The sequence below is a fragment of the Artemia sp. Qi Xiang Cuo genome, chromosome 17 (assembly GCF_049724085.1).
Source record: "Artemia sp. Qi Xiang Cuo chromosome 17, ASM4972408v1, whole genome shotgun sequence".
Classification (NCBI taxonomy): Eukaryota; Metazoa; Arthropoda; class Branchiopoda; order Anostraca; family Artemiidae; genus Artemia; species Artemia sp. Qi Xiang Cuo.
Genome location: NC_142810.1, coordinates 47,855,437 through 47,999,615, shown reverse-complemented (window position 1 = coordinate 47,999,615; position 144,179 = coordinate 47,855,437). Strand labels below are relative to the sequence as shown.

Sequence of the window (144,179 nt, the reverse complement as noted above, 5' to 3'; positions counted from 1 at the left end):
AGGAGCGATTTTTTGACAAAAGAAGATTTTCCATCATGGGTGAGGCAGCCACTGCTTGTGGATATAAGTGATATTTGGAGCAAGAGGAACTCTCGCAAATGCAAATTGGAGAGTCCATTAATATTTCATTCAGTATAAAAGGAATGGTGGCGTGGCTTTTTGACGAGACAGACACTAAATACCCACATTCAACTAAGTCTGCAAGATGATTGTTGTTACCTATCCCATTTTTATATTTGGCTGAATGTGGCTTTAGTGATGTCAATGATTTGTTATCGAAGAAGCGAAATTGACTTGTTATCACTAAACTAAAAGAGTTGAGACTTAAGCTGACTAAATTGAGTCTGATATAAAATCTCTGCTGCAGACATGACGCGTCACGATCTCACTAAAAGGCGAGCCCAATTTTATTTTTAATTATTACTTAATAAATAGTGAAAATGATCAAAGTACTTCAGAATAATGTTTCATTCAAATATTTCTGTATTTTAGTTCTCTATTATATATTTGGAAACAATTATTTAGCTATTAGCCGTTTTTTAACTTTCCTCTTTCATGGATGACTTATTCTTTGAAAGCTTGTTTAGATGACAAGTTAATGGCCTTTTAAGTGTTCTTCTGGTGAATACAAGTAAAATTGTGATTAAAAAAAAAAAAATTACCAGGGGTCATCAAGATTTTACAAATGTCTAGGTGGATTAGGATCCGAAATTTGAGGGAACCACTGTCCTAACTATTTAGCTAAAAACCTGAAACACCGGAAAGGTAAGTAAATAAGTAAGTATGACAGGACTAGACCCTTAAGGTACGAATCGGCGGTGCTGATCTCCGTTTCGTGGCCCTTCAGCGAGGAAGTGTAATGGGGACCAGCGATCTTATGCTGTCGCACACCCTTCCTGCTTACCTTCCTCAGATTTCTTCAGGTACCCATTTAGAGCTGGGTCGACTCTGGATGAGCTTACAGAGTCACGCCACCGACCCAAGTCCAAAACCAAATAACTGGCCACACCAGGGATCAAGCCCATGCCCCTTAGAAAAAGAATTCTCAACCCGGTGCACCAACCCCTTCTCTAACCAGAAAGGTACCCAATATATAAACCAACAATCAAGAACAAGCCAAAACTGGTTGAACGTTTTTTTTCTCGAAAAAGTAATTTTTCAAAAAAAAGTAAAGAGAACATTGAAACTTAAGACGACCATAAATTAAGTTCTGCTGTAAATATCTTTCATTTGCCCAAGGAATCATAGCTGCAAGTATCAAATTAATCAGCGAAATAAAATTGTTTAGCATTATTTTGGCTCTCTAATAGCCTTCTCCTTCCAAAATAAGAACGATTCTGTTCAAAACAAAGTTTTCAGAAGTCGTAATTTTCCAGAATTCTAGAGATATAGGGAATACCATGAGGACTCAATTTAAAATTTGAAAACCTTACATAGTCTTAAAAGAGTTATAGAGCTTCTTCTAGGGCACTAATGCAACAATGAAACATATTATTTATTAATCTCAAAGTTGATCATAAGAAGATATTTGAAAATAAAAATTTTAAATTATTTTATAAAAATGCCACCTCCCCCCCCCCAAAAAAAAAGTGCGTGATTTTATAATAATCCTGTACTAAATTTCTAAACATTAGACAACCTTTAAGCCATTATTTAAGAAGCTATTTTTTATTTTTATGGAAGTTTATCCGAGATTTTATCTTCACGCAGAGGCTGTCAAAATAAACTTGCAGTGACAGATAATTACAACAGAATTCAGTCGAGGAATAATTTAAACAACCACTTCCTTTTTTTAGCAACAGAAGAGATTACACACGAGAAAACACCAAAATCTGCTGAATTGATGCTTTTCACCATTATGAAATTGAGTAATACCCACGTAACTTTGTAAAACAGAACCAAGATTTCTTTTACCAAATTCCACCTTCTTAGATTTTGATGGTTAGAAAAAACGATAAAACTAAAAATTTTAAAATTTTTAAAAATTAATTTAAGAAAAACAAGAAATGAAGGTGATTTTCTTCCGGTTGTATAAAGCAAAAAGACAAAGCAGATATTTGGGCAACAACCACAGGGCTTCTCAGTGCTCAACACAGAAAAAAAAAAAAAAAAAACAAGACAAAAACCACCGACCTTTTGAAGTTTATTACAAAAAGACAGAGGAAACACTATGATACTGGGAACAGTACGAGATACTGGGATAATCATATAAGCCTAATTTGAGATCTTATAATACAGACTGAGTAAACTACTATTTCGTCTTGTTTTTTTAAACCATTGGACAGGCTGGGTTAGTTGCTAGGGACAGAATTTTCGTCCAATCTAGCTTTGGATACATCATCGTTTGTTCATCATGCCAAGGGACATCATGCTTGGATAAATCATGCTGTTCAAGCCAAGGGACAGAAACTTCACTATACAAGGGTTTCGGATAAGGCGGTTCTAATGGTGTACTTTTTGTTTTGATCTGACTCCTTTTATAGGAGCTATGGATTTTTATATTTCTTAACATTTGACGTGATCGTCTCTTACTAGGTTGCTAGCTACCACTGCAACCCAGATAACTTTCAAAAGATGTTTGTTGCGTTAAAGATACATGGGCTAGAAATCGTTCTATACTATAAAAAACAGGAAAAAGACTACAGCTTTTTCTTCTTTGAAATAGTAAGAGACAAACCTCAAACAATCAAGTACCTAACTAAGTCTAATGTATGCAATGGTTTTTATTCCAATGATCGTCTTTTAATGTAACTATTTAATTTTCTACTATGGGGCGAGATCGTCTCTTACTAGACCAAGGGACATAAAGTTTCCTATATAGGGGTTTCGGACAAGGTGGTTCTAATGGTGTACTTTTTGTTTTGTTTTACCTTTTTTTAGGCGTTATAGGTTTTTATATTTCTTAACATTGGAAGTGATCGTCTCTTACTAGGTTGCTAGCTACCACTGCAACCCGGATTGTTAGCTACCACCGCAGCCCTGATTCCAGTTACTATGGGCTATAGTAAGTCCTTTAATGTACATTATTGTAAAATTACTAGCCTATACTATAATTAAGTTGCGTATAAAATTTAGTATGGGCAAGAGGTCGTTCTTTATTATAATGGTCTAAGGCACTGGTGTTAGCCACCAGTCTCTTCGGAGGCATGGGTTCAAATCTTACCGCTGGTATACGATTACGTTTGAAAGACTGCAGTGTGAAAAGACATCAAAAATGAAGTTTTTGGTGGAAAAATTTATTCTCTTTTAGAAATAATTTATTTTAGTTACGAAAGGTTTTTAACCCAATTAATTTCCTTTAAAATGAGCTATTAAACAACCCTCTACGATGTTCCAGTGCCATGCTATCTCTGGATACAAGAGAAAAAAAAAATATCCCGTTTAGGCAGAATGTTGTAGTAGCTGCCACTTTTCTTGATTTTCAAGCCAATATATTTCCCTTGCTGTTCAAGCTAAGGGACAGAAAGTTTACTATACAGGGGTCTCGGACAAGGCGGTTCTAATGGTGTACTTTTGAATTTGATCTGACTCCTTTTTTAGGAACTATGGGTTTTTATATTTCTTAACATTGGACGTGATCGTCTCTTACTAGGTTGCTGGCTACCGCTGCAACCCGGATCAAATAGGTCGAAAAAAGCTCCATAGGGTTAAATCTATTTAATCTAATTTTTGTATTTTCATATCAGTCACACACACCTAGTATTCATCCGACCTAGACTTGGTCTGGCAGTATTCCCTACAGCGGGGGGAAGAAGTATCGAAGACTTACTCTCAATCTTGAATTTTTTGCTCAGTGACGTCCTTTGAGTGGCATATTGCCCATAAGAACGAATTGATTTTCTGGGAAATTTGTAGCTGTTCTTCGTCTCTAAGCCTAAATCAAGCGGAGAAAAGGTTCAAGGGGCGAGGCTTCAGGGCCTGCAGAATAATGAACCTCTGGTAAATGCATCTTTTTACATGTAAGGCAAACGAGTCGTCGGTTGGAGGCAGGCTCTTCAGTGGTTTCCCGTGACGGAACAAGTGAATGCGGAATTCATTCAAACGAGTAAATTCCTCTGATTTTCTGTATGAGGCGATCAAAATCTCGCAACACAGCCTCATAATATCTTCCACAAGCTCAACTACATGGTCTATTTGCTCCAAACCATTTTTCTGCATATTAGCGGGTCTAGGTAGTTACAGAACATACGCAATAATGACCGTCTTCTTTCACTGAGTAACCACGAAAATTTCAAAATCGTATCAAGGTATGCAGAGCAATAACGAAATTGTTCACCTGAAATATTAGAAGAGTTTAATTTTAGGTTTATGGACCGGACTTACATTATACCGCCAGTAACCCCCGGTAATAGAGGTGGAATTGCTTTGCTTTTCAATCGTCTTAAAAGACTGAAGCAAGATGACCACAATGTAAGTGTCATTTGCATCCAAGATTACATCCGTGCACCCCATCCGGGCAAAGACCCTTGGAGTAAGCTCGACACTGATATCCGCTAATAAGACCTACCAACAAAGAGAAAAATAACAATGAAAAAAAAAACAACCAAGGGGCATCTGACCCTGTTATAGACAGTGAGCTCGTTTGTTATTTTTTTTTTCATGGTTATTTTTGTCTTTGTTGGTTTTTTTTTTGTCGATGGTTGGAATGGCTTGGTTAGATATTTCAACAGAGTCTACATGGATTCTTCGTTTGGTATTTGCCAATCACTTGCACTATAACGACTATACAACTGTAAGCCGATGAACTACTCCCGTTCTATATGCAAATCCTCCTGATAGTTACACTAGAAAAGCAAGAATTTCGAGGTCAGTACCGGTCAAACATGCATTCTATAAGCTTTGCTTTACTTTGGATATCAAGCAAGATAGAGTCCCAGCTGTCGAGAACCATATTCAGTTGAATTGAAAAGGATTTTTCAAGCCTGTTTCCATGCTGTTCATGAAAACCACTGCTGCCTTTCAAAGAAACAATTTCACAGCCCTCAATGTCTTTAAATGGTTCATCATAACGGTCTGCTACAACATGTGGATTAGTTTTTTATTTAAGGAGCTAACCGAGTAGCGGTATAAATTTCCTTCTTGCATAGCTCTAAAATATGTAATCTTATCGAATAGAGCTTTCTCTCGTCAAGGGTGCTAAGACCAAAATGGAAACTGCAAGCGCAGAATCTAGACTCTCAGTACGTCACTCTTCAAATTTCCGATGGTGCGGGATTTCTTCAGATATTCTTAATAAGCACACCATAAGACTTCGATATTGCCGATGCTAAACCTGAGCTCTACCTCACACGGCGTCTTCTCCTAAGAAATGCAATAATATTCATTCTTCCTACAATGTCAGTTTCTTTCTTTACGGTCCAATACTCGCATTAACTATTAAACTATTATTAGTCTCGAATTATGTGGTTGGTGATATGCTACATGATGGTGATTAGAGTAGCTTAGGCGGGTAATGAGGCTATCAGTATTAAGACTGAAATTTTTCTGTCTTGTTGATAGTGACCCTTAGAATTTTCCCCAGGTCTTCTCATGTTGGGTTTTGTTTATGGATCTTTTTTTCTTTAGTTGATCATTACAATGGAATGATTGATTTAATTAGTGCCTTACCAGGTGTTTCCTAACTGGTCTTTTCCGATCGTTAGATGATTGACAAGTTTTTTTTAGACGACCTCCTGGTCGTTTTAAGCTGACAAACTCACTCTTAATGAACAAAAAAAGGATATTTTATTGTGGTTTTCTTTAATAATAAATAGTTTTTCATAATTTTGGGGGTTTAAGATGCAAAAATTCCCTAAAGATACAGTTTCTGGACTTTTTCACCGTGCTTGACAATATTATATTCTAGATTTTTTAACTAGTTTTTTGCAGTATAAACCGCTTCATGAATGTCGTAAAAATAGAATACCAATACATGTGCATTAGGAATCAAAAATCGACACGATATAAATTTGTATCAAATCATTCACATAAAACGTTTAAAGAACGTGTGTATAACTTATATAATAGTGCCGCCTATGATATTGTTAACATGACATTTTGAAAAACTGCATGTTTATAGTTTTTCTTTTAATTGGAACGCCTCCTAAACACTTCCTTGAAGTTTCACCTTAATGCTCTAAGCGTCATTAGTTACAGTAACTGTAGTTGTAGTACTAAAAGTATAAAAATAGTGCCTTCTGGCTAGTTCAAAATCCCCCACGACTTACTCTTAAAGATCGAACTTAAAAATAGAAATTGTTCTTAAGAGATCGCATTGTCACCTTTTTGAAAGTTCACATGCTCATAGTTTGTTTTAATTTAGTTCAACGTCCGCCTAAATATTTCTTATATTTGATTACTGAAGATACTGTTATATTCTCTTCGGACTATTGGCTACAAAAGTGGCTGTCTCACAATTTTGATCGAATATGTTTGGGGGAAAGGGGATATCAGGGAGAGGGGGCGCTATTGTCTCTCCATCACGTTTGATTCTTAAATGGAACTAGAAGTATGCAATTCCAATTAAATGAACCTCCTTTTAAGTTCACAATACCACCTCCTTACAAAAACCTTACACCCCCAGGGCATAACTTAAAACCCTTATCCCCATACTTTGGGGGATTGTTTCAACCCCAAAGGCCCTGTTATGAGTTCTTTGGACTATTTTTGAACAAAAGGCTATCTTGAAATTCTAACGGATACATTGGGGTGAAATATGATGTGTGTGTGTGGGAGGGGGGGGGGGTTAGCTGCCCTATGATAAGTTTGACTCTTAAAAATGGCTCTTTAACTTCTGATTTCATCCTCCGATCACTCTGAATCTTAAAAAGGGCACTAAAAGTGCCCTTTCTGATTACTAATCCAATGACCTCCGTCTGAAGTTTATACGATCATCCTTTCCTCATGTACCTTATATGCCGCCTGGGCATAACTTACAACCCTTGCCCTTAGGGCTGTGAAGGGGGAATTGTCATCCTCAAAGACATAATTTCCGGCCCTTTCAATTACGTTGAACAAAATGGCTGTTTAAAAATTGTGATTAGATGTGTTTGACGAAACGGTAGGCGTGGGAGGGCGGTTTGTTGCCCTTCAATCACTTTCGACTATTAAAATATCAACAAATAGCGATCTCAAAATTTCTCTCAGATGCATTTCAGGAAAATACGAGCTGCGTGTGTGTTGGGGGGGGGGAGTAATCATCCTCAGATCACTCTGAATCTTAAAAAGGGCACTAGAAGTTCTGATTACTAATCCAATGACATCCGTCTGAAGTTTATACGATCATCCTTTCCTTATGTACCTTATATGCCCCCAGGGCATAACTTACAACCCTTGTCCTGAGGGCTGTGGGGGGGGGGGGTGTCATCCTCAAAGACTTAATTTCTGGACCTTTAAACTACGCTGAACAAAATGGCTATCTCATAATTTTGATTGGATGTGTTTGGGGAAACGGTGGGCGTGGAAGGGGTGTTAGTTGCCCTCCGATCACTTTCGACTATTAAAAAGGGCTCTAGTTCCTATCAATATCCAATCAAATGATCATTTTTCGAAGTTTCTAAACCAATGATTTTTTAAAAACCCTATATGCACCCAGGGCATAAATTACAACCCTTGCCTTGAGGGCAGTGGGGGGTTGTCATTCTCAAAGAAAAAATTAACAGACCTTTCAATTATGTTGAACCAAATAGCTATCTCAAACTTTATATTGGATGTATTTGGGGAAATGGTGGGCGTGGGAGTGGGATTAGTTACCCTCCAATCAATTTCAACTATTAAATAGGGTACTAGCCCTTTCAATCTTCAATCGAATGAGCTTTTTTGCAGTTTCTACAACAACAAATGGCTATCTAAGAATTTCTATCAGATGTATTTCGGGAAAATACGAGGTGCAGTGGGTATCCACCCTCTGACCACTCTGAGTCTTATAAAATGCACTAGAAGTTCTGATTACCAATCTAAAGAGCCCCCTCCGAAATTTATACGATCACCCTTTCTACATGTACCTGATAGTCCCCATGGCGTAACTTACAATCCTTGCCCGGCCGGCTGGGGGGGGGGCGGTTGTCATCCTCAAAGACATAATTTACGGACCTATCAATTATGTTGAACAAAATGGCTATCGAGAAATTTTGACTGGATGTGTTTGAAGAAATTTTTGGCGTGGGAGGGGGCTGGCTGCCTTCCAATCACTTTTGACTATTAAATAGGGCACTAGCCCTTTCAATTTCCAATCGAATGAGCTCTTTTCGAAGTTTCTAAGACAGAACGTGGCCATCTCAAAATTTCTATCAGATGAATTTCGGGAAATCCCGAGGTGTGTTGGAGGGTATCCACTCTCTGATCACTCTGAATCTTATAAAGAGCACTAAAACTTCTGATTACCAATCCAATGAACCCCCTCCAGAGTTTTTACGATCACCCTTTCAATATGTACCTTATATGTCCCCAGGGCATAACTTAAAACCCTTTCCCGGGGGGCTGTAGTGGGAGAGGGGTTTCATGCTCAAAGACATAATTTCTGGACCTTTCAATTACCTTGAACAAAATGGCTAGTTCATAATTTTGATTAGATGGGTTTGGGAAAATGGTGGGCGTGGGAGGGGGTTGATTGCCCCCAAATCACTTTCGACTGTTAAAAAGGGCACTGGCCCTTTTTAACAGTCGCTGTTAAACATTAGCTAATGTTAAAAACATTGTTTTTAACATTATCTGTTTTCGAGGTTTCTGCGACAACAAATGGCCATCTCAACATTTCTGTTAAATGCATTTCGGGAATACATGAGGTGTGGGGGAGGGGTATTCACCCTCCGATCATTCGGAATTTTAAGAAGGGCCCTAGAAGTTCTGATTACCAATCCAATTTGCCCCCTCCAAAGTTTGTACGATCATCCTTTCTATATATATATCTTATATGCCCCCAGGTTGTAACTTACAACCTTTGCCCTGAGGGCTGTGGGGGTAGGGGGGCTGTCATCCTTAAAGACATAACATATGGACCTTTCAATGACGTTAAACAAAATGGTTATCCCGATATTTGGATTGGATGTGTTTGAAGAAATTGTGGGTGTGAGAGGGGGTTAGTTGCCTTCTAATCACTTTCGACTATTAAAAATAGCACTGGGTCTTTAAATTTTCAATCGAATGAGCTGTTTTCGAAGTATCTACGATAACAGATTATCATCTCAAAATTTCTATCAGATGCATTTCGGGAAAATATTAGGTGTGGGGGGTATCCACCCTTCGATCACTCTGAGTCTCGAAAAATGCTGTTGACAACAGAGGCTGTTGTTGTCTGAGTCTTGACAACAGATGATCATCTCAAAATTTCTATCAGATGTATTTCGGGAAAATATTAGGTGTGGAAGGTATCCACCCTCCGATCACTCTGAGTTTTAAAAAATGCTTTAGAATTTTTAATTACCAATCCAATGAGCTCTCTCCGAAATTTATACGATCACCCTTTCTATATTTACCTAATATGCCCCCAGGGCATGACCTACAACCATTTTCCTGAGGGCTCTGGGTGGTTGCCATCCTCAAAGACATAATTTCTAGACCTTTCAGTTACGTTGAACAAAATAGCTATTTCAAAATTTTGATTGGATGTGTGTGGAGAAATGGTGGGCCTAGTAGGGGGTTAGTTGCCCTCCAATCGCTTTTGACTATTAGAAAGGACACTAGCCCTTTTAATTTCCAATCGAATGAGCTCTTTTCTAAATTTCCAAGACAACAATTGGCCATCTCAATATTTCTATCACATACATTACGGGAAAATACGAGGGGTGTGGGGGGGGGGGGCGGTATCCACCCTCCGAGAGCCCTCTGAATCTTAAAAATGGCACTGGAACTACTGATAACCAAACCAATTAGCCCCCTTCAAAATTTGTACGACCACCCTTTCTATATATACCTTATAAGCCCCCAGGGCCCCAGGGCATAACTTACAACCCTTGCTCAGAGAGCTGTGGGAGGGAGGGGGCGGGGGGTTCATCCTTAAAGACATAATTTCTGGACTTTTCAACAACTAAGAACAAATTTGGTAAAGCCCTCTAATTAAGTCAATTTGGAATTTAGTAAAAATATTAAGACACAAATTCAAAGTTTCAAAATACCACTTTTTATTAAGATAAAGATACACATCCTGGAATGTGTAAGCTTGGAGGGAACTTGCTCAATAACCAATTTCCTGGCTAAATGCGTCAATGAACCGGATGGACGTGGTTGGTTTTTCATATATATACTCAGTTTTTTGAGACTGAGAGACACTCTTTGACATGCAGGGCGAACCTCTGCCAGTTTTCAGTACATGTAAATTGAATAAAAGTATTGTATTATAGCCAACCTCTCTACAATCTACCTTTAGTTCCTCGAACATACCCAGCTGGTACGCCTCATTAGTCCGGTCATAGCCTAAGGCATACTACCAAAGTTTAATTACCTTAGGGCCATAGTTTATCTCCCCTATAAAGGGAGAATAAAGGCATCTACAACTACACCACTTAAATACAATAAAATCACCTTACCACAACTGGTGGAAGTTGGAAAAACTGGGTCAAGTTGACTAAATAAAAATTGTAATTTGAAACAGAAATGGCTTTGTCAAAAGGGGGAAGCACATTGACTTCGGTTTTAGCGGCACTAGAATTAGCAAAACTTCGAGCAGCTTTGCTCTAACTTTGGTTATTGAAAATAGATTTGTGTCCCCTCAAAGATTTGGGTACAATAGAAAAAATGGAAAAAAGGCTCAATCAAGAATTGTAAAAAAAAAATACAATATCTAGTTTTCAGCAAGTAGAAGTGAGTTTATAATTAGTAGTTTTCTTAGTCTTAGCAATAACTGTAATGTAGTAGTACCGTATATCACCAAATAATAAAGTATTTGTACCACGAATTAAAAGAATAAAATAAGAAATAATACTTAAAGAAAAATCTAGCTGGACTGATGAAACGTTGGTGAAAACAGAACAATTTTACGAATAATAGTAGCAAACAGGGTCCTAATTCAGCCTTCCTAGAGGTTCAGGCTATATACTTATTGTTCAAGGACAACACTGCTACAATTTAGCAAATGAAACACATAAATTGCGGTCCGAACAATTATAGGTTAGAAGCTGCCATTTCCGAGTGTTTTAGGAGTAGAGACGCTTTAAATATATGGCATTTTACGACGTAATAAGCAATAGAATTACCTTTGTTAAAGCTAATCCGAATACTAGGTTAGTTTTGTAGTTTCACAAGCAAAAGGAAGGAAAAGATATATAAATTTTTAATTAAAGCACTTGAGGAAAAGGATGAAAAAAAGAGAAAAGTAACCTTATAAGTAAGAAAACAAATGTAGAAGCTTAGTAAAAGTCGCCAAAGGAAGCGAAAAAAAAGAACTGTTACCCAGCTGTGATAGGAAGTATGCATAAGCCAAGAAATTCGGTAAGAAAAACCGATAATCACAGAAAATGGAGGCATGGGGATGGGTATTAAAGGAGTCTCCTTTCCCTACACAGAGAACCTTCATCTGAATAATGGTGATAGAAAAGTTTCAAATTCTGAATTAGCTGCGCGAAATGAGTCAGAAGAAAGTTCAAATTTTAATTTAAACCATGGCTGCTTTGGAGCCATGTAGATGTAAAACAAGCCAGTGTTTGAAAACTGTTATGCTTGTTTACATAGAATATAAGCCCACATTAGGACAAACAGAGAAGGCAATGCATCCTTTTGGGATAGTTAATATTGATAATTCTGGTTCACTCTTACGGTTACTCAATGACGAATCATCCTCAAGTTTAGTCTAATTACAAATCAGTACAGTTTAGTTGAACAGACAAAATTGGAAAAATAAGTGGAAAACAAGGCTATGATAAAACTTATGAAAAAGGATTAGTAGTTTTCTTAGTGTTAGTAATAACTGTAGTGTAGAAGTGCCGTATATCACCAAATAATAAAGTATTTGTACCACGAGTTAAAAGAATAAAATAAAACATAATACGTAAAGAAAAATCTAGCTGGACTGATGAAACGTTGGTGAAAACAGAACAATTTTACGCATAATAGTAGCAAAGAGGGTCCTAATTCAGCGTTACTACAGGTACAGGCTATAGACTTATTGTTCATGGACAACACTGCTATAATTTAGCAAATGAAACACATAAATTGTGGTCTGAATAATTATAGGATGGAAGCTGCCATTTCCGAGTGTTTTAGGAGTAGAGAAGCTTTAAATATGTTGCATATTATGACGCAATAAGCAATAGCATTACCTTTGTTAAAAATAACCCAAATACTGGGTTAGTTTTGTAGTTTCAAAAGCAAAGGGAAGGAAAGATATATAAATTTTTAATTAAAGCACCTGAGGAAAATGATGAAAAAAGAGAAAAAAATAACCTTATAAGTAAAACAGCAAATGTAAAAGCCCAGCAAAAGTCGCCAGAGTAAGCGAAAAAAAAAGAATTGCTACCCAGCTGTGATAGAAACTTTGCATAAGGCAAGAAATTCGGTGAGAGAAACCGATAATCTCAGAGAATGGAGGCATGGGCATAGGTCTTAAAAGGGTCTTTTTTCCCTACACAGAGAACCTTCATTTGAATAATGGTGTTAGAAAAATTTCAAATTCTGAATTAGCTGCGCGAAATGAGTCAGAATAAAGTTCAATTTTTAATTTAAACCATGTCTTCTTTTGAGCCATGTAGATTTAAAACAAGCCAGTGTTTGAAAACTGTTATGCTTGTTTACATAGAATATAAGCCCACATTAGGACAAACAGAGAAGGCAATGCATCCTTTTGGGATAGCTAATATTAACTATTCTGGTCCACTCCTACATTTACTCAATGATGAATTCAATCTTTCTCAAGCCTAGTCTAATTACAAATCTGTACAGTTTAGTCGAACAGACAAAATAGGAAAAATAAGTGGAAAAAAAGGCTATGATAAAACTTACGAAAAAGGATGAAAAGTAATTGTATACTTAAAAAAATAAAAATATCCAAAAATAACTTCACTAATCCACATACAGAAGTTGACACAAAACGGAGAATTTCACCAACAGATCAAGACAGATGCGAACAGGGCAGACATTATAGTATACTCTACCCCAAATTTCTGCAGCCGTCCTCACAAGTCTAGAACTTAGTGTGAAAAAAAACTCACGTATTTAAGCACATAATTATAAACTATCACATTGCCACGGAAACGAACAATTCAAAATGAATAAAAGGCTTCTCATTTTGTTTCAATTATTCGTTATCAGAAGAGTATTTCCGCTTTAAAGAGATTAGTTCCTTCATGAAATCTGCCAAATATTTTAAAATTTCATAGACTTAATAATTGAGATCGAAATTAGAGTTATAAATATTATAGCTTGAAAAATATTTACAACCAGATCTTCGCCAGAATTGTATTTCAATAGGACCAATTATTATTTAAAAGAAACATTTTTAAACTGGAGAGATCTAAAATAAAAAAAAAACAAGCTGCTAATTTAATACAGTATTTTACAATAAGGGTGCACATTAATGCCCGTATGTGTGGAAACTGTTCGTGACATGTTTTGTTTTTATATGTCTTTATAAAAAAATGTAGCTTTCATTTGACTATTCCTAAGGCTGAGGAATAGAAGTAAATCCTGTGACGATTAAAGCAATTATGTCGCGCAAAAACCTATTTTACTGAAAAAGCGAAAAAAAAACTTGAAAAAAACCCTTAGGCTTAATTGAAATAAACAATCAAAAAAAGAGAGCGGTTAAACTTGAAAATATAGCCAGACGAAATTAAAAGAAAAAAATATTGAATGGAGTCAGTTAAACTCTGTTATACGCGCATATTGAACTGACCGAACGAAACTAGTACGAAAACTGTTTTAAATAAGTACAAAATAAGTAACATTAATACTACGGAGCCACCGTTACAGTGGTTAACTTGGGCCTAGATTAATAGAAATATCGGAGAAATACTCCAAGTATACAGGAAAAATTATGCTCTCTTTTGTGGGAGTCGTTTTCGAAAAAGACTAGCGTGGCATAAAGACAAGACCACTAAGAGTTGGGAAGTTAAAGTGAAAATAGAAATTGTCGCTTGTATGTCTAAAAATAAATTACTGTGTGCCACGAAGGCAAGGTATATTTTCTGAAGAAGGGCCCATTTTGTTTGAGAACAGAATAGTCCAAGAGGAAACTGTGGCCACAAATCAAAAAAAAAGTGTGGCAATACTATAAATAATTAATTATTGTGTGTGAGGGTTCATAATAGTCCTTTTAACTGTAGCCGATGACAGAGAACCTAGAAACGTTGTAAAAAGCTACCAGAAGGCAGCCCTGGTAAGCACACCTTCAGGGTGCAGGCACGAGTCAATTGATAGTGCCAAAACAGGTAAAAAGACGAATAGCTAAATTTTTAGCTTATCAAATCAAGCTGTAAACGGAGCATTGTCCCAAAAGGACATTAAAGCTGAAACAAAAAGAGATTACAGACTAATACATTTTTTTCACCTGAAAATACGAAAAGAATTAAAAAGCTCAAAAGTTTGAATAAAAAAACAGGCATATAGTAAGCTAAAAACAGTTAATGACACAAGTGGTTCGAAATAGAGCCAAAGTTGTAAAAAAAAAAATAAGAAAATGTATATAGTCGTATATGGAAAAGTTATATAGTGGTAACAAATATTGTTGAGATACTATATACAGTTCTACAGATATTTTGGAAAGGCTTTATAAATATGGAATTGTTATCATTAAAACAAATTGTAAATATCTGAATTTTAATAGCAAAATCATTTCATATCACAGTTCTCAATTATAGTGTATAAATCTATTAGTTAGGGTTGATTTTTTTTTATATATTTTAAATTGCAGTTAAGACTTATCAGATAAAAGTCTTGACGGGCTTATTTAAAAGTTGTAAAAAGAACAAATATTGCAGATATTAAATAAATTATTAGGGAACATAACTATTATTTTTTTTTAACAATTAAGTTATGTATCAACATAACTTCTGTTAATATATATATATATATATATATATATATATATATATATATATATATATATATATATATATATATATATATATATATATATATATATATATATATATATATATATATATATATATATATATATATATATATATATATATATATATTAATAAATCAAGTAATAAATTAATAATAAAGTAATAATTAATAAATTAATAAATCATATATTAATAATCAATATATATATTAATAAATCATATATTAATAATAAATCAATATATATTAATAAATATATATATACTTTAATAAATCAAATAATATTATCATTTTGATTACTAAATATCAGTTTATGTATATTAAACTGACGATGGACATTCATTTTTGCTTTTTTCAGTAAAGTGCAAATTATGTTCTGGCCTTGGGAAGGCTTAGGGGTTTTGAGCCCAACTCGTGTTAATTTCTGCTCAACTCGGTTATTTATTGTAATTTCTGTTCGTTTTGAGTTTCATTTATTTATCAATGCTGATTGGTGGTAGCTTCACGCTTGGTAGATTATTTGATTTTAATTTTGCTCATTTTTGGTTTAATGGAGTTCTTTACTTTTCTTTGAAAAACTTATTTTGTGGAAAAAAGTTTTTTTAATTAACTTCTCTTCGTTTTTTATTGACATAGTCTTTTCAGGGAAAAAGAAAATAATACTTTAAATCTTTTCGTTTTTTTAAGACTTTATAATTTTGCCTGCTATTTGTATGCCGTAGAAAAATTTTCAGGAGTTTACAACAACATACACCCTTTTAAAAATCTGGACACAAATAGTAGTGTTTAATTTAGTTTCATATCTCCTCTAGTTGACCTGAAATGGAAAACTTGATACCATTCGCCAAAAAATCTGTTTACTTTCTTTGATAGCTTAGATACCCTTGAGCTATTTTGATTTGGTTAAATTTTAAGAGCAGAAGTAGCCCCGAAAGTTTGAACATAATACCCTCAGTCGTTCTTGGGATACTGCTGAGATGCCTTCTTGGGAACTAGCATTAACACAGTACATTTTGATTTAATCTTAAGATAACATTTAGTTTTTAAACATAATGGACAAATTGGAGGGTGGGGGTGGGGTGGGATGGGGATGATTTGCCCTCCAATCACTTTCGACTATTAAAAAGGGCATCAGGCCTTTCTATTTTCAATTGAATGAGCCCTTTTCGAAGTTCCTACGACAACTCCTTTGATACGAAGTGCCCTGGTCTAAAAAAAAAAAGAAAAAATAATACATTGTACCCACATCGATCTTTACTATACAAATGTCAAGCCTTCTAATCCCTTTCGACTATTAAAAAGGGCACTAGGCCTTTTGAGTTCCAATCTAATGAGCCCTTTTTGAGTTTCTACGACAACACTTTCTACAAACGCTTTATGTGCCCCCAGGGCATAAATTACAACCCTTGCACTAAGGGCTTCGAGGGGGTTATCATCCTAACAGACCCATTTTCCAGAACTTTAAACTACGTTGAACAAAATGGATATCTCAAAATTTTGATTGGATGTGTCTGGGGAAATGGTGGGCGTGAGAGGGGGTTAGTTGCCCTTCAATCACTTTTGAATAATAAAAAGGGCACTAGCCCCTTCAATTTCCAATGGAGTGAGCCCTTTTTGAAGTTTCTAAAACATCGCTTTCTATAAAACTTTATATGCCCAAGATCATAACTTAAAAGCCTTGCCCTGAGGGGTGTGCGGGGGGAGGGTTGTCAACCTTAAATACCTAATTTCCAAAACATTCAACTACGTTGAATAAAATGGCTATCTAAAAATTTTGATTGGATGTGTTTGAGGGAAAGGTGGGTATGAGAGGGGTATTAGTTGCTCTCAAATCACTTTCGACTATTAAAAAAGGGCACTAACCCTTTGAATTTCCAATCGAATGAGCCCTTTTTCAAGTTTCTACGACAAAGCTTTCAATAAAAACCTTATATGCCCCCAGGGCATAACTTATAACCCTTGCCCTGAAGACTGGGGAGAGTGTCCTGCTCAAATATATAATTTTCAGAACTTTCAACAGCGTAAAACATACAGGCTATCTCAAAATTTTGATTGGATTTGTTTGGGGAAAAGGTGGGCGTGACAGGGGGGCTAGTTGCCCTCCAATCACTTTCGACTATTAAAAAGGGCACTAGCCCTTAGAATTTCCAATCAAATGAGCCCTTTTTGAAGTCTCTACGACAACACGTTCTATAAAAACCTTATATGCTCCCAGGGCATAACTTACAGCCCTTGTCCTGAGGGCTATGGGGGGAATGTCCTCCTCAAAAACATAATTTCTATGTGGAAATTAACTACGCTGAACAAAATGGCTATCTCTAAATTTTGATTGGATGTGTTTGGGGAAATTTGGGCGTGGAAGGGGTGCTAGTTGCCTTTCACCCACTTTCGACTATTAGAAAGGGCACTAGCCCTTTGAATTTCCAATCAATTGGACCTTTTTTGAAGTTTCTACAACAACGCTTTCTATCAAAACCTTATGTCCCCAGGGCATAACTTACAACCCTTACCCTGAGGGCTGTGGGTGAGTATCCTCCTTAAAAACATAATTTCTATCTGGAAATCAACTACACTGAACAAAATGGTTATCTCCAAATTTTGAGTGGATGGGTTTGGGGAATTCGTGGGCGTGGAAGGGGTGTTAGTTGCCTTTCAATCTTTTTCGACTATTAAAAAAGGCACTTGCCATTTCACTTTCAAATTGAATGAGCCCTTTTTGAAGTTTCTATGACAACGCTTTCTATAAAAACCTTTTATGCCCCCAGGGCATAACTCACAACCCTTGCCTTGAGGGTTGTGGGGGTTTGTCATCTTCAAAGACCTAATTTGCAGAACTTTCAACTATGTTAAACAAAATGGCTGTCCCAAAATTTTGATTGGATGCGTTTGGGGAAAAGGTGGGCGTGAGAGGGTGGTTAGTTGCCCTCCAATCACTTTCGACTATTAAAAAAGGCACTAGTCCTTTGATTTTCCGAGGGCTGCTATCTTACGGGGACCTGTTTAATCAGTTTTGATAAATATGATGCCATCTAAAATTTAAGCCTTTCTTTAGCCCAGCTTAGTCCTTACACAGGAAAAAAGGATGTGTTCTTAGTCATTGATTCATTTACTGAAATTCGTGTGCCTTTCAAATGCTTTTGTTTTTCAAAATGGCTGCTCGAAGTTTCAGGTTGGAGAAAGTAACGACGATCAGATGAACGGCAGTGTAAGTTTTCCAATCAATCCTCCAAGGTGAGATAACGTCATCTGCTTTCATTCCCAGGAATTTTGACCTACAAAGCACGAGAAATTTGTTTTCTGTATTTTCCATGCTCGAAACACCAAAATCTGATTATATAGAGATCTCTGTTTCAATCGTGTCGATCTGGCAAATTAGTTTGTCTACTATGTTCAGCATTGTAGTCTTAATTTCTTTACTCACCGAGTTTATGTTAAGCACTAACTGCTCAAGACTTTTGAGCCTGCTTCCCATTCACTAACTTTGTTTTAACAATTTTTTCTAAATCCAGAGACCGGCTATTATAGGACCGTCCTCGCTCTGGCTGGGTTTCTGACATTCTTCTATTCTACCAAAAGAAAGTTTGCAAGAGAACTATATATCCACATGAACCAGATAGTTGAAGAGACGTCCCAGCAAGCTTCTCTGTCTCAACCTTCCTTCTGGAAAAATGTATCAAAAGATTCTCCTAGCGCTCGCCTGTCTGCTCAAGTTATTCCTGATTCCAAATGGCATTCATACTTCTCTGCTGAATTCTCCCTACCAGATGCCGCCCTACAGTCCAAATATGAAGATAAGCTTGATAAATTTCCGTCTAGTTGTCAAACCAACAATTTCGCTGTTTCGGTTGCTTCTGTACTGTGAGCAATCCAACGCCTAAAGCGTAAGAAATCTTCTGGCATCGATAAAATGAGTGCTCTTCACATTCTACATGGAAACGAGCTGCTGGTGAGCCATATTTCTTTTTTGATGCTGATGATTGTTACCCAAGGAGTTGTACCTTCTTCTTTCTCAATCGGATATCTCACTTCAATTCCAAAGAAACTTAAACTTGCTACCCAGTGCTCGTCCTTCCGCCATATAACATTGCCTACTACCTTCTGAAAGTTTTTTGAACTTCGGTTCATTGACCATCTGAACGCGAAATGCTATGTTCCACCTTACCAATTTGGATTCCAGCCACGTCTCGATTGTGCCCACACTTTGTCGTTTGTCACGAACGCATTGATGGGTGCTGATGCATCAGGTGAAACTCTCGTGTTGGCCGGGCATAATGTTCGTAAAGCGTTTGACTCTCTCATTCACGCCGCTATGCTACTACTCAATGCAGCAAAACGTGGAGTGAGCTTTCATATATCCGAGCCCTTCGAGACATGTATTGTCGTCTTAAAGTTCGCCTAATACTTCACCCATTAGCTCAAGTTGACGGCTCTCAAGTCTACGTACAACGTACCAAGTCTACGTCGAACGAGCCTGTTTTGAAGTTTCTACGACAAAGCTTTCTATAAAAACCTTATATGCCCCCAGGGCATAACTTACAACCCTTTTCCTGAGGGCTGTGGGTGAGTCTCCTCCTTAAAAACATAATTTCTATCTGGAAATCAACTACACTGAACAAAATGGTTATCTCAAAATTTTGAGTGGATGGGTTTGGGGAATTCGTGGGCGTGGAAGGGGTGTTAGTTGCCTTTCAATCATTTGCAACTATTAAAAACGGCACTAGCCATTTCAATTTCAAATTGAATGAGCCCTTTTTGAAGTTTCTATGACAACGCTTCCTATAAAAACCATATATACCCCCAAGGGCATAACTTACAACCCTTGCCTTGAGGGTTGTGGGGGTTTGTCATCTTCAAAGACCTAATTTGCAGAACTTCAACTACGTTAAACAAAATGGCTATCCGAAAATTTTGATTGGATGTGTTTGGGGAAAAGGTGGGCGTGAGAGGGGGGTTAGTTGCCCTCCAATCACTTTCGACTATTAAGAAGGGCACTAGCCCTTTGATTTTCCGAGGGCTGCAACCTATGCAAGTTACCTATTATAAACATATAAGGTTTTTGTGGAAAGGGTGGTCGTATCAACTTTGGAATGGGCTCACTCGATTGAAAATTGGAAGTCCTAATTTTTTTTTAAGAGTCAAAAGTAATCAATGGGCAAACAGCTTCCCCCACCCTCTTTCTTCAAACGTATCCGGTCAAAATTTTAGAAAGCCATTTTCTTCCAAATAGTCCAAAAGCCAAATAATTATGCTTACGGGGTTGAGCCCCCAGCCCCCGGGAAAAGGGCTATTAGTTGTGCAAGTTGCTTATTCTTACTTTAATACTTTTGTTTACTGATTTACGGGGCGAGGGCTATAAGTTATGCAACTTGCTTATTGTTACTTTAATACGTAGTTTACTCTGATACTTTGTATGCTTTGATAGTCACTCCAGTTAAAGTTTAGTCACTTGTATCTCTTAAAAAGCCACTAGAACTTTAAATTTTTAATCAAATGAGCCCCTTGTAAAGTTTTTACGACAACTCCCTCCATACTAAATATCTTTCATTTGCCCAAGGAATCATAGCTGCAAGTTTCAAATTAATCAGCGAAATAAAATTGTTTAGCATTATTTTGGCTCTCTAATAGCCTTCTCCTTCCAAAATAAGAAGGATTCTGTTCAAAACAAAGTTTTCAGAAGTGGTAATTTTCCAGAATTCTAGAGATATAGGGAGAACGTGGGGATAATCGTGATGGATAGAAAATGACGAGAGAAATGATCTATTGACCAAAGGCGATATGTGCATGTTCCTTTTACTTAGTAATATTCTTACTACTACTACTTATTGTGACCACTGCTAAAGCTGAAGATTTTAATGTAAAATTCCGGGAAGTGTCGTGGCAGAAGCTTAACTAAATCACACATATTACTTGCAGACAGAGTGTCAAAAGGGTGCCAAAATTCATCTCAGTCCCTACTATCTCATTTAGTCGGTTCTTTAGGAGGATATACTACTATGACTAATACCCTGCAGTTTTTAGTTGTAGAATAAGGAACTATCATTAAATTATTAATACCTTCCCGATCTAAATAAGACTTAGGTGATTTCTTATTTTTAATGAGCCCTTTTCCGTGCTTATTTACCGTATCCTTTCTGCCTGAGTAAGTATGTTCTCCATAAACTAATTTTATATTTTCTATCCCTGGAATGTGAGTGCCCAAAAGCTCAAGAAACTTAGTTTTCAGTAAAGCGCCAGTTTCTTAGGATATTAGAGATATAGGGAATACAATGAGGACTCAATTTAAAATTTGAAAACCTTACTTAGTTTTAAAAGAGTTATAGACCTTCTTTCAGGGCACTAATGCAACAATGAAACATATTATTTATTAATCTCAAAGTTTCTCATCAGAAGCTATTAGCAAATAACAATTTTAAATTCTTTTAAACAAATGCCACCCTCCCCAAAAAAAGTGTGTGATTTGATAATAATCCTGTACTAAAATTCTAAACATTAGACAGCCTTTAAGCCATTATTTAAGAAGCTATTTTTTATTTTTACGGAGGTTTATCCGAGATTTTATCTTCACGCAGAGGCTGTCAAAATGAACTTGCAGTGACAGATAATTAGAACAGAATTCATTCGAGGAATAATTTAAACAACCACTTCCTTTTTTTAGCAACAGAAGAGATTACACACGAGAAAACACCAAAATCTGCTGAATTGATGTTTTTCACCATTATGAATATTGAGAAATACCCACGTAGCTTCGTAAAACAGAACCAAGGTTTCTTTTTCCAAATTCCACCTTCTTGGATTTTGATGCTTAGAAAAAACGATAAAACTAATATGATTAATTTTTTTTTTATTATTTTAAAAAAACAAGTTTTAAAATTTTTAAAAATTAATTTAAGAAAAACAAGAAATAAAGGTGTTTTTCTTCGGTTGTATAAAGCACAAAGACAAAGTGGATATTTCAGCAACAACCACAGCCCGGCTTCTCAGTGCTCAACACAGAAAAAAATAACAAAAAAAAAAACAAGACAAAAACCACCGACCTTTTGAAGTTTATTACAAAAAGACAGAGGAAACAGTATGATACTGGGAACAGTACGAGATACTGGGATAATTATATAAGCCTAATTTGAGATCTTATAACACAGACTGAGTAAACTACTATTTCGTCTTGTTTTTTTTTAATTCGGTTCGAGTAGGACCAACATGTTACAGAGTAAAAATTATGAGAATTGTTGAAATCATATTTATGTTACCGAACCGTCTCATAGGCTTTTTCACAAAGAATTTATTGAATTTCAAATTGAAATCTGACATGCTTCCCTCAAAAGATTTGCACAGTGTAGTTTGTTCAAATTATAGAACATAAGCCGCAAAGATTTCTATCAAATCAAAATGTGTTTCAGACAATCAGAAAGATACCCCTAAATGGTCTCACTTTTGTCACTAGAGTTAATAAAAATAACATTGAATTTTATTGATATTTTTATTCGATATAACAATAAAAAGCAAGCAGTCAAATTAAACAAAAACACATGAGCAACAATAAAAACATCTTTGATAAACTTGTCAAAGGTGATCCATTTTAAATAGTTAAAACAAAAACAATATGAAAATGCATTTTTTTTGTCAAAATTGATTTTATTTAAGAAAAATGTTTTATCTTTATTTACAAAAGGCACTAGATGTAGCAATTTCTTTTAAAACGAGCCATTATACAGCTCTCTATGATTTTCCAGTGCCCAGCTAGATGAGGAGAAAAATCAAACGGAAAGAAAAAAAGATGCCGTACGTGGAGAGTATCGTGGTTACAGCCAATTTTCTTGATTTTCAAGCAAATATATTTCCTTGTTATTCAAGCCAAGAGACGGTAAGTTTTCTCTATAGAGGTTTTGGACAAGGCGGTTATAATAGGGTACTTCCTGTTTTGATCTGAATCTTTTTTCAGGAGTTATGGGTTACTTTAGTTTTTACTATGAAGCGTGATCGTATCTAACTAGGTTACTAGCCTACCGCTGAAACCCGGAAAAAACCTCAAACAATCAAGTAGCTAATTAAGTTAAATGTCATGCAATGGTTTTTTATTCCAAAGATCGTCTTTTTGTAATTTTTAATAAGTCTCGAATGGTACAATGGTAAGCATACTAGTGGTTATGATAGTTGGCATTCATCAAGATTGGCCATAAAAATGCAGTTTCTAGTAAAAAATGGGTTCTATTTTAAAAATAATTTATTTTAATTACAAAAGATTTTTAACCCCATAAATTTCCTTTAAAATGAGCCATTGAACAACTCTCTACGATGTTCCAGTGCCAAGCCATGTTTGGAAAAGAAAAAAGAAAAATAAATACCGTTTAGGTAGAATGCTGTAGTAGCTGACACTTTTCTTGATTTTCAAGCTAATATATTTCACTCACTGTTCAAGCTAAGGGACAGAAAGCAAGTTTCCTTTATAGGGGTTTCGGACAATGCGGTTCTATTGGTGTATTTTTTTTTTGATCTGACCATATTTTTAGGAGTTATGGGTTATTATATTTCTTAACATTGGACGTGATCGTCTCTTACTAGGTTGCTCTACGACCGCTGCAACCCGGATGCTAACTGTTTGATAATCTTACATATAGTTAATTTGCCTATGCAAGTTAGTATAGAAAGAGTTTGTTCATCATTATAATGAAGTCATATACACCACAGACCTCTTTTTCTTTACCCTGTCGCATCAGTTACTATGAGATAGACTTCGGTCCTTACTGTATCAAATAGGTCGAAAAAAGCTCCATAAGGTTAAATCTATACCTTAAACACACCTCTACCTTAATTTTGGTAGGGTAGGGGGGGATGCAGTGTAAATCATAAACATCAATTCTCTATATGAAACCTTTACGGTCAATCATACATACAAAATCTGATAAAATGGCAAATGAGACGTAGTTCATCAGTATTTGTCATTAGGTTATTTTCCCAATATAAAGATCCGCATATCTGTATGATACTATTTAAACATCGGGCCTGCTTTAGTTAAACCCACAAAATGCAGCGCTAAAGTGAACCAAATTCACTTGTTAATGTTAAATATTAAAATTTACACTGCTCAGCTCAATCAGCAGAAGACTTACATGAAGGAAAAATAAAAGCTAAACCCTCAAAGGTAAGAAACCAGTTTGACATAAATCAGATAGTCATTTGGGATAGCATCCATGTTAATCATAGTGAAAAATAATGTAACTAGCAATTTTTATTGTTACTAAGGGCTTTGGTTCGTCCTTTATTAGGTTGCAGCTACCTCTTCAACCATGATGGTTGTAACCTTTGATTATGACGCCGTCCATCATTTGTTTGCAAAATCATGTTGTGTCCCATCCCATTACCTTCTATTACATTTTATTGCATCTAATTATATATTATTGCGTTCTATTACATCCTATTGTATCATATGACACATTATTGAATCTTTTTATACCCCGTTACAACCCATGGCATCCCTTTACATCCCATTATATCCCATTACATCTCGTTATATACCATTACATCCTATTACATCCCAATACATCCCTAACAGCAACTCACTTCACAACCAACACTGCCAAAAATCCCTGTTTCCATCCAACCACAAATTTAAACAACATTTTCCCCTTTTTTCTTTTTTTATTTTTTTTTGGTTGGGAGACTTCAGAGCGAATAAGATTCCATTTTAACTCTTCTTCCAAAATCATACAACCCGAGAAAAATTGTTTTAAGACCTGTAAGGAAATCACACATTTTCGCTGACCTTTTCGAGGATTTGGGGAAATTTTTCCAAACATATTTAAAGTTTAAATGCAAAAATCAATATGATTCACCCAAAACCAAACGGTTGACGTAGGTTGAAACAGGTAAAAAAAAATACATTCATATAAAACTGTTTAAATTCACTATAATAAGAAAGAAAGAAAAAAGGAGAAAAAAGAAAAGAAAGAAAAATAAATAAATAAAGAGCAATAATAATACTAAAGGGACAGCAATTACATACCATAGTCATGTCGTGGGGTCGCACTCATAAACTAACAAGCAATTACAACTTAATTTAAATTAAATCAAATCAAGTCACCTCCAAAACGAACAAAACTAGAATTCATACTTACTTAATAATTTTTCTTTCAATTTTGCTTTAAAACCACTAAACTTTTCTAGTTTCTTCATATCATTACCCAAATTATTCCATAAATTTATACCCTTTATAAAAAAAGAAAACGTGGACCTGGTAGACACTATAGGTGGAGTATAATAATCATTTTTACCCCTAGTATTTTGGTTATGTATATTCCATCAGTTGTAAAACCAACTGTTAAAACAATCCGGCAGCTGCTTCATATTGTATCTATACATAAACACTAATATATAAAAATGATGAAGACCAGCCGCTGGCAATATCCTAAAATCCCTATAGACTTCTCAAACTGATTCTCTTTCTAATTTTCCTGATAATACTCTAATAGACTTGTTTTGGATAATTCGTACATGACTAACAGTGAAAGAAAATTACCAAAGCATACGGAAGAACAATACAAAATATATGATTTAATTAACGAAAAGTAGAAAAGCCTAAATATACTGGTTGGAAACATGTTTTTAAGTTTATAAATTATAAACAAACTACATGATAGAATCCGGGATAAAGTTTCAATATAGGATCGGAAACTGAGAGTCTCATCTATAATAATGCCAAGATACTTTAGTGCCTTTTGACGAGCAATCATACCATCTTCATATGCTATATACTGTATCCATGGATAATAATTCGATGTCCTCGAAAATATAAGAAAATTACTCTTAAAGGGGTTCACCTTTAGCTGAATCACTCTCAGCCATCTTGAAACCTCATTTAGCGATTTTCGTACAATCTCTAGGAGCAATCTCTCTGACTTTGCGATCACTACTAAAGAAGTATCATCAGCAAACATAAGCACTGTATCCGCGCTATCCTTTTTGACGATCTCACTCATTCTTGTTTCCAGTTTACTTACAGACTGTGGAAGATCATTCACAAAAATTAAAAATAACGATAACTCTTATAAATTCGCTCATTTATATCGCAGGGATGACTTACCTTTTTCTCATACAAATTATTCTTCTTATTTATCGATCTCAATATAGTCGGAGTAATTCAAGGCTTCTTTGAAGGTTTTCTTCTATTGTTGTTAATATTCTTAGAGCATTTTTCCAGGGATTGCTTAATTATTTGGTAAAAGACTGTAAACTTACAGTCAATATCCGCAGAGACTGAAAACTCTGTATTCCAATCCTTATTAGCTAGCTCATTTCTAAATTTCAGAAGTGCATCTTTATTGAGTAACATCCTCAGCTTGAGACTGCTCTTCTTTGTGGAGTTTTTATTATCAACACATACCGAGTAACTTGCAAATACACCAAAATGATCAGAAGTATCACTTATAAGAACACTTGGACTACCCAACATATAATTTGAAAATATGTTATCCAAACATTTCGATGATGTCCTTGTAACACGAGTACTAATATTAATAGCAAAGATATAACCAAATGAAATCATCAAGTTTAAAAATAAGTCTGTATTTGATCCATTATCTAATAGATCAATGTTAAAATCTCCCATTATAAAAATAGGACTTCGATGTGGGACCTTTTCCAATTGTTCTTCAAGTAATTCATAAAACTCAATAAGAGATCCTAACGGTGGCCTATATACAATCAAAACATAACATAACATTTGAATTCAATATGACGTATTGAAAATAAAGACCTAGTTTTAACAACACAAGGTGTCCTTACGTAATTAGCATATCTTATAGGATAATTGTGTGCTTCATCACCAGAAAGAAAGAAATTTAGGAAACCCTTAGGAACTAATATGGAATAACGCTTACACATGAATAATTCATGATAAAAATTTTCCTAGATATGACTGAGGGATGATATTTTACTGTACTTATTGAGATCTAAGTAATATTTCTCCACTATCTTCATTCAACACCCGCAGTACCATGTTTTGCATCATACGTAATTACTTCAAGTGAACTGAAAACTTACTGAACCTTATACTTACACAATATACCAAATACGGCTGGACTAAAAAGAAATAAATTAATCTCATCACATAATTCTGGAATATATTGTTTAACCTTTTCATCATTCTAAAACTTCTTGCAATCTTATTGCTATTAAAAAATATGTGATTTTGAAAACTAAGGCATTCATCAACAATAACACCAAGATATATCATAATATTGGTACGCATGACTTCATAATTATCTATATAAGAAAACCTGATTTATTATCATTTAACTACAGTTTATTTACTCTCATTCTCTTATCTATACATAGCATACCCTTTTTCGTTCTTTCCATTAAGTCAACTGAACTCTTCACTGCCAAAGTAAAATGGGTATCATCAGCAAAACTTGAAAGAATAACCTTAGAATTAGTACATAGATCTCGAGTATTATTTATCAAACTCATAACAGAAAACGTTAAGTCATGAATGTATACTAGTAATAAAAGCGGCCATAAAACAGAACCCAGGGGCATACCAAATTCAACTACTCTTTCACTCGACTTAGCACCATATATTTCCACATACTAGGTCTTACCACTCAAAAAGGATTCAAATAGCTTCAATGTCGTGTCTTATTCCATAATTTTCTAGTAATAAAATTACATGGTCTACAGTGTCGAACGCTTTTAAAATATCTAAAAAAGATGCCACTTTAAAACCCTGGTTTAAAGCATCGTCTACAAACGTAGTTTAAATTAAAACCGCCACCCCTGGCAGTAAAGGGGTAGACACCCCTTTACAAAAGCTAAATTGATTAGCATGAAGAAAAGTTCTATTCTCCAAAAACTCAGATACTCTAATGTTTGTTCGTTTCTCTAATAACCTAGATAAAACATGAAGGAAGGATATCGGCCTATAATTCTTTACATAATTCTTTTCTCCTCTTTCTAATAAAGGGATTAGCTTTTAAGACACCCAGGATGGATACCATTTTTAAGACTTTCATTAATCACGTACAAAATATAATTCGATATGACAGAAAAAATGCCTTACATACCTTCACTGACATACAATCAGACCCTGCAGAAAAACTTTGCATACTATATACAGGGCATAGTATATACTATATGCTTGTATCACATCTTTCAATTAATTTTTAGTAGCCAGTCGCAAATAAATTGATACATCACTAATTTTAGACAATAATTGTGTGAAATAACCATCACTAGCACGTTTTACAAGCAACGACGCTAAGTTGACTCCTAGACTAGGAAAATTATCACACATTCGTTTAACTTTAACGGCTTTATTCCGTGCTATTTTTAGTGATTTTTGATTGGGCATGCTTGTGTTGCCCGAACGTTGAACCGCTACACAGTAGAATAAACGCGCTATACATCATTAGCTGGGTCTCATAATGAAGAAAAGCTATTGGCTTTGTCGAGGATAACTTTTTGTCGAGAGAGAAAAGAGGTGAGATAATTGACGTGTTTTTTGAACGGTGGTCCAGAGTCAAAGCAAACGCCAAGGAATTTCTTAATTTGTGTCTGAGGAAGTTGTATATTGTCGACAAACGAATTAAGGTCCTGTTGAATTTTCTTGCGACTATTCGGAAAGAGAATTAACGAAATTTTATGGGCATTCAATACCATGCAATTAACATTGCACCATTTTTGCACATCCTTTAGCAGGTCATTTGTTTTCGTTTCAAATGCTGAAGTGGATTTAGCAGCTATAAAAATGTTAGTTTCATCAGCGAAGATTATAAAGTGTGTGAGAGGGTTGATTTCAGACACCAGAAGTTGGGGGTTTTGGGCATCATTTTCCGTAGACAGTGTGTTAACATTAAAGTCCCTCATTAGGCATATCCGCTTTTGTTTCCCAGGTAGACCAACACTGATGAAAAAATTTTCAATCAGTTAGCAGAATATATTGATAGGAAATCGAAGGAGGTAGGGTTAAAAAAGGGGGCAGAGTCACAAGAAATTTTGAGAATAAGTATATATACAGATCGTAACTGGAGAATTACATCAATTTTTTTCAGATCAAGTCCTCGTTTTATATGTAATTTAATACTGACACATAGTTTGATACCGCCAGGAAATCTGGTTACTCGGAGGAGAACGTGTATTGCGTCGAATTGAGAAAGGTCATATTGAGAACAACCATCAGAACTAAAAAACCATGTTTGAGTAAGGCCGACTAAAACCAATGGTATTTTAGGTTCACCGAGATGTAGGGTGTGTATGGTATGTATGTTCACCGAAATAGTCTACCAAGGGTTCCCGTCGATTATGAGGGCGCTCTATGTTCTGACAGTATATACGGAAAAATTTAGTGGAGTGAAGAGGTTGATTTAACTAGTCGGAATATGAGGCAGGAGGTGGGTAAGAGCACGAGAAGTTGCGAACAGCTTCTAAGAGAGGATCAAAAGAGGTAGTTCCGTATACAGAGTCTGCGAAGATTTGGGTTAGCAGTAGAGATTTACCCTTAAGAAAAGAGAATTCTTGCGACCTATCTGTTATCTGGGGAATCAAAGACAGAGTTTAGACAGTAAAGTGTAGAGTCGAATTACAGTGTCAAAGTGACATGAGTGTAAGTAGTCAACCAACACGCCTGAACACTGGTGGTTGACAAACCAAACCAACAAACCAATAGGACAAATGGACAGGCCAACGAATGTACGGAAACCGACCCGTACTGTGCCCAAGTTGTTAAAGAAGTAAGGTTTAGTGGTTGTGCAAATTGGTCCAAAGAGAAGAAACAGCATATAAAAAGATAATGCCAAAACTGACCTATAAAGTGATGGGCAGAAGAGTAGCCATAAATATACCAATAATAAAACGTTTTGAGAGTAATATAAATCCTAAACACACTGAGAACTACACTAAGCATATTTAACGTTGAGACTGGCAGGAACAGATGCTGCAGCACGGTCAATATCACTTTTAATCGCTATCTTACGGGGACCTGTTTAATCAGTTTTGATAAATATGATGCCATCTAAAATTTAAGCCTTTCTTTAGCCCAGCTTAGTCCTTACACAGGAAAAAAGGATGTGTTCTTAGTCATTGATTCATTTACTGAAATTCGTGTGCCTTTCAAATGCTTTTTGTTTTTCAAAATGGCTGCTCGAAGTTTCGGGTTGGAGAAAGTAACGACGATCAGATGAACGGCAGTGTAAGTTTTCCAATCAATCCTCCAAGGTGACATAACGTCATCAGCTTTCATTCCCAGGAATTTTGACCTACAAAGCACGAGAAATTTGTTTTCTGTATTTTCCATGCTCGAAACACCAAAATCTGATTATATAGAGATCTCTGTTTCAATCGTGTCGATCTGGCAAATTAGTTTGTCCTCTATGTTCAGCATTGTAGTCTTAATTTCTTTACTCACCGAGTTTATGTTAAGCACTAACTTCTCAAGACTTTTGAGCCTGCTTCCCATTCACTAACTTTGTTTTAACAATTTTTTCTAAATCCAGAGACCGGCTATTATAGGACCGTCCTCGCTCTGGCTGGGTTTCTGACATTCTTCTATTCTACCAAAAGAAAGTTTGCAAGAGAACTATATATCCACATGAACCAGATAGTTGAAGAGACGTCCCAGCAAGCTTCTCTGTCTCAACCTTCCTTCTGGAGAAATGTATCAAAAGATTCTCCTAGCACTCGCGTGTCTGCTCAAGTTATTCCTGATTCCAAATGGCATTCATACTTCTCTGCTGAATTCTCCCTACCAGATGCCGCCCTACAGTCCAAATATGAAGATAAGCTTGATAAATTTCTGTCTAGTTGTCAAACCAACAATTTCGCTGTTTCGGTTGCTTCTGTACTGTGAGCAATCCAACGCCTAAAGCGTAAGAAATCTTCTGGCATCGATAAAATGAGTGGTCTTCACATTCTACATGGAAACGAGCTGCTGGTGAGCCATATTTCTTTTTTGATGCTGATGATTGTTACCCAAGGAGTTGTACCTTCTTCTTTCTCAATCGGATATCTCACTTCAATTCCAAAGAAACTTAAACTTGCTACCCAGTGCTCGTCCTTCCGCCATATAACATTGCCTACTACCTTCTGTAAGTTTTTTGAACTTCGGTTCATTGACCATCTGAACGCGAAATGCTATGTTCCACCTTACCAATTTGGATTCCAGCCACGTCTCGATTGTGCCCACGCTTTGTCGTTTGTCGCGAACGCATTGATGGGTGCTGATGCATCAGGTGAAACTCTCGTGTTGGCCGGGCATAATGTTCGTAAAGCGTTTGACTCTCTCATTCACGCCGCTATGCTACTACTCAATGCAGCAAAACGTGGAGTGAGCTTTCATATATCCGAGCCCTTCGAGACATGTATTGTCGTCTTAAAGTTCGCCTAATACTTCACCCATTAGCTCAAGTTGACGGCTCTCAAGTCTACGTACCAACCCTTAATATTTTTGTCAATGTAGAAAAAGGTACCAGTCAAGGTGCTGTTTCTTCCCCTTCACTCTTCAATAATGGATTTCTTGATGAACAGTCAGCTGTTCCCACATCTTTCGTCTTTGCCGGTCTTAATTTATCTCTCGCATAATATGCAGAACATTCTGAATTTGAGCCGCACTATCCAGCGCATCAGCAAAATTTTCACAACGCTACAACCTGAGTATGCAAAACTAGGTCTTCAGTTCAATGCTGAAAAGTCCGAAGTTGTATTCTTCAACTGGAAGCAAGTTTCGTCTAGGGAAATTCCTCTTGGAAATAGTAGGATTAAGCCAGTAGATCATACCCCAGATCTTGGTCTTCCCATTTGTTCGTCTATAATGCACACGCGACAACTATTAATTGATCACATTGAACGTCGAGTTTGGTTATCATCTCCTTCTTTAGCAGCGATTAAGTAACACTTCAACCGCCGTCTTCTTTCGAAACTTTTTAATTCTATCGCTCTTCACATTATCTGTACATACCGACGTTTTGAAAAATGCTCGAAAATTCTGACAAGTCAAAAATTCGTTCAGTTTTCTTCCGGTTCGCAAAATATCTCTTACGTTTTCCCTCTTGGACCCACAATTCTTATCTAATTGGAAAATTCAGCATTGCTGACCCCATTATAGCTGTGGAAAAGCAAATTCGTGCTTATAATTCCCGTTTAACAAAGTTGAACAATCCTTGGTCGTCGGTACTGGCCCAGTAGTTAAGATGTATTTGTTGTGTTTCTCGTTTTTTAAGTGTTTGTTTTCGCGCTTAGTGTAATTGATGCAATTTTCAAACTGATTGATGATTTAGTCTCTTTTCGTACGAGTCCAATTTAAGTGACCCTGGTTATTCTCAATTTCGGTGCCAGTTTTTCTCTGATAATATGTTGCGTATATTACTAATAATTTAATGGTTTATTAATAATCGGTTTTTTTAAGCATATTGTTTTAAATAAAGAAGTAAAAGGATCCGTGATTGAATAATTTCCTTGTTTCTGATATTTATGTATATCGGAGTAAATGAATCATTTGTTGAGAGTGATCTGATTTCAATACCAGCGGGCGAAAGTGTCGTTTAATCGTTTTACTGTTTCTTGTCATATTTAGTCTAGTTGATATGATTATCTACTGTATATTTTTGATTCACTGATGATTATTTGGGGTAATATTTTTACCATTTGTGCCTTGCTGCAATGATGTTCATATTGCTTATGTTTGTACAGTATTTAGGAGCCTAAAAAAAAAAAGAAACATGTCACGTACCTGCAGTGCAGTGTATAATTGAGTTTTTCTTTCATGTTTTTGTAATTTGTTCTAAGAGCTTATTTATATCTTAGCTCCAGCGTTTGTCACTAAAAACCACATGTATAACTGCTAAGTTTATGTGTATTTCTTCCTTTTTTTCGTTTATTGCCTCCGTCTTTTCCTTTTTCGTATGACGGGTTTTCCAATGAATAATAATAATATTAAACAGATCATATATTAAGCAGGCAAGAAAAATCTCTAGTTTAAACAAAACGGAGGAAATTTAACTTTTCTTCTTCTCTGATAAGATCTTTGATTTCTGGCTTCAAAACAGCTTCTTGTTTGATCATAAAAAGCGTATTAGCGCTGCCTAAGTAAAGAGCGATGTGAGCACAATGTATTATTTTTTTTTACCAGGGCACTTCGTAAAGAAGAAATTGTCGTAGAAACACTGAAAGGAACTCGTTCGTTTGGAAATTGTAAGTTTCAGTGCCCTTTTTAATAGTTAAAATTGATTGAAGGGTACCCAGCCCCCCCCCCCCCGCCCGACGCTTTCCATTTACCCAACTACATCCAACCAAATTTTGATATAGCCATTTTGTAAAACGTAGTTGAAAGGTCTAGCAATTATGCCTCTGAAGATGACAACCCTCCTTCCATAGCCCTCAGGGTAAGGGCTATAAGTTACGCCCCAGGGGTATATAAGGTTTTATGGAAAGGGTGTTCGTATAAACCTCAGAGGGGGCTAATTGGATTGGAAATCAGAAGTTCTATTGCTCTTTTTGATAGTCGAAAGTGATTACAAGGCAACAAGCCCCCCTCCCCCATCCTCACCCATCATTTCCCAATTCACAACAATTGAATCTTCAGAGATAGCCATTTTGTTAAGTATATTTGAAAGATCTTGTAATTGTGTCTTTGGGGATTATATCTCCCCTCATAACCCTCAGGGCAAGGGATACCAGCTTTAGTAGTTGCCCATTATTAACATTTAAGGTTTTTCTAGAAAAGGTGGTCGTATATCGTACAAACTTTGGATGCGATACATTCAATTGGAAATCTGGAGTCCTACTGTCCTTTTTAAAAGTCAAAAGTGATAGAGGGGTGACTAAGAGCGAGGCGTTGAGTACCGGACATCCCCTTTCATTTACAGAATAATTTCTATTCGTTTTAAGTTTTAATGTTGCTTCTTACTTTCATTTAAAAAAAACTTGTTTTTTTTATTTAATTTCTGATTGTATTTCAAATATTACAAAAATACATAGTACTGTTTGATAAACTTTTTTTGAAACTTTTTTTGATAAACATTTTAATTACTTTATGGTAAAATTCAATGTCATAGTCATAGCTTTTGACTTCACTTCTGACTAAAATCGGAGAACAACCAAGTTTGAACCGGTGATCTCTCGATCTGCAGTACATTTCAATGACAAATACTATTTGTAAACAATATGGGTAAATTTCAAAACTTACAGCCCTTTCTGGTATATGAATGGGGTAGCCCTCTCCTCAAAACCTTGCTCTTCAGTACATTTCAATGACAAATAATATTTGTAAACAATATGGGCAAATTTCAAAACTTACAGCCCTTTCCGGTATATGAATGGGGTAGCCCTCTCCTCAAAACCTTGCTCTTCACACTAAAACCCCTCTCTCCTCAACACCTCGCTCTTCATACTAAAATTTTTTAGTACTTAAAAAAAATCTTCTAATTGTTCTAATTAAACGACTCTTTTGTTTCAAGAGTCGTTATTAAAGTATCGGAAGAAAATTCAGACATTAGCGTAAAGAGCAAAGTGATGAGGAGGGAGTAGCCCTCTTCGTATGTGCAATAATTTCTGTTCGTTTTAGGGTTTAATGTTTCTCCTTACTTTCAGTTGAAAAACTTTTTTTTTGTAAAATTTAATTTTTGATGTTTTTTTTAACAATACTGAGAAGTATTGCTCCGTCAAAACAGAAAAATGCCTCCCCCCCCCCACACACACACAGAAGGCTCTAGACGATTCAATCCTGGTAAAAATTTATCCAAGATAATTACACTTTACATCTCCACACGTGAAATTGAGTCGGCAGAGAGAAAGTAAGGCAAATAAAAAGAATCTCGTATAGGAATTCTGGCATATTCCCCCAGTGTAAAATTTGCTCTGAAAGTTGAGTTCCCGGAAACCTCCTTCCCCATAGAACCCCCCCCCCCCCAGTAGATATTTCCCCACCCCTCTCTACCCAAAAATGCATGCAAACTTCCAAATAACAAATACTATGCCTAATCAATGGGCGAGCTTTATAACTTAAGGTCCTTTCCCCAAGGGCTATAGGGGTCATGTTATCTCCAAAGGTATAGTTTTAGGACATTTCAATTATGCTGAACAATTTGACTTTCTCAAAATTTTAATTGGACGGTTTTGGGAAAAAAAGGGAATTGGAGGGGGCTAGCTGCTCTCCAGTCTTTTTGGTCACTTAAAAACGGCATCAGAACTTTTAATTTCCGTTCAAATGATCCTTTTTCCGATATTATAGAATCATTAGTTCAATACAATCGCCCCTGAAAAAAAAACTAAAAAAACTAAAATAAAATAAAATAAATTTTATTTTAAATTTAGACTCTTAGTTTCTATTGACTTTCAAGGGGTATTTCCCCCCCCCCCACTTTCCAAATCAGGCAGTTTTTTTTAGACCTGTAGCATTAGATGGGTAACACTAAGCTTAATTAATCTCATATATTTGGAATCAGCATAATAAGCCATTTCTTTTGGTATATCTATTAATATCAAAATACCGTTTATTAGAGTTTCGGCTACTATTGAGCAGTGTAACTCCTTACTTACAGTTCTTTACCACGAACTGTTTGATAAAAAAAAGGTATCAAGTGATTTATTCATTTTCAGACTTGCTAATTATCTTGAAAACTACAAATTTACCGAGATGACAATTTTTGTTCCAAGACATTTTTTTTTTAGAAACATGTTTTTAGACTTTTGGTTACCATGCACTATTTTGGTTACCATGCACTATTTGAATTCTCTTAGTCCCTTTAAGGGCTCAAACTGTAATTTCCTCAAGACGCAATTATTGAAGTAAAAAAGAGCATAAAAAAAGCATCAAGTGATGTTTTCAGTCTCATTCTAGCTAATTTATGTTGAAAACTGCCTACTTACGAGAAGGATCAGCCTTTTGTTGGTATATTAGCCTAGTAAAAAGAACGCCACTTCCCGCAATCTAGATTAATGCGTAATGCTTAAAGTTTACAGTCAACTAACTACTAAGGCTAACCTAGCTAACTCGTAACACTAGCATTTGTAGCCTACTAGAACTTTGATGTTGAGGCTTAATAAACTTTGCCTTTTCTCTTGTTTTTCTTCTTTTTGTTGGCTCTTACTTCGTTCTGTGATTAAACACAAGATCCAATTGAATCAAATTCGTTGCGAACTGATTAATTTCAATTTCAAACGTTCAGCATGTTTTTTTCGTCGAGAGGGTTCTTTATTCGATATCAAATTGCTTTTACCTTATTCTCTATCATTTTCTTATTTATTGCATTTTTCTTATCCTTAGAGCAATCTTATCAGATTGCTTTATTCTTTACCTAATTGCTTGAACTGGCATACCGCCAACAAATCAGAGATGACGCTATAGAAGTTCGTAGCGTGTATTCTAGTCACACTACGAACACAGAAAGGTCGCAGTTGGCAATTTTTTTCTTTCACATATTAAAGTCAATTTTCTAATAGACAAAGAAACCGTAGGACTTTAGTTCGCCTTTCCATGGAAAAGTGTGGTTTTCTGTGTCGTACGCACTACAGTACGACAGTTGGCAACCCTGATCCAAATGAGGAAAATATTTTTTCAGATAAAGCTTTTCACGCTAAAATTACGTCAAATCAATTAAACTATGCCAAGACTTATGCTTTGCGGCATGACTAAAAACTTTCCCGCCAGTCACCATCGATATACACCAGTTTGGCAGGAAACAAGTCATTATAGTAACGGTGGAAAAAATAAAAGTTCTTTCGAGTTGGCCAATTATATATCGTTTCTTCAATAACTTCACAAATGGTAAGACCCTTCAAAAACTTTTGCCTTTCTGTAGTTGGCACTGGGCAGTTTGGATTTGCGACAATTGCGACCAGGTTCCTTCATATAATCCAAAAACGCCAGCTATCTTGTAGAGTTTTTTGTAAAATTGAATAGAATATTTTTATTCTTTTGTTATATGGCATAAACAATAGCAAATTTTCGTAGTTTGAAATTTAATTTGTTCTCTATTCATTGTAAATTTTTAATCTTAAGAATATTTTATCAAAGTAATGAAGAAAGACTAAGTACCGGATTTCCAAAGAAAGAATCAATAAATTAATGCACTAATTGAGGGGGTGACTACTCCTAGTTGAAATTCATAAGTTCTTGCGTTTCAGTGTTTTTGAAAATCGAATGAGGCTCAACAAAATATAATATTTTAAGCTTAAAGCTAGTATATAAAATCGTAAAAAACGAATATGTTAATTTTGGAATTACGAGTGAAGTTGTCCGGTTTAAGTTTCAAAAGCTTAGAAAAATAAAAGTAAAAAATATTGGTATTCCTGTATTAAACGCACTCTTTTATATACCGCTAGTTTGGTTTATACTAATGAAATAAAATAAAATAGGATGAATATATTATATATAATAGTTTAGAAACAAATTTGGGCTATATATTTGCACAATAGGGGCTGTGGGTGGGGGGTAAAGCATAGTATATATTATTACATAACCTAACCTAACGCAGATACCTTCCCCCCCCCCTAAACCCCAAAAAACAACAGTTTAAATATCGTCTACGCAATAAAAACCACGCTATACATTGTATTACCCTATAGCGGTGTCTTAAATTAACCCGTCAAAACCAGTTTTTTGGTGGCTGGTTTCCGCAAAGGAGTGCGTTTAATACAGGAGAATGAAAATAATAAATAAAAGTATTACACTTATAAGAGATTTGCGCACTCTGCTGAATCCAGTAGAAGCCTAAGTAGAACCCAAGTCTCATCTGGCATTCTTTTCCTGTCACCTATTAAAATTACTTCTCATTTCTATGTGATGTCTTTATTGGTTTGGTCTCCTTTTCGGTTCTTATGGTGCTTTCACACTACACCATTTAACATTTCCCACTAGCATTGCTTTAGACTACGCTATGTTGTGTAACTTTTTGGAGCAAGTTTTTGTCCGTAACATGCCAGTATCAAATAGACTAAACCCCTACATCGAATTTTACATTATGGAGGTCTGTAATTGCGTTATGGAACAGTCAACATAGTACTAACAAAATGGAACTTCTGGACGAGGAATTAATAAATTTTGAAGAAAATTAATAAACTTTTTCTAGAAAGCCTTTCATGCCGTCGTTACAGCTCAAGTCATCCTGAAAGGACACCCCTGGTGAAATGGTATACTTACCGTGACCTAACCGCTTAGCATCGAATTTTTTTTATGCAATTCGAAAGTCGCTTTAGACGTTTAGAGCGTACTGACTTACTTTTGAGATTTCCAACATACAAGGCCGTATCCGGGGGGGGGGGGGGTGTTAGGGGGTTTGACCCCCCCCCCCTCCCGAAATGTTTGTCCGACTCATAAAATCGTAACAAAAATGAATACAAACAAATTTTGATGCGTTTTAAAGTCTTTTTTGTACCCCCCCCCCAAAGAAAAATCCTGGATACGGTCCTGCCAAAACATCTAGGTTCTCAATTAGATATAAAACACCTCTAATCTCAAATAAGTATACATTGAGAAACAAAATTTTAACTCAGTCATTTAATCAACATAATGTACACTATTACATAATGTACTACTACTAAAAACTCACTGCAGCACCAAGCCGCCTGAGGCCAACACAGCAACGCACGCTCTTCCTTCATACTAGTCTATTCAAAGCCTCCCTTTCTACACCCACCCACGAAGTTCCTATTTCCTTTAAATCTTTCTTTATGACGTCCTCCCACCCCAGAAGAGGACGACCTACTTTCCGTTTAGCCCTAGACGGTTGGCCGAAAAGAACAATCTTCGGCAATCTGTCATTCTTCATCCGCAAAACGTGCCCTAGCCACCACAATCTTTCTTTCATTATAGCCCTAGAGATTGGTATTGAACCACATTTTTCATATAGCCTATTGTTTGAAATACGGTCAGTCAACCGGGTACCCAGAAGAATCCGTAAGCAATTAATCTGGAAAACATCTAGAAAATCTTCATACGTTTTTCGGAGCGCCCATGCTTCAAAGCCATATTTGACCACTGTAGCTTCTAATATTCTAATTTTGGTTGGCTGGCTTATCTTCCTATTCTTCCAAACTTTTTTAACTGTGAAAAAACACCCTGAGCCTTCGCTATTCTACTTTTGACATCTTCACTGCTCCCACCATCTTTAATAATAATACTAACAAGGTAAGTGAAGCTGCCCACCTGATCAATCATTTCATTTCATCTTCACTTATTCCTAGCCTTAGTGACTTTGTCTTCTTAACATTAATTTTCAAACCTATTCTAGCACCCTGAACTCGCAAAACCTCTAAAACTTCATTCATTTTGCTCGCACTTTCATCTAAGATGCTTAAATCATCAGCATAATCTAAAGCCAGGAGACTTTTTCCTCCCCATTTGCCTTTCCTGTGCTCCTTAAGACAAAGTCCATCAAAATAATCCATATAAAGGGGGATAGAACACAACCCTACTTAAATCCTGATCATAGGCAGCGCGATAGCGCTGCCTAAGTAAAGAACGATGTGGGCACAATGTTTTTTTTTCTCCATACCCGGGCACTTCGTATCGACGGAGTTGTCGTAGAAACTTCGAAAAGGGCTCATTCAATTGGAAATTGGAGTGGCTAGTGCCCTATTTAATAGTCGAAAGTGATTGGAGGGCAACTAGCCCCCCCCCCCCCAAACCCATCATTCCCCCAAACTCATCCAATAAAAATTTTGAGATAGCCATTTTGTTCAGCGTAGTTGATTTCCAGATAGAAAATATGTTTTTGAGGAGGACACTCCCCCACAACCCTCGGGCAAGGGTTTCAAGTTGTGCCCTGAGGGCATATAAGAACGATGTTGGCACAATGTATTATTTATTGTTTTATTCCTTTAGAGCAGGGCACTTCTTATCGAAGAAGTTGTCGTAGAAACTTCGAAAAGGGCTCATTCAATTGGAAATTGGAGTGGCTTGTGCCCTTTTTAATAGTCGAAAGTGATTGGAGGGCAACTAGCACCCCCTCGCCCATCATTCCCCCAAACATATCAAATCAAAATTTTGAGATAGCCATTTTGATCAACGTAGTTGATTTCTAGATAGAAAATACGTTTTTGAAAATGACACTCCCCATAACCCTCAGGGCGAGGGTTATAAGTTATGCCCTGGGGGCACATAAGGTTTTTATAGAAGGCGTTGTCGTACAAACCTCAAAACAGGCTCATTCGATTGGAATTTCAAAGGGCTAGTGCCCTTTTAAATAGTCGAAAGTGATTGGAGGGCAACTAGCCACCCCACCACCCCGACGCCCATCATTCCCCCAAACACATCCAATCAAAATTTTGAGATAGCCATTTAATTCACCGTAGTTTATTTCCAGATAGAAAATTTGTTTTTGAGGAGGACACTCCCCAAAAACCCTCGGGGCAAGGGTTTTAAGTTAAACCCAACGATATTGGCAAAATGTATCATTTATTATTTTTTTCCTATAGAGCACGGCACTTCGTTTCGAAGAAGTTGTTGTAGAAACCTTAAAAAGGGTTTATTGAATTGGAATTTGGAATTATGTATGACCTTTTTAATGGTCGAAAATGATGGGAAGACAACTAGCTCCCCTTCCGCGCCCATCGTTTCCCGAAACACATCCAATCAAAATTTTGAGATAACCATTTTGTTCAGCGTAGTTGATTTCCAGATAGAAATTATGTTTTTGAGGAGGACACTCCCCCACAGCCCTCAGGGCAAGTGTTGTAAGTTGTGCCTGGGGGCATATAAGGTTTAATAGAAGGCGCTGTCGTAGAAACTTCAAAAAAGGCCCATTCGATGGGGAAAGCAAAGGGACAGTACCCAGTTTGATAGTCGAAAGTGATAGGAGGGCATCTATCCCCCCCACGTCCCGCAGTTCCCGACACATATACAATAAAAATTTTAAGAGAGTCATTTTGTTCAGCTGAGTTGATTTCCGGAAAGAAATTATGTTTTTGAGGACACTCCTCCCAACCCTTCAGGGCAAGGGCTTTAAGTTATGCCCTGGGGGTATATAAGGTTTTGATAGAAATTGGTGTCGAAGAAATTTCGACACCGGCTAATTCGATTGGAAATTCAAATGGCTAGTGCCCATTTAATAGTCAAGTATGATTAGAGGGCAACTAAGACCCCTATCAAGCCCACCTTTCCCCCAAAACACATCCAATCAGAATTTTGAGATAGCCATTTTATTCAACGTAGTTTTAAGTTCTGTAAATTAGGTGTTTGAGGATGACAACACAGAGGTCTGGCGAGCGGGATTTGAGACAGCACCGAAGTGCCGACAGATATTCTTTCACAGATAAGTATTCATATCCAAGTTTAACATCATTTTGCATAGCCTTGGCTTTTGATATGGTCACAAAACTCAAGCTTAACCGCGCCAGTGTCACCGAGCCGCATAGCTTCCACCACACCTGGATATCCTTGAAAGAATGAGAGGTCTGAGTCCTTCGATGTTCCTCTGACTATCCCGAAAAACCGCCTAGTGATGACCTTGGATGGAGATTCTGCTAAAATCACTGAAATTGAGTCTTTGATTTCTTCAGCAACAGATTTTTCAACACTAATTAGCCATTTGTCACCTCGCAAACTCAGCTTGGTAACTGCATCATGACGGCTTACTTTATCGAGCACTTCTTTGCGTATTACCGGATCATTTAGTGTTTGCGGCACTTTAGAGACAACAACAGTGGTGTGAGTCAGTTGATGGCGTCGCACGGGCAGGCAGTGGTGGAAAGTGATTATCATACGAATCGAGCTTACTTGAAACAGTCTTTAGGAAGTGTTCCATTCTATTCAATTTTGCGTTCAAACTCGAATAAACCAAAGCAGGGATGACAGGTACATCCCCATCGTCTTCCCCAATGCCTAAAAAAGCAACACATTCAGACGCGGTCGCATCGAATTTCACGGACTTCATTTTTTTCTTTAAACTCTCGGTAAAAGTAGGGGGGGGGGATTTATGCTTCATCCCATACTTGACAGAAATCGTCGCAGCCAACGTTTTTGAGCCCATTCCTCTTTTCATTTTTTACTATTTTCAGAACGCTGAAAAGTCTTTCCGCAACAGATGGTATTCAGCCGGAACATCTGAGGTATGGTACCCCTAAACTATTTAGTTACATAGCTTTATTGTTCCAAGCAATAGTATCGAGACAGTCTATTCCACAAGGTTTGTGTCAGGGGGTCGTTACCTGTATACATAAGAAGGGGAAATACCCTAAAGATTGTTCTTCGCACAGGCCCATCACTATTTGTTCAGTTCTATCAAAGTTACTGGAGAAGATATTGTGCCCTATAGTGGCAGCGCGAGCGAATGTGGGGGAAAATCAGTTCGGTTTCCGGTCCGGTCTCGGTGTTCAGAATGCACATAAGATTTTTATTTCAATCGTTGAAAAGTTTAAGAAACAAAAAACTCCGTTATTCGTCTGCGCAATAGACGTATCTAAGGCATTTGATTCTTTCCTACATTCGCAAGCAGTCCTGTCTTTACTAAGGCCAGGAGTTGATCCCTTTGGCTGTAAATGTCTGTGGCAATGGTATCGAAAATCTCAAGTAAGAATTCAGTCTGCAGGACAGCTTTCTGGACCTATAGAGATACGTAGGGGTGTTAAACAATGGTCAGTAATCGATAGAAGAATTTTTGATAGAAGATGGAATTCATGCTATTCATCTATCTTACGCAGATGGTCTACTTTTGATAAGTCATTATTTATAATCTTTGCAAAAAGCTATTAAGGCCGTGTCGTCTGCACTTGGAGATATTGGACTAACAATAGAGCCGTCTAAGACTGAACTCATCGTTTTGAACGAAGAAACCCTGCCAAATCACGATGTTGATGTTTGTGGGAAGACAGCTGTCCAAAAGGATACGTTTGATTATCTCGGACTCCGCTATGGGAATTCTATCAAAGCTACTAAAATCTAGTTATTGCGGCACTTAAAGAAAAACTGCGGAAAACTTACGGTATGTTAGAACAAATTAAAGGTCAATTTGACAAGATTACGCTCGGTCTTCTCTGTAACGCCATGTTCGCGCCACATGTCTTTTTTTTTTAACACCGTTATGGAATTGCTTTAGTAAAACCGAGCGTAACCTAATTCGTTCAAATTTTTTTCGGTATTACAAATATTTATTGGGAATTCCCATATGGTTCAGAAACACTGTTTCACAGAGATACTACAATTTTGAGATCAGTAAGAAAATGGATGAGTTGTCTAGCGGTTTCAAAAGTTGAAAGAGAACAGTCCTCGACTTTACATTGGCTAGTCTTGTTCAGTAAAATCGTGATTTTGATTTCGTTTGTTTTTCTCTCTTCCAGAGTTATCGCAGTTTAATTTTGTTTTGTAGTGTTGTGTGATTTTTTTCGTTCATTTTTTTCTCTCGTTTTCATTACTCATTCGAGAATTTACAGTGTATTTGCATGAAGGGTTGAAATTAAATTATTATTATTCAAAGATAACTTTATAATTAAAATAAAGCCTGCAAAAGAATCGTGGGAACAGGGTTAATACAAAAGCCTTCATAATCCCAAGATTAAATAATACGGGTAGCTAAAGACCGATCATTAAGAAAAAAGAAAAAAAGAGGAAAAGGACGGGGCAGGGCTAACCGAGAGAGCGCCTACGACAAATCAACACATTTCTTTATGATTCAAGTAAAAAAAAAAAGAAAAAAAGAAAAAAAAAGAAAGGCACTTGTTTCTATAAGGCACTCAGGGATTTAAGACCCAAAGGAGGCTAGGATATTATATAGATCGACTAGATCAATTGTTTGGTAATTGTTTTCGACTTCACACACCTTATAAATATAACTAATGAAAAGCAACATGCGCTTTGTCGGCTCAAACGTCGAACAACAAGAGCCACATGCTGACAACCACAGCCTGAACACAAGTATTGAGTTCAACATATGCAAGAGCATATGGTTTCAGAGCTTACTCTTAACAACATTCATGATGAAAAAGGACTGTTCCACTATTGCATTGCTAATTGGCAAACTCAACAGGGTCAATGACCACCTGGATAACTCACGAAAAGGAGAGGCCCCAACAGCATCAACATAATGCAGGACAGCTGTCCAGGACTGAGAGGACTGTTCGGGGATTGTTCTTCCACACACAAATTACTAATTAACGTCCAACAGTTTCCTCTACTGATTCTCCAGGGCACTGAGATCGGTGGTAGCAACAATTCTCAATGACAAGTCTTCAAATTGGGTTCGAACTGAGATAAGTAAATCCCAGGGGATAAAAATTTAAGTTTGAGGAGCGAATCAAGAGCAGGGGGCATTCGCTTAAGCACCGCTTTAGTCGCAATTTTCAGGAACACCAAACACCGTATTTTGATCTCGCTCTTCTGTGTCTAAAAGTTTAGATTTTGCCAGTTCAATCCGGAACTCATGTCTGTAATCAACTTGATCTGGTGGCAAATTGAAAACGAGATTCATGTTAACCGTCATAGACACTGCAGATGAGCGGAGTATCCTACACAGGAGACTTAATATCCAACCCTGCAGCTCTTCAAAAAGACGAAATTGGTCAGCGCTTGTTCAGAGTTAGGATAGGCAAGGTTTTTTCCTAAGTTTAGGAAATGTATTTCTAAATCTCTGAAACTTCACAAATTTGGTTTGAGCGAAGTTGTAAGGCTGAAAACACAGTTCTTTTACTTTTTTTTTTAGCAGAAGATCTATTCTGCATGGTTTCAGTTTTATAAAACAAAGATCTTTTAAGGGTCGTCAAAGGTCAGTGCTCTCTATAAAGATTCTCTATAAAGAAATCTCTATGCAGAATAGAAAGCGCACCATGCGTTAACGGAGGGCTCTTGTCGCTTAGATGTATAACCATGGCTGAGCCACAGTGCTTTTGAAATTTTCGTACGGTTCCAAGCTTTCAGTTACAATAAGCCCATTTTAAAAAAAAGCCTACGTTCCCGCCCCGCGCCCGTTCCAAAATTCAGCCCATCCCTTACGGCTAAAAAAAGCCCATCTGGCAACACTTCTTGTGAATTGGACTTTCATCTGATCTACTCCTTAAATGGTTCGAAATACTGAAAAGACGGCTAGGGGACGGAATAAGCAGAGATAACAGAGATCATACCTTTTAAGTCTTATATCTTTTGCGCTCAAATAACTTAATTTTAAGTTATTCTGTTTCGCTAATACTTTTTCTATCAACGTTTCACATAAGATTGCAAAGAGGTAATGTAGCAAAAAAGAGTGCGATTCCAGTCCGTGGAGGGAAGAGTAAAAAATAAGGTAAAAAGAGTACATTGTACACGAAAAGTGTGCAGGTTGGCAAGTTTGCAGACGCCAGTGCACAATCTTCATGTGCATAGCCCCAGGGAGAAACCAGTAGCGAATCCAGGGAGGATGGGGAAGGCAACACCTCCCCTGGCATGGGCAAAATTCTATCATTAGATTTCTGTGACTTTATTGCGAAATAAGCGCTTGGATCAATATATATTTGAAAAGAGTTTGACGACATTTGATCTGCCTGCCTTAAGTCCCTTGGGAAGTGTCCAGTGTTTGATTTTTAATTTGAACTGTTTTATTTGATCAAAGCAGCATAATAAAAAAACATATACCCCCAACAGAGAACAAAGCTCGGGAAATTGGGTATTAATAATAATAAAAACCACAAAAAAACACACAAAAAAAAAAAAAAAATTCTCATCATAACGAAGAGAAAAAAAAACCTGGTTAAAGAAAGAAACAAACAAAAAACATAAAGAAAACAAACGCTGGACAAGTGGGCATGGAAGACTATCCCAACATGAATAATAAATATATACAAAAAAGAAAAGTAAGAATAAAAAAAATTTCCATTCCACCATCACAGGTCATATAATTTTAATATTTTCTTCTCTAGAACCGATATTTGATGTTCAATTTGGATTCTATCTTTCAACCTATATTTATTTGAAATAAATGATATTTGGTATCTAATTGAAAATCTAGATCTTTTACAATTAACAAAAGGAATTCGATGTGTTCCAGAACACCTAGAGCTGAAGGAGGGGGCAGAATCAACAGATATTTTTCAAAAAAATAACTACTAGGATCTTATGTTTTAAAATGCCATATTGAAATATTAAGTTCTCTTATATGTTTTAAATCTAATAAATTCAAAAAAAAAAAAAAAAAAAAATTTTTCAGTTTCCGATGCATCTCTAAGTTTTGATAGACGATGTAAAAAGTTTCCATGTATTCTCACTGCTTTATTTTGAAGGATTTGTAGGGTTTTATATGCGTCCAAAAAGTATTTAAATAAATAATTGTGCAATAGTTTAAATAAGGAGCAATCAAAGAATGATAAATTACGATTAAACTTGAATATGGAAAATTCGGTACTAATTAATTAGAAACAAACCATCGATTAAATGAACTAACAATGTTAAACAAATTTTGGATCAATGTAGATGAATCCTTAGCTTTAACAGAAACAGCTGTGTCATCTGCAAATAAAATTGCAAGACCATTGTTTCCTTGCAAACATCGTGGAAGATCATTGATATACATCAAAAATAAAAGCCGACCTAATACCGAGCCTTGTGGGATACCAATATCTTCAAGATCATTTAAACTAGACAAATGTCCATCAACATCTACCACGATTTTACGTCCATAAAGGTATGATCTTATTATTTCTAGTCCTTTCCCTCTTATACCAGAATTTTCCATTTTATCAAAAAGAATTTCATGGTTTAAAGTGTCAAATGCTTTTTTAACATCTCAAAAAATAGCAGATACATGATAATTACTTTCTAAGCAGTCATTTATTTCTAGTACAAGAGCTGCAACTGCTTGTTCCGTTGAATGGCCTGCCCTGAATCCAAACTGATATTTGGCAAATTAAATTATTTTATCAAGACAATTAGTAATCCTTCTTTTCAAATTTTTTTTCCAATACTTTAGACAATGGTGATAAAATTGCAATAGGACGTATCTATTTATATCAGATTTATCTCTTAATGTCACCCGAGCTTACAAGGCATTTTGTAGCTTGTCATCTCGTAAATCGTCGAAGCTTTCCCCTCGTGACTTTTGCTAATCTAACTGGAAAAGTCGGAGACTTGGCGTCTCATGAAAATAATCAATATCACCATGATTTAGTTGACACCACCAAGCATTTCCTTCTATAATATAACAACCCTGACACCAGCATTTTAAGCCTTGTAAAGGAACAAAGCAGCCAACAAGTGCAGGGAAATAGAGCGAAATTGAAGCTAATTGTAGATTCAATTATTTTCGTGGGTCGTTAGAACATTGCTCTTCATTGCCATAGAGGCGTTGGAGAATTATTGGCAGAGAAAGAACCATCGATAAACATATGGAACTTTCGAGAACTTTTAAGGTGCCGCATAAACAGTGGCGACATCACTTTGAAACAACATTTGAAAAGCTCAGGTACAAATTTTACCTACATAAGCAACACAACACAGAATGAATTAATTGAATGTTGTGGTAAAGAGATTCTTAAAGAAATTCCTGCACGAGTCCATTCTGCCAGGTTCTAGAGTGTGGTTGTTGATGAAACAATGAATGTTTCACACACATCCGTTGAAACCAGATCTGATTAAAAATCTTTGTAAAGTATCTCATATCAAATTAAATCTAATACTTTTTAATGGATTTTTCGGAGATGGGCTACAACAAGATTAAACCTTTGCATTTGTTTTGCTAAAAATTGTCCTTGGAAAAGCACAAAATTTAGAAAAATACATTAATATTTTTCTGGCTGATCAGTATATTTGTTTTAAAATTCTTGTCAGGTTTAAAATATTTTAGGGAGAGGCTACGCCACTCATTGGTTTGGTGTTGTCACTAATTGTTTTGTGTTTTTTTTTGTAATTGCTTTAATTTTTCCATTTTGTATAGTTTTACTTTATTTGGCATACTTTTTTCATTACCTTTAAAGAAATCTTTGTCTCTAACCTTTGCTATTCATAAGAAACCAGACAGAGATCACTGAAATATCGTCCGTTTTTTTGCGTTAGCAAAAAATATCATGTTCATAAAACTATACCGTTTCATGAAATGTAATTAAACAAACAAATAAATAATAACTAAACAAGAAACAAATGACCATGAATTGAAAGTTTAATTTACATATACTGATATTTATTCCTTAAAGTTTTAATTTTTTTTTTATTAGAGCACACAAAAGTGAAAACATTTAAATATATTTTGTTTTCAGTATAGCGCAAATTATGTTCTAACCTTGACAAGGCATGGGGTTACCACCGTATGTATTTAGGGGAAATATGACGTGAGGAAAAAGGGGCTAGTTTCCCTCTGATCACGTTGATTCTTAAAAGGGGGACTTGAACTTTTGATTTCCAGTCCAATGAACCCTCTCCAAAGTTTATACGAACAAACTTCCCGTAAAAGCCTCATATGCCCCTGGGGAATAACTTACAAGCCTTGCTCTGAGGGTTGTTAGGGGGTTGTCATCTTCAAAGACATAATTACTGGACCTTTAAACTACGCTGAACATATCTCAAAATTTTGATTGGATGTGTTTGGGGAAATGATGAGCGTAGGGTGTGGGCTGGTTACCCTTTAATCACTTTGGACTATTTAGAGGGCACTAGAATACTCAATTTCCCATCGAATGGGCCCCTTTCAAAGTTTCTGCAATAACTCCTTCTATACAAAGTGCCCTAGTCTAAGATAAAATAGCACATTTTGCCCACATCACTCTTTACTTAGGTAGCGCTATTGCGCTGCCTATCATCTGCGATTCTAACCTACAATCTGCGGTTAGAAGAAAAACTAAAATTACAATGAAATGAAGGGACATGATATTTTGGCGTCTGTGAAGGATAAACAGGAAGGAGGAATTGAACTCACACCAGATTTTCTTAATTCAAATAAAATTGCTGATTATGATTCCGAACAGATATTTCAGAGAATATATGCAATCGAGCATGCCTGGCTGCTACCAAGTTTTATAACAATTTCATTAAAGCAAAAATATAATTGCTGGGGAAAAGCTGAAACAGAAGTTTTTATGGTATCTATGACGTCATGCAAAATTATACAAAATTACGAATGAATCCAAAAAGCTAAAGCAAAATGCACGGAAAAAATGTCTGAGGTAATGATGAACAAAAATGAACAATGATCATCATATAGCGACAATAGAATTATAAACGAAGTCTGTGGTTATAATGGAAGCAAAAACGAAAATCCCAATGGATCCCACGAGAATAAAAATCTTGTAAATTGTATGACTATGTGAAGAATAAACAGGAAGAAGAAAATGAATTATAGTAAAATTTGTTAATACAATTGAAATTGCTGATGTACCACCTCATGACTAAAAATTAAAGCATAATACAATAGGTATACTAATGCGCAACTTGACAATCTAAGATATATAAGACCGCCGTTTGTCAAGTGCCAGGGCCCAAGCAAAGCTCGGGCTTACATATAAATACATGAAAATAGGAACATAGAAAAAAAAAACTAATTGTAAACAGACAGGCTAGTTTAGTTAAATATGACTAAAATTTTTCTTATACTAATTAATAATTCATTTAATTTTCATCTTATCGGTATAATTTTTCAAAACAAAAGAACCATGACATAAATTTTTATAAGCAAAACAAATCAAAAGCAATAATAAACTAAATAAAAGCTTAATCTAAGTCATCAGCTTGCAAAGTAGGTCTCGACATCGGTGACGGCTCTGTGGCTAATGGTCGCTGGTTACTTCTGGTCTCTGCGGAACTAGTTGCAGATGATTCACCCAAGAGACTTTGAATCATTCCTAAAAACAAGATTTTTTTTTCTAGTCATATAGATGCATGCCCAGGGGTAGAAAAAAGGGTGGTTTCAGGGGACATGTCCTCATCCAAAAGCAACAGTTAAAGTTACACTAAAGTTAAACATAGATGGAAATGGTCTTACCAATGGAAATCCACGGTTTCGTCGTTAGACCCTCCCCCAAACAAAAATTCTGTATTCACCCTTGAGTACAGAATTCAATCCAGTAATAAGCTACCCTGGATTTCTTCTGAAAATTTCTGCACCTCAGTGGTTCAACTAAAAACCCTTTCAGTTCAGAAAAAGGATTTCTCAGTAGAACTGCCAATAAATGTATTTTCATTATCCGTGACAAAAACGTCCGTTTTTAAGTAAAAATGATCAAATGGGTTAGAAAAACAAAACAATGTTCAATGCCCTCTTACTCTAAGAAAAAGATAGATTAGGGAACACTTGAGTGCAAGAGATGTATGTTGTACTTCTATTAAGAAAAGAAGAAGAGAAAAGGTTCCACCCAGGAAGCAAAGCTCGGGAAATTGGGAATTAATAATAGTAAAAACCACAAAAAAAAAACACAAAAAAAAAAATTTTCTCATCATAACGAAGATAGAGAGAGAAAAAAAAACCTGGTTAAAGAAAGAAACAAACAAAAAACATAAAGAAAACAAACGCTGGACAAGTGGGCATGGAAGACTATCCCAACATGAATAATAAATATATACAAAAAAGAAAAGTAAGAATAAAAAAAATTTCCATTCCACCATCACAGGTCATATAATTTTAATATTTTCTTCTTTAGAACTGATATTTGATGCTCAATTTGGATTCTATCTTTCAGCCTATATTTATTTGAAATAAATGACATTTGGTATCTAATTGAAAATCTAAATCTTTTAAAATTAACAAAAGGAATTCGATGTGTTTCTCAGTATGTGTTCGTACAGTTTCTCAGCATGTTTCTGGCTTGTCCCCCGTTCGCCGCAGTAGCTCCAGATATGAACCAAAAACGTTTGTCCCCCTACATCGTAAAAAGACACCCACTAGCTTCTTCCTTTTCATTACTTGTATAAACAATATATCTAATCTCCTTTGTTTGCATTTTTGATGATTTCCATGATGATATTTCACAAGTTTCACCTATTACAGAGATATCAAAGAGATCTTATTATAGGCACGCCGCTATGTCTGGGTCAGGAACTTAAAGCGCCGAAACCCATAAAGGCTAGTGTGTATTCCTAGCTTAAAAAACACCAGAAAGGAAAACAGCAATGGTAAACTGAAATAATCATTTATATCTTACATGCTCTAAATTTATTATTTTAAAGCATGCTTCGATTGTTACATTTAAAACTTTAAAAGAAATAGAAAAATCAAAAATTACGTTAAAAAACAACAAAAAAGCAATAAAATGAAAATAGACATTAAAGTGACTATAAAATTTAAATATGAAAATTTACGCAACAATTAGCAGAATAAATTATTAAAACTAGTAAAAATTATAGTACCAGTAGTTTCATTCTTACATAAATTATTGTTTTTTTCTTTGTAACGCAGAGCATTTCAAATATACTAGATAAATTAAAAACTTGTTCATATACATCTGAAAATTTGTGAGAACCGACAGTTCTCACAAATTTGTGAGAACTAATTCATATACATCTGAAAATTTGTGAGCACAAATCAAAATGTTTTGTGTACTAATAAATAACTAATATTCATATCAAACAACTATCACAATGTGTACTTTTTGTCCTGTTAACTTTTATCCTGCATACTTTTGTCCCATACTTTATTATTATATTTATGAAGATTAATATATTATCATATTATACAATTATTTTTTTTATATATTATTATACTATTTATTATTAAACAATTTATTATTAACCTTGCAACGGCTTCTTTATATCATAATTTTTTGGGCTGAATTATTTTAGAATGGCAAGGCTTAGATTTCTTAGTTTCAAATTTATAGTTTAAATTCATGCCGTCTGAAGATAATTCAAAAATCGCTTTCTTCGGTACATTCTCTTTGTTGAATAGTTCATTAATGAACTGTAAATAAGGAGCGACTCGGCAAAATAATAACCGAAACTCTAAAAAAGCGGAAATTTGATAACTATAAATGCATGAGAAAAACTGGCTTTTTATGCTTATTCCATATACATAAAATTTACCAAGTTTGACGTTACAAATCAAAAACTATAATCCACGGGAAGAGTTCTTTATGCAAAAGTTTTCCTTTTCTCCCAATCTTATAAGAATGACTTCTGAAACATAAGGACCGTTTAATTAAAACAAGAAGCTTTGTTTAAGTACTATAAACTTTAGCATAAAGAGGGAGGGACTGAAGAGAAGTGAGCCCCCCATATATATGGAAAACATTCTGTTCGTTTTAAGTTTTATTGTTGCTGCTTACTACTACTACTACTACTACTACCACTAATAATAATAACTCATTAAAGCACCAAGCCGCCTGAGGCCAACAGCTACGCACGCTCCTCCTCCATCCCAATCTATTCAAAGCCTCCCTTTTTACACCCTCCCACGAGGTTTTTATTTCCTTTAAATCTTTCTTTATGACGTCCTTCCACCCCAGACCAGGACGACTTGCTTTCCGTTTAGCCCTAGACGGTTGGACGAAAAGAACAATCTTCGGAAATCTGTCATCCTTCATCCGCACAACGTGCCTTAGGCAACTCAACCTTTCTTTCATTATAGCCCTAGAGAGCGGTATTGAACCACATTTTTCGCACAGCTTATTGTTTGAAATACGGTCAGTCAGCCGGGAGCCCAAAACAATCCTTCAGTAATTTCTCTGGAAAACACCTAGCAAATCTTCATCCGATTTTCGAAGCGCCCATGCTTCAGAGCCATATTTGACTACTGTCATCACTGTAGTTTCTAATATTCTAATCTTGGTTTGCAGACTTATCTTCCTATTCTTCCAAACTATTTTTAATTGTGAAAAAACACCCTGAGCCTTGGCTATTCTACTTTTAACATCCCCACTGCCCCCACCATCTTTACCAATAATACTTCCAAGGTAAGTGAAGCTGCCCACTTGATCAATCTTTTCAATACCCAGCGCCACCTTTTCATCTTTACTTATTCCTAGCCTTAGTGACTTAGTCTTCTTAACATTAATTTTCAAACCTATTCTTTCAGTTGAAAAACATTTTTTCACTTTATTTTATACAAAATATGAAAAGCACCGCATATTTTTTCTAGACACTCTTGCGATATGTTTTGGGTTGTTTGAATTTTTGGGAATAGATACAAAAATTCACCAAGCCCTATTCCATTAATTAGCTTCAAAAAGATATCGAGCTCTTTATAATTAACAGGGAATCCAATTCACACTCTGATTATGATACTAGAGTTAGGAGGACCCCCTAAATATGGGAATGTCATGATTTCACTTTTAGTTTCTATCCCTTTCTATACAATTTGCCTATTTCGGACACGATTGGGAATCTGTCTCCTCTTGAAGCTCCCTTTTTCGAACAAAATCTCGTATTTTATCTCTTTTCAATTTACTGATGTAAACAAAAGGAACTAGTCGTATCAATCATATTGTTATTAGAGAGTTTGGAGAGTTCAGAGAGTTGGTTATTCATTGTTATTATTAGAGTTTGGTGTTCCTACAGCTATGAATGTTCCAGCACTTCTGCATTGAAAATGGATGCTGAGGCTCTTAACATATTCAGAAGAAAATCAAAGAACACTCAATTTGACTTTTTAGAAAGTAGTGATCTGCAAGTGAATGAAATTCTTCATTGTGGTATTCAGAAATAACTAAATTACTATAAGAAAGTTGTACAGTTATTCAAAAGCCGGCTTTTCATGTTACCCCTAGAATACCCTGGGTTACTAGAGGACAGATGAAGGCCATATCAAATCAAAGACTGCTCTATAAATATTCTGTAGTGTTCTGAGGCGAAGGTGAGATATAAGAAATATAATTGTGAACTCAATAACCTATTACGAATAGTGAGAATTAATTATTATAGAAATGAGTCTAAAAAAAGTGCGGGTAATCCCAGGCAAACGTGGAGAGTAATTCAGTCAGTTCTGAGCCCTTCCAAAAGTTCAATTTTACCTGATAATTTCAATACTGATGCTTCGATTGTAGATAATATGTGTGACCATTTTTCTATTGTTGGTAAACGGATAGCGAACTCCACGACAAAATCTTCCGAGGATGGAACATATCACCAGTTCTTACCCTGGGAAAGTGATGCATCTGCATATCTGAAACCAGTGGCTGCTAGTGAATTACGTACCACATTGTGGAACATGAGAAATAATGCTTCGGGTGATGACTTCCTTTTATTGCGTGTACTTAAGTATGTTAACTCGGAAACATGCGACCAGGTTTTGGTTTTATTTAATATGTGCCTAATTTTTTTTTTTCCCCGATTTTATGAAGATTGCTAGAGTAGTTCCGCTTTCTAAGGGCGGAGAAAAAATTTGTCGAATGATTATAGGCCTATTTCATTGCTACCAGTTCTATCGAGAGTTTTTGAAAAATTGATTAGTGGCAGGATGGTTTATTTTCTTGAGAATAAAAAATATTTTAGTAAAACTGAGGTTGGATTCCGTAAATCAATGTCGACAGATCTAGCTCTTCTTTTTCTGACGACTTTTGTGAACGATGCTCTAGAGCAAGGGTGGAAAGCTGCATATGTTTTCTTGGACATTATGAAAGCCTTTGATGAAGTGGACCATGGAACTCTTATGGTGAAGCTGAGGAATTGTGGTTTTCGTGGTATGTTTTATCGTCTATTAGAGTCTTTTCTCCAAGATCAAAAATAAATGGTCAGATCTGGTGAAATTAAATCGCAAGTTAAAAGTGTTGAATTCGGTGCCCCTCATGGGTCTGTTTTGGGGCCCCTACTGTTCCTTATATATATATTGATGACCTGCAAAATGCTATCAAAGGACTGTCTTTTGATTTAATATTTAATGATACTGAACCATCAAAATCTATTTTGCCTTACTTTGCTGATGACACGTATCTAACTGTTGCTGCAAAAACCGGGGAAATGCTTATACAGAATCTTCAGACTGGCATGTTAAACATTGAAAAATGGATGAGGGTTAAGATTTCAGCAAAACCATGCCAAATGCCATTCTGTAATGTACAGGAGAAGTAGCAATTACTACCCTTGGATTGACAAAATACAGTTCGTTGAAAATATTCTGCCTCGGGAAGTTTCGACAAAGTATCTAGGGGTAAATGTTGATGAGTGCCATAACTTCAAAGAGCACATTTCATGTGTTAGCGGCAAGGTTGCAAGAAATGCTGGATTGATGAGGAAACTGAAGCACCTTTTTCCAAAAGATATTATGAAATTGCTTTATTTGTCTTTTGTTCACCTATACCTTCTATAGGGTTGTCTTATGTGGCAAGTACGTTTTTAACTCTCCTTCGTCCCCTTAGAAGTTTACAAAATAATGCCATACGTGTTTTAACCGGAGATGATCGTAATATGTCTGTTCGACATAGATATAATCAAGTAAATAAATTACCGATTGCTGGACTATTTCATTTATATAATGCTCTTTTTATGTTTAAATATACACGCGCGTTATTACCTGAATGTTTTAGGGAAATGTAACACACAAGCGGTGTTAATTTCCATAATTACTCGACTAGAGCATCGACATTAGTTCGGCGACCTCAGGTTATTACAAAGCGATCCGTTTTTTCCATAAGAAATGTTGGCCCTCGGGTGTGGGAACCAGTACCTCAGGCTGTTTCGACCAATTGTTGAGCTGAATAAATTTCGCAGTAAACTGAAAGGACACTTTTTGTTTGCATATGAACTTTAATCCCTGCTGAGCAAATTTTCTCTCGAGTGATTGTGACACTCGAGAGAAAAAAAAAAGTATACTTTTTTTTGGGAGGGCGACGAGGAGACGGAATAGAGGAATGTTTTTTAATTTTGTGTCTTCGGTATCCAGTTAGGTCATGAAATTTATTAGAAATTAATTTATTTCGTTTATTTATTTCATTATTATTTATTGTTTTGTCTTTTTTCTGGGGGGGGGGGGGGGATAAGGATGGGTGGTAGTAATTGTGCATGTAGGATTTCGTAAAGAGTTATGTCTGGCAATACAAGTTTAATAAACTTCGGGTTTTGTTGTTAATGTATTTGATTTCTTTTTAATAAAACCCTTCTCACTCTCACTCTCTCTCTCTCTCTCTATGTAAAAATAAAATATAATATAAGGCAATATAGAGAAGAGAAGCCAATAAAAAGTAATGACAACTATTACTAATTTACAAAGATTAAAGTAATATTAAAATAAATCAAAACAATTATAAGTATGCACTAAATTCAAGTGATTATTAATTAAAGTAACTAATAAAGTAATAATGTTTTTTCTTTACCGAGAATTCCACCGCCATGTTCTCTTCTTGAAGGAATGTCGAAGTACAGTTTTCCAATTTTTTCTAGGTATGACTTAAATGAAGCATCAACTTCTAAGGCTGGTTTATACTGCTCTATCAATACCTCAAAAGAATCTTTTCTTCTCCTTAAAAATGAAAACTCATAATTATTTTGAAAACCACCAGTATGAGCTTCGGCGCAAGTTAACAAAAATATAGGGGGAGGGGGGGGGGGGTCTTCAGTTTTTTCATCGGAAATGCAAAAAAAAGGATGTTCTTCGAAATGTAAGAAAGAGACAATTTTGCCTTATTAATTTTTCAATAAAAAGTTTTTTTTAATCTGAGGAAATCCTTAATCCTATCCCTCCCAATTGGCATTCCTTGACCACTCCCAGACTTTCAAGATAACTTTGGTACTAGAACTCTATTATTTTTTTCTTTCCGTGTAACAAATGCATGTTAGCTAACTATCGTATACAACTCGAATTCAAAACTAGGCTTTAAAAGATAAAAAATGTTTTGAAACAGTCTTTTTCTATTCTTCTTTAGGTTCCAAATGTGTACAACTTTATAGGGGTGACTGTTTTAATCTTCCTACAGCTAATTTACTGTTAAAAATACATTTTAAAAATAGAACAATAGATCAAACCGGAAAAGCTTGGGTAAAGAAAACCAGATTCTGTTATCAGTATCAACCTAAAGTCAACTAATCTGTTAATCTTACCAAGACTTTCTCAAGCTAAAGGCTCAATTATATGAGGTGAGTTTACAAGCTACAAGCCAGGTGTTTCACAACTAGCTCGTAAAATAGTCCAACACACTCAATTCACTCTCCATTAGCTGCTGGAATAAACGCTCTGGAAAAGCTTGAGCTACCGGCGACTTTATACACCACTCGCCGGCTTTTGTGTGAGCTAGCTTGTAAAAAATTAGCCACGTGTGCTCACATTAGCTTGTGCAAAGTTACTTCTAGCACTGATCCTGAAGGGACATTGGCCTAAAAGCAGACGACCACGCGTGGTTACTTCTAGCACTGGTCCTGAAGGGACATTAGCCTAACAGAAGACGACCACGCGTGGTTACTTCTAGCACTGGACCTGAAGGGACATTAGCCCAACAGCAGACGACCACGCGTGGTTACTTCTAGCACTGGTCCTGAAGGGACATTAGCCTAACAGCAGACGACCACGCGTGGTTACTTCTAGCACTGGTCCTGAAGGGACATTAGCCTAACAGCAGACGACTACGCGTGGTTTCCATACGCCAGCTAGTTGGCTATTGAGTGAGCAGGAAATTTTGTCTGTACTCAACTACTAGCATATTCACCAGCTTTTCAAAAACGGGCTTGTAGACTTGTTCCACGCACTCGAGGCAGAGCCTAGGATTACTGCGTGCAGTAAATAAGTTCTGAAACCACACTGTTTAATCATGACAAACGAAAAAAAACGTAAAGAGAGAAACAAGAATAATAACAGCTAGTGAAAAACGTAGATTACAATGCAAAACGTCCGAATTAGAAGTTCAAAATAACCTCTAATTGAACCTCTAATAATATCTTACCTGGGAAGCGATTGACTTTTAAAAATGCCCAACATAAATTGAAAGATTGAATTGCCATTCAAGTGTTGTATTTTTTATTCAGTTATCATTTCACCGTTGCTTGGAGAGGGTCTATTAATTTTAGTTTTTGTGTAAGGTTTGGTTTAGTTTATGATTTGGTTTTTATATTATCGTCTGGTATTTTTATTTTATTATTTTGCACTGAAGACGGTCAAGCGGAGGTCTTGACCGAAATATTTGCATTGTAACCTACGTTTTTCACTGGCTTGTATTATCCTCGTTTCTCTCTTCCTTGAGTTTTTTTTTTATCGTTTTGTACTTCGTGCAGATTGTATTTTGAGTTGAAAACACTCTTAAAACAGAAAATTTGTTACAAATTACCACAATTGCAGTTATTTCAGGCAAATTTCTTAATAAAAAGAGGCTAATTATCTCGATTATTCAATTCTATTCAATTTTTTCTTTAGTTTTTTTATAGAGACTAAAGACGCTGCAGTGAAAGTTGCAATGCTATTCTTTTAGGCCTACTCCAAAGATTATGGTAACTTACAAGAGTGAGAACCGGCGCTAGTGTTAATGAAATACCCTCAACGCCATCTACCATTTGGCGAACACCCTGACAGAGAAAAGGATTACAAAGGTTGAAAAAATGCCAAAGGTGTCACCAACCGCTAGATAGCGTTGATTTTTTTTTCTCGACACTAATGCTAGTTTCCATTCTTGTAAGTTACTCTTTGGCCTAAGCTATAATAAGCAGCATTTCAGCTGAGACAATAGGAACAATTTTAACGGCACAAAGTAAGAGAAACGCTACACATAAATATTTGAAATACCAAGGACAGCGAAAACGATATCTGATTGTTTGAATTTATTGAGGACACTACACAACCAAATATATCTTGGACACTTGACAAAAATTGGGAATTCAATTTTTAATGACAAACAGTTATGCGGTTTATGATAGTAGCATACCGGGGTCCAGTTTACCCCCCACCCCAGACCTCAGTTTGCCCCCCAGGTGAGATTTAGTTTTTTTCAAAAATAGTGTCAAAACTAAGATAAGCCTGCATAATTCAAGTATCCAGAGAAACAGGTCAGTTTTTCTTTAGTTTATCTTTGCCTTTATGGTAATATATGGATCATTTTTCAGTTTTCGCTGTCATTTTTACTTGATTTATGAAAATTGGCTCCAAATTTGCCCCCCTCCCTTCCCAGGATTTTGACAAAAATTACGCCCCTGGTAACAGGCGTCAAATTTAAACCAAAAAATTGTGAAAATCGGAAAAAAACAACTAAAACATATGACAATAAACAACTTCAGAATGTGTAGCTTTGGTTTGTCATTCAAGTGATTATTACTGTTTAAACTTAACAAAATAAAAGTGTTGTCAAATGATAGTAATCAGTTTTTGCTTTTATTTTGAAACAACCATACATAAAGCTTAAAATCACAGTTTTCAAGTGTCATACCCCACGTACTAATAATGAGACAAACGTCCTTTTATTAACTTGATATAATTTTCTCTCTAAACTCATTGTTTCACCCCTGGCCTTAACTATTAACTATATACCTTTTTGGCAGAGATTACCGGACGTCTCTGAAGAATTCGCTAATTAGTTAGTGCCTGAAAAATCCACGTGGGTGGAAGACTCAAACACGAAACCAAACAACTCTAAAAGACATCCGGGAACCTTATTTTTTCGATTGAAGTGAAACTCATTAATTCTCTTCTGACCAGAGAGCTAGCAATAGTAAGTTTCATATCATTTACAAATACCTAAATTTTACCGTCTCGCCTATGTTAAAGGTTTTGAAAATTCGCTACAATCTTTGTCATAGAAGGGGTAATCTCCTATGTTATTGACCTATCTTCTACAAGAAAAGATATCTAGAAGCACGGCTCTAATGATTGAGCTAGTTTTTAAGTTCACATAGAATTACCAGTTCGTTTCAACTAGATGGTCTCCCCCCACCTAGCACCGAGCGTGGCAGTCTAAGGTGGCATGTGGAAAGAGACATACAAGGAAGATTTCCAACGAGAAGTTCTCTCCTTTCAACAGCGATTTCGGTACGTTGTACGAGCATAAATGTACAAGCCGTAATACAAGTAGGTTGTTCTACCTGAAAGAAGGGAGTGTAGACATCTTCATATCTACAAGCCATCAGTATTACCTCCAACACCGGTACCCCACCTTCAATATCAAGTATAAGTAAACCTAGGATGGGTCTAAGGGGAAAATATTTTATTTTGGTGTCCTTAGCATTTTAAAGCTGTAAAAGCTGTAAATGTCAAAAGGCAAAATTTTACTTCTACTACAGATTTATATCTCCAAATAATCACGCTATCTGCTACTGAATGTTGTCAAAATTGTGCCGTGTTTACTTTATGTGTCCCAGAATAGACATGATGTAATTTGTTTCATGCCACATAACCTGTAGAACCATCCTAGCCAAGTGGTTAGCGCGCTATACTTGTGACTTTTTGTCCGTGGGGAGAGAGGTTCGAGTCCCAGTATCACTGATTATTTGGTTTGAACGGGGTCGGTGGCCTAGATAATTTGAAGACCGCACTGCCTATCCATGACGATAAATAAAATTCCAAATAGGGATAAACTCCTTTTAATAGACAGTGATAATTTTATAAGAATAATAGATATTTCAGTCACGTTTGCAGTGGCCGTCAATAGCAGTTATACTAAAAAATCAGTAGTTAAAGCAAAATTCTAAGCCTAGAGATTCCACTTCAGCCCTTTCGGAACATAATTTTCAATTTTCCAGACCATTTTATTTTGTTCGACATTGTCTCTTTGATTTTTAGGGACCGAGGTTTAAAGCAAAATTTTCGCGAAACTCATTTTATTCAAGAATATGGCTTTAAATAGAAACACCGGTAAATTTGGTTTGAACTCTATTTACGATAATTTATTAAAATCAGACAGAGTAAAGTTCATTTCACTCAATTCGATCAACCTCTGTCCAATTGTTAGTTCATTCAATGCTAACGAACCGGATACAGGAAGGTCAAAGAGACTCGCTTCCGTTTTTGCTTTGAAAAGAATAAGATTATTAAACAGTAAGTAGTTTATTTTTATTTTGTTATTGTTTTTAACTGTTTTACTTTAGTATAACTACTGATGACGGTCACTGCATATGTGACCGCAATATCTAGCACTTTTGTGAAATTTATCACTGTCAATTAAAAGGATTTTATCCCAATTTGAACTTTTATTTATGGTCAGTGGCCTGACTCTGCAAGCTCAGGTGGAGTTGACCCACGGCTCTATATGGGTACCTAGAAAAATTTGGGAAAGGTAAACAGGAATGGTGTACGAAAGAACAGGATGGCTGGCCCCCAACTCCTCATTACACATCCTGGCTGAAAGGCCATGAAACGGAGATTAGCACCGCCGGTAGGGATTGTAAATCCAATGTCTTATTCTTACTTACTTTTACATGAACTGTAAACAAAAACAAAGCCAAAAAATTTCTTAGCATTGCAACTGTTCTTGATTTTTGAATATCAGGAATAGAAATTTAATAGAAATGTACTTATGAGAAACAGCCCTAAAATCAAAGTTCAATTCAGCATAATGTTTTAAGTATTAAACATTTAATTTAATTGAAGTTGAATCTTTAATTTTTAATTTAAGTACTAATATTTAAGTTGTTTATACAAGTGTAATCTCCAGTGAATTTCTTAAATTTCGCCAAGTTTAAAGCCTTTGCATAAATTGCAATTTCTCATGAGAGTTCATTTCATTTCTATCTAAATTTAAAAAAAAAAACATACGTATATTACAAGGCCGTATCCAGGGGGGGGGGGGGTTACCCGGTTTGAGCCCCCCCCTGAAATTTTTGACCGAGTCGAAAATAAGTCGAAAATTAGTAAAACCTAGGTAAAAATCAGTAAAATTAGTCGAAAAGTGAGTCAAAAATTAGTAACCCCCCCCCCCCCCGAAAAAAAATCTGGATCTGCCCTTCGTATATTAATACTCAACTGAGAAATATTGGAAATAGATAATTATAGAAAACAACTTTGTGTAGATAATTCAAGGGAATTGTTAAACAATTTTTAAGTAAAACGTTATTTTCAATTACAATTAGAAATGATATTGTTTATTAAATACGCTTATAACAGGCAAAATTAATAATTGATAGTATCAAATGAAGAATGAATGCTGGATTTTGAATTACGTAAAAAGATATCGCCTATGATTTTCAAGTAAAGGGTGTCTTTCTGTCGACACAAATGAGGACATTTTCTAACACGGTATTCAATTCATCGTCTATATCAAAAACAATGTTAACAGTCTGTAAACGACATAAACAACAGAGGCTATAAACGATGTCAACATGATATATAGATTTATTCCATCACTAATTATCCTATAAAACAAAGCATGAATACAGTGACTTCCGCAATAAACAATATAAAGATGCATTTTCAACTTTTTTTAGACACATCCACTGAACGGGGCCAATATATCTATGGCATTGAGGCAAAATATCAACAACAAGAGGGCAATGTGTCAAAAGCATGGGTAAAAATGAGAGAAATATAAAATGAGAAACGGAGAAAAATGATGAAAATAAAAAAATGTTGCCATTTTTTTTTTTTTTAAGTGATTCATCATGAGCCAAACGTGATAGTGGTACTTTATTCATAACTTACCAAAACAAAACCAAAAAAAAAAACACACGAAAACATCATAATATTTTTTTAATAATAGCATTTACAGCCCCCCCCCCCCTCAAATGAAAAAAAACAATTGAACAGGTAAAACTTACATGTTCAAACTTTCTAGGAGCAAAGACGTAAAATTGAACAACGGAAAACGTTGCCACTTCGTTGAAAACGTTGCAATCATTTTTTTTAATTTCAAGTGATTCATCATGAGCCAACTATGGCCCTTTATTCATAAGTTACCAAAAAAAAAAAAAAAAAAAAAAAAACGAAAACAGCATAATGCCTTTTCAATAATAGAATTAATACCCCCCACCCAATTAAAAGAAGCATTAAACAGATACAACTTACATATTCAAACTTTCTAGCAGCATAAACGTAAAATTGAGCAATGGAAGACGGAAAACGTTGCCACTTCGTTGAACTTGTGGGTGAGTTGCCACATATTTTCGAAAGCACTCATTTGCTACTTCAATATTGCGTAAACACAATGCCCTGCATAAAAAGTTCACCAATTAGATACTTCCAAAATCAAAAACTTTTGAAATGAACACACCTAACATTAATAAAACAAAAAGAAAATGCTGAGAAAAGGACAAAACAATTAATAACCAAGTGATAATAGACAATACAAATAGTAATTGGATTACAAATATATCGGCTTCAAATCCGGAAGTCTTTTTCAACGAAAACAGCCAAAATACCAATTTAAACAAATATACAAAAAAAGAAAAACAAACGTTTTACATAAAAAAAAAAAATATCATATTCCATAACGTAACAAGGCTAGATGCCGCCGTGCAAAAAACGGGGTAGCAATGTAGCAATGCTACTTGGCAGTTTTCAAATTTGTTGGCAGATTTTGTCTGAAAATACCATTTTTACATATAAAATAATTTTTGCTAAAAGGAAAGCTGTCAAAACATAAGTTGTGCTCTGCCGTGCAAAAAACGGGGTAGAGTAGTAGCAATGCTACTTGGCAGTTTTCATGGCGTAGTAAAATATGTTGGCAGGTTTTGTCTGAAAATACCAGTGCTTCCACTGTCTCCGAATATTTGGGGATTTCCCTAAAAATCTGTGTTCTCAAAAAAAAAAAAAAATCACTGTCTAAATAAATGGATTTATCCCCATCTGAAAATTTATTTGTTCATCATAGAACCGCAGTGTGGTCTAAGAAAAGAATACCTAGTTTAAGGTGTTACGTCAAAAATACGTCGTATATATGGGGAAATGAAACCATCTAAGTGAACAACTATAAACTCAACATTTCATTTCCAATTAGAAGACACGAAAGGCTTTGCCAACTTCATTGGAAATTTGTTTGAATTTTGGGCAAGATTAAAAAATGAAATTTACATCAAGACTTTGAACGAACTTTCAGTGAACTCTCTCTGAAAATAATGAATAAAAATAGTGAATAATCTGGAAGTTAATTATTTTTTGAATGACCCGAAAAGGTTTTTTTTCTATAAAAATGCTAGTTTCAATTATATTATTTTAATAATACTACTGATGACGGTCGCTGTATATGTGATCGAAATATCTGGACTTTTGTACCTGTTTTTTTTTTCACTGTCTAAATAAATGGATTTATCCCCATTTGAAAATTTGTTTGTTCAATTTTTTAGACAATCACAGGATTATTTCACAAGACATAAAATTAAACTTATTTCAAAATTTCTCATTTTAATTCTCTTGAATTTCTTTTGTAAAGAGCAAACATTATTAATATACTTGTATACTGAAAATATTTCTAGAAGAAAATAAAGACAGACAGACAGAAGCACCAAATTTATCGGTTACAAATAAATTTGCTCAGTAGGACATCTGTATCATATTTCTTTTGTGAGCGATATTTGCATTGGATTTCATTCGCTTTATCGCAAACTCCTGTGGTTGGACGAATACCAGCTGAGTTTCAGTGTTTCAACTGAGCTGTTGATAAGCACCGCCAGTGGATTTTACTTGGAGAAGGGGGGGGGGGCATTTGTCTTCTTTAGATATTGTTGCTCACTCTAGATTTAATAAAAAATACTTTTTACTGTATTTTCATTGAAACATTTCTTTTTTTGTATTTACGTTTTAAACTGAAAAAAGTAGAAATAGTAGTAGTTTACTATCTGCATTAGATGCGGTAGATAATATCCTTGTCTACTACAGGGGGTATCATCCGTTGTATCACAAATTCCACTGTTCTGATAGATACCAGTAGTATTTGGTATTTCAACTGAGCCGTTGATAAGCAAAGCTAGAGGCTTTTATGAGATGTGGGATTTGTACAACACAGCATTTGTATTTTCGATTCATGGATTTTTTTTCGGGGCTTGGTCTGTTTTGATAGGCGTTTTTGGGCTAAAAAATCTTCTTAGCAAATTTATCTACCATGGGCCAATGAGTCGGAGGTAATAGGTTTGAGATTGTCTTGGGAGGATTTTAACTCTAGTTGGTAGAAGAGCATCATCAAGTGCTGAAAATCCTGTTGGAAATCCTGTTGGGGCCCAGATGGGTCAAGGATTGCACAAAGCATCCATTCAATTAGAGGTCCAAGGGACTTTTTGCTGTCTTGTTCTAGGCCGGCTTAAGCGCTTCAGTGCATACTTTAGAAGATGTGTTGGTTCCCGTCCTGCACTGGTTCTAAAACCATTGCTTTTTCTCAGGCCAAAATAATTTAAATGATTTAAAGTATATGAAAATGGCAGTTTGGAATGCTACGACGTTAAAAAAAAAACAACTAATTAGTCAATATTTTGGCTGAAAAATTCAAACGCTTCAAACTGGACTTATTAGGAGTTTCAGAAACTCATATCCCAGGGGTAGAAAACATGAAATTAGGTGATATAGGATTTATTTACTCAGGCAGGAAGAATGGGGTACGTAGACAGGGAGTACGGCTCATGATGAATAAGGAACCTACAAAGTCCTGTTTAGGTTAGAAAGGTGCCAATAAAAGAAAGAATCGAATAGCTCATTTTATTACTAAAAAATGCAGAATATCAGTCATAGTAGTATATGCCCCAGTAAAACCGACAGACAGAGACACTAGTGACTCGGGTGAATTTTACTTACAGCTACAAGAACAAATAGACAGTCTCCCAGGTAGAAATATGGTGCCTTCCTTAGGAGATCTTAACGCCCAGGTTGGTAGAAATTGGGATAGATGGTATCCTAGCCAGGTTAAATTTGGCATAGGAAAGACAACAGTGGTGGATACAGACTGCTACAATTTTACAGTTATAACCATCTAGCTATAACCAAACAAAAATGGCTCAAAAGTTACCATGGTATTCATATGATAGTAAGACAGCTAACTTTATTGATTATTACATATAAAAAAATAAGTTTTTTCAACTGAAAGTAAGGAACAATATTAAAACTTAAAACAAACGGAAATTATTAATTAGGGGGTTCTCCCACTCGTCAATACCTCGCTCTTTGCGCTAAAGTTTGAATTTTGTTTCAATTCGTTAAGAATGACCCTTGAATCAGAAAGACCGTTTAATTAGAATAAATAGCTTTTTAGAAAGTACTAAAAATACTTTAGCGTAAAGAGCGAGGTATTTATGAGGGGGGAACCCCCCATATACGTAATAATGTCTGTTCATAGAAATTATAATTTCAATAATTTCAAGTTTTAATATTGCTCCTTACTTTCAGTTGAAAAAACTTGTTTTTTTAAATTTAGTTTATGATCGTTTTTTAAATAATGCTGGGCAATCCGGCCTCCTTCATGGAAAATTCCTCCATGGAAAGATACTCCCATGTAAATCCCTCCCCCTAGACCCCCACCAGAAAAAATCCCCCTAAGACTTCTGTATACTTCGCAATAACCATTACTATATATGTACAATGGGCGAAGTTCATAATTTGAAGCCCTTCCCCCGGGAATTGTGGGGGATTAAGTCGTCCTCAAAAACATAGTTGTTGAATTTTTCGACTATGCTGAACAAAATGGCTATCTCAAAATTTTGATCCGGTGACTTTAGGAAAACAATGAGCGTGGGAGGGGGCCTTGGTCACTTAAAAAGGCACTAGAACTATTGGGTCAATACGATCACCCTTTGAAAAAACAAAAAACAACAAAAAAACAAATAAACACGCATCCGTGATCTTTCTTCTGGCAAACAATACAAAATTCCACATTTTTGTAGATAGGAGCGTGAACCTCTGCAATAGGGTTTTCTGATACGCTGAATTAGATGGTGTGATTTTCATTAATATTCTATGACTTTTAGGAAAGCAAATTTTCGCAGGCTCGTAACTTTTAATGGGTAAGACCAAACTTGATGAAACTTATGTATTTAAAATCAGCATAGAATCCGATTCTATTGATGTATCTACTGGTATCAACATTCCGTTATTTAAAGTTTCGGTTGCTATTGAGCCGGGTCACTCCTTACTTACAGTTTGTGGTAGGTTGTGGTAGGTGTGGTAGGTTGTGGTACAGTTTGTGGTAGGTAACAAACTGTTTGATGTTATTGTAAATCGAAGACCGGCAGGATCAATACAGAATACTTGGGTATATAGGAATGCTGTTACTGATATTAAAAGTAAAGATTACTATCTAGTAGTGTATAGGGTTAACTTAAAGCTTAAGTTTTGGAAGGGCAACTACCTTCCAGGAAGCTATGACGTCGGTAGCCTTCAGAATGAAAATTTGAAAGAAACTTCCCAGGAACAGTTGCATATTAAACTGAAAAATTTTAAATTTGACAAAGTAGAAGAGCGATGAAATAATTGAAAAAAAAATCGGAAGGGTAAAAATAGCTGAAATTTTTGAAGGGTAACTACCTCCCGGGAAGTTATGATGTTGGTAGACATCAGGATGAGAATTTGAGAGAAACTTTCCAGGAACAGTTGAATGCTAAACATAAGAGTTTAAAATTTGACAATGTGGAAGATGGTTGAAATAATTTTAGAAAAATAATTTGTGAAGTTGCTGATGGTGCCTTAGGGAAGAAAGTTAGAAATGCAGCTAGTAATACTAGTGAAAATGCTCTATGTTTAATAGAGAAGAGAACAGGCTTGTACAAGAATCATCTGAGTGGTAGATTATATGAAAATAGGAGGAATGTAAAGAAAGTGGAAAAATCATTAAAATATGAACTAAGGAGGTGTAAAGTGCCGGGGACCTGGAAGATGCAGCTAGACGACATTATAGCAAAATACTATGCTGACATGTTAACAAATTGAGAGAGAGTAGTCAATCTGGACTGGAATTCCCAGTTAGAGATAAAAACGGGGCCGCAATAAGTCACAAGGAAAGAGTTAATGATAGACGGGCAGAAAATTTTACGAATATGCTGGACCGGGAAAGAGTTACAGAAAAAGATACACAGGAAAATGAAAATGTTTGTGACACCTTGGATGTAAAGAAAAATTTATTTTGCCAGGAAGAATCCGTGACAGTACTAAAAGGAAATATTTGCAAAATAATAAAGCCCCAGGTGCTGATAGTGTGGTAAATGAGCTTCTTAAATATAGTGGTTTTAAAACCCCCGTATAAGACCCTAATTAAACCCCTGTATAAGAAAACTGACAATAGTGAGTGTGGTAATTATATAGGCATTAACCTGATTTCTATAGGTTGTAAATTACTTAGTATGATGATGCTTTTTAGACTTAGAAATGCTACAGACAAAGTTTTAAGAGAAGAACATTGCGGTTTTCAGAAGGGTAGAAGATGTGTCGACTAAATTTTCATTCTTAGGTAAATAATTAAGAGGTGCCTGAGTCATCAAACACCTTTAGTCCTCACTTTTATAGATTCTGAGCAAGCGTTTGATTCAGCTAATAGATGGGCTTTAGCGAAGGTCTTATCCTTATATGGTATATTAGAAAAATACACTGAAGGGATTAGTGGAGATATACATTAGGGATTAGTACGAGAATAACACTGCTGCGGTTAAGGTAGGAAATAAGGTTAGTAGCTGATTTCGTATTAAATCAGGAATTAAGCAAAACTGTATTCTATCCCCATTGTATATGTCTCATTTTGACGGACTTTGTTTTAAGCAGCACAGGAAAGGCAATAGGAGAACACGGAGTCAAATGGAAAGAAAAACTTTCCTGAACTTAGATTATGCTGATGATTTAAGTATCTAGATGATCTAGATGATCTAGATGTAAGTGTGAGCAAAAATTAATGAACTTTTAGAGGTTTTGCGAGTTCAGGGTGCTAGAATAGGTTTGAAAATTAATATTAAGAAGATTATGTCGCTAAAGCTAGGAATAAGTGAAGATGAAAAGGTGATGTTGAGTAACGAAAAGACTGATCAAGTAGACAGTTTCACTTACATTGGTAGTATTTTTTGTACAGACGGTTGGGAGTCGTGAAGATGTTAAAAGTAGAATAGCCAAGGCTCACGGTGTTTTCCACAGTTGAAAAAAAGTTCGCAAGAATAGAAAGATAAGTCTGAGAACCAAGATTAGAGTATTGGAAGCTACAGTGATGAAAATGGTCAACTATTGTTTTGAAGCATGGGCGCTCTGAAAAACGGAGGAAGATTTGATTGATGTTTTTCAGAGAAAATGCCAACAGATTGTTTAGGGTACCCGGCTGACTGAAAATATTTCAAACAGTAGGCTATACAAAAAGTGTGGTTCAATCCCGCTTTCTAGGGCTTTAATGAGAGAAATGTTGAGATGGTGAGAGCACGCTCTGCCGATGAATGATGACAGATAGCTAATGATTATCCTTTTCGGTTGGCCGTCTAGGGCTAAACGGAAAGCAGGTCGTCCACGGTTGAGATAGGAGGATGTCGTAAGGTAATATTTAAGAGAAATGGGAACTTCCTGGGAGGGTTAAACAGGGAGGCTTTGAATAAATTAGGATAAAGGAGCGTGCGTAGCTGTGTTGGCCTCACTCGGCTTGGTGCTGCGGTGAGTTTTTAGTACTAGTAGTAGCATTTAAATTTGTCGCAATGTTTTCAAAGCAAATATTCTTGAAAGGCAAAATGGCTCATATCTTAGAACAGCTTTCTTGGCCGACACTTACGAATTGTTATCGGACCTAAGTTTGAGAGATAATCCCTTCCGTTTTTTTCAAGCGCACTGAACTTGATTGTACCTTCAAGATTAAACGACTGTGTTCGAGAGTTAGATTACCTGTTCAAAAACAAAATCTGTATTAGTTAAGATGCTACTTACTCAAAGTTCCTAATCGGCAGCGTTGCCAGAGTGGAGGAAACCAAAAATCAGCGCTATTAGTCGTTCTAGAGTGATCTGTCCCGGATGATGATTGGAATTTTCTTGGGGTCAATACCCCGAAAAGTAACTCATTTCCTACCTTAACCGCAGCAGTGTTATTCTCGTACATAGTACTAATCACTTTAATGTGTTTGTCTGGTATCAAACAATTCGTGGTAACGAACTGTAAGTAAGGAGCGACCCGGCTCAATGGTAACCGAAACTCTAGAAAACGGGATTTTGATACCAATAGATATATCAAAAGAATCAGATTTTATACTGATTTCAAATATATAAGTTTCATCAAGTTTAGTGCTACCCATCAAAAGTTACCTGCCTGAGAAAATTTGGCTGATTTTCAAAAAAAGGGAGAAAGACCCCCTAAAAATTATAGAACCTTAATGAAAATTACACCATCATATTCAGCGTGTCAGAAAACTCTACTGTAGAGGTTTCAAGCATCTATCTATAAAAATGTGGAATCTTGCATTTTTTGCCCGAATAAATGTGACGGATGCGTGTTTATTTGTTTTTTTTTTTTTTTTTTGTTTTTTTTCCAGGGGTGATCGTATCGTCCCAGAGGTCCTAGAATATCGTGGGAGGGCACATTGGAACGGAAATTAAAAGTTCTAGTGTCTTCTTTAAGTGACCAAAAAAATGGAGGGCCACTAGGCCCCCTCCCTCGCTTATTTTTTTCCCAAAGTCACCCGATCAAAATTTTGAGATAGCCATTTTGTTCAGCATGGTCGAAAATATGATAAATATGTCTTTTAGGATGACTTAATCCCCCGAAGTTCCCAGAGGGAGGGCTAAAAGTTATGAACTTTACCCAATGTTAACATATAGTATTGATTATTGGGAAGTATACAGAAGTTTTCAAGAGGTTTTTTTTCTGGTAGTGGGAGGGAAGGGTGGGTCGGGGGTTATGTTGGAGGATCTGTTCATGAAGAAAGCTTTTATGGGGGAAGGAAAATTGCCATGAAGGGGGCGCCAGACTTGCCAGCATTATTTATTGTTTATTGGGAAGTATACAACCCTTTTCAGCAAGGATTTTTTCTGGAGGGGGGGGGGCTAGAGGAGGGAATTATTCTTGAGAATATTTCCGTGGAGGATGTTTCTGTGGGGTAAGGAAACTTTCTATGAAGGGGGTGCCGGATTTCCAAGCATTATTTAAAAAACGATCAGAAATTAAATTAAAAAAAAACAAGTTTTTTCAACTGAAATGTAAGAAGGAATATTAGAACTTAAAACGAACAGAAATTATAACGTATGTGAGGGGGTTCTCCTCTAAGTCAATACCTCGCTCTTTACGCTACAGTTTTTTTTTAATGCTTTCAAAAGATCTATCTATTCTAATTAAACGAACTTTGTGATTCAGGGGTTTGTGAATCAATTTTTTTTTAACTTTTAACATAACTAGCTTCGTATTGCCTACGGGGAGAACCCCCCCATATACGTAATAACATATACGTAATAAAAAAAAACAATAAAGAAACAAGCGATACGGCTCACTAGTAATTGAAACTTTGAAAAATGGAATTTTGATGTCAATAAATGTATCAAAAGAATGGGTTTATAATGCTGATTCTAAATATATAAATTTTATTAAGTTTAGTATTACTCATCAAAGGCTACGAGCCTGAGAAAATTTACTCGATTTTTTAAAGAGGGGGAAACATCCCCTACAAGTGAAAGAATTTTAATGAAAATCACACCGTCAGATTCAGCGTATCAGAAAACCCTATTACATAGGTTTCAAGCTCATATCTGCAAAAATCTGCAACTTTGTATTTTTTGCCAGAAGAAAAATATACGAATATAGAAGTTAGTTACGTAAGTTAATTTGTAAAGACATCCATTTAGCAAAAGAAAAGTAAAATTTTTATGCAAATAAAAGCTGCATTAACTAAAAAACGATCAGAAATTAAATGAAAAACAAACAAGTTTTTTGAACTGAAAGTAAGGAGCGACATTAAAACTTAAAACGAACAGAAATTAGTCCGTATATGAAAGGGGCTGTCCCCTCCTCAACGCCTCGCTATTTACGCTAAAGTTTGACTCTGTCTCACAACTTTATTTTTTAAAACAATAAAAAACTTTCGCGTAAAGAGCAAGGCGTTGAGGAGGGGACAGTCCCTTTCATATACGAAATAATTTCCGTTCGTTTTAAGTTTTAATGTCGCTCCTTAATTTCAGTTAAAAAAACTTGTTTTTTTTATTTAATAACATATAAAGATACAACCTTTGCTAAAGGTCTTCTATCAAAAAAATCAAACGCTTGTTCACAATCTATAAAACTGAGGACCAAAGGCGTTTGACAGCTTAGGCACTTCTCAATTCTAACCTAAGAGTGAAAATTTGGTCGACACATCCTTTACCTTTTCTAAAACCTCACTGTTCTTCTCTTAAAAATTTGTCTACAGCATCTTTCAGTCTAAAAAGTATCATATTACAAAGTAATTTGCTACCTACAGAGACCAGACTAATGCTTGGATTATTACCACACTCACTCTTATCACCTTTCTTATGAAGTGGCTTAATTGAGATTTTCCTAAAATCGTTAGGTACTTCCTCTTTTTTTAAATATCATATTCATAATCTTCTGTAACTTATTTCTAACCTCAGAGCCACCGTATTAAAGAAAGTCATTTACCACACAATCAGCACCTGGAGCCTTATTATTTTTTAATCCTTTTAGTTCTGTCGTTAATTCCTCCTCACAAAACAAATCTTCCTTCACATCCAAGGTATCACAAACTTTTTTATTTTCCTCTATATCTTTTCCTGCAACTCTATCTCGATTTAGCAAATTCTCAAAATGTTCTGCCCATCTCTCCTTATTGTGGCCCCTTCCTATCTTTAACTGGGACAAGTCCGGATTGACTCATCCCTCTTAATTTATTAACATACCAGTACAATATTTTACTATTATGCCGTCGAGCTGCATCTTCCAGATCCTCGGCAATTTTATCCATGGCCTCCACTTCACACCTCTTTAGTTCATATTTTAATGCTTTCTCCACTTTCCTTTTGTTTTCATATGATCTATCACTCAGATAGTTCTTGTACAAGTCCCTTCTCCTTTCTATTAAACATAAAGCTTTTTCACTAATATTCTTAGCTGATGTCCAAGCTTTCTTTCCTAAGACACCTTCAGCAACTTCACAAATTATTTTTCTAAAATTATTCCAACCATCTTCCAAATTGTCGAATTTTAAACTCTCGAGTTTAGTATTCAACTGTTCCTGGGAAGTTTCTCTCAAATTCTCATCCTGGAGTCTACCAACATCACAATTTCACAGGAGGTAGTTACCCCTCTGAAAATTCAGCTTTAAATTATCCCTAGACACTATCAAACAATGACCCTTATTTGTAGCATCAATAACAGCACTCCTATATACCCTAGTATCTTATATTGATCCTGCCAGTCTTCGGGTTACTCTAACATAATCAATAAGGTTTGCTGTCTTACCATTACGTGAATACCATGTTAACTTATGAGCCATTTTATGACCAAACACCGTATTGGTTATAACTAGATTGTTATACATACAAAATTGCATAAGTCTGTATCCTTTACTGTTTTCTTTTCCTACACTAAATTTACCTAGGCTAGGATACCATCTATCCTTATGTCTACCAACCTGGGTGTTAAAATCTCCTAGTAAAAACATAATATTTCTACCTGGGATTCTGTCTATTTGCTCCTGTAACTGTAAGTAAAATTCATAGAAATCACTAGTATCTCCGTCAGTCGGTTCTACAGGGGCATTTACTACTACAATTGATACCCTGAACTTTTTAGTCATAAAATGAGCAAATGGTATTCTATTATTAATGCCTTCCCAGCCTAAACAAGACTTAGCAGCTTTCTTATTCATCATGAGCCTTACTCCCTGTCTATGTGCCCGACCCTTTCTGCCTGAGTAAACAATTCTATATCACCTAATTTCATGCTTCCTACCCCTGGGATATGAGTTTCTGAAACTCCTAATAAGTCCAGTTCGAATCGTCTGAATTCGTCAGTCAAACTGTCGATACGACAGTAATTTTTTAACGTCGTAAAATTCCAAGTTCCAATTTTCATGTTCTTTAAATCATTGAAATTACTTTGGCCTTAGGAAAAGCAATAATCCCGGATACCAGTGCAGGACGGGGATCGCATATCTTCTCATTTCTACACCGAAGTGCTTAAGCCGGCTAGGAATCGGACAACAAGAAGTCCCTGGTACCTCTAGTATGAAGGGAGGCTTTGTGCAATCCTGTGCCCATCTTGGTCATAACATGGTTTTCAGCACTTGGTGATGCTCTTATATCTAAAATCTTGCACAGAAAATCTCAAGCCTATCACCTCCGACTCATTATATATTTATGCCTTTAAATATTATGCTACTACGGGACGGCAGCCTATTGTAGATAAATTAGCTAGGAAGAGGGTTTCAACCCGAAAACGCCCATCAAAACAGACCAAGTCCAGAAGAATTGTCCATTAATCAGAATCCCATGCGAATGCTGTGTCGTTTACTAGGCAATAATTTCCACGAGGGGCGCCAGTCCTCACGTGGGAATAGAGTTGACCGCAAAATCCCTAGTTTTGCAGGTACCTCGAAAGGGTCGAGGCAGCCCTTAGCAGAAGCCGTTGTCCATAGATCTGGATCTTACGCCCTGCCGCAGTTGTCCTCCTATAGAGGATCCTCTCGTGATTGTGTTCTGTATCACCATGCAATTTAACCCATTACTGGGAGAAAAGGTTTATAACTCATGGGACGTGTGGAAACACCAATGGACCCTATTGAGTGTACATTTGATGGGCCTTCTTCCTTCTCCGCCTGTATTTATGGCCCCAGGCGAGGGTGCCCCAGTTTCTATTATAGACCCCCAGAGACAAGGTCCCCCTTGGTCCGTGCCTCCTATGGAGGTATCCTTCATATCAGTAGGGCGTTCCCCTATCGCCACAAGGTGACACGATGAGTCACCTGGCGGAGACCCCTTAAAGCTGCCAAATGGTAAATACACTCTGTATCCTAGGTAAATGGTATGTATAACCTATAACTTATAACCAATTTATAACCTAAATCATGTTATAACCTAAACCACCTATACTATATCATGTATAACCTATAGACTAGCACTTCTACTTGATGGTAAAGACAGGAATTACGAATAAGCCGACCTTCCAGTTCAACGTCTGGTTCAATGTTTGGAACAATGTCTGGAACAATCAAAGCTGGACAAATGAGAAAACCACGATAAAAATAATGTTGATGATTAAGAGGAGTTAATGAGGAATTATTAAAAGTTAATGACAAAGAGATGACTTACAAAGAGAACAACAAAGATAGGAGGAAATTATCTGTTGCGCTATTCAAGTATTCCCGGGAAATGCTTTCCAGAAAATTGGTATGTATTGGGTAAAATTCAATCTCCATCCGCACAACTAAAATGGCTTCAGCTGCAGGGATTACGTTATATTGTAAATACTCTCTAATAAAAATGTAAAAATCAGATAATTTTTCTGATGACACTTCCTGTCCCAATCCATTACGTTTTTCTGTATACTAAATATTTACAATTCAACCACAAAAAAAAAAAAAATGTCGCTCACATTTTCATTATCGATAAATTGGCAAAACTGACCATAGAAGTTACCCGTCATGCATCAGCCCTGAGAATAGAAAAACAGACAGTCTCAGAAAATACACATTTCCTCGCAAAAATGTATATATGAAAAGGTAAAATTTCCGGAACAGATCAGTCTCAATTGCTAAATTTTCAGTAATATTACGGACAAATACACGTCTTTGGTTGCCTTCTCTACCAATCTCCGAAACAGGAGCAGCAGCTCCAGTCTCCCCTTCACAAGAAACTGACAGTAATTTCCATTTATTCAACAAATGAGAAATGAAAATTGGCTTTTACCGATATGCAGAAAATGCCAAAAGGACTGAAATACCGGTATGGATGCCAATTTGACTTCAAGCCAAAAGACTTGAAGCTTTTCTTTCCATAAAAGTCAAATTAAAGCTGTCTAACTAGATTTACCCGCTCCCTTATAACACTTCCGAGGTAAAAATAACTAGGAAGTAATACTACTTTATTAGCTTCATTAGGGGCGCCATTCCATAAAGGCTAAGGGTGGAGGGGAGGGAGAAAAGAAAATTCAAAATCTAGTGAATAGGGTATTTTTTTTATGTTTTTTACTATGATCAGCTTAACTGGTTGTGCAAAAAAGATATCCAGATTCCATGGCTTTCTCCTCTCACTATGGGATTTGAAGTAGAAATAAAAAAAAAAAACAATTAACTTACTGTAAAACTGGCTGTGTAATAAAGAAATCTAATTCTTCCTGTTTTCCTCTCTCAGTGTGTTGTTCAACCAAAAGCTTTCCTAAACCACCTCCATCATTTGACCGCAGAAAATGGTGGCGAGCTAGTAGGTAGTTTTTCTCTAGAAAACAAGAGGTAAAGAAAAAGCACCGCTTGGAATTATGCGGCAATCGATTCAAAATCACAACAGACAGAAAAACCGCTTATACACTAAAAAAAAATCTCTTTTTTTCAGAAAGAAAATTAATGTGACTTTAAAGAACATAAAATCCGTAGGGTACCGTAGAAAAAAAAACAAAAAAAAAACAACAAAACAAAACAAAATAAGATTTTGGATTTGATCTTTCCGCCACAACAGCAGTGCCAACTTCTTGGAAAGTATCAATGAAAGTGACAGAGAATCAGCTTCAGTTAAAAAGGAAGATTTTTAACCATTCATTTTTTAATTCTATCAGCCGTACTTATGTTAATTTTTTAAGGTTATCAGCCGTACTTATGTTAATTTTTGCTCGTTTGAGTTTGACTCGGCTATTAATTATAATTTCTTTTCGTTTTGAGTTTCATTTATTTATTGACAGTGATTTGTGGTAGTTCTACGCTAGCAAGATTATTTGACTTGATTTCCGCTCATTTTTGGCTTAATGGAGCTCTTTACTTTTCCTTAAAAAACTTGTTTCCTGATTTTTTTTTTTTAAATTAATGACAACAAATGACCATCTCAAAATTTCTATCAGATCCATTTCGGGAAAATACGAGGTAGGGAGGGGGTATCCACCCTCCCATCACTAAATCTCAAAAAGGTACTAGAACTTCTGAATAGCAATCCAATGGACCCCCTCCGAAGTTTATACGATCACGCTTTCTACACAAACCTTGTATACTCCAGGGCAAAACTTACAACTCTTGCCCTGAGGGCTGTAGGGGGATTGTCATCCTCAAATGCATAATTTCTGGGCATTTTAACTACGTTGAACAAATGGCTATCTGAAAATTTCGATTGGATGTGTTTGGGGAAATGTTGGTCGTGGAAGGGGTTAGTTGCCCTCAAATCCCTTTAGACTATTAAAAAGGGCACAAGCCCGTCCAATTTCCAATGAAATGAGCCCTTTTCGAAGTTACTACGACAACTCCTTCGATATGAAGGGCCCTGGGCTAAAAAAAATTAATAATACATTGTACCCACATGACTCTTTACTTAGGCAGCGATATTGCGCCGCCTATGATATCAGTTGAAGAACTAATAAATTCTTAATGCTTGCAAGGGCAAACTAAGGCAAGATAAATGTAAAAAGTAGAGTGGAGAGACAGTACTTCTCTCTACTATTGAAACCTCTTACTAGTGAAATTGAATCTGAAATTGCACTCATGAAGAAATATTCCACCCGACAAAATTCTCAAAAAAGCTCTCCAGAATAAAGATATTTTTCTTTCCTATTTCTGTAGATACGCTCTTTTTGCCATTGGCGCAAGGATTTTTGAATGCGCCAACAGATATTCATTTTCAGCGCTGTTTTCTGCCCTAGATTCCCTATTCAAACCTTCTTTAGTCCGTTGAAGCCTGGTAACTATTTTCTAGCCATCTTTCTTTATCGTGGGTTCTTGATTAAATTCATTTTCATTTCACTAGTACCTGCTGCAAGTTTTTACTATGATTATTTAGTTTCTGTTCGTTTTGAGTTTCATTTATTCTGTAATAGTGATTTCTGGTCATTTTGAGTTTGAATCTTTTGTAAGTCTTCATTTATTTTTATCTTAAGTTTACAATGGTCAATACATTTCTTTGAAAAACTTATTTTTCGATTTTTTTAATTAGTGTTAAAAAAAGGCACGACCATCACCTATAAATTGGATGTTTTCACTTGCAATCTATTTCTTAGTAGAAAGGTAATAACAGAAACGTAAATATTTATGTGAGTGACGTAGTTTTTATATACATCAGTACTGTAATGACGTTGTCATACTTGTCAAACTTATGTGGAAAAATTGAAGATTTTCATACATGGAAAACTTTTCATTAAATTGCTTAAAGAACATAAAAATTGTAATTACAAAAATATTTGTATATATTTTGACAATGGATTACAACCATTCAATGGCCTTAAAAAGAAAATCAAAAGTTATGAAGTTTAGTAAAAATCATTGTTAGAAATCGGACTTGATTCAATAATCAAATATCTTTTGATTTCCAGCAATAAAAAAGCTGGAAATATGTCCAGCGTGTGTTGAAGGGGATCTTGAAGAAACCAAAGGTGGTATGCGCATACTGCTACTGTGCAACCTAGGGGTATTAAGGAGAAGTTTTTAAGGAATATTTAGGCGGATGTAGAACTAAATCAAAACAAACTATAAACATATGGACTTTCAAAAAAGCTACAAAGAAATATCTGAAGAACAAATTATATTATTAAGTTAGACCTTTAAGGGTAAGTTGTAGGGGATTTTGAACTATATAGAAGGCAATATGTGTATACTTTTAATACTACCACTACAGTTCGGTTACTGTAACTTATGACGCTAAGGGTATTAAGGTGAAACTTTTAGGGAAAGTTTAGGAGGAGTTTCAATTAGAGAAAAAACTATATGCATGCAGGTTTTCAAAAGGGCATATAAGCAATATAATAGGCAGCACCACTCAATAATAGCTAGAAATATCATTAAAAATTTTAAAGGAGCTAATTTGATTCAAAACTAAAAGTTCTGGTGCCCTTTTTAAGAGTAAGTAGAGATTGAAGGGCAAGCACCCCATCTCTGAAGCCCATTCATTTTCCAAACGCATCCAGTCAAAATTTTAAGACAGCCATTTTGTTCAGCATAGCAGAACGGTCCAGCAACTATGTCTTTACAAAATGACACTTTACTAAGTAAAGTGTGCGTTTTAAATGTTTAAACGAAAAAAAAAAGTTTTAAATGTTTTCAGTTTTTTTACTTTCAACTTTAAGGAATAAATATCAATATATATCAATTAAACTGACAATCCACGGTCATTCGTTTGACTTTTCAGTAAAGCGTAAATTATGTTCTGGTCTTGAGAAGGCATGGGGGTTATCAGCCATACTTTTGTTAATTTTTTCACGTCTGAGTTTGACTCGGCTATTAATTATAATTTCTTTTCGTTTTGAGTTTCATTTCTTTATTGATAGTGATTTGTGGTAGTTCTACGCTTGTAAGATTATTTGACTTTATTTCCGCTCATTTTTGGCTTAATGGAGCTATGTACTTTTCTTTAAAAAACATGTTTCGCAATTTTTTAATTTTTTTTTTAATTAATGACAACAAATAAACATCTCAAAAATTCTATCAGATCCATTTTGGGAAAACACGTGGTGGGTGGGGGGGTATCCACCCTCCCATCTCTGAATCTCAAAAAGGTACTAGAACTTCTGAATAGCAATCCAATGAACCCCCTCCGAAGTTTATACGACCACCCTTTCATTATAAACCTTATATGCCCCAGGGAATAACTTACAACTCTCGCCCTAAGGCCTGTTTGAGGGGGGGGGGGGTTGTCATCCTCAAATGCATAATTTCTGGGCATTTTAATTACGTTGAACAAAATGGCTATCTGAAAATTTCGATTGGATGTGTTTAGGGAAATGGTGGCCGTGGAAGGGGTTAGTAGCCCTCCTATAACTTTCGACTATTAAAAAGGGCACCAGCCCTTCTAATTTCCAATTGAATGAACCCTTTTCAAAGTTTCTACGACAACTCCTTCGATACGAAGTGCCCTGGGCAAAAAATAATAATAATACATTGTGCCCAAATCGCTCTTTACTTAGGAAGCGTTATTGCGCCGCCTATGACATCAGTTGAGGAACTAATAAATTCTTAATGCTTGCAGGGGCCAACTAAGGCAAGATAAATGTAAAAAGTAGAATGGAAAGACAATACTCCTCTCTACTATTGAAACTCCTCATTAGTGAAATTGAATCTGAAATTGCACTCATGGAGAAATATTCTACCGGACAAAATTCTCAAAAAAGCTCTCCAGAATAAAGATATTTTCCTTTCCTATTTCTTTAGATACGGTCTTTTTGCCATTGGCGCAGGGAGTTTTGAATGCGCCAACAGATATTCGTTTTCAGTGCTGTTTTCTGCCCTAGATTCCCTATTCAAACCTTCTTTAGTCCGTTGAAGCCTGGTAACTATTTTCAAGCAATCTTTCTTTATCGTGGGTTCTTGATTAAATTCATTTTCATTTCATTAGTACCTGCTGCAAGTTTCTGCTATGACTATTTAGTTTCAGTTCGTTTTGAGTTTCATTTATTCTGTAATAGTGATTTATGGTCATTTTGAGATTGAATTATTGTAAGTTTTCATTTCTTTTTATCTGAAGTTTAAAATGGCCAATACATTTCTTTGAAATTATTTTTTCGATTTTTTAATTAGTCTTAAAAAAAAGTACGACCATCACCTATAAAGTGGATGTTTTCACTTGTAATCCATTTCTTGGTAGAAAGATAATAAAAGAAAGAGAAACAGAAAGGTAAATATTTATGTGAGTGACGTAATTTTTTTATACATCAGTATTGTAATGACGTTGTCATACTTGTCAAAGTTATGTGGCAAAATTGAAGATTTTCATGCATGAAAACTTTTCATTAAATTGATTAAAGAACATCAAATTTTAATTGCAAAACAATTTGTATATATTTTGACAAGGGATTAGAGCCATTCAACGACCTTAAATAGAAAATCAAAAGTATGAAGTTTAGTAAAAATCATTGTTAGAAATCGGACTTAATTCAATAATCAAATATCTTTGAAAAGACACAGTATGAAAAGACATTAAATTATGTAAAGAGCAAAACCTGGTAATTGCAAAAATATTTGTATATATTTTAACAAGGGATTACAACAATTCAAAAACCTTAAAAAAGAAAACCAAATTTTGAACCTTAGTAGAAATCGTTGTTATAAATCGGACTTGCTAGAACAATCAAATATCTTTGAGGCCGCTTGCCGAGCACCAAGGCTCGGGGCAAAGCCGGCGGGGTATATATACTATCTTTATAAGTGAGCAATAATTGTGTATTGATGTATGTATTTAGCTATTGCTAAAGTATTAGAAAAATTCCACCCTTTACGCTGATTCCATGTTTTTTTTTACTATTATTCTCCATGACCACACTGCCTTTTCTATGACGAAATCAATAAGAATTCCAAATAGGGATAGGTCCTTTTATTAGACAGTGAAACGAAAATCATCTTGTAAAACTAGTAATAACAAATCGTTTAATCCTTCATACTGAATAATAAAAAGAGTGGTATTTCCTAGGAATTTTTTTCAATCTCGACCCTATTCCTCAAAAACTGTGAAATTATTTTTCTTGAATAGCATTTACAAAACCAAACCTTCTTTTAATGTTTTATTTCTTTTATTTTACCAGAAGTAGGGTCTATTTTAATATTGGAACTAGGGAATATCTGTGATTTTTATAGCGGAGAAAATAGTAGTTTTATCAAAGCAATTTGTCGATTTTTTTGACGGGGTTGATAGTTGTACTGCTAAGGCCCTAATCATTAAAGTGCATGAGAACCGGCGATATATCACTTGCGATGAAAATGGCACTGAAGAATGTAATAACAAATTTATGAAGGAAGGATTTAAGTAACTGAAAATTTGTCATTCCAAAATTTTGTGCATCTACGGATTGTTTTGGGTACCCGGCTGACTGACAGGATTTCAAATAGTAGGCTGTACGAAAAGTGTGGTTCAATCCCGCTTTCTAAGGCTATAATGAGAGAAAGGTTGACATGGCTAGAGCACATTCTGCAGATGAAGGATGACATATTACCGAAGATGGTCCTTTATGGCCAAACGTCTAGGGCTAAACGAAAAGTAGGTTGTCCGTGGTATGGGGTGCGAGGATGTCATAAAGGAAGATTTCAAGGAAATAAGAACTTCCTTGAAGGGTGTAAAGAGGAAGGCCTAGAATCGATTGGGATGGAGGAGTGCGCGTAGACGTGATGGCCTCGGGTATTTTGGTGCTGTGATGAGTTGTAAGTAGCAGTAGTATGTAGGTAATTTGGGTCTCTATATTTCATTCTTACTGTGAAGCCAAAATATTTCAGTAGTATCATTAACAAGATTTAATTGTGACCTAGTGAAATCAATGACCTGGTTTCATCTGGTTTAAAAAAAAAGTAATCACTAATGCGTCACAAATTTCAATATTTGTTCTGTTCTCTACTTCCCCGTGTAATTAATTTGTAATTCTTCGTATTTTGTCATGGAGAAAGTTTTTACAGCTTTGCCATGATCTCATTTTGTTCGTAAATGAGTATGAAATTACCCAAATCCTGTATTATATTCTTTGACTTCAGGAAACTCCTACCAATAATGGCGTCATTATTCAATTGGTTTATTCAAAGAAATCTTTTAAATGCTGTTAAATTTAGCATAATTTGACTTTTCCTGAATTCTACTAATGCAAAAATCACTTGCACAAAAGTTTTAAAAAGTTAGTCACGTAGCTTCTTACTGTTGGTTAATATTATAATTTTTGCAGAGGTGAAATTACCTAATGAATAAAACCAGCTCCAAATTGGCTAAAGGGATACAAGACATGTGAAACTGATTGAATACATGCTAGGCGTATTTATTTTAGCGTTTACTTTATTTTCTTGGGTCACAATGGCTGAGCAAGAAGGAAACTGCCATGCCTTTAAGGAAAACGTCAATCTTCTTTCCCCAGCTCAAGCAACGGAAATACTGAGAGCCAATGAGATGTCAAGGATAATAACGCGTCTTGGTGCTGTCAAAGCTGTTGAATGGAATCAATTAGGATCCAATATCCCCATTGAGGATACTTTAGCAATGGCTCATTGCAAACATTCGAATGGTATGCTTTTTGGTGTGTTTGATGGGCATTCAGGTCCTTTTTGTGCTCAAGTACTTTCAAACTGGATTTTTCCTTACATTGCAGCTGCACTAACCCCCAGTAGACAACTGCAAAGCATTTTTAGTCAAAAACATTCGAAGAATGTAAGAGATGAACTACTAGAAAATGTTACAGAAACCTTAACTTTGGTTCCAGAGCTTCATGAGGTCTATACACGTAGCTTAAGGGAATATGTTGATGAAAAAATAAAGAATGATTCAACATTGTGTGAAACTACTCTGTTTGATGGTGCAAGTGTCGTAAAATACACTCTTGCAGATGATGGGATAAATGACGTTGCTGGATCACTAGAACAGGCATTTCTAAGGCTAGATGACGATTTGAGTCGAGAGGCTTTAGCATCAAAAAAAAAAAAGAATGTTGCTTTTGACACAATGGCTGCTGCTTTGTCTGGCGCTGTGAGTAACGTGGCTCATGTACATAACAACATTCTTTCAGTCGCTAATGTTGGCGATTGCCAAACTGTCTTAGGTTCACTAGGGGAAGGTAATAGATGGATAACAACCAGATTGTCTTCTAAACATACAGCTGAGAATCCACTTGAGCTTAATAGAATCTTTTCTGAGCACCCACCCAAAGAAAGTTATTCAGTTATTGTTGGAGATCGACTTCTTGGTCACTTAATGCCTTTGCGAGCCTTTGGTGACTTCACATACAAGTGGGACAAGGCAGTGATACAAGAGCATGTTTTTCCTTATTTCAGAAACGTAGCTGTACCTCCTAACTATCACACGCCTCCTTATTTGACAGCCCGACCAGAGATAATGCAGCATCAGCTTGTTGACAATGATAAATTCCTTATTTTAGCAACAGATGGCCTTTGGGACTTTCTAACACCTTCAGAGGCAGTTAAAATAGTCGGGGAGCATTTGCTTGGACATGAAGACCCAGAAGATGTGAATGCTGCCACTCATTTATTGCGTCATGCATTAGCGGGTACTGCTGCAGGTCTTGACCACGACAGGCTGGCAAAACTTCTTACTAAGCCTAAAGAAATCGTTCGAAACTTCAGGGATGACATATCAGTCGTTGTCGTATATTTTGACTTTGAGTATCTCCAAAAGTATCCATTTCATACTGAGATTTCGGATCAAGTAGCTTAAATATTTTACCTATCTGCTAAAAAATGGATTACTAGTGAAAACATTCAATTTATAGGTGATAGTCGTAACTTTTTTTTAAACACTAATAAAAAAAAATCGAAAAAGAAGTTTTTCAAAGAAAAGTATAGGCCATTTTAAAAGGTAAAAAGAAATGAATTTACAATAATTTAAACTCAAAATGACAAGAAATTACTATTACAGAATAAATAAAACTAAAAACAAACAGAAACTAAAAAGTTGTAGCAAAAATTTGCAGCAGGTACTAATGAAATGAAAATAAATTTATTCAAGAACCCACGATAAAGAAAGATTGCATGAAAATAGTTACCAGGCTTCAACGGGCTAAAGAAGGTTTTAATTTGAAATCTAGGGCAGATAAAAGTGCTGAAAACTAATGTCTGTTGGCGCATTCAAAATTCCTTGCGCTAATGGCAAAAAGAGCGTATCTACAGAAATGGGAAAAAACAGGGTAATTTTTATTCTGGAGAGCTTTTATGAGCATTTTGTCGGGTAAAATATTTCTCCTGGAGTGCAATTTCAGATCGAATTCCACTAATGAGGGATTTCAATGGTAGAGGGGAGTATTATCCCTCCATTCTGCTTTTTATATTTACCTTGCCTTAATTTGCCCTTGCAAGCATTAAGAATTTATGAGTTCTTCAACCGATAGAATATAGCGTGAAAAACTATATTCTGCGCAATACTAAGTATTTTGCAAATTCTTTCCCCCACCCCCACCCTAACTCCCCCAACGTGACCCAGATCTTTCCAAGCTCGGGTAACCTCGTAGCAGTACACGTATGCACCTAGCGGAAATTTTAAGTGAGCGCTATCTAGCAATAAGAATTAGTTGTACAAACGTCATTGCCATCACTTTGTTGATAATCGAGGATTATATTCAATATGAAAAGTCGACCAGGCTCAACTTTGTGCCACCGCATCATACTGTTGAATCCACCATAAATCTTGATTCGAAAAGAAATTGTGGTCTTGTTGGTGTTACAACAAGCCAACTAGCAGTCTGACTAGCAATCAAACTTCATAGTTTGATTCTCTGCATGACGAAGATAAATAGCAATCAAACTTCAGAGTTTGATTCTCTGCATGACGAACATAGCTCGAAATTTATCGAAAAGCACATGCTGCTCGTAAAAGAGCAGTGTCCGTATTGCACTGTCACACAACCTCTTTACTACGACTGAAGAGATCCTTGTGAATGTGATAACCAATGAGCAGACCACTCCATCGGTTACAAGCTCTTACTTGCAACTGAGGAACGAGGACTTGAAGCTGTAGCCAAATATGCCAAAGGGGATGAAAAGCCTTTTCAAAAAATAAAGTAACCCCAATGGATATTGCTTTAAGAAAATCGGGATAAAAAAGAATGCCGTTGGACAAAGCACAGTTTTTTCAGAGCTTATGACAGCGAAGAGAATCCTGTGTGGGATAGATTCCAGCACTAACGGTGGACTGAAACAACTTAAAAGTATTGCAAGCATAGAACTCTTTTTATATACTCCTTCAATTTTTGAGCTCAGGAATTCTACGTTGGCGCTTCGAAGTGACCGTGCTAGACTTTCTCAGAGGCCAGTGGCTTACGTGAATGGCCTGAAAACCCGAACTTCAAAGAGGAACGTTCCTTGTATAGGGGTGAAGCTTTTGCTATCAATTTCATGCAACTGGTTCGTCAAAACCACCAGCTGAACATTAAACCGTTGAAATTTATACCATGCGGTTGCTTAAAGTCTTGTTGAGAGGGATACTTGAAACATCAAGTAAAATTCATATTGTGAGTGACAGGTATGACGGACTGTTTAGTCAAACTGATTCAAATTGTGGCAGGATATCTCCGAAGGACTGCAGTGGGTGTCACCAGCTAGGTGGCCGCTGCTCGACAATCCATTTCTTCTCGACGAGCTCAAAAATTGGAAAATGGACAAAGATTGTTGCAAATACAGAGCAAAGCAAATTTGATGAAAGCAATTTATGAAAAACGGGAAGCAAATGGATTTGACTATATAAACAGCTTAAGTACTTCCGACACCCTGCATTTACGGCTGTCTAGAGGATTTGGACAGGATGAGAGCTGTATGTTCAAGTCATGATGTTAATTAGGACTAGTGGACCTATTTCCTTGCCTCCATAACATTTTTCCTGGGGAGAATGTTGTGCGTCAACTCCTCGTGAAGTTTCTAAATTATTACGTCCCCATCGATTTTTTATTCCAGAGAACGGAGAAGCAAATATTGAACTTCCTGGCGTTCATTCACTGCATTTCAGGGTGTGACACAATGAGTTACTGTTTCTCCAGAAGAAAACGAACATTCTTAGTGTCCACCCAGTGTGCAATACAGAAGTCAAGAGATGAAGTCTTCATGAAAGCCAGAAAGTTCTCCTTCCAAGACGTTAGCTGATAATCAGCTCTTATGGAAGGGATTCTAATCAATTTTCCCTGAGTGATTTACGAGTACACTTGTACCCTCGTAAGAAGGAGCTGAAAGCGTTGTCTCCTACAGAGAGGGTGTGTTGGGACCTTTGGCCCCTTTTGTTTCAGAAAAATACCCTTTTTATAAATTCAACTTCATTTATCTGCAATTTCAATATCAAAACCCCGGGATAGGCTTTTATTGTGAGATGTCTGAAGGATTCCATTAATTAGCTAATGTCTGAAAAAGCCAGGTGAGGGATGACTCATACAGCTTAAATTTACAGACAGAAAAGTTTCAAAGGATGCTGGGATTTTAATTTGATTCGGTCATTTATTACCTTTGGTCAGAGCTAGGCGAACCTCCATGCGCAGAAAGGCTTCACGCAGTATCTTTTTTAATTGTAAGTGTTTTTTAGTTAGTTCAGTTTGAGTTCATGTAGAGAGTGAAGAGAGAATACAGATAAGAAATCTTTCTTTATACTTTTGACCTTTTTGATTGGCTTAGGTAGGGCCGGCGGCCTATACAGAAGGGTTGAGGTTATATTAATTGTAGTAGGAAAAGAGTGGCAAGATATACCGTTATTTTCAAATCTACAGGGGGTCCGTTTACCCTTCAAGGAGATATCTAGAAATATTAGTGGTAACCCAGGTTGGGTACCCTTGGCCTTAGAGTATGACCATTTCCTCGTTCAACGCCATTATTATAAGCTGAAGCAGGATATATTGGGGATTGGAAATTAACGTACATTTTATTTACAAAAACGCTGCGTTAAGTGTGGGCGACCCATTATAATATTTGGCGCCAGCGGGGCTTTCCCCTCCAGTAAGTGGTGTAGCACCATCTCTGCACCAATAAGTGGTGACACCCGTAACCTACCGCTATAATAGGGTGATTGTGGAACATTGTAAGCATTCTTACTATCAGTTAGAATCTGGAATGCCCCATTCTATGCAAGCCTGTGTCTGCCAAGCTCTTTGAGTTATGGATGGCAATTTTCTGGACAAGATGTTGTTTTTGTTGTTTCGAGCGCTTCCTCACTTCCATAGGGATATTCCCAACTCTTTCGTGAGTGTAGAAAAGAGTGTACCAAGAACTGCAAATGCCTTCCTCGACTTTGTGATGTTTAGTGTGCTTGTGCCGGAAAGTGTGATAAATCGCCTTTGTGGTCATTTTCTTTAGATTCTTTTTTTTTCTCTTTTTTTTATCAAAAGCTTTATTTTTACAGCTATTTTTTTTATTTAGGACGTCCTTCTGACGAGGCTAGGATTCAATATCTATGCACTTTAATTTATTCCAACCTGGCCTGTATTTATTTACTCCTCCCCCTTTGAACATAACTCTAATGCAAATACAGGAAAGTTGGTTTCTGGTGTCACCACTTAGATATGTTTTAATAATGTGCAGTAACGAAGCTAGATCTGATTGTGCTCATCAGTTTTTTTCTCTCTCGGTACCTTATTCTGTTTCACATTCTAAATTCAAACCTCTCATCTAGGTCGAAAAACAGAAAATGTAGCTGATGACGTCATCGAATATACAAATTCGGGGATATCTCTTTTGGCACACGAAATTTTCGTTACCCCCGCCTATATTCGTTTCTAGCAACCAATTTTGCCCCTGATAAATTCTTCAAGCCTTATTTAGCCCGTTGAAGTCTGTGATGTTAGAATTTCGTTGGCCGAATCCCTGACTAATTTTAAAATAAGCGAACAAGAAGAAAATGCTATCTTGTTTGCTTTGTGGTAAAACCCTGGCCCGTAGTAGCTAATGTTAGTCATTTTTACTGAAGCGTTAACTTGAACCTTTACGCAAGCAGTGATGGAACATACTTGTAATGATTACATTGCAGTTTTCTATAAGAAAAATTATATAAATTAACACGGCCTTTTCTTTTCGTACTTATAAGTAAAAAAAAAAAAAAAAAACTATATATTTAGGATAATATGATTCATTATTAGCAACACAAGACAAAGGTCCATGATACAGAATGAGATATAGAATGGCAGAAAATAGACCTTGGATATTTATGAAGACTAAATAAATTTTTGAGAAATTTGAGATTATCATTGAAAATTTCCTTAAATTCAAAACAATAAAAGAAAGACTAAAATCAGAAAACTGGCACAAATTGAGAGAAGAGAGGTAGGTGGGTATTTGGCCCTTTCTAGAATTCGAAAAGCATTTTTTGTGCGTGTTTATTTTGTTTATTTAAATACAGTGCTTGTATTTTCATTGAAAAATATTTGAAAAGAAAAAACAAATCACGATTTTGAAGATTTTTGAAAAATAGATTTTGTTCTCCCCCCTAAACATTTTCGTGAATTGGCATCACTGAATCAGAAATGCGTCTTACATCGCAAAACATGACCTTCCCCAAAAAAAGACAACCTTTGCAAGCACTTCCCTCCCCCCCCCCTTCATAAGTAGCCCATACTTTTGTATTTGAAAATAAGCTTCCTCCCCTCCCTGTCCAAAATTCTGTATTTGGCTTGATTTAAGCATCAAGAGAGAAAATTTTACCAGGGAGTTGAAAAAAACAAAACCAAACTTAAATCTTAGTTATGAATTATTTGACCTATAAAAAGAACAACTTTTCTCTTGGGTCAGATTAGATTTGGATAAACATTTCTTATTCACAAACAAAACAAAAAGATACAATAGGATATATACACATCGAAAGCATGGCTTATGAAGATGTGCCAGTACCATATAAAAAAAAGAACCCTTAAAGATAAACTACAAGTAAAAGGCATTCCAGATCAAAGTAAAAGGCATTTTGCACATAAGCTCCATTGACAGTAGAGCATTGGTAGACATTAGAAAAGCAACATTTTCAAACATTTTTTATTTATTTAAAGAGCTCTAAAAAATGGTACCCTATCTTCAGAAAGGAGAACAATGATATGTAATAAAAAGGATGGAGATCCTCCATAGTCACTGCTGGCGTATTGGGTACTAAAGCAATGCCTCAGTTGCTGGGTCTTTTTTACAGAGACAAGTAGCCAGGCTTTTGCCTAACTTTGCTGCAGAAGGGATCGATCCCTGGCCTCGTATAGTCAGAGTATCAATCAACTGTTCTACCATAGGGTGATATGCTGGAAACAAAGCTGGAGATTTAAATTTTTTATTATTGACCAAGTATTATGATCAAATGATTATCCAAACTTTGATACAAACTTGCCAATAAAAGAATTTGGGAGACGTACCTTGGAGTAATTAAACGCAAAAGTTTAACACTTAAGATCTCATACCCCGAAAGAAGGCATTATATTTATTTACCCTTATGTTGTCCGTAGTGATATTTGGTCATCAAAATCATAAACTAATGTAAAAGAAATATTTTGTGATATCTGAATGAGGTGAAGTATCGATGCAAACTTATGAAACCAAACAGACGAACAGTACGAAATCAAAGGATCAGTGGTTATCAACTAGTTTTTGGGCTAAGCCCTATCTATGTATTTCTAAAATCCTGTTGCCCCATTCGTAATAATTAAATTTTGTTACTAAAAATAGTACGCGTATTCATCTGAAGGGTGGACGACGTTTAGCCTCCCCTCCCCCCAGAAAACACTCTCCGGCTAATACCCCCGTGGAAAATGCCACCCTCGAAATATCTCCCCCCAGAAAATAGCAACTCCAGGTGGCTGGTTAGTATCCACTCCCTTTGGACCTTATAAATCGGACTAGAACTCTCAATTTCTGTTCTAACGAGACCATTCCGAAAGTTTCTGCGAGCATGAGGTGAAGGTATGGACAAGGAAGGGACAGTCACCCTCCTATAAGTAAAAAATTATACTCATTTTGGGGCTGAATGTTACTCTTTACTTTCATAATAGCAGCGTAGACCAGAAATATTTCCAGAAATCATTAGGGAGTAGATACCAAGTTAACATTTTTGATGCGTCTTTGAAAGTTTCTTTTGTACGCCCCCCCCCCAAAAAAAAAGAAAACCTTTGCTGGAAAATACTCTTTTGCTGGCTTTTTGCTGGAAAACTTTTCTACAGAAAAGAAATTTTCTGGATAAAATTTTCAGCTAGAATGAAATTATCTAGGGGGAATTTCCACGGAGGGGGGGGGGATTTTACATGAAAAGAATTTTCCACGGAGGAATATGCCCCTAGGGCATAGCTTAAAACCCTTGCCGTAGGGCTCTGGGGGGGTTGTGCCACCCCTGGAAGCATTGTTATACATTCTTTGGACTATTTTAAACAAAATTGCCCTTGCATAATTACAATCAAATGAATATGGTGAAGAGGGGTAGTTGAGTGGGGGGCGCTACTTGGCCTCCATCACTATTGACTCTTAAAAGAGAACTAGAATTTTCAATTTCAGCCAAATGAGCCACCTCAAAAGCTTATACAACCATCTTTTCCATAAGAACCTTAAATGCCCCAGGGGCATAATTTACAACCTTCGCCCTCAGGCTCTGGTGGATTGTACCAATCTCAAAAGCCTTGTTATATAATATTTGGACTATTTTGAACAAAAGGACTGTCTCAAAATATCAATTGGATACATCTCAGGAAAACACGACGTGTTTGAGTGTGTGTTTAGGGAGGAGGGGGTAGCTGCGCCCTGATCCCTTTGACTCTTAAAAAAGGCACTAGAATTTACGATTACCAATCCAATGAGTCCCCTCCGAAGCACATGCGAACATCCTTTTTATAAGAGCCTATATGCCCCAATGGCATAACTCACAACCCTTTCCATGAGGGGGAGGGGGGTGTCTTCCCCACAGACATAACTTCTGAAACCTTCAACTACGATGAATAAAATTTGTATCTCCAAATTTAGATATTAAGACAAATGCTGAGCGTGGGTGGGGGGGGGACGGACTGTCTACTTTCAAGGCACTTTGACTCTTAAAAAGGGCAATATAACTTCCAATTTCAAAATCAAATAAGCCCCATCTGATGTTTATACGACCGCCCAATCCATAAAACCTTATATGACCTCACTAAATAACTTACAACCCCATCCCAGGGCACTGAGGGACTATGGCATCCCAAGAGACATTACTATATGGTCTTTAGACTATTTTGAAAAAAATCACTACGTTATAATTTCAAACAGATGCGTTTGGTGAAAGGAGGGGTTGTAGAAGAAGGGGGGAAGGACTAAATGCCGTCCATCATTTTTGGCGCTTAAAAAGAAACTAGAACTTCAAATTTTCAACCAAATGAGCCTCTTGTAAAGTTAAACAACCAACCATCTCTTCCATAAAAACCTTAAATACACCCAGGGCACAACTTCCATTCCTTGCCCCTAATCTCTATGGTTTGTTTCAACCCCAAAAGCCTTGTTATATGATATTTAGGCTATTTGAATAGAATGGCTATCTCAAAATTTCTACTAGATACAGTTCGGAACAATACGACGTGTGTGTGTGTGAGGGGGGGGGGGTAGCTACCCTCCAATCACTTTCACTCTTAAAAGAGCACTAGAGCGTCTGATTACAAATCCAGTGAGCCCCCTCTGAAGTTTATATGACCCCGCTTTCTATAAAAAAAAACATTGATACCCCCAGGGCATAACTTACAACCCTTGCCCTGAGGGCTGGGGGGATTGGTTATCCTCAAAGTCATATTTCCAGACCTTTAAAATACGTTGAATAAAATAGCTATCTCAAAATTTTGATTTGAAGTGTTTGGGGAAATGATGGGCATGAGGGGGGGGGGGGTCATTTGCCCACTGATCACTTTCGACAAATAAAAAAGGCATTAGTCCTCTAAATACAAAACTTTCAATAAAAGCCTTATATGCCCCCTGGGCATAAATTACGACCCTTGTCCTGAGTGCTATGGGGGGGGGGGGATTGTCATGCTCAAAGAAATAATTTCCAGACCTTTCAACTACGTTGAACAAAATGACTATATAACAATGTTGAGCGGAAATGTTTGGGGAAATGATGGGCTTGTGGGGGGAGGGGGGGGCATTCACCCTTCGATCGGTTTTGGCTATTAATAAGGGCACTAGCCCTCTCAATTCCCAATTGAATGAGCCCTTTTTGAAGTTTCTACGACAACACTTTCTATAAAAAACCTTATATGTCCCCAGGGAATAACTTACAACCTTTGCCCTGGGGGCTATTGGGGGTTTGTCATTCTCAAAGACATAATTTTCGGATCTTTCAACTACTTTGAACAAAATAGCTATCTCAAAAATTTGCTTGGATGCGTTCAGGGAAGTGGTGGGCGTGAGGGAGGGGTTAGGTGCCCTTCAAACACTTTAGACTATAAAAAAGGGCAATAGCCCTTTCAATTTACAATCATATGGACTCTTTTTGAAGTTCCTAAGACAACGCTTTCTATGAAAACCTTATTTTTGATTGGATGCATTCAGGGAAATGGTGGGCGTCAGACGGCGGTTAGTTGCTCTCCAATCACTTTCGACTATTAAAAAGGGCACTAACCCTTTCAATTTTCAATCAAATGATCTCTTTTTGAAGTTTCTAAGACAACGCTTTCTATGAAAACCTTATATGCCCCCAGGGCATAACTGACAACCCTTGCCCTGAGGACAACCCTTGCCCTGAGTGGTTTTCATCCTCAAAGACCTAATTTCCAGAACTTTCGACTACGTTGAACCAAATGGCTATCTGAAAATTTTGATTAAATGTATTCGGGGAAATGGTGGGTGTGAGAGGGGGGTTAGGTGCCCTCCAACCACTTTTGACTATAAAAAAGGGCAATAGCCCTTTCATTTTCCAATCATATGGACCCTTTTTGTAGTTTCTGCGACAACGCTTTCTATAAAATCCTTATATTCCCCCAGGGCATAACTTACAACCCTGGCTCTGATGGCTGTGAAGAGGGTTGTCATCCTCAAAGACATGATTTCCGGACCTTTCAACACGTTGAATAAAGTAGATTTTCAAATTTTTAATTGGATGAGTTTGGGGAAATGGTGGGTATGGAAGGGGTGTTAGTTGCCCTTCAATCACTTTCGACCAATTTCCAATCGAATGAGCCCTTTTCGAAGTTTCTACAACTCCTTCGATACGAAGTGCCGTAGTCTAAAGAAAAACCCAAAATAATACATTGTGCCAACATTGCTCTTTACTTAGGCAGCGCTATTGCGCTGACTCTGATTTCTATTGGTTTTGAGTTTCATTTATTTATTGATAGTGATTTTTGGTAGTTCTACGCTTGGAGGATTCTTCGACTTTATTTCCGCTCAATTTTGGCTTGATGGAGCTCTTTCATTTTCTTTGAAAAACTTGTTTTGTGGAAAAAGTTTTTTTAATTAATTTTTTAATAATTTTTTTAATTAATTTTTTTAATTAAGTTTTTTTTAACATTAGTGAGGCTATTACTGAGTATTATCCTAGATAATGGTATCCAATAAACCACTTTGACAGTCCGTTGCAAGTCCAGACTGAGGTAAGTGACGAGGTTAGTTCCGTATCTGAAGCAATTACCCTATATTCGGCAAATGTGTAGTTTACATCTTCCCAGTTTACAGTTTCGTTGAGTTAGGATTAATTTGATGAATAAATTCTGAATCAAAGTGATAATGTGAACCAAGTATCTCCTTCAGATTTTCGCATTAAAGAGCGATAAGGCAAATCCCTTACAAGTTATATCCCCCTCAAGAGAATAAAATAGTTGTACCACAGACTTTTATTTCTATAGTTTATAACTCCTCGAACCTACTTCTGAAGGTTGTTGTATGTTCTGAACCTTTTACATAATTTGAGAGCTCATTAACTAGTAGTGAATTTTACCAGTAAGAATACGAGTATTCATAGTTTATTTTTCTAAAATATTAAATGATGATCCATATTTTTTATATTAGTATTTAGTTGACTTGATTACTCCACGATTATGCGCGTAATTATGCGCGACAAACAAAGCCATAGGAAAAATCATTAAATTGACAAGCCAGGATAACCCTTCCCTCTACCCACCACAGCTACTCTGAATCCTTTGGAGCTAGCACCCTCTAGTCTGTTCAATCCCCTTATGCTGTTCAGTTAGAGTTCAGACCCTGTCAAAGTGCTGGCGGTAGGATTCAATCGAAAAACTGAGTTATCTTTTAACTTCAAAGTTCGGCTGAGCTGAAATAATACCAATAATTCATTTAATTTTTCATTAATTTAATAACTGATTTAGGGAATAATATGTTTAATAAATAATTATTATATAATTTATTATTTCCTTGCGAAATGAATTAGTGGTAATAAATATTTGTCAAAATACCTCGAACAAATATTCTTTTATATACAAATAGTTATTTAAGTGATAATTAATTGAGTAAGTCACAAAATTGTTAATTTTCTAGATTATTCGCGCTTACGGTATTCTTTCTTTTTATGGTATTTTTTTTCCTTTTTCTAATACATCATCAATTTTTTAGCTTGGCGTTTTATTTTTTTTTTTTATAGAGTTAACCTTTTTGTATTTATTCTGTATATGAATTACATTTGGTAAATTCTGTTGTCATTAATGAATAAATGAATAAAAATTAATCGCTTTCGGTTTTTGGTGACCAAATGACCAATGACCAAAGGGGCCTATGACCAAAATGTCATATTTTACATTTTTTTTTCTCCCTACTTTTCAAGGAATGATGCATGTGCTTTTGTTGTTTAAAATTAATTAAAAAAACTTTTTCCACAAAATAAGTTTTTCAAAGAAAAGTAAAGAACTCCATTAATAAAAAAAAGAGCAAAAATAAAATCAAATAACCTACCACGCTCGAAACTACCACAAATCAGCAACGATAAATAAATGAAACCCAAAACGAACAGAAATTACAATAAATAACCGAGTCAAACTCAAAACGAGCAGAAATTAACATAAGTGGGCGCAAAACCCCTATGCCTTCCCAAGGCCAGAACAAAATTTCCACTTTACTGAAAAAAATATACATGTTTCTACTTTTATAATTTTAGTAAATCAAATAATTTTAACATTTTGATGCATGTGCTTTTGTTGTTTAAAATTATTGCATTGTTTCCATACAGCTCCAAACTTTGTAGCACCTTAGATCAAGCCCAAGGTCCCGAATCAAGCAGAGATAAATCTCACTGTGCCACCACAGGATTGTTTATCCTGTAGCACCATAAATTAAGTGCTAAGCTGTTAAAGAAATCCATTTATATCCCCCTATCAGAGGCCTAACCAGTTAGCACTTACCTTTCCAGAATGTTTTGGCAAAAGCTTTGTGCAAATCTGGATGACCAGTTGTGTTTGTAGCTGGGTTTACACCTGACCAAGCAAGGGCATTAGATAAAAAAGTCTGGCGTTCTGCCAAGTCAGGCTTCATTTTCTGATGTAATCTACAACATAAGAAAAATAATTAAAAGTTATTAAAATATACTTAACTAGAGAAACCTCGAAAGTTGTAAAAAAAAATTGATTTTAAATTATGTGTTTGATTTATATGGAGCATAAAAAAAGCTCATCCTAAGAATTAGGGACGTATGCAAGAAGAAAAAGGGCCTGGGACCATTACCCTCTTCCCTAAATTTTCCTGAACTTATAGGCAATTCTTTTTCAAATTGCTAAATAAAATTTGATATCTAACTACAGCCCCTACAGCCTGAAAAAATCTCGTGTACATGCTTGTTAAGAATAGTTAGAATGTCCTTTTTGGTTTCGTTTTAGTTTGAGTGAATGAATGTTAGTCTTTTATTTCTCAGTTATTCACTTGTATCCGTCGATGGCGGTTCAATTTTGAATTTCTTTGCAAATTGCGGATATTGGTGAATGACTCACTTTTATTGTTGTTAGGTATTTAATTTTAATTCTTAAAATTTTTTGTCTTTTATTGGTTTTTATTCATCTTTTAATTTTTTTGTTTTTTTTTTTCATTGCTTTTTTTTAACATTCACAATGACTTTCCACGTTTCATTTGTTGGTTTGTTCTTAGGCGCTCGTATTGATTATATTTTTTAGTTTAGCGCTGAGGAAGAGAGGCGTTTTTCCCCGCGAAATATTCGTTTTGTTGTGTTTTTACAGTATTTTCATTTGACCTTTAAAAGCCCCATTTTTGCTCGTTTTTCTTTCTTTATAGAATGTCCTTTAAATCACCATTGACCTTAAATCTGCTGCGACTAATGTTGAATATTAGAAACAGGGTCGTCATTGGGAATTCAAGAATGTTCCAAAATTCCCTCGCGAAAATCAAACACTTGGAAAATAATACCGTAATATTAATGAACATAATATATATATATACCTTTTTAGTCTATTATGGATATTTTCTTCAAGATCGCAAACTAACAACTGAAACCCCAAGATCAAGGGAAACACAAGAAGTGGCAGCCCTAATTTAAAAAACAGCAATTGATAAGCAGCGTTTGATAATGGTTATAAGCGATTAAGGAAAAGGATAAAGCATAATCTTTAAGGAGTGCAAAGTCCCTCTTCACAAAGCAATTGGTTTTTGTTTAAGGTAGCAAAAGTTAGGACAAAACAAACATAATTCACAGGTGACACACGTCACGATACGAGGGCATCGTGACGCGTGTCCCAAAAAAGGAAAATGACCTTCAGTCTTGTGACTCTTATCGTCCGATTACAGTGTTTTCAGTTATTGCAAAATTAATTGAAAAGATTTTTCTTTTAAAAACTTCGAATAGGTGTGATCACGGAGGTCATCAGTTTGGTTGCGGGTTTTGGTGTCGGGAATGCAAATGCAGTTTTTGTTCTATTTCGGAGAGGCAAGAGAGAATGGAGAAACCCTTATATGTTTGTTCAATAGATATTTCTAAAGCATTTGATTCGATCCTGCACTCCCAAGCTATTTTAGCACTTTTGAGGAGTGGGGTAAACCTATTCATTTGTGCCTCTCTGTGACAAGGGTATCGAAACTCTTCTATACGTGTACATGTCGTAAATCTTTATAGTAGTCAAGTTTCTGTGCATCGCGGAGCAAAACAGGGTTCAGTGTTAAGTCCTACAATACTGAACAATGCCATCCACTGTGCAACCAACATAATACCGCATTTTCTTATCGAGCTATTCATTTGACGCGAGTCACCTTTCGTATGCGGATTACATTGTTCTGCTGTCTGATTACTTGCAATCACTACAGGCAGCTGTAAATAGCCTTTATGCTGGGTTGTTTGAAATCAGGCTGTCAGTCGCTTCTGCTAAAACTGAATTGCTCGTTTTTGGTCGTCACCACCCTCTCGATTCAAAAATTCAGGTTGGTCCTGATACAATTTTTTCCACTGCGTCTCTCAAGTACCTTGGACTTACATTCGGGACCTCGATTCGAGCAACACGGTCGCTAACAATAAATGTGTTTGAGAGAGAGGTTGAGAAAGTCCTATGGGCTTCTTTCTAGAGTTGAAGGCCAATTTGACAAAAAACGCTTGGTCGGCTTTATAACTCGTTTTTTTCTCCCCATTTGTTTTTTTCTGGAGCCATTATGTAAGTTTTTACCACGTCAGAACGTCAACAAATTCGGTCTGTTTTTTTTCAAACTTTGTAAGTATTTTCTCCGAGTTCCTGTTTGGTCTCGTAAGTCGTAACAGTTATATCTCTAAACGTTACTGAGTTTATAAGATATGCGATAAGATGTATTAATCGGGTTGTATTAATCGTTTGTTAATCGTTGTTAGTGTATCTTTTAGTATTTGCGATGATAAGTGTTTTTATTATGGATTTTTCTTCCTCCATAATCCTCTAAGTGCATTTTTGTATGTACAGAGCACAGTTTATATAATTATCCAGTAAGCTTATCACAGATCATTTCTGCTCTTTGTTCTCGGTGCGAACAAAAAACTCCTCCCACTTCTTTCTTCACTTATGGATCAGTGTGTTTGCGTCTATCAATGAGAAATGGTTACAAAGTGCATTATTCGTAATAGCGGGTTTTCACTTGTTTCGCGTCTGACTTGTCTACCCGTGGATAATTATATAAACTGTGGTACAGGGGGTTCAAATATATTATTTTACAACTTACACCTTACGGCCCTTTCCCCAGTGATTGTAGGGGAAATGCCATCCCCAAAATCATAGTTATTGGACCTTTCAATTACACTGAATCAAAAAAATATCTCAAAATTTTCATTGGATGTCTTTGGGAGAAAAACATGCGTGAGAGGCTAGTTGCCTATAAATCTTTTAGGTCACTTAAAAAAAGCCATTAGAAGTTAATATTTCCAAACAAATAAGCCCTATCCCGATGTTCTAGGACTATCAGTTCCATGCGATCACCCTGGGAAAAACAGACAAGAAAACACGCATCCATGATCTTTGTTCTTGGCAACAAGTACAAAATTGGGCATTTTTATAGATAAGAGCTTGAAACAGCTACAGTAGGGTTCTCTGACATTCTGAATCTGTTAGTATGATTTTTACTAACATTGCTTGACTTTTGGGGAGTGTTTTCCCCTTTGTTTAAAAATCAGGCAAATTTTCACAGGCTCGTAGTCCTTGATGGGTAACATTAAACTTAATGAAGTGTTTTACATATTATATTATATTTTAACATATATTATATACATGGAATAAGGATAAAAAGCCAATTCTCCTGATGTATCAATTGTTATCAAAATTTCGTATTTTAGAGTTTCAGTTACTATTTATTACTATAATAAGGACCCAGTGGCACCTTATTTACAGTTCGTTAGCATGAACTGTTTGACGAGTATCTGTGTATGGTTCATACGTTTCATATACATAACAATGAATCAATAACCCCACAAATGTTGAAAAATTTATGTATTTTAATGCCTATCGCTTTTTTGAATTTTGACATTTGAACTCTTGGAATTTTAAACTCTTGACAATTTGCATTGCTTCTTTGATCCCATTTGTTTTCTAATTATTGAAAATAGACAATATTTAAATAGTAGATAGCAGCATCGGAGCGGACCTGTCTAGTGTGTAACATATCAACATGCTGAAAAAGAATACATATCACAAAATGTACCAGTTGTCTTCCTAGACATGAACGGAAAGAGAAATACAACCTTAACAATAAGCGTAAGCACTGACCATAAGTGTTTGAAAGATTTCATATATATATATATATATATATATATATATATATATATATATATATATATATATATATATATATATATATATATATATATATATATATATATATATATATATATATATATATATATATATATATATATATATATATATATATAATTACATACAAAATAATTATAGAAAACATCCAAAAACAACAAAACGACACAAATCAAAGAAATCCAAAAACGAAACTATTGTTCCTAACTCTAAACGACTATCAATACATTAAAATTTATAAGACGTAATTATCAAGATTTGTATAATATTATTTTTGACACGGGGTAAACAGATATAACTCCAGTACGTAGATTGCGAAATAAATGAGACAGAGAGACACTGAGCAAACTTTGATTCATGTAGGAACGTGCGCCCAGCATATTTTCGTTTCTTTACTGTGCATATTTCACAACTCAAGGCACATCATGAAAGTCGATACTAGATTTTATTTGGTTAGACTGCTAGACATACAAATTACTGAAATCTTTGCTTGATCGAATCCAGAAATGGCTTTGATGAGATACGGGTTTTAGGGTTTCAATTTCAACTGAATCACGGCGCCATAGACAGTTGTTTTGCACGTGGCACTCCATGGCCAAGTACGTATAGCAAATGGACAAAAGTGTATACTTATATATTTGTCTAGTTACCTTGAAAAACAGTGGAATAAAGGAGAAAAAACCACAGAAGGAGACGAAAAGAACGATGATAATTAGAGATGAAAAGATCTTTTAGAAAGTAGTAACTGACATCACATCAAACCGTATTTGCGCCACAGAGCCTTAATGCTAAAAGTGACCATTGAAGTTTAATTAATTATAAACTCATTATTTATTACGTATAAATAAATATATCAACAAAGCTGTTTCTTTCCTTTTAACTTATTTATTGAAACTAATACGACCGTAAACAAAATTACATACCCAGACAGGAGCTCTACTTTCTCCTCGTCTACTTGTTTATTCGCCTTCTGCAAAACGTTTAGCAATAATATAGCTAGATCTGCACCACTTGTTTGCTATAAAGAAAATATAAATCATAAAACCGTACTAAACTTTTGCATACTATATTACAACACCACCTCTCCAAGAAATAGGGCGTCATTCATCAAGGCACCGGGGTAATTGCCCTCAGATGAAAAACGAAATGTTTACAGGAACAGCAAAGTTTATTTCTGCTCTGCGTAAACGCAAGCTACTTTCTTTAAAAAAAAGAACCTTGCACCTTTTTTTCTGGGAATTCTTTGGTTACCCCTGAGGCAAGACCAAATCCAGGGGGAGAGGTTAGGGGTTTGACCCCCCACCCAAAAAAAGTTCGTCAGACTCGTAAAAACGTAACAAAATGAACATAAACAAATTTTTGATGCGTTTTTAGTTTTTGCTGTACCTCCCCTCCAAGAAAACAAAAATTTGTATTCCCCCCGGAAAGAAATTGTTTTGTACCCCCCCCCCCCGAAAAAATCTTGTATGCGGAACTGCCCTGAGGTCATCTTCCAGGTGTCATTCTGAGGCTATGGAACCAGTAAGTGCCAAGATTTTATGTCATGTATCATGGGGGGATGGCACAACTCCGAAAAAAAGGGTTTTTCATTTATCAAATAATTCGGCTGCATTAGAGTCGAAAACCACGCCTCAACTGTCAAGCGATCGCGGAAAAGGAAAACGAATTACTTTACGCAATACAGATTTTCCTGTAGGGGAGAAAAAACTATAAACATGTTGTGATTACCCGATTTTTTCCCGTGGACTTTGTCTAACATCCTCGAGCAACATTACGTTAGCTCGAGACCGTTAGTCCGCCCCTTGCGAACGAGGACGCGTCCACTAGGCATACTTTCGTATCTATAAGGGGCATTTTTTTTTTTTTTTTAGTAACGCAAAAACAAGACAAGTATTTACATACTTTTAAATACTACAAGCTATTTTTTTTTTTGCGCAAAAAGAAGCCAAATAGTAGGCTAGAAGTAGTCTATATACCTGTATAGTCTATATATAGGTCCGCTTGGGCGCGAAAAACGACGTAATGTCACACTTCCTCTTCATGTTGAAAATCGCTCTTCTCTTAGCCAAGTCCGAAAATGAACTGAACTGACAATCTTGCACTCTCTTATACTATACCTCGAGCGCCCATTAATCCTAATTTACTATGCAAGGTCAGGTGAACATGGGGTTACCTAATTGCGTAAGCTGATCAGAGCGCATATTATTAACCCTAATTTACTATGCATGGTCAGGTGAACACAGGGTTACCTACAGTTACCTAATTGCTTAAGCAGATCAGAATCATTAATACACAAAATGCAATAAGATTTAGTGTGGGAGTATATTTAGTTTCTGGTAAGGTTTTGTCTTTAGAGGTATTTTTTAGACTAATTTTCGACTCGGTCAAAAATTTCGGGGGGGGGGGGTTCAAACCCGGTAACCCCCCCCCCCCCTGGATACGGCCTTGATAATATATCTTAAGATTATACTGAAAAAAGAAAAATCGTGTAAAAGATCATATTTTCATAGAAGCACAATCACGCTCCGGCATTCAAGGGGAGGGGGGAGTCTATCTTTTTTATTTTAAGTTTGTTTCATCATTCATAGCAATTTCTACTCGTCAAGTTTAAAATCTTCATAAAAGTTAATTTCTGCTTAAGTAGCTTTTAAACTCGGTCTCTACTCTTCAAGGAAAAGTTTTACTTTAAATTAATATCGTGTCGTTTTGCAATTGATATAAATTTTATAACGATAGTAGTAGCACTGCCTAAAAAGTCTTACTCATAGGAACAATAAGTGCTGATTAATGATTAAAACCTACCAATATTAGCTATAGTTGGAATAGAAGCAAGATTAAAAATTCCAATATCGCAACATCGGACTCCGATTTAGACTCAATAAACCTAGAATAATAAATACCAACTTTGGTGGAAATCAAACATTATTTGAAAAATACGGACCGTATACAATCCTAATCTATTTTCGAATTTGACTCCTGTATTTATGAAATAATCCTCAGATTTGAAATAAACAATGGAATATACCCTTAAAAACTAAAGTCCTCAACCTCAGGAACTCCAACCACACAGACTGTAATTCCTTAATGACTCTGGTTTTCAAGAAAATACAGCATCTCTATTATTCTTAATATATGTGCTTGATGCATTCTGACTTGGACTTATTTAATGCAATATTAGTCTTATATTTGCCATCAGCGAGCGATGAAAATTTCTAAAGCCAACTTTAGGGAAAATCAAACACCATATAGATTGAAAATAATGGGGATAGGGGGGGGGGGAATTTATCATCTTTCAATGATAATAAAACATAAAATAAAATAACAAAAAAAAAAACATTTCTTCCCAAAATCTAGAGGTGGATCTAAATGGTGGCCCATGCGTCATTGGGGCACTATTAACTCTAAACTTGTAACCACCAAGTCCAGAAACCCTTGAATTTTAATTTTGGTGAGAACCGGACACAATTTATGAAAATGTACTCAGTATGTTTTGATTCAAAACATTCATACAACCTTAATAGTTTTTGCTAAATGAGGTGTGCCATTAGCGAGGATGAAGAGAACTCTGACCACAAGAAGAGGTGGGACATTTTCAAAAGGAAGAAGACCATTGATAAGATACTAGGTGGAACAAAAGTTGAATGACAAAGTTGAAATTACTGCCAGAACTCTATCGATTCGCAAAGAGACGAAGGCTTTTGAGAACCACAAATACCTTTGAAAAGATAACTTTCCCTCAAAACTACACGAGTAGTGCCCAAAGTTAAAACTAAATAGTTGCATACGTAATGGGTTCAATCATTTCCCAAAGAGTCAAATACGTTAGTCATTCTCTCTTTCTAAAGCAAGACAATAAGCCACCGCACAAAACTTACCATGGGATTAGTTGGATAAACATCGCTGTAAATCTATTTGGTAAAATAATATTGAACTGCTTTATGGAGGCAAGGGATACAAGAATCCCCAAAAATCAAGCTGGCTTTCGACCAGATGGAGACTACACTGACAACTACTTTGAGCGTTGGTTCATAATGTAGCCAAAATTATAATGGATACCTAATTAATGATACCAATTATTAATTAAACAACCCACGTGGAAAACCTCCTCGTGCTGCCCCTGTTTCAAAAAAATTTAGTCCGTAAACTGAATGGTGAGAGGTGTCATGAAAACGCTCCACTCTGAACCTGGCGTAAGTAAAATCTATGCAGGGGCACCAACTCCAATGCAGAGTCCCTCGACCTGGTTGGAGTCCCTTTATTGAGCTTGCCACCCAACAAAGAGTCTATTACTTGGCTCAAACAAACCCAAATAACCCTGAGGTCGAACTAACCTTCAGTCGGCAACCTATAGTACGTCCCCAGGTAATCCAAACGGTCATAATTATGGTAGCCCACTGTAATGTACGAGGTAACATAAATAATTACGACTGGTTTTGATATTAGTTTAGCTCCAAAACATCTATTATGCGCATTACGGAGACCAATTTGAACCGGGAGATATAAAGCCGCAAGGTTGTCACACAGGTGTACACGCTCTTCAGGCCAGGACAAATACGCACCGATCGTGCGAAATACGGGGAGGAGATGTTTCTATTAATATTCAGAGCCATATAATCTACTCATGTCTGAATAATCCAAGCTTAGAGTGACCCATACAAAGAGTTCTGTGACCATTCGGATTATATATAACTCTCCAGCCTGCCAGAATACTAGTTACATTGAAACCTCCCTCAATTTAGCATACAAATTTGTATGACGATGGCTATGGCTATGATTTTGATATGTTTAGTGCCTTATCTTTTAGTGTGGTAAGAACTAACACCGATCGGCAGTAACATGTAAGGCCTTTAATAATATTAAATAAAAAAAACAAGTTTTTTAAACTGAAAGTAAGGAGCGACATTAAAACTTAAAACGAACAGAAATTATTCCGTATATGAAAGGGGCTGTCCCCTCCTCAACGCCTCGCTCTTTACGCTAAAGTTTTTTATTGTTTAAAAAAATATAGTTATGAGAAAGAGTCAAACTTTAGCGTAAAGAGCGAGGCGTTGAGGAGGGGACAGTCCCTTTCATATAGGGAATAATTTCTGTTCGTTTTAAGTTTTAATGTCGCTCCTTACTTTCAGTTTAAAAAAATTGTTTTTTTTTATTTAATTTCGTATCGTTTTTTATTTAATTAATATTTTATTTGAATAAAAATTTTAATTTTCTTTTTCTAGATGGATTTATTTAAAAATTGACTCACGTAACTAACTTTTATATTCGTATATTTTTCTTCTGGCAAAAAATACGAAGTTGCAGATTTTTGCAGATATGAGCTTTAACCTATGTAATAGGGTTTTCTGATACGCTGAATCTGACGGTGTGATTTTCATTAAAATTCTTGCTCTTGTAGGGGCAAAATTCCGTTTTTAAAAGTTTCGATTACTATTGAGCCGTATCGCTTGCTTTTTCATTGTTTTTTTTATTACGTATATGTTATTACGTACGTATATGAGGGGGTTCTGCCCTTAGTCAATACCACGCTCTTTACTTTAAAATTTAAAAAAAAATTTGATACACAAACCCCTGAATAACAAAGGCCTTTTAATTATAATAGATCGCTATTTTTAAAGAAATAAAAAAAACTGTAGCTTAAAGAGCGAGTTATTGACTTGGGGGACGACCCCCTCACATACATTATAATTTCTGTTCGTTTTAAGTTCTAATATTCGTTCTTACATTTCAGTTGAAAAAACTTGTTTTTTTTTATTTAATTTCTGATCGTTTTTTAAATAATGCTTGGAAATCCGGCGCCCCCTTCATAGAAATGTCCCTTACCCCAAAGAAACATCCTCCACGGAAATATTCTCCAGAGTAACTCCCTCCTCTAGCCCCCCTCCAGAAAAAATCCTTCCTGAAAATGGTTGTATACTTCCCAATAACCAATAAATAATGCTGGCAAGTCCGGCGCCCCCTTCATGGCAATTTCCCTTCCCCCATGAAAAATTCCTTCATGAACAGATCCTCCAATATAACTCTCGGGCCACCCCGCCCACCCCCTAGCCCCCAAAAAAACACCGGAAAACTTCTGTATACTTCCAAATAGCCAATCCAATATGCTAACATTGGGTAAATTTCATAATTTTTAGCCCTCCCTCTGGGTACTTCGGGGGATTAAGTCATCCTAAAAGACATATTTATCATATTTTCGACCATGCTGAACAAAATGACTATCGCAAAATTTTGATCGGGTGACTTTGGTAAAAACATAAGCGTGGGAGGGGGCCTAGTTGCCCTGCATTTTTTTTGGTCACTTAAAAAGGGCACTAGAACTCTTAATTTCCGTTCCAATGAGCCCTCCCACGATATTCTAGGACCACTGGGTCGATACGATCACCCCTGGGAAAAAAAAAAAACAAACAAACAAAAAAACAAATAAACACGCATCCGTGATCTTTCTTCTGGCAAAAAATGCAAAAATCCTCATTTTTGTAGATAGGAGCTTGAAACCTCTACAGAGGGGTTTTCTGTTATGTTAAGTCTAATAGTTGGATTTTCGCCAAGATTCTTTAGCTTGTAGGGGGCCTTTCTTCCCTTTTTTGAAAATAAGCCAAGTTTTCTAAGGCGCGTAACTTTTGATGGGTAGCTCTAAACTTGATGAAAGTTATATATTTGAAATCAGCATTGAAATCTGATTCTTTTGATTTTATTTTTGATTTATTTTTAGAGTTGTGAGAAAGTCAAACTTTAGCGTAAAGAGCGAGGCGTTGAGGAGGGGACAGCCCCCTTCATATACGGAATAATTTCTTTTCGTTTTAAGTTTTAACGTCGTTCCTTACTTTCAGTTAAAAAAACTTGTTTTTTTTATTTAATTTTTGAACGTTTTCGAATTAATGCAGGTTTTGATTTTGGCTCACCGTACATGAATAATTAAAACAAAATTTGCATATTATATTTGGTTAAATGGCTTTCTCGAAACTTGTTTAATTTTATTTACGAACGTTTTTATTAGTAATAAATATACGTAACTTAGAATTAACTTACGTAACGAACTTCTATATTCATAAATTTTTAACACGTATGTTAGGGGGTTCGCCCCCTAGTCAATACCCTGCTCTTTAAACTATAGTTCGAATTTTTTTTTCCAGTTCTTTAAAAATGACCTCTTAATCACAATCAGTTGATCAGTTGAAAAACTTGTTTTTTTTTATTTAATTCCTGATCTTTATCTTTAATAATGCTGGGAAATCCGGCGCCCCCTTCCTAGCACTGTCCCTTCCCCCCTGAAAACGTCCGTCATGGAAAGTTCCTTCCATATAGCCCCCCCCCCTCTCCGTCCCCCACCTACCAGAAAAAATCTCCTCTGAAAAAGTCTGTATACTTCCCAATAACCAATACTATATGTTAACATTGAGTAAAGTTCATAACTTTCAGCCCTCCCCCTGGGGACTTTGGGGGATCAAGTCATCCTAAAAGACATTTTTATCATATTTTCGACCATGCTGAACAAAATGGCTATCTCAAAATTTTGATCGGGTGACTTTGGGAAAAAAATGAGCGTGGGAGGGGGCCTAGTTGCCCTCCATTTTTTTTGGTAAATTAAAAAGGGCAATATAAATTTTAATTTACTTTCCAATTAGCCCTCCCACGATATTATCGCACCCCGGGTCCTAAACGATACCCCCGGGTAAAAAAAATAAAAAAATCAAAAAAAAACAAACACAACCAAAAACCAAAACCAACCGTGATCTTTATTAGGGAAAAAAATGAAAAATAACACATTTTTTTAGATTGGAGCTTTAAACCTCTACAGTAGGGTTATATGATACGCTGAATATGATGGTGTGATTTTCATTAAGGTTCTATAACTGTTAGGGGGTCTTTCCCCCTTTTTTCGAAAATCAGCCAAATTTTCTCAGGCACGTAACTTTTGATGGGTAAGATTAAACTTAATGAAACTTATATATTTGAAATCAGAATTAAAATCTGATTCTTTTGATGTATCTATTGGTATCAAAATCCCGTTTTTTAGAGTTTCGGTTACCATTGAGCCGGGTCGCTCCTTACTTACAGTTCGTTACCACGAACTGTTTGAAAATCATTTGAGTTTAAGATTAAATTTTCCGGCAAATATGCCAAATTTACCATCACTCTCCATCATAACGTATGGCTTTGTAGCAAAAATACTGATAAGATGGGATCAGACCTGTATGATCTTTCTCTTCCGCATGGGCATGAAAAAATTGCCAAATTTGCCACCTAACATGGCCCAAATAGACCATCTTGTCTTGATCTCTGTGCCTTACGGATCACTCTGATTCTTTTAAGGTTGACACTCATGCCTTCACAAGTGACCACGTTCCAGTCATTGTGGGTGGAAATCTTCGTATTCCTCCTCCAATAAAGCACGAGTGATCAATATTGCAATACAAAGGAGGAAATAGGAATGGCCTAAGAAACACACCTGCTTCTCTGCAAAGAAGTCTTCCTCCTTGAAGAGCTTGAGAAAGTTCCATAAAACTCCACCCTGTCCGCGGTCGACTATATCACAAGCTATATCACTTCTAAGCGGATCCAGATTTTTAATGTTGCTCATTACTTTCAGTCGAAAAAGAATTACTTTTATAAGTTAATTTCTGACCAAACATACTTCAAATCATACTAGGTAATCACCATCTCCATTTAAATTTTCCGATGGAAATTTCCCAGGAAGCTATCCTCTCCACGAACAATTTCCCCAAAAAAAATTCCAGAGCATTTCCCAGAACAAAATACTACATATATGCATAATTTACAACCCTTTCCCTAGCGAATATGGGGTCATGTAATCAACATATACACAGTTATTGTATCTTTCAAGTATGCTGAATCAAATGACTCTTTAAAAAATATGATCAGATGTGCGATTTGGAGGAAAAAGAGATATGGGAGGGGGCTAGTTGTCCTCAAATCTTTTTTGATCACTTAAAAAGGGCACTAGAATTTTGTTTTTATCTCCGTTCAAATGAGCCCTCTGCCAATCTCCTAGAACAATTGATTCGATACGACCATCCCTGAAAAAAAAAAAAATTAATAAACACGAACCCGTGATCTTACTTCTGGCAAAAAATACAAAACACCCCATTTTTTAGATTATATATAACCTCTGCAACAGGGGTTTTCAGTTAAGCTGAATCAGATGGTGTTATTTTCATTATGATCACTTGACTCATCTGGGGTTATCCCTTTTTTTCGAAAATCAGGCAAATTTTCCCAGGCTTGTAATTTTTGATGGGCAACATCAAACTTGATGAATTTTATATATTTTGAATCAGCATGAACGGACAATCCTTTTGGAGTAGTTCAAAATTATTGTCATATTCATTATATACTTCTATATATTATAGTATTTTCTGTGACAGACAGATCGCATTCATAAAGATGGTTCAATTATTATAATGAGTAAGAAGGCTTATAGATCATGTAACCTTTCGGGGATGTTTTTCAAAAATAGGGTAAATTTCCTCAGACACATCGCTTTTGATGTGTGACATTAAAATTAATTTGATTTACTTGACTAAAGGCTAATGCCGCATGGTATGTGGCGTAGAGAGCATAGCAACTTTGCTCCTCCAGGTGGACCTATCTGCTTCTATGAAGGGGGAGGGGGGGGGGGCTCGACAGCAGCAATGTCGGCCATGTTGAGGAAAGTCTGAAGGCTGTCCTTCCATCTGGTCCAAGGTCTACCGCTCGGGCGTAACCAACCCTCGGATGTGGGGTCAAAGTCGTATATGATTCTAGCATGGGCTGACGGTGGTATCAGAAAATGCCCAGACCATCTGTGAGTTCCCTGAATAATTTGTGTTAAAAAAGGAACTTGGTGAGTAAGATCAAGGAACCTTTCATTACTCACAAAATCATCCCATCGGAGCTCCTTAATTCGACGAAGTTGTTTCGCCTGGCAGGTGTATATCATGCTCAAGATAGTGGATTTAAGAGGCCATGTCTCAGCCACGTAAAGCAGGACTAAGATTACGGATGAGCTACATATGCGCATCTTCGTGCGTCCAGAAATATGGGGTGATCTCCAGATGGCACTGAGTCTTCCGACGACAGAAAAAGCTTTCGCAATTCGGTTGTCCAGTTCCGCGTCCAGGGAGCCATCATTCGAAATCACGGAGCCAAGATAGGTGAAGTAAGTAACAACTTCAACGTGGGCTCAACGAGCTGTAATAAATTCCAGGGGAACAAATGGGACTAGCTCCTCGACTGCCATTATTTTTAATTTTTCCCAATTTACATTAAACCCGACTTTTGCAGCTTCTTCATGTAGGACATTCAGAGCATCTATTACCTGTTGCAAGGAGTCAGTAACGAGCGCAAGGTTGTCTGCGAAGTCAACATCGGTCATGACTCGATCTCAAAATTGGAGACCAAAGGGCAATCGATCGGTAATTCGAGTCATTACATTGTCTATGACACAATGAAACAATTCTGGGTCGACACCACAACCTTGCCACACACCAGTTTTGATGATAAATGACGCACTCCGCTTCCCATTCACTTGGATGCAGTCCTCGGTTTCCTCGGATAACTTTTCAAGGAGTAGACAGTATTTGGCAGGGAGTCCGAGGGATCGGACTATAAGCCATAGATATTTACGGTCGACCAAATCGAAGGCAGTCTTAAAGTCCAGAAAGGCTACAACCATTTCTGCTGAATTCTTTTGTCTTTTCCACCAAATGCCGTACTGTAAAAATCTGTTCATCAGCAAACCTCTCGGGTATAAACCCGGCTTGTTAGATTCGCCTCTTCCTTCGCAGAAAATTGCTGCAGCGAGTGAGCAGAGTCATTCCAAAGAGCATTTTGGGCACTGAAAGAAGAGTAATTCTTCTGTAGTTTGAGCATGTGCACTTGCTTGCCTTCCTTTTCCATAGAGGTAGCATGTTCCCGCACGACAGTCCCTCAGAACCCCTGCTGTGTGTCATACTAGAGAGAAGAGCATTTAGAGCCAGAGTAGCATTGCTGACCCCGCGTTCTTGAGGAGCTCTTCTGATATTCCACATAATCCTGCAGCCTTATTATTCTTCAAACGTTTTGTTGCTGACTGGATTTTTATATATTTAGAATCAGAACAAAAAGGCAATTCTTATGATATATAAACATTTTATCAAAATTCCGTTTTTTTTCAGTTTCGGTTACTATTGGGCCAAATCGCTTCTTATTCTGAAGTGTTTGAAACTTGGTGCCCGCGACTGTAAAAAAAAAAAACAACTGAATTTGAAATTGAAGATCTTTGTCATTACAACTTGAATTTCAGCTTTTTGCTGATGTTTTAAGACGTATATGGTTGTGCAAGTTTCCACTTAACCAATCTAAGCAATTAGATCCAGTTTCTAGTGTCCTTGGTACTTCAAGTTCGGCTGGGGTATAAAAAAAAGAGAGAAAAAAAATATAAAAAGAAAAAGACAAAAAAGAGAAGCAGACAAAGATTAAACGACAGATAAGGAAGAGCAATACATATAAAACAGAAAATGAAATACCTGTTCTTTTTCAAGAAATAGAAGGGCTCCATCCATAAGCAAAGGTAACAATTCATCATATCTTTGTTGCCCAAGATACCTAAAAAATAGATTACTTATTTTTTTCAGTGAACACCTAACAAAATATAGATGAAAACCATAGATTAAAATACAAGTTTAAATTGTTTCCAAGTTTCTCGAGCCTTTTTTTTAACATATATTTTTTTTAAACGACGTTCCGTGAGATATTTAAACCAACAAATTTTTTCCAGCAAATAAAAGATAAATACAAAAAGCAGGTCTGAAAACGACAAGTCAAGGCATAAAAAATAGGTATATACACAAAAAAATTCTGCTGCCACAGAGACCTTTTTTATTGTTATTATTGTTAATGAGGACCTAAGAAAAAGAGTGTTTAAAAACACATAACTAACAGAAATAACAAATTTATGCAAATGGAAATTAATTCTTACAAAAGACTATTTGCCGTGGCTTAAAAATTGTGAACCGACATATACACGAGACAAATTTTAAGCTTTGTAAGCTTCAATTTAATTACTGTAGACAACTCAGACACATACATTGTACAGGTCTCAGTTGTCGAGATTCTAGAGTCTACATCACTTATTCAGGTATCGATATCGATACCTGATACCTAAGCTATCGATATTGTCTGAAAACTCACAAGCTATCGTTTTCCCTAAAAATTCTGGTTGACCTCCTCCTGCCAAAGAGCAATGAACTGAAATTTGTCAAATCGATATAAGAGTGCTTATAATAAAAAAAAATCCAACAGGATATCAAAAACTACAGAAATCAGTTGCACTATAATTCTCTGCTGCAATGCGGAGATATAACCAGAGGACTGAACAGTTGCGAAGGCAAAGTCATATCCCCACAGTTGCGAAGGCAAAGATATAAGAAATTGTTGACATAGCTAAACAAAAGCATTAACCCAAAATTAAATAGATTTTACTAAGATGATTTACGCCAAGGAAAGTACCAACAAAAAATCATTAAAAATATTGACTTTAAATAAATTGCCTCTTCGGGGCACAAGATAACGTTCTAGAGTATTAAGCCTGCTAAAATAGTTCCTAAGAGTCAATAATAAAGAAGAAAAACCATTTGGAAAAGAATATATAAAACCCCTATGTCACGTCACGACAACAAGCCCTTGTCAAAATTAACAAAATCCCGGCAATTGCTCTCTTGCAAAGTTTATCAGAAAATATTAATCTACTATAAATTTAAGCGTTTGATGAAATTTATGTCCTTCCCTGTAGAAGTCTTAGAGCCTAATTTGACGACTGGTACATATCAATAAAATCAAGAGTAATGCTTAGCAGAAACCAACTCACAATAAAACAGGGAAGATATAAAAGAATGTGGTCAAAGGAAATCTTTCAAAGCTCACACCATCCTTTCCAGCAGAGAATATGCGTCATTTCTCTCGAATCTGGAAATACCATAGCTGATATATCCCTTAACAATCCCAAACAATGGCACCAGAAGATCCCATTTTATTAGATCTTGTTGAATACGTCGGCAATTCAATAGCAAAGCTCATTATTCAAAACACTAAGAATTGCCTTCATTAAGTATTACATTGACAAGATACTGAGCCCAAAATGTACTCAGATGCAAAGAGTTACTACCTCAATAGCTTAGGGGAGTAAGATCTTGGACGTAACTCAAAAACCGCGACAGAAAATCTCAAGTGCTACCCTCATCAATGTTATCTTCGAAGTTATCCATTTAATATTCATATTTCTTGTGTTTAACATTCTAACATTTGTCAAAAATTGGACAGCGGACAAATCACGTGAGAAATGTTCAATCGAGGAGGGTACTGGATTCAGCCATGTCTCCTAATTTTTCCTTTCTAAGCCTAATATGAACAGAAGTTGCAACACTTTAACAACTGAAATTATTTAATTATTTAAATTATTTAATTATTTAAAAAAAAAACGAAAAGTCGAGCAACTAATCACCAAGGGAGACTTCGGAAACGCTTCACTAGTCAACCACTGCTCTACATAATTGCATACAGTTTTTTAAGTACGCACTGTCTGAATGACCTTTGGTAGACAGAAAGCAGTATACCATCAAGATTTTGTAGCCTGCTGATAGGAAAAAACTTGGTGTGTTTTATCTCTTCTACTGGACAGTCGAATACAGTCCAATACTTGGCCCAACAACAGTTAGCTTTTAGAGGATCTGACCCAGAGCAAGGAGGAACTTCTATTGGTTTATTCAACTTTTAGGTAAACATTGATCTGATATTAAAGTTAGATATGACAATCGTAACAGCGGTCTTCATTTAGTCATTAACTTGAGTGGGAGGTTCAAAAATGAACTTATCTCTGTCTGTGGAGATGAAGGAAGACGTGAAATAATAGAAACTGTCAACGAGGCATACTGATGAAGAAGGACTAGAAGAGAAATCAAAAATCAAAGAAAGGCCTGGATCTAGCTAAAATCATGGCAGTGGCGCGTCTCAAACAGCGGTCTCAATGAAGAGGAAAAAGCCATCAAATTGTAAGATTTCTCCGACAACATATCATGCACTTTAACGGAGTCCTAGCTCAAGTGACCACAATTTTCAAAAGTGAGTTCCACAACTTCCGTTTTCTGCCACCTCTGAGAAAAGAATTGTAAACTTATTGAATTCTCAAAGCTTGTCAAGAACAAGTCCGGTACTCTTTGAGTTATTCATTCTTTTTCCATCAGAGCCACTACTCACACTACTTTTTTCGCAAATGCTACTGATAAGATCAAAGCTAAGCTTAGAGAAAAATTTGTCAGAGACAATAATATCCTGAATACAAACCTTCTTTGCAGAGAGGAGCATTTTAAAAACTGACGAAACATTCAATTAAAAACTGACGAAAGAAGAGAAGCCCAGATTCTTGGTATTGCTACGACATAATTTGACTTAATCTAAACATTTGGCTGGACGACAATTCTATTAAAACACGATTATAGCCAACACAGGACGATTACTGACTAGAAAACGAATTTACCTGCTGCCACTGACCATGCTATATTCTAGCAAATTTTAGAGAGGTGACACATTTTTAAGCTGACCCCCCCCCCCCTCCCTCACTCGCTATACAAGGAGCTCTACTGTCAGAAAATACAATCATCAACAGGGTTCCGAATTTCAAAAATGGAAGAGACTCACCAAGCCACAAATTCTCCATAGCCTATTGTTGAGTACCTTGCTACCTGTGAACTTACTAAATATAATAATTAAAAAAAAAAAACATTTTCGTTTCAAGTCGGATGAGCAAGCAAATTAAATCTCGACTACACCTTCTCAAATGTGATGCAGATGAACGACTCACTGAGAAAACATTTCTCTTACTATTGCAGACCTGTTAGTATAGAAAACAGTCTAAATGGCAAATACTGTCTCTGTGACATCAGCTAAAGGAGAAAGAATATTCAGCAAGCTCAAGCTTACAAAAAGTGTTCTTAGTTCTACAACGAATGAGAACTTGACTTGATCTGACTTGATCACTTGATCACTGGCTGACATTGATCATCTGTGAAAGTAAGATATGGATCAATATAAATTTTTGCAACTAGCTCAAAGGTGCAAAGGAAAGAAATCTCGGTAAATTTCTCTCTAACTATGATTGTATAAATATTTTAATCTTCAAATATTACCATTTATGAAAGGGTCTATCTTTTTCAATTTTTGTGGCCAGGGAGCCTCTTTCCTCTAACATTTTCCTTTGGGATATCAAAAATATGCAAATGAGAGTCGAGAGACCAGACCATTACATGGTATCCTCTGCTCACTCTAAATTTTCATCTTAATTTTTTCTTAAGGTCAGTGCTAAAAACCCTTGAGTTGGTGTAATTTTATTCCACAGCTTAATTCCTTGACAGACACAGTATTAGGGTTAAATAAATTCAACATTGTCAATTCGCCACACGAGTCCTAAACACCAAGTTTTGTTTCAAACTATGAAAATCTATGAATTCTTGTTTTCCTTCTACAGCCAACATTTCAATATTTTCATCTTTGGGGGAGGGGAGGAGGAAGAAGAACCAAAAAATAAAAGCGAAAGAAAACAAAAGCATAGCTTCAAAGTAGTTTGTCTTCTACCTTTAAATTTTTAGGGTATATCAGTCGTGAACAGAGGGAAACTAAAAATATTCAGCATCTATGTGTGGGGTAATTTTCTCTTTTTAACTTTGGCAAGATAGGCAGTTTACTCCAGAAAATCATTGAAAAAATAAACCAACATACAATGCAAGAGAAAGAAACAAAAAATAAAACAAAGCTGAAAATTAACAAAAAAAAACTGGGAAAAGAACTCAAACTGCAATACATATAACATCAATAAGTCTAACTAATTATATATATAGAAATAACAAACCTAAAATAGAGCGTTCTATACATTTGATGAGCTTCATAGAATTGGCCAGCTTCAAGTGATGCTTTCAGTTTCTCTAACACTCTATTAGTTCCACCAGTTCTGTTGTTCTGTTGACTTTCCATTTTGATTCTGCAGAGATACATTTACTATGATACAATGTTAAAAATAAAATACAAAGAATTTGACAACAAGCCACTGACAACACTGTCAAAATTGACAACACTGCCAAATCTGTAAACAATGACAAAATTATAAAATGAGTGGTGTCAGAGGACTTCCCGAGCTACGTGTTTCTAACCCAGAGCAAGTGAGCTTTTGAATGAGAACTTTCGAATTTTTATAGCAAGGGTACATACTTGAAATAAGCCCGTATTCCAACAAACTTTTTTCTATGATTAGAAATTTACCCTAGAAATATACAACTACCCACTCCCAAAAATATGCAAGCTTCTATACAGTTTTAAAATTATATAGAATAAAAGTGAAGCAACCAATCATTACGAAAACCTAGAGTCTAATTAAACCTTAGAGTCTTGGTTTGGAGTGTAGCAGCTTATTTTTAGACTTATTGAGCCTAAAACTTACAGTGAACTTTAAATAATTATGTACCCATACCTTTTATGATGGTTTTTTTTTAATATATTTATGCCACGCATTAAACTTTAGCCTAAACAAGAAAAAGACCTATATTTCAGATATTTACCTACAATATGGATGCATGACAGCTACGCTTGTACTGGTGACTAGCAAGTAATAATATTAGCCTAATTAATTGATAATACACTTTGGTGCTTGTTGAGATTTATAGTTTTTTTACTGCAACCTCAATGATTATAAGTAAAATCTATGGTGGTAGTTGTGACTTTCATTATTGATTAAGTTCCAAACTAATCATAAGTTTTCATAACAATGATGTAACATACTTGTATGTGTGTGTTAGATTAGTATCAACAGATCTTAAACATCTGAAGCCATGTTGAGTGTAAATGAGAATATTCTTAATGTTGTCTGCATGATCTTTGGGGCCTTTTTTGTGGATTGGTGTGATATAGAATGTTTTCCAATCCAATGGTAGTTCTCTGTTCTGTAGGGCCGTCTGGAAGAGTCTACCCAAGGGAGAACTGAGAACAATTCAGCATTCCTTGAGAAGCCTTGGGTGTATCCCATCTGATCCTTTGGATTTATTAACATCAAGTTTTTCTAGGCTATTTAAGACCATATCTTTGATAATTGATAATTTTTGCATTGGATCACATATTAAGTTTGATGGTGCTGCAGGGATAGTTGGACAAGATTGGATGGTGAAGGCAGAGCCACACTGGATAGTCAATACATTAGCCTTATCTATTGGTGATGAGTGGGTTATGCCATTATGTTTGAGGTCAGGAATGATGTGACGGTTAGGATTTTTGGTAGATACATGTCTCCAGAAAGATTTTGGGGTTTGCCTTGATATCTGTGGCAAGCTTCTCCTCATTTTGAGACTTCAGTTTCTTAACTACATTGGAGGCGAGATTCTGAGCATTTGCTTACTTTTTCCAATTTTCCTGTGTTTTCCCCTTGTTGTACCTCTTCCAGGCTTTGGCTTTCCTGTCGATTATTCTTTTTGGATCCTTTGTGAGGAATGGAAGTGTTTTTGGTAGATGAATTGGGGGACTTTTTTTACTTGACAGGAGGGCTTCTTTGACATTTGTCCATGACATGTTGACATCAAAAATATTTAGTTTTGACCAATTTATTGAGGCTAGTTCCTTCTGTATTGCTTGGTAGTCAATAAAAGTTTGAGGACGAATATTAGGTTGCAGACGTATGTTCAAGGATAACACAAAGAGGATGAGTGGTTGCTGTTGTCAACTGGAGGAAGAAATTCATTTCTGATAAGGGAAACTGTGTTCCTCAAAATTATGAGATCCAGCAAGGAAGGATTCTGGTTGTCATGATGCCTTGTTGGCTTGTCAACCGTTTGATGAAGGAAGTTGTCAGATAAGCAAGACACCAATCGTGAATCTCCATTACTAGATACTGCAAGACCATCAACCTGCTTGATTAATGGGAAGTTGAAATCACCAACAATTATCAGATGATACTGTAGCTGCCATTCCATCAATGATAGTTTTGAGATATATTTCACAATTATCAAGACTGGGTGCACTAAGGCTTCTATATACACATCCAATACAGATTTTTTTTATTTTCTTGAAGAGTAATATCAAGCCATAGACTTTCCACCCAGGGTATATTGAAAATTAGATGATTAATACGACTAACTTGGAAACCTTCTCTGACATAGATACCAACTCCTCTTCTGCAGTTTGGCTGCCCCAGGTTAGTGAAGCACTGAAAACCAGATATCTGCAACGAACTTTTGGTAACAGGTATTATTGTAGATTTTGGCAGAATCTCTACTAATTCAGCAATATCTGCTTCTTCATCTTTTAAGAGCACGTGGGTATTTAGAAGCTTGTTGGTAAGAGAATCAACATTGCTAGAGATGACCCGCAGGGTGTTATTATTTTGAGTCTTTCATGACCTGTCGTCCAGCAGCAGAAGTCCCCTAGCTGCGACTGTGTTTGACAAAGGCAGGGTAGATGGTAATTCAGAGATGGCACTGAGAAAGCTTGAGTTACTTGCACTGGCATTCTCCAGGGGACCATTCTTGGAACAAGTCTCTTCAACTTATATATAAATGATGCACCCAATCTTCTCTCAAACCTCCTCACTCTTGATGTTGATGATTCAAAACTTGTTGGTAAAGCAGCCACAGCCTCTGACCTGCAATCTATCCAAAAGGACCTTAATATTCTTGGGACTTGGGCTGATACATGGCTCCTCTCTTTCAATGCTGACAAATGCCATGTCATCTGTTTTGGCAATCATAATACACATCAGCAGTACCATCTCTAAGGCACCCCTTTTTTCAGTCTCTGAAGAAAGAGATTTTGAAGTCATTGTTGATCATCAATTTAAGTTCAGCAACCATGCAAAATCTGTATCGTTCTCTGCCCTCCAATCTCATGGAATGATCAAAAGAACTATCTCTAGCAGATGCCCAAATGTGTTTATAAAGCTCCATAAGGCACTAGTTCGCTCACACCTAGAGGTTGGAATGTCCCAGGTGTCACCCTATTTCAAGAAGGAGAAAGAAATACTAGAAAGAGTTCAACAAAAAGCAACCAAAATGGTCAAAGGCCTCAAACAAATGCCATACAAAGAACGTTTACGTCACTTGAAGCTTCCTATTCTTGCATACTGGAGAAAACATGGCAACATGATAATGATCCACAAGATTATTTCCAAAAATGTTCTCCCTTGTCTCCTCGCCTCCCAAAACATTCTATGACTAGAGGGCATTCCAAGAGAATCTTCAAGAAATGCTCCTTAATCCGAGAAAGAAGCCATTTCTTCAGCCAGTAAGTAACAAACTTGTGGAATCAACTCTCTGAAGATACAGTGGCTGCTGATTCATCAGTTGCATTCAAGCAAAGTCTTGACAAAAAATGGCTACAGCAAGAGTTCCTGTACAACTGGGAAGCTGCTGAGTCCTCAACCCAAATTTAGCAAATTACAGAAGTCATAATGGAGCACAACAAGGACAAAAATCCTTAAATTCACTACAAACTGCAATTTAAGGTAACACATCACCTAACCTGACTCCCTTCTTTACTGTGATTAGCTCAGATGTATCAGATATCCATTTCAACTGGAAATTACAATATCAATTGTATATTGTAAAGAAATTACAATATCAATACTGGAGAATCTTTACAACAGAAAAATTTAACTCCTGCTCAAACTAGGGAATGAAGGACCTGAAGATGTGCTATATTGTCAATTGCACCAAAAATATCCATCATGCAAAAATAAAGCAGCCATTTTTGCATTTTGCCAAAGCCAACATCTGGTCAAGTATATGATGGGGTTGAGGACAACCAAAACCGACTTGATAATCAGAAAAATCTCACCAAGCCTAAATTTCCAGCAAGATAGGATACTCAAATAGCTTGCTCATGAAGAAAGACACTGTAATTGGTTGATAACTGGAACACTGATCTGAATCTTTTCCCTTTTCAAAAGTAATGTTATGATTCCTGAAGGGAAACTATCTGGAACTAATGACTGTGAATAAGAATGGAACTGGAGTAAGAGCTGAATGTGTGTTAACATTAATGGACACTTAATGGCAAAGGGATTGTAACACAGACTATCGATATCCGGAGCACTTAGCTTCTTAACCATCTTCAAAGCCTGGTAGATATTACCACCAGATAATGACGATATTTATTTATTTTACTTTAAACAAACAAACAAACAAAAAAACAGAGTAAGCCATAGACTGTTCTAAGCCATAAGCTAATCCTATGGCTTAAGCCATAAGCTGTATTGCATTTCCTTATTTTTCTCTTTCCTCTATTAACTAATATTCAGTTAATTAACTGTTATTTAAAAATGGTAAATAAATATTCATTCATTCATTTGAATAGGCTAGGGTGTACCTTAAATTCAAATGTTGAAAAAAGAATGTTTTTTCAAAATCATAGTCAGTCAGTCCTGACAAGTCTAGTCCTAACTATTGGCCAATCCTAATCATCTAAACCCATATACATCATGCCCAAGTTCAGAAGTCTCTTACTTATGTTTAGAAAAGATCCATGTACCACTATTTTACTTGCTTAATTATAGGATTGGTACTTATATATTATACCACCAACATTCAATTTTATGTTGTGTAAAACTTGAGAACAAACTGGTTATATCTGTCTGTATTAAGAAACAATTAGCTTAAACTCAGTGGAAAACAAGTGGAGGGTGACAGAATACATTGGAATTTTATAGTTTGGGCTATATATTTGTTTCTAAAGTATTATATTTTCATTGTTTTTGGCATTTTTCATTAGGATTAACCTAACTTTACTTCTTGAGTGTTGGTAGAATAATTTATAAGTACCACAGAATTGATTATAGAAATTAAACCTTAAGAAATAGATTTCCTGCTGAAATAAAGCACAGGGAAAGAATTTTTAATCTTATGCTTTTACTCCTGATTTGTAAGTTTTTAAAGATTTGCAAATTTATTTTTAGCTTCAGGAAAAGACACTAAAAATTCTTAAAGTCCCATTGAACTACTAGGAATTATATTTTCAAAAAACAAGGACAATGAGAAAAGACACTGAAACCCCAAACTTATGGTAAATCTAGTTTATCACAATTTAGGCAGCCTAGCCTATATACTTAGACCTATCTATATAGGCTATATGCTAGTCTACCTAACTTATGTCATTCCTGAAAGCAATTTGCTCTACTTTCACCCCCCCCCCCCCCAATGTACTAATATACAGCCAAAATTAAATATTTACTATGTATTTTGTCACATGTCACTGTTTCCTTCAAATAGATTTAACAGCAAACAAGCAAGATCAACAAGATCTAGAAACAGGAAAATGCATGAAGAGTACAGTCTATAATTTTCTGAGAAGTAGTAGCATAATTGTAAACTATGACCTGAAAGCCTTAGTAAAGTATCCAGACCTTAATGATCTCCTGGGAAGTTATTTTGAAGCACCTATCTCTACTCCTTCTTCATCCAAAGGTCAATAGCTGTTGATGATAATTAATAATATTTGTGTTATAGAAGTGAAACATTGCAAAATAGATTTTCTACTCAAATGAAGTGCAATAAAAGTGTTTTGAGCCTAATAGCTGTGCCCAATTAATTTATAAGTTTTTAAAGATTTGTAAATCTATTTATTACATTTTACAGGGGGTTACCTACATTTGCAGAAAATTGTCTCTTTATATCTGAACAATAGAAAATTGTCAATTAAACTTGCCTCTTGAAGCAATCCCCTGACCACTCCAATTTTCACTGATGACTGCCTCCTTCTATCCCTGTAAATCGTTTAAGTGATTATAGTCTTGCACCAATCTTGTCTCTCAACTACCTATTAGTGTTCATAATAATGTTCCTTTGTCTTATGCTGACCTTTCTTTTGCTTCTATTTCTAATGTTTCTTCTGCAATAGCTTGCTCACCTACTGTTTCTTCCTCGTCATTTCAGAGCACAGCATACATTATTATTCCTAGTTCTTTGGCTCCTGCTTATACTAGTCCTGCATCCTCTTGGATTCTTACCTCTCAAGAAATGAAGTTCCTTAGTTCCAATGTTGATAGCCTGCCTAATAAACTTTCAGAACTTCCCTTTTGTATGTTAATGGCAGAAATGGATGTTGCAGCAATTACAGAAGTTGCACCTATTAACACCTTATCACCTGATGAAATTCGAATCAATGGTTACCAACTCTTTTCTAACCCGAATTCCCCACTTTGTCACAGAGGAGTGTGTTTACATGTAAGAGATGGACTGAAGATTAGTCTCATTCAATTTAATTCTCTTTTACTACTGATGGAATTGAGTATGTTTGGAAAAAATACATAATCAAATAATCTCAATTTTAGTGGGTGTTTTTTTATAGAAGACCCAGTGCTCCCTATGTTTTGGACTCTGGATGTAATTTGGCTGCTATGTTGTCATATGTGATGCCCAATTTTGCAAGTTATGATTATGTCCTTCTGGGGGACTTTAACCTTCTTGAAATCCAATGGATATATGGATCTGGTTTTCACACTAGAGATTCTCCTTTTATTTCTGGCTCTCTGATAATTCCCTCTGTCTGACAATTTCACAACCAACCTGTTTCCGGGAAGGTCAAGTTTCCAACACTCTTGATCTGGTTATTTGCAGTAATCCTGACCCTCTTATTAAGAATGTAATAGCCACGCCCATTGGTAATAGCAACCATGTTGTAATTATTTCAGAGTTATGTTTGCCTACTAAAAAACCCTCTTCCAAGCAACAAAAATACATCAATTATAAACTAGTCTCCAAAAGACTTGCCAATATTAATTGAGAACAGCTTATCACCAATGATATTGATGAGAGTTGGTCTAATGTGAAAATTGTAATTTTGCATGCTGAAAATCCATGCACGAGAAATTTTTGGGTTAAACAGGCCAAAATTCTACCTTTTTTTTTAACTGCTGAAACATGTAAGCTAATTAATAGAAAACATTGAGGATGGAACTGTTAAAGGAAAAAGAAAACTTCAGAAAACTATCAACTCTTCAAAACTTTTTGTAACCAGACAAGCAGCTGAAGAGAAGGTTTGAGGAACGATTGGCTGAGGATATTAGGCATAATCCTAAATCTTTCTGGCAATATGCCTTTCAAAAATGTTGCAGCAGATGCAGAGTCCCTGATATCCTGCACAGTAGTCAGCCAGTTGCTGATCCTGAGCTGAAAGTTGAAATTTTAGCCAGTAATTTGCATTTGTTTTTCCTCCAATTTCAGTATTGTTTTCCCCCCACCTCCTATATATGATGTAGGCTATCACATAATACAGAGCCTATTCTGATTAATGGTACAATAATTCTAAAGGAACTTATATCCCTCAAAATGAATAAATCTGCTGATTCAGACTGCATTGATCCTCATACCCTCCATCAATGTCAAACAGTCTTGTGTCAACCTCTTTCCTTACTGTTCAAATTATGATTAAATCTTTCCAGATTACCTCTGGATTGGGAAAAATCCAATATCATTCCAATATTTAAGAAAGGCAGAGAGAACCTTACTGAAAATTACCAACCTATCATCTTGCCATCAGCAGTTGTTAAGGTTCTTGAAAGAATAATCAATTCTGCAGTTATTAGACATCTTGAAGCAAATAATCTCTTGTACAACCCATAGCATTGATTTTGTTCTGGAAGATCTGTTGAAACCAATCTCCTTGAATCATATGACCATATCACTAAGTTACTTGATACAGGGATACCTACTGAAATGATTCTGTTGACTTTTCTACAGCTTTTGACAAAGTTTGTCACAAAATTTATTGTTCTACAAAATAAATGATCTAGAAATTCTCTAACCTATTTAATTTTTGAACTATAAGCAAAGAACCAGAGTGACCCAATTCTCAGCTCAGATAACCAGAGGCATGTATCTAGCATGAATACACATCCCCCAGTAGATCTCCCGGACTTAGCTGAATAGAAAAACTCCAGCAAAGCAGAATAGCCTATATGAAAATATGATTGAGTGTGCTGCTGCTAACTAAAAAGAGACTGGCACCAGTGATATAATTACTGATGGTAAGTTTTACGTGATAATTATGAAACATTGATAACTCAAAGTGCAAAAGATTTTGATGGGTCCTCTGTTTATTCTTACAATCATTTGCATGTAGGCTAGGCTAGCTCAGGGTTGGGTTTTTTAGAACCCAACCTGTGTTGGGTTTTCTCCTCTAATATTTTATAATATTAATCTCGTTTTATCCATTCTCTTTACTCTAAAATCTTACTCTTTTTCTACTTTTTGTGGAAGTGAAGGGATTACTAAACACATTTTCAGTTGCCAGGCTTGGAACCATTTAGTTTATGGGTTAATTTGGAATGGTAGACTATAATAAGATAACTAAGAAAATAACCTTCCCTTAGATTCAGAATTTAATTCTGCATCCAATTATAACAATCATCTCTGTAAATTGGTAAATTCAAATAAGTAGCAGATTTGAAAGTATTTATGGCTGTGTTCAGCATAATGGTCACTGATGACTGACTACAAGCAACTTATGAATAGAAATGAAGGCAAGGTATCACTGGCTGGTCATAGGTTATACTAGTGCTGGAAAATGCAGCAATTGTTAGGCTAATAGCTCCAATTTTAACTGCCAGTGACTTTCCCAGACCAGTTTTTTTTTTATTGTTTTCTTGCTTTGTAAATTGTCAGATGCTTATTCCGTGTTTTTTTTTTGGGGTAAATAACCTTATTGTAACTTTAAATGATAAATTTGGAAACTTCAAGTTGTTTTCATTTAAATATGTATTCATTCATCTGGTCTTAGGCAACTGGCTACAGACAATTTGTAAAATAAAATGGTTATTGAGCAATCATTGGCAACTAGTCAGAGGTAATTGGCAACTGATATTTGAAAATGCAGCTAACCATGCAGAGATACCAGCCCTTCCACAAATTCTTATTTCTAAATTTAAGAATTTTTATGGAGTGAGGGGGAAAGTAGACAAAAAAATTTAGACTCTTATCTCAAGGACTACTATTAAGATCTAAGGATGCCACTACTCCTTTTTCTTTGGGATAAAAGTACCAACATTTGACAGCTGGGTCAAATTATGTACATTATTTTAAAGTAAAGAAAAAGGTTTTAAGTGGAAAAACTTTCCAAACCTTGAAGAGAGCCAAAAAATAAAAATAGAAACATATCACTAATAAGTGCACTATTCTGTTGCAATTGATTTTAGTTTCTCAATACAGAAATATTGTACTAATAATGATCTGAATCTTCAAAGATTCAGCATTGTGAAATGTCATTCAGTCTTTTTGATAATGAATGAACTGGAATGGTCCAGAATAATATTTTCTGATGTGCAGAAATGCCTTAACTAGAAAAGTCAACATTAAGTTTTGTGTTTTCTTATGTATGTGACATCACAATGATATCACATCATGATTTTTTTTTTTTTATTAATTGTTAAAAAAAAATTTCTGGGATGTTGGGAGGGTTTCTTAAACTCCAAACATATTTTTTTTTCCAGCAGTGTTTGCTCTGCTATAGGAACAACTATTTAAGATAATCTCCTCACCAGTTGATTCTTTCAGATGGATAAACTACAGAGAAAGCTTGGATTTCTTGGAAGTCCACAAAAAATCAGAAAGACATATTTTCTTTGTGCTTTCTTTGCCAAGATGAAGGAAAAGAAAAGCTATCATTCATTAAGAGCTCTAAGAAGCTACTTGAAACACTGGAAACAACCTGTGATACAAAATACAGAAGATTCCTGAAGAAAGCATCAAAAGAGAGTTTTTTGTTAAAAAATCCAAAATGTCATAGCAGCTGTCACTGCCAGCTTATGTATGCCCTTGGTAAAGAGTCTTCTGTCCCAGAGCAATCTACAAGCTCTGGAAATGTCAACACTACTAGAAAAAATGGTCGTTTAGAGGCTGCAGATGTTTTCTTCTCATACAAAATGTGTTGCTTGTTTTGCTCTAAATCAGGGAGTAATAAAAAAGCCTCTTTTAAGCTTATCAATGTAGAAACGTTTTCCTGCAGTGAATCTATTGTGTTCGAAGCAAATCTCCTTTGGAGCACACTGCCAGAAGTATTGAGCAGAGTTAGTGGGATTGATCTAATGGTAGCTGTGGCAAAACACTACAAAAAGTACACTGACAAATTTATGGCTACAAAGCCAAAACGAGATAATGTGTCTGATTTAAAAAACACACTATTCAATCAGTTCCTAGAGGGAATTGAGTCTAAGGAAGGGAGAATACACCACATTTCAGATTTGAACGAAAAGATCAGCTAGGTTTTGATTGAAAATGGACTTGTTTAGCAGAAGTATAGTGTGTTGGCTTAAGAGAAACTTAAACAGATATTTTGGAAACCAGCTGATTAAGTTTTTTGAATTTCAAAAAGGCATATTCTGAGATATTCAGATGATGTTAATAGCAATTGCTCTGATTCAAATGAGATAGATCCTGATGTACTTGGACAATCCCCTGATTAGTGGCATCAAGCAATGAAAAACTTGGTGGCAGTTTGTATATTGGCATGCAAAATGATGACAAAGAAAGTGAACATAGAAATATTCCAAGGTTTTTGCAGTCTTCAGGGCCAACAAGTTCTGGTCTTAGTAGACTAAGTTATGTATTTGAGATGGAGGAAAGAAAAGGCTTCTTTTATTTAATGACTAAAGTCAAGAATCAATTAGTAGAAAATGTGAAGAAATTCAGAGAAAGCAAAGGTAGCATTGATTAGAGAGGGATATCAGTACTGTATATATCAACACCAATGACACAGACTTTGCTGTCCTTTTGCTGTATCATTATATGCTTTTTCTGGGATACCACTCAAATAGTGAAGAATGGAAGGTTTTTGTCCAATTCTCTGAATATTTAGTGCCTAACCATCAACTCTGCAAAAAATTTCCAAATAATCTAGTTTTTTCCATCTGCCTTCTTGATGCTCTTTCTGGTTATGATACAGTTGGTTTTATGTTCTCTAAAGGAAAAAGAGTGGTGGCTAAGATTGTTGAGAAATGGGGATTGCTGGAACAGTTTGCTCTGCTTGTGAAAGAGATAGAGAGCTCAAAGCTTGATTCTTCTGTGAAAGAAAACTTTCTTTTTATTTGCAAAAAGTCATTGTTACTGCATATGGTAAAGATCCATGCTTCTTTACCTCTCTTGATGAGTTGCAAGTACATTTATACCCTCAAAGTGGGAGTTCAATTTTTTGGTGCCATCTAATGCTGCCTTTGAGTGCCATGCTACACATGCTTATATCCAGTTAGAAATTTTTTTTTACAAGCAAATTGACCAAAGCCTCAGTTACTAGATCCCCTACAGTTTTGGGTGGACTTTCCAGGATGGTGAGGTTAGGCCAGTTGTGTTTACTCTTGAAGCATTCCCAGATGGTGTATACTGAGGGAAGCATTCCCTCTGAATACTACTTGGGACTAGCACCCCCTAAATTTAGAAGACTAGTACCCCCTGCTCGAGTATATAACACTTATATTCATAATCAGTGCTAGCAATTACTCCATTTTCCGTTGTCCAATCTTCTGCTGCTCACTGACCACCTACTAGTCACATATACAGCAAGTGGCTCCCTGACTAATAAGGGACTTGTGTGACCTAAGCTTGAAGTAGGAAAGTATCTAGCATCCCCTTATTTTAAAAAAGACAAAAAATTGTTGGAAGATGCACAGAGACATGCACCTAAGTGATATCTGCCATGAGAGAATTTTCCTACCCTGCAAGATTAGCAAAGCTGAGACTCCCAACTCTTGTACACAAGAAAAATAGATGTGATGCCATTTTAATCTATAAGTTAATGAGGGCTAATATACCCCCAGTACTATTTCCCACTGTTGGTCCTAGCTCAAGAACTAGAGGTTATCAGTTGAAACTTGTTAAGCAGCCTATCCTATCCAGAGTCCATGCTCAATTCTTTTCCTCGAGAATCATCAACAGTTGGAATAAATTCTCTGGAGAAACTGTTACTGCTGAATCTGTGGACATCTTCAAACAAAGACTGGATAATGAGTGGTCCTCCCGGTAGTGTAAACTCAACTGGGAAGCTATGGATCAGCACAGTGCACCTGGTCACAAAAGAATCCTGAATACAACTCAAATCATTAACTCTGGAGCTCTACAAGGAGAAATCCTTAGATTGCTCCAAGCTGAAATTTAAGATAATTACTATAATGAAAGCAGTACATAGTCAAACATTATGTTTTCTCTAATTATATAGAATGATAAAACAAGTCACACAGATGACTTTTTGTACCTCATTTTTTTATAGAGCAAACATAAATAAAGATATATAGATGACTTTTTATATTTTGTTCTATTTTGGAGCAATCATAAATATAGTCATACAGATGACTTTTTATACCTCATTCTCATAAGGATAATTGGAAAAAGTCATACAGATGACTTTTTTGGTTTTCTTTATATACTGTAAAATTAAATGTAGGAATATAAAAACACACTTTGAAGAAAAATATATATTTTTTTTATCTCACTGTTGTATTATTTTGCCATAATCAAAATATTTCAATATAGACATCATGGGTGGTGCACCTAAATGTCACACAGAAGACACTATACTATCCCAGTTTTTTTTGTTTTTTTTTAATAAAGAAAACAATAAAATATCTTACAGATGACTTTTTATCCTATCATAATGACAGTATTGAGACTTGTGTCAAGCGCATGGGAAGGAAGGGGAAAAAATCCTCAAAAGTAATTTATCAAAACACTTTTTTTCTCCTTATCACCTAAGAAGAAAGTTCTTTTGCTGCAATCATACTGAGGTTTGACTAAACATAATTTCTAGCAGAACTTCCTTATTGTAATACCTTCCAGAACAAGACTCAAAAAATTGCAAGATCAAATTCAGCGTATCAGAGAATCTTGTTGAAGGGATTTCAAGCCCCTATCTACAAAAATGTGAAATTTTGCATTGTCCTCAAAAGGGCAGATAGTTTTTAGTTTTTGTTTTTCACAGATTTGATTTTGCCAAACTAATGGTCCTAGTTAGAAAACTGAAAGATAAGATAAGAGATATAAAAAAACCTTTCTCCCCTTCATTACTGATCAAATAAACCCTTTTTTTTTTTTTTTTTTTTTTTTTTTTTTTTTTTTACTGGTGATACCCATGCTGGTGTCTGTTTGGCTCTTCCGTTCCCTGCCCTTTTTATATATCTCTTTTAAACCTTTTAACATTATTTTTATCTCAATTTTCTTTTTTGGTTTTGTTTTAATTTGTGCCTTTTTAACCTTCTTACATTTGACACTTTTTGTTTTTTAGACTAATGAATGGCTTTGCCTTTCTGATATTTTGTTTTTGGCATGACTCCGAAATGCGAATTCGGCCCTTTGGGGCTTGTGATAGTCATTTTTCGAAATAAATATCTTATCTTATCTCAATTTTGGAGAGAAAACTAAAAATGTGCAGAATAAAAAAAATTAATGGATTTGATACAAGGGGAAGGCTCAGAGACCCTCCTCTCCCATTTTTGAGGGAAGGGGGTTCAATTTTGGAGGGAATATAGGTCTATATATATATATATATATATATATATATATATATATATATATATATATATATATATATATATATATATATATATATATATATATATATATATATATATATATATATATATATATATATATATATATATATATATATATATATATATATATATATATATATATATATATATATATATATATATATATATATATATATATATATATATATATATATATATATATATATAAAGATAATCTCTTAAACCACATTGGCCTGACATCACATAAACAAAGAAAAACGAGCAAAAATGGGGTTTTTATAGGCCAAATGAAGAAACTGCAAAAACAAAGCGAATATTTCGAGAGGACAAACGCCTCTCTTCTTCAGCGCGAAACGAAACGATGTATCAATAAAAGCCAAAAATTAAAAGAATTATAACAAACTACTTAATAACCATAAAAGCGAGTTCTTCGCCAATATCTGCGATTTGCACAAAATCCAAAAAAATATGAACTACCATCGACGGATACTAGCGAACAACTGACAAAGAAAAGGAATCAATTCATTCTCTCGAAAAAACAAGATGAAACAGCAATTAAGTAAGTTGGAGAACTATGTGATTGGATTTCGGATTTTAATTATGGCATTTCTTGCAGACACCCTTTGAGACCTAAGGGGTTGTTCACGTGTTTGATTAGATGACTGGGAAAGTGGTTAAAGGTTTATTTCAGGGATTACTAAAGTATCGGATTCTCTTTTGAGAAAACCGAAATATGACTCGTTTATTCTTAAATCACCGGAATCTGTGTTTTAAGCTAGACCTAAATGTTGGCATTTATAAATTTCAACAGCTTCTCTGTAGTGCTGGACAATACCTTTATCATGCGAAATAAAACTAGCTTGATTAAACAAAATAGTATGGTCTGGTTTTTCAAAAATGTGCTCTGCAAGGGCAGTAAAACTTTTCTGTTTTTTTTTACTTTTTAAGTTTATTATTAATTCAAATAGAATGCTGAATTAATCTATCTGTTAATTGCTGATCAGTTCTTACCATATACCAAAGACAACACGAACAAGGAACTCTATAGACATCGGAGTTTTCACCTATCGGGATAGGGTCTTTACCTTGATAAATTTGGGACCTGATAGTTTTTCTGGGTCTATAATAAGTGTAAATGTTATTTTTCCTTAGATTTTTTGAAATGTGGTCTGAAATCCCTTTAATGTATGGGAGACCAAGATAAACTGAATTTTCTCTTTGATTTGTGTTTTCTGTGGAACTATCTGATAATCTTTTAATGCGTTTTGCAATTACAGAATTTATTAAACTAATTGGATAACCATTCCCAAATAAAATATCTATAAGGTGGTTGAGTTCTAAATCCAAGAAACGTGTTGAACAAACTTTCAAAGCTCTATCAACTAGAGAAGTGACAACTCCTCTTTTCACAGCAGGAGAATGATTGGAGGACTAACTTAAGTAACGGTCATTATGTGTGGGTTTTCTATATACACTACACTCGAAACATGAATCATTTCGGTGCACCAGAACATCTAAGATAGGAAGACGCCTCTATCTCTGATTCCTGAGTAAATTTCAGTTTTGGATCCAAGGAGTTGAGCAAGTGAAGAAAAGAACCCAGAGACTCGTCACCATGCTCCCATAAATAAAAAATGTCATCTTTAAAACGAACCCAAAATTCAGGTTTACAAGTACTTTGCAAAATAGCCCTTTCTTCAAAGTTTTCCATGAAGATATCAGCCTGTATAGGAGAAAGGGGGGCACCCATGGAAACCCCATATTTTTTTCTATTAAAAAGGCCTATATCGTGGAAGTAAAAAGAAATTCTGTTACAAAGGGCAGTAAGCGAATTAAGTGTCTGATTCGAAAAAGCAGAATTTTCTGATATAGATGGGTTAGAATTAAGTTTTTGCTCCAAAATCAGTTCGGCCTTTTGAGGATCACAATTGGTATACATTGAATCTGCATCAAAACTGCCAATTATTGTATTTGGTTTAACCGAAACTTGCTTTACCTTGGAAACAAAATCAGCGGAATTTTTAATATAGGATTTTTGAGCCTGAATTAGTGGGCGAAATATTACTGATAAGAATTTTCCTATTTTTGCTGTAGGAGAATTAAAAGAAGAAACAATGGGTCGAAGTGGATTACCGGGCTTATGAACTTTAGGAAGACCATAAAAGCGAGGGGACGTGCAACCGCGTGGGTAAAACCTTTTGTACAACTGATCTGTAATTTCACCTTTTCCTTTTAGATAAGAAAGCTCTTTACGGACTTCCTGTACAAATTTTTCTGTAGGATCGGTAGCTAATTGTTCATATGTGTTAGAATCATTTAAAATTTCTCTGATTTTTTTGTCGTAATCATCTGAATCTAATACAACAACAGTATTGCCTTTATCGGCTTTCGTAATAATCCTGGAATGATCTTTTTGTAGTGCGTGTAAGACCAAGTGTTCATTTTTACTAAAATTTTTTAAATTTCGATTATTAATATATGGTGAATCCAACAAAGTTTCAACAAATTGTGCTCTAACATCAGCAATCTCACCAATATCCGTACGAGAGTCATGAAAAGCACCCTATGTGTTCGCGATAATTTCACTATAAGGTATTTTCGAAGGGGTTATCGAAAATTTCAATCCTTTCGATAGAACCTGATTTTGCTCTGTTGTAAGGGGCGTGGAGCTGAGATTTATCACAGCAGGACCAGGAAACGCATTTGGGACAAAAGGTGGATTATTAGAGAGTTTTTCCAACTTTAAACGGTGTAATTTCTCAGAAAGTCTTTGTCTAGAGATCCTAAAATCATGCTGAAAAGAATTTTCAGCAATAGCCATTAATTTGATGAAAATCAGCATAAGAAAGCGTACATAATTATTTCTTCCGCTACCAAGCCTGAACAGATCATCACCTGAGTTTACACCGGATAGCGCTTGCTTTTGCAGTCACTAATAATCATGAGTCTATAAAAGTACCAATGTACTTCCTATACGATTCTGTAAATTGCCTGTTCCGTTAACGTGTGGGTTTAAGTGAAGTGAATGGTCGCATTGACTTGTGGCTAAGAATACTGGTTCATTTTACAATTATGAAGAAAATACTGTTGATTACCATTCCCAAATTAGCTTTTTTCTCAGCAATGAGATCTAAATCAGAAATGTAGTGAACAACATTGGTTGAATGCTCCCCATCAAGCTACGACGAAGTGATAACTCTTCTTAAACCACAGCTGGCCTGACATCACTTAAAGAATAGAAGTAACGAGTCATAAAATGTGGGTTTCTATAGGCCAAACTGAAGATACTGAATCATTTAAACGCAGCAGAATATTTACGAGAGGACAAACGCCTCTCTATCTCTCAGTCCTGAGTAAATTTCAGTTTTGAATCCAAGGAGTTGAGCAAGTGAAGAAAAGAACCCAGAGACTCGTCACCATGCTCAGTCTAATTACTCAGTCTAATAAATTTTGTACATAATACATTATATATTATGTACGCTTTCTTATGCTGATTTTCAACAAATTAAGGCTATTGCTGAAAATTCTTTTCAGCATGATTTTAGGATTTCTAGACAAAGACTTTCTGAGAAATTACACCGTTTGAAGTTGGAAAAACTCTCTAATAATCTACCTGTTGTCCCAAATGCGTATCCTGGTCCGACTTTGATAAATCACTGCTCCACGCCACTTACAACAGAGCAAAATCAGGTTCTGTCGAAAGGATTGAAATTTTCGATAGCCCCTTCGAAAATTCTTTATAGTGAAATAATCACGAACACAGAGAGGTCATTTCATGACTCTCGTGCATATATTAGAGAGATTGCTGAGGTTAGTGCACAATTTGTTGTGCACAATTTTGGGTTCGTTTTAAAGATGACATTTTTTATTTATGGGAGCATGGTGACGAGTCTCTGGGTTCTTTTCTTCACTTGCTCAACTCCTTGGATTCAAAACTGAAATTTACTCAGGAATCAGAGATAGAGAGGCGTCGTCCTTTCTTAGATATTCTGGTGCACCGAAATGATTCATGTTTCGAGTTTAGTGTCTATAGAAAACCCACACATAATGACCGTTACTTAAGTTATTCCTCAAATCATTCTCCTGCTGTGAAAAGAGGATTTGTCACTTGTCACTTCTCTGTTTGATAGAGCATTGAAAGTTTGTTCAACACGTTTCTTGGATTTAGATATCAACCACCTTAGAGATATTTTATTTGGGAATAGTTATCCAATTAGTTTAATAAATTCTGTAATTGCAAAACGCATTAAAAGATTATCAGATAGTTCCACATAAAACACAAATCAAAGGGAAAATTCAGTTTATCTTGGTCTCCCATACATTAAAGGGATTTCAGACCACATTTCAAAAAATCTAAGGAAAAATAACATTTACACTTATTATAGACCCAGAAAAACTATCAGGTCCCAAATTTATCAAGGCAAAGACCCTATTCCAATAGGTGAAAACTCCGGTGTTTACAGAATTTCTTGTTCGTATGGTCTTTGGTATATCGAAAGAACTGATCAGTGACTAACTGATAGATTAACTCAGCATTCTAGTTCAATTAATAATACACTTAAAAAGCGGAAAAAACCAGAAAATTTTGACTCTGCCCTTGCAAAGCACATTTTTTAAAAACCAGACCATACTATTTTGTTTAATCAAGCGAGTCTTATTTCACATGACAAAGGTATTGTCCAGCACTACAGAGAAGCTGTTGAAATTTATAAATACCAACATTTAGGTCTAGCTTTAAACAGATTCCGTTGATTTAAGAATAAAATAGTCATATTTCGGATTTCTCAAAAGAGAAGCATATACGTTACTGATCCCTTAAATAAACATTGAAACACTTTCCCAGTCATATATTGAAACACATAAACAACCCCTTAGGTCTCAAAGGGTTTCTGAAAGAAATGTATTAATTAAAATCCAAAATAAAACCACATAGTTCTCGAACTTACTTGTTTGCTGTTTCACCTGTGTTATTTGAGATAATGAATCGATTCCTTTTCTTTGTCAGTTGTTCGCTAGTATCCATCGATGGCAATTCATGTTTTTTTGGATTTTGTGAAAATCGTAGATACTGTCGAAGAAATCGTTGTTATTGTTGGTAGATACTTAGTTTTAACTATTTTAATTTTTGGCTTTTGCTATTGGCTATTTGGCTATTGATACATCTTTTTGTTTCGCACTTAAGAAGAAAGGCGTTTGTCCTCTCGAAATATTCGCTTTGTGTTTTTTCAGTATTTTCATTTGGCCTATAAAAACCCCATTTTTTATCGTTTTTATTTCTTTATGTGATGTCAGGCCCATGTGGTTTAAGACATTATCTTTATATATATATATATATATATATATATATATATATATATATATATATATATATATATATATATATATATATATATATATATATATTTATATATATATATATATATATATATATATATATATATATATATAGGCCTATATTCTCCAAAATTGAACCCCCTTCCCTCAAAAATGGGAGAGGAGGGTCTCTGAGCCTTCCCCTTGTATCAGATCCATTAATTTTTTTTATTCTGCACATTTTTAGTTTTCTCTCCAAAATTGAGATAAGATAAGATATTTATTTCGAAAAATGACTATCACAAGCCCCAAAGGGCCGAATTCGCATTTCGGAGTCATGCCAAAAACAAAATATCAGAAAGGCAAAGCCATTCATTAGTCTAAAAAACAAAAAGTGTCAAATGTAAGAAAGTTAAAAAGGCACAAATTAAAACAAAACCAAAAAAGAAAATTGAGATAAAAATAATGTTAAAAAGGTTTAAAAGAGAATATATAAAAAGGGGAGGGATATATATATATATATATATATATATATATATATATATATATATATATATATATATATATATATATATATATATATATATATATATATATATATATATATATATATATATATATATATATATATATATATATATATATATATATATATATATATATATATATATATATATATATATATATATATATATATATATGTATATATATAGTATATATATATATATATATATATATATATATATATATATATATATATATATATATATATATATATATATATATATATATATATATATATATATATATAGGCCTATATTCCCTCCAAAATTGAACCCCCTTCCCTCAAAAATGGGAGAGGAGGGTCTCTGAGCCTTCCCCTTGTATCAGATCCATTAATTTTTTTTATTCTGCACATTTTTAGTTTTCTCTCCAAAATTGAGATAAGATAAGATATTTATTTCGAAAAATGACTATCACAAGCCCCAAAGGGCCGAATTCGCATTTCGGAGTCATGCCAAAAACAAAATATCAGAAAGGCAAAGCCATTCATTAGTCTAAAAAACAAAAAGTGTCAAATGTAAGAAGGTTAAAAAGGCACAAATTAAAACAAAACCAAAAAAGAAAATTGAGATAAAAATAATGTTAAAAAGGTTTAAAAGAGAATATATAAAAAGGGGAGGGAACGGAAGAGCCAAACAGACACCAGCATGGGTATCACCAGTAAAAAAAAAAAAAGAGGCTTTTTTTAAAGAGGCTTTTTTATTAGGGTGAACCAGGGTAATTCCGGACAGTGGGTAATTCCGGACACCCCCAATTATCTTGCTAGCCCCTCGTTAAATTTCTTTTGAAAAAATCACAGAGGTAGTGCCAAGACTCTAGTTTATGACTCACTATAACCGATTGACAACAGCCAGCACGTGGGGGATACAGTCAGTCTTGAACCGGAGTCGGTCAGAGAAACTTCGATGAAAAAGTACGTATGGTGTCAGTTTTTTTGCATTTGCTAGTGAACAGTGTAACTTACGGATTTTGTTGTTTTACCATTCAAAATGGTTTTAATTAGGGCAATAGTGTGATTTTTTGAATATTTTTATCTCTAACGGTTTAGTCGTAGTCTAGGTGTCCGGAATTACCCATTTTCTGACCCCAAACATGGTAATTCCGGACAGATGGTGAGGCATAATTCCGGACACTGAGGGGTATTTTCGGACAGAGGAAAACGTGATGCAATCAATTCCTTTTCATTGAATTTTGACCTCTGCCTCCTGGAACTGTGTTCTATTAGAGATTCTCGAGTTTCTAGCAATGTTTCCTTGTCCAAGGTCCCTTTTCTGAAACCGAAAGCGAGTCCGAGATACCGATGATGACATTCCTCTTGAAGAGACTTATGTTCTTGATGACCTCGATCAGCCTGGCCCTAGCAAGAAAAAGATCAAAACAACTCTTGACCAATATTATGCTGTATATTACGACAACTCACCTTATTTTGGCAGAATTGTTGACTTTGTTGATGAATGGGGCGTTAGGATAAAGCTCTTAAAGCTTGACTCAGCAGCGACGTACGAGTTTAGCTGGCCGAAGAACGATGACATCACAGACGTTGCAGAAGAGTTTATCTTGGGAGGGCCCCTCACTCTGAAGGGCACTGGACCCTTCATTATAAGCGAGCATCGCGAAATGGTGAAACGCCACAAGGAAAGGAAGAAAAGCTATGGAAAAAAGCAGTGATCACCTAGTTCTTCTGTGTTTTGCTTTTAAACTTGCTTTTATCAGTATTTGAAGTCGTCTTTTTTATCATTTTTACCTTATTTTTAATATACGAATTTAAAGGAAGTTAGCAGATGGAATCTGTAGTTGCAGCAGATGAAGGCCTAGGCCTTCAGGTTCCCCAGTCCTTCAGAAAATGCTGGCTCTTGGTGTTATAATCACTTCATTATCAAATTATCGTGATAATCCAGGGTATGACACATTGTAAAAATGAGATTTGATTATCAGAAAAACAAAATCACGACTGCAAAGCTGAATAACTCCGCTAGTTCAGAATGTACGTGCATGAAATTTAAAAGAAACATAGATTCTGGGGTGCTTATACCACCAACCAAAGCTAAGATTTTTTACTCCTTCAGGTACAAAGATATTGACCTCGTCCGGAATTACCCATTTTTTGGTGGCTAATTCCAGACACCGTGGGAAAATTTCAAATCAGGTCACCAACCCCCTGTATAGTTCGAATGTCGGAAGTTTCTAGCTCTCGTATGAAAGCTAACAGTCTGTACTTTCATACGAATCCGATTTTATGACGAGATTTTAAGTCTGCTGGTAGTAGGAATTTTTTGAATCCAAAAAAAAGGTCAAAGTGTCCGGAATTACCCTGGTTCACCCTACTCCCTGATTTAGAGCAAAACAAGCAACACATTTTGTATGAGAAGAAAACATCTGCAGCCTCTAAACGACCATTTTTTCTAGTAGTGTTGACATTTCCAGAGCTTGTAGATTGCTCTGGGACAGAAGACTCTTTACCAAGGGCATACATAAGCTGACTCTTGTCACTTTGATTGATGTGTATTTGCTTTATCTGTACCATTAAGTGTATGTTTTTTGTTTTCTCTTTTCTGCTGTTATTTCCATCAATTTCTTTGTTTATGATGGGTGTAAAATAAATTCAATTCAACTTAATATATTGTAAAATTTAATGTAGGAATGTACAAAAAAAAAAAATTGGATAAAAGTTTATTTGTATTTTAAGTTTCTGCTGCAAGTTCCACTGAGAATGAGTAATTTGTACCTGATCCAGACAATATACAGATCCCTGATCCAGCAATACACAGTAACTCATTTATTTTCTGCAGTTAATCAGTTGCTTGACAAATATTGTGTTAAGTTGGAAGGTAGCAGCCATCCTTGGCTACTCTACTCTATATATATATATATATATATATATATATATATATATATATATATATATATATATATATATATATATATATATATATATATATATATATATATATATATATATATATATATATATATATATATATATATATATATATATATATATATATATATATATATATATATATATATATATATATATATATATATATATATATATATATATATATATATATATATATATATATATATATATATATATATATATATATATATATATATATATATATATATATATATATATATATATTGAAAAACAAATAAACTTTTATCCAATTTTTTTTTTTTTTTTTTACATTCCTACATTAAATTTTACAATATATCAAGTTGAATTGAATTTATTTTACACCCATCATAAGCAAAGAAATTGATGGAAATAACAGCAGAAAAGAGAAAACAAAAAACATACACTTAATGGTACAGATAAAGCAAATACACATCAATCAAAGTGACAAGAGTAGAGGTAGCCAAGGATGGCTGCTACCTTCCAACTTAACACAATATTTGTCAAGCAACTGATTAACTGCAGAAAATAAATCAGTTACTGTGTATTGCTGGATCAGGTACAAATTACTCATTCTCAGTGGAACTGGCAGCAGAAAATTAAAATATCTAAAGAAAATTCTATGGATTTTAAATTTATCTTCTTTATGCAGAAGTTTCCAAAATGGTGTTATATATAACATATGGGGCAGTGCAACAGCATTATAAATTCTAGCTGATGAAAACCTACTAAGATTTCTCTTCAAAGAAATTGTGGCCCCATATACAGTTCTAATTTTATGCTCTATATGTGTGATGACTAGCAAATGGGTAGATGACAGTGTGTCACTGATGGGCAGTCCCAAGTATACTAGTGACTCCACAGGCTTGACAGACTTGGATCCTAGTTGAATGTGAGGTAGAACAGATTTATTCCAATTAAACAACCTTACTTCCAATTTTGACTCATTAAAACTAAGGCCAATATCACCATTCTGAGATAAAAGGGAGTAAAGTTCATTTGTGATGCAAATGGATGTTATATATAGATTAAAGATGTAATTCTAGGAATATATTTACACATTAGGGGGGTGGAAGTAGGCTATATATTCTGTGAATATATAGACTCTAAGAAATTCATGAATTTCTTAGAAAAACTGGAAAAAACAGCAAGGAAGTGAATATAAAGGCTCTCCCCCTGCAAAATGTGTTAACTAGGATTATTCTACATAGGCTATTATGGAGTAAGAATTATTTTCTTAATGTTTCCTTTTGTCCAGCTGAACTCCTAGGCTTAAAAGAGTGGTTGGCTAATTTAAAGATTTGTATATAGGCTATATACACTGTCAAATTAGCCATCTGGTGGTATCCCAATCTGTATGACTTTATTCATGTTTGCTCTATAACAGAATGAGGTATAAAAAAGTCATTTGTATGCCTTTATCTATGTTTACTCTATAAAAGAATGAGTTATAAAAAGTTGTCTGTAGGCCAAGACTTTTTATCATTCAAAACAAGGAGAGAAAGTATGATATTGTCTTTGGATTGAATTTATACTGATTTCTATAAAGTAGTAACTGAAAATATGTGATCCTTAGTATATAAAGGAAAAATAAGTATTATCCTTTATAAGGATATATAGTAATGACTAATAAGTATAATAGTAATGACTATTAGGCTATAGTCAAATGTTGCAAACCCCATTCCTAGGGAAAAGCTTGGTTGATACTGATATGGCTTAAAATTCTAGTCAAACAACAGGACTAAGGCCTATACTAATTAAATACAAAAGCTAGTATCCAGGCCTACATTCTAAATTATTCCTGAAATTTTAGTTTACCTAACTTGATTCCTTTTTCAAGTCTCAAAAAGCCAATTCTTTCTTCTTCTTCTTCTAATTCACAGCAGCCAAAAAACTCTCAAAGAATAGTTCATTCTACTTCTTCCAAAGCAGAAAACATAGATTGGAAAAGAAGCATGAGTGCCAGCTCTCTTGAAAATAAAACCTGAACAAGCCAAACTACAGATAGACGTTTTTAGCAGAAACTCAGACTTGCAGACATGTAATGCGGGGCTCCCACGGCCTAGGGCGTCCCGAGATTTATTTCATTGGGGGGGGGGGAGTAATCTTTGTAGATTTTACCGAATCGATACCTGATTTATGCCCAATTTTCTGCAGAAATCAAGAATTTTGCTAAATTTTGCAAAATTTCTGCCGAAATTTTCGCCTTCGGCAAAAATTTTATCGAATGCCAAAACCGTTGCAGGGGTAGCATACCCCTCCCCGCCTCCTCCCCCCTTCCCTCCTTCGGGACTCCCCTGTCCACGGTGTCAATAAAGCTATCCACAAATTTAATAAACCGTTTTCCTCGCATAACTTTGTTGACTTTTTTGCAGTCGGAAAGAAGTTAAACTTTATTTAACTTTTCAAGAAAGTCCACAAAGTTCAACAAATAGCAGAAGACGTGTGGAAAATTTCAAACAAACAACATACAAATTAGTTTGTACAAATATAATTGTGTATACTTGTTTAAATATTTAGCTTGGTAAAAGAAACAAAAAATATTTACTATTAAAAGAAAAAAATGCTTACAAAGATGGTTTTCTCAGCTCCATGTTTGAGTATTTCAGTTACTTTCTATGAAAAACTGTTGTTAAGTCAAAAAGATCAAATCCTTGTGTAAGCGGACAAACTTTATGGTTCGTACTTTGATGACAAACTTTATTAACTTTATTGACGTCGTGGGAGCCCCGTCATACTGGGCTTAGGATTAGCCATAGTCGCGCCTAGGCTCCAAACTTTTCCGTTCATAGGGAGCGTTCTTTATTGAACATGATTATACAAGACCGACTAATCATGGCTTATGAATTTAGCGCAGAAATTGAAAGTTACAAATATGGAAGAGGAGCCTCAACACCTAGCGTTTCTGTACGGAGTTTTGCCTAAATTGGGACTATATATGCTTATGGTAGGCCAAGCAGGCAGGAGAAAAAAAGGAGGATATAGAAAAAGGAAATTTTCAGAGAGCCAAGAAGATCGTTTGAAACCAACTCCGGCTACTAAATCTAATGTATACTTTTATGATCACTGAATATTGTTATGAATATTAAATTGTAACGAAAATTAATATTATCATAAATCAAACAGTTCGTGGGAATGAACTGTAAGAAAGGAGCGACCCAGCACAATAGTAACCGAAATTCTAAAGAAGGGAATCTTGATACCAAACGATTTACCAAAAGATTCGGGGTTTTATGCTAATTTCAAAAATTTAATTTTCAATAGGTTTAATCTTACTCATCAAAGGTTACGAGCCTGTGAATTTTGCCTGATCTAAAAAGAGGAAGGAAACACCCTCTAAAAGTCATAGAATCTTAATGAAAATTACATAATCAAATTTAGCATATCAGATAACCCTGCTGTGGAAATTTCAAGTGCCTATCTGAAAAAATGTGAAATTTTGTATTTTCTGCCACAAGAAACAATCACAGATGCGTGTTTTTTTTCCCCCAGGGGTAATCGTATCGACCCAGTGGTCCTAGAATATCGCGAGAGGGTTCATCCAAACGAAAATTTAAAGTTCTAATGTCTTTTTAAGTCACCAAAAATATTTGGGGGCACCAAGACCTCTTCTCACGTATTTTTTTCTGAAAATCGTCCGATCAAAATTTTTGAGATATCCATTAGGTTGAGGATTGTTGAAAGGCCGACTAACTATGTCTTTGGGGATACCATGACCATCCAACTAAGCCTGGGGAAAGGTCTTTAAGTTACCAAATATGCCTATTTTTTAGGTATTGTATTTGTTTTTGGGAAATATGCATACATTTTTTGGTAGAGGGGAAGGAGGGAATTTTATGCTGGTAGGATTTTCCAAAGGGATAATTTTTCATGGGGAGGGAAGTTTCCAGGGGTAATCTTTCAGGGAAAATTTTACACTTGGAATATTTTTTCAGAATTCGTATACGGCATTCACAGAATTTCTATATCTTATATCTTGCTTTGCCTTTTCCGTCTCAATTTTACGCGTGGAGTTATTAAGGGCAATTTTACGGGGTCAATTTTCACCAGGATTGAATTGTCTAGAGCAGGGGTTCCCAACTTTTTTTTTTTACTCTAGATCACATTCTAAAATATCGGTAGGCTGGCAGGCACTGCCTATTTTAAATCGACAAACTCCTTCCATAACTGGTCATTTTCCAATAATTCATTTTCTTATTTTTTTATAATCATAATGTATTAATAAATAATAAACAGAAATATTTCAAAATAATGAAATTATTTGGTATTTTTTTCAAATTGCACACACACAGAGAAATATGTTTACAAAATCTAAAGAAAGTAAACAAAACACACAAATACAAAGAAAACATTTAGTTAAAAAATATAACAAAGTCAATGTGATCTTTGGCAATGCATTTCATTGGCCAGAGATTCATAATTAGGAGCGTATGACAATAATCCTGTTAGCAGACAATCATAAAAATGCTAATTGGTGAGTCGAGATCTATATCTTGATTTTTTGGAGTTCATGTTTGAAAACAATGATTCGCATTAATATGTCGAACCGAAAAATGATTCAATTTTATATGCCGCTTTTTTTCAACAATGGGAACTTTTCCCTATCCACTGCATTTCAAAAGTCCCCTGACATTAAAGATTTTAGCAAAATATCATTCTTAAGGTCCAAAATTTCTGACTCTAGTTCTTCTGTCTCACCTTGAACAAAATCTGCAATACATGCGGCTATTTCCATGACATTTATTTGGCACGTAACTTGTCAAATTGTAACAAGAACCAGTCACATATTTCCAAGTCAGTTTTTAACTGAGTTTGTATGTCTGTTGAAATTGCATGTATTCTTCTTGTGACTGTGTTATTTGACAACTGTAAGTCTTTTATTGCTGAGACAATCTCACGTTTGTTAGAAAATCCATCAAACAAACAACCGGCACTAGTCAAAAATAGTTCCTTAAACAGCTCACCATCAAAGAAAGGTTTTTTCTTTTTTGCGAGTATGTGATATGTTTTGAAAGAAGCAATAGTGGCCTTTTTAGAATTTTCCACTTGTCTAGTGAAAACAGTCTGTTGTGCTGTTAGACTTGATTTTAGATTACAATTTTTTTCTTTCTTACTTCAGATTTAAGAACATAATTCACATTAAAAGTGCCATGATTTGTCTGAAAGTGTCATTCAACGTTATGTTTTTTCGGCACTGCAATGCTGCTACCACGCAACAAACGGATTATTTTTCAAGTTAAAAAAACAACATGATTCCTCCCAGTCAGTGTTAAAATTATAGTTTTGTTGTCTTTTACTTGGTCCACTCATTATTACACTCCGTATGTTACACGAAGCGTAACACGTGGATCGTCGGTGACGTACAGTACTATCTATGAAAATCTTGTATAGGATATTTTCATTTACTTTCTTTCTCCATTCCTTCATTTTTCTTGCTCTTCTAACCACAGTATATATATATAATAGACACTATGATCGTTCCCTATTTCAACCATTATAAAAACCTGGACCGAGACGCGAGTGCTCCGGATAACATTTAAACAACTATAAACATAAGCGACATTAGATTTTTTCATGAGTAGACAAGTCAGATTTCTCTTGAACGTGATACTTGGCTTCAACGTTGAAGCCAAGTTTTCAAACTAAGGACAATTCACCCTGGCTGGGTGCTAAGCTTTTGTTTTGATTCCACTAGATTCCCGAACATCACGAATCCGTGGCGTTCGTTCCATTCGTTCACTTCGGGTCTTGTGCGTGCACAAGGTGTGATGTGCAAATGGCACTAGCCGTTCCAGGCTAGGGTAAATAGTGCAGTCTGGCTCACCGCTAGACAAGTTGGGACAAGTGTGGCTCATATTTAACAAACCTAGGCAGTCAAAAAAAAAGTTAAAACTCCTACAAATGAATAACAATAAATCATATTTTAAAATAATGTCTATGAAAAGAATTCTGTGTCTGTAGAATAGTGAGAGGCGGGCACATACGAATAGTTCCGCTGGCGCCATGGCGCCCGCGGGCACAGGGTTGGGAACCTTTGGTCTAGAGGGTAAATCCTTGGGGAGGAGGGGTTTTTCCGTAGAGGAGTAGCCAGATTTCCTGGGATTATGTAAATAAATTATCAGAAGTGAAATAAAAAAACAAGTTTTTTCAACTGAAAGTAAGAAGCAGCATTAAAACAAAAGGAACAGAAATTATTACGTATATGAAACAGTTACTCCTCTACAACACCTTGCTCTTTAGGCTTAAGTTTGAATTCTGTCCCGATCCTTTGAGAACGACTCGTGATACACTACGTTTGTTTAATTATAACAATAAGAAGCTTTTTTAAAAACTATTACAAAACTGTGATCATTTGATTGGAAATTGAAAGTTTTAGTGCCCTTTTTAACAGTCAAAAGTGATTGAAGGCCAACTAAACCCCCTCCCACGCCCACCATTTCCCCAAACACATCCAATCAACATTTTGAGATAGTCATTTTGTTCAACGTAGTTCAAAGGTCCGGAAATTATGTCTTAGAGAATGACACCCCCCACACAGCCCTCAGGGCAGAGGTTGTAAGTTATATCCTGGGGGCTTATAAGGTTTTTATT

The 144,179-nt window shown here is 35.6% G+C and overlaps 2 protein-coding genes across 2 annotated transcripts; one reads left to right on the top strand and one right to left on the bottom strand.

The window, feature by feature from the left end:
• Window positions 1-48,023: 48,023 nt before the first annotated feature.
• LOC148942277 (Golgi to ER traffic protein 4 homolog) lies at window positions 48,024-139,491 on the bottom strand. Its single transcript, XM_089102944.1, has 9 exons — window positions 139,407-139,491; window positions 115,157-115,285; window positions 110,784-110,862; window positions 100,203-100,297; window positions 95,419-95,561; window positions 75,824-75,962; window positions 62,682-62,825; window positions 56,086-56,231; window positions 48,024-49,689 (listed from the first exon to the last, which is right to left on the bottom strand). The coding sequence occupies exons 2-9, from the start codon at window positions 115,276-115,278 to the stop codon at window positions 49,559-49,561; spliced, it is 999 nt and encodes a 332-aa protein (XP_088959070.1). The 5' UTR covers window positions 115,279-115,285; window positions 139,407-139,491; the 3' UTR covers window positions 48,024-49,558.
• On the top strand, window positions 82,476-83,846 carry LOC148942278 (pyruvate dehydrogenase [acetyl-transferring]-phosphatase 1, mitochondrial-like). The gene has a single exon (XM_089102943.1). The coding sequence runs from the start codon at window positions 82,476-82,478 to the stop codon at window positions 83,844-83,846; it is 1,371 nt and encodes a 456-aa protein (XP_088959069.1).
• Window positions 139,492-144,179: the final 4,688 nt, after the last annotated feature.

Excerpts from the sequence above, each read along its gene's own strand:
- LOC148942277 (XM_089102944.1), bottom strand. The coding sequence starts at position 115,278 with ATGGAAAGTCAACAGAACAACAGAACTGGTGGAACTAATAGAGTGTTA. Across the intron at positions 110,863-115,156 it reads TATAGAACGCTCTATTTTAG|GTATCTTGGGCAACAAAGAT; the intron begins GTTTGTTATTTC and ends TCTATTTTTTAG. Across the intron at positions 62,826-75,823 it reads ATTACACAGCCAGTTTTACA|GGCATTGTGTTTACGCAATA; the intron begins GTAAGTTAATTG and ends CTTTTTATGCAG.
- LOC148942278 (XM_089102943.1), top strand. The coding sequence starts at position 82,476 with ATGGCTGAGCAAGAAGGAAACTGCCATGCCTTTAAGGAAAACGTCAAT.